General features: G+C 41.6%; 1 long non-coding RNA gene across 2 annotated transcripts; it reads right to left on the minus strand.

The window, feature by feature from the left end:
* Window positions 1-3,965: 3,965 nt before the first annotated feature.
* Window positions 3,966-62,781, minus strand: LOC125729075 (uncharacterized). 2 transcript variants are annotated; one of them, XR_007389575.1, is made up of 2 exons: window positions 62,269-62,781; window positions 3,966-4,103 (listed from the first exon to the last, which is right to left on the minus strand). It is a non-coding gene; the product is annotated as an uncharacterized LOC125729075 (long non-coding RNA). The 2 variants fall into 2 exon arrangements; XR_007389574.1 differs by lacking the exon at window positions 62,269-62,781 and adding an exon at window positions 29,265-29,777.
* Window positions 62,782-107,478: the final 44,697 nt, after the last annotated feature.

Here is a 107,478-nt window from a genome sequence, read left to right on the forward strand (position 1 = left end):
ATCACAGCTAAGAATTCTATCCCCAAACCACTGGTCTTCCTCCCCAACCGAACGATCATTCACTGACCGTGGTAACTTATAAGGGTTGGTATGATGACCAGTGGTGGACCTCACCGAACGTTTAACTGGTCTCTACACCTCGGGGGGGACATAACCTCCTCCATTATACGAGGCCTACTTGTGGATGCTCTATTGCGACCCCTCCCACCAGCCCTGTCCCCGTAAAATCACAGAGTCCTCATCCGATTCCATTTCTGTTGCCCCTGTGGGCAACCCAGACTCAGGAGACATTACCAGAACATCTTCCCCTGACATAACAACCCCCTGTGGTACTGGACGCAACTCTGTTCGGTGAACTTGACGGACAACCCCGTCCCCCTCCATTGGAGTTGCAGAGTAAACTGCACCCTGATCTTGGGGACACCGAACTACCATATACAAACAGGCATCCCAATGATCCTGTATTTTACCTCGAACATGGTTCCGCAAACACACCAGCTGACCTTCATCAAACCCTAATCATTAACCAACTCATTGTGTTTCCGATTTCGTGGTGTGGCTTGTTCCTCCAACTAAGCCTTCACATACTCTTGAAGCACCTGCAAACTTTCCTGATGGTTTTGTACCCATTCCTCCAAAGGTCCACCATACTGACTGATCCCGGCAGGAGCCTGAAGATAGTGTATCGGTAATCGAGGCTCACAGCCAGACCTTAAATAAAAAGGCATCATCCAGTCATTTGGTGGGGTGTAGTATTGTAAGCTTCTCTGCTGGAGGAAGTGTGTGAAGCAAATTGTGCAAAAAAAATATTAAAGCAACACCAGGGAGGTTTACATCTAGATCCTTAAAATGATCGACCTGCAATTCCACCTTGAAAATCCAATTATCATATAAAGGATACAAGATGTAAAGATGACAAATGACATGGCACACATTTGTTGTTTAGACTGTTGTGTCAGGTTAATTGAAAGCTGAAGGATCTTAGTGTTTACTAGTCTAAGTAACAGAATGTCTAAAACACTGTGCTTGCCTTTATGGGTTTTTAAGCAGAACATATAGGTATAGAAACATATTAACATTACGTTTCACGATTCACTGACTGGAGAATAGGAGAATATACACATCAATATTACTACTTAAGTTAACTAACCCTAATCCCAACCCCTATTGGCACGGAGCCCGCCAGGGTTCAGGTGAGATATAAATCTGTAATCTGTATCAATGGTTTTGCTATCCATACCCACCCTATTAATGTTAGCTTCCCAGGGTTTCTTGTTAGACAAGCTCTGTGTCTCTCTATACCCCCATTTACTGCACGACTGATTGTCCATTTATAAAGAATCAAATAGGGTGAAGATGGTTTTAGTTTACAATTACTCTGGAAGGTGACCAGATTAAAAAAAAACTAAATACCATGCCTACGTGTATGTAATCTCCATCACAGTCCCCATTTTCCCCATAATCCTCGTTTTGATAGTGCCAATTTGTGTAATGTGAGTTTTTTTTTTTTTTTAAAAACTGTTATAGAAGAACATACTGGATGCCACATGTGTACAATTACCCCTTTCTAATTAGTGGGGTCCGTTGTGTCAGCTACAGCCTTTACTAACATACACATAAGTATACAGTCTTACAGCACTTTTGTTTTCCTTTTGTATTTAATGGTTTTCCATTTAGGGGGCAGCATGGTGGTGCAGTGGTTAGCACTGTTGCCTCACACCTCTAGGGCCCGGGTTCGAGTCTCCACCTGGGTCACATGTGTGTGGAGTTTGCATGTTCTACCCATGTCATCGTGGGGTTTCCTCCGGGTACTCTGGTTTCCCCCACAGTCCAAAAACATGCTGAGGCTAATTGGAGTTGCTAAATTGCCCATAGGAGTGTATGCGTGAGTGAATAGTGTGTGAGTGTGCCCTGCGATGGGCTGGCCCGCCATCCTGAGTTGTTCCCTGTCTCGTGCCCATTGCTTCCGGGATAGCTCCAGACCCCCCGCGATCCAGTAGGATAAGCGGTTTGGAAAATGGATGGATGGATGGATGGACAGTTTTCCATTTGAGGAATTAGCAAAAAACTGCAGTGCATGATGGGTAGGATCTAAAGGCTGCCTAACGCCCTTAATTTGTTTGCAATTTCGCCAGGTAGGCTACCTTCTTTAAACTGCGTTTTGCTAGACTACACATTTCGAGATGTTTTATTGTAGTCTTGGTAAATATATATATATAGTTTAGCCTAACCCAGCCACTTAAGGGAGCAAGCCAGCTCAGGTAGGTGCCAGTCCCAAGCCCGGATTAATGGAGAGGGTTGGCGTCAAGAAATAAAGAGAAATAAAGACAACTAATACTCCTAGTTTGCGAGATCTGACTGCAATGGCAGCACTGCTACAAGGGTGTGGATAAATCTATACAAATATCACCTGCATGCACATTACTTCTTTTACAATAACCAACTCCTGATCCATACTGTTAGTCGTGAAAAAAAAAACTATCGTGTACATAGAGGCCCTGTGTAAAAAAGATAACTGCCAAGGAAAAGATCAAAACATTTATTTCAAGGATACAAAGTTTTTATGGTCATGTACAGTGTACAGTGCAATTCTTATTTGATTAACTTGAATGTCTCCACAGACTAGACGATTAAACAATAAAGCAGCGCAACATTACAATAACTAATAACAAATAAACAAAGCTCACGAGTACTATTACAGTATTTATATCATTTATTTAAACTTAATTTTACCAGGTAAATTAACTACAAAGCAGTTACCACTGCTTTACCTGCTTCTCGGGAGAAATAGCAGATATACGTCATGTATGTGACTAAATTCTTAAGCCAATAAGGGCAAAGTTGTGTCGTAATGGAGGCGGATCCAGTTTGTGCAGCCGGTTAAAGACACTACGGGCATGTAAATGGAGAACGAAATTATAGTTATACCGAATCTCCTACACACAATACCAAGGTTACCAACTTTGGTCAGCTGACCGGAGTGAGACGTTCAATTCCCGTAAGATTTCTTTGCGCCAGCCTGAGAGTCTGAAAACACGTCACACCAGATGCATGAGAGATGGAAACCTGGGATATTCAGTCGAATCAGATCAAATATGATGCTAAGTTAGTACTAAGTTAAAATATGTTCCGGACTTGTAACATGCACCCATGATTTGGAACAGTCAGCAGGCTGTCTCTGGCCACGCCCCCTACACTCGGTCCGGCCCCTGGCTTTTCCTGAATTCTGATTCCTTTAGATAAACATTGACTTCATTGATATTGTTATTGATTTATCGACAGACCATCATACTTTTTAGACGTTATAATAACAACACTCTATTGATCCCCAAAGAGAGAAATTCTCTCCTTGCCTGCCCCCTCTTACTGTCCATGATACACAAGCACATATGTAGAAAAACGTCAGCTTGGAAGCCAAGGCTGGACTTAACCTACTCTATTCTGGTATTCTGTTCTCCCAAGTAAGGCATCCCAAGTTCGAATCCAACTTCCGACAAAAGTTCTTCAATCGCTACAGCACAATTTGAGCCACTGATCGGCTTTAATTGCTTTGTTTTATTTTTGCGTTTCAGGCAAAACTACATAACACTTAAAGACACTTCGGGCATGCAAATGGAGAACGAAATTATAGTTATACCGAATCTCCTACACACAATACCAAGGTTACCAACTTTGGTCAGCTGGCCGGAGTGAGACGTTTCTCAGGCGCCAGCCTGAGAGTCTGAAAACACGTCACACCAGATGCATGAGAGATGGAAACCTGGGATATTCAGTCGAATCAGATCAAATATGATGCTAAGTTAGTACTAAGTTAAAATATGTTCCGCACTTGTAACATGCACCCATGATTTGGAACAGCAGCATACCTGTCAAGGTTTGGATTTGAAAATAAAGGAAATTTTCCGGCACCCGCCGTGAGCCATCCCACCACCGCAACCAGGCTCCAGTATCAACAACAACAAACAAACAAATTTATTTTTATATAGCGCATTATCACAACATTACATTGTCTCAAAGCGCTTTACAGTATCCTCACCCAAAGCCCCCAGTGAGTAAGCCATAGGCGACAGTGGCAAGGAAAAAACTCCCTAGAAGGAAGAAACCTTGAGAGGGACCAGACTCAAAGGGGAAGCCCATCCTCCAGGGGGCCGGCAGGGATAGTCAAATAGAGAGAGGAGAGCAAGGAAGATAAGCCAATGCCGAAGCCGAGTCTTCTTCAATTGCCAGGCAACCAGAGGTAAGGCAGCGGGTCATACATGGAAGATCAGAACGGCGAGCTGGATGCAGGGACGTCACTGGTGGTGGTCGGGTGTGCTGGATATCTTGATAGATTGAGGTCTCCAGGCATCACCCCCAGGAGGAGTAGGGGAAATAAAATGTACAATTAGGCATAGTAGAGGAGGCTATTGGCAGTGCTAAAAGCTAGGTGAGTACAATATGAAGTGCAATCTGCAAGCTCCGGCAGATATGGCTATGGCAGCATCAGTAGGAGGGAGAGGCAAGTGGGAATGCCGGCATGGGGAGTCCCTGAAATGTCAGCACTCCAGTTCCACAAGAGATTGCAAGCTAGAGTGACAGCACTGACAATCCAGTTCATCCAAAGCCAATGGCACCGATCCCCACCCAGCTCTACACCTCACACTACAGGTCTGCCTGGGAGTGAAGAGTTAGCTAGGGCTAGAACTAGTGTCCCTATACGCTAAACTAAACAGGTGTGTTTTTAGTCTGGACTTGAGTTTTTAGTCTGGACAGAGCACGTTACTGACACACACATCTTCTTCGCAATGTTGCACACCTCTTTAAAATTTGCCTTTGTGATCTCCGATTGCCTCAATCGGACATCATTAGTGCCGACGTGGATAACTATCTGAGAGTATTTACGTTTACTTTTAGCCAGCACTTTTAAATTTGCCGAGATGTCGGTCGCTCTGGCACCCGGGAGACAATTTACAATGGTCGCTGGAGTCGCTACTCTCACGTTTCTTAGAATAGAATCACCAATTATTAGAGCACTTTCAACAGGCGTCTCAGTGGGAGTTTCACTGAGTGGGGAGAACCTGTTGGAAACGCGGATAGGCGAATGGTGCCGGTGTAAGTTTGGTTTGGATTTGCGACTATGCCGCCGGGTCGTCACCCACTCGCCTTGCTGCGAAGGCTCTGCTGCCGGAGCAGGGGGAGACTTACTGGCTATCGCGGACATATCCGGAGCCGCTAATACTGAGTCAATAAAACTCTCATTCTCCTGAATGTTATGTAACGTCCGGATACGTCCCTCTAACACTACAATCTTCTCCGTCAGTCTAGCGACTAACTGACACTTCTCACATGTATAAATACCGCTAATGACTGGAGAAGAATAGCTAAACATATTACACTCAGAACACGGAACAGTAGACATGGCGTTGTACTTACGTAAACTGAGGCTGTAAGGCTGGAAGCACCTTCTTAATTGAACGAAGATCGTGGGTCGGTACTTGCGTAGGTGATTAATCCGTCGGGGTCTGGGAAATTTTATTTATTTATTTTGGAGGATTATTAATCTTGCGAAGCTTTTTCCCAATGACTTAACTCGAATTATTATTTAGGTGATATCTATGGTTTCAAAGTTCGCGCGCTAGCAGTCAGTATCACTCTCGCAGGAAACAGGAAACAACGGAAATGACCACGTGTATCCCTTACATTTTAAGACAGGAAATATAAAATAATATAAATTATATAAAATATAATATAAATATAAATATATAAAATATATAAAATATAAAATAACCATTTGTCATTTATTTTCTATTAATTTTTCATGTTCACTCATGCGGCTCTGTCATTCACTAATGACTTGGATTTTTCATGCCGACTGACATCGTTCCTTCCCCGTGGGAGACAAATCTTACAGAACGCGTGACCCATCCTGCTCCTCTTCAGGAAAGTAAATTCGTCATCTTCGTCATCACCCCTTAAAACAATTACTGAAGCGAGACGGCGCACGCGTTACGGCGACAGATTTAAATTGTGAGTGCACTATATCTCGTCGCAAATGGTGCTTAACCACGGCGGGTCTCAAGCACAGGAGACTCCCAATTTCTAAATGACACACACTTGGCTCACAGCGCAAAGTTGTGTTAAACTTGCTTTGTCTAAAGCAGGCACACACATACGAGTATGATCCTGATAGGTAACTAAGCTATCGGTCTTATGTCCAAGCGCAACATAATTTAGGTTAGAACCTCATAACAAGTATTCCCGTTCGCTAATAGAGAGATCTCTCCCAGGATATATAGAAACGGAGACACTCGTCCGAATTGAACCTGGAAACAAAGCGCTACATCTGAGAATCTCGTCAGACATAGGGTTAAAGTTTACTGCAGTTTAATACGAAAGAACTACAATGAAATCACCGAAAATAAAACAAAATAATATAACTACTAATAATAGAAATAAAAATAACTATAATAAGCCCATATGATCCCGCTTAAATGCCTTCAGATTGCCATGAGTGCGACTTTTGCAACCAGTTGACAGTAGCGCTTCTTCACTGCACGTTCGGTCATAAAAAGTTTAAATTGTGTGCTCAGAATAAGTTTAAACCTTGTGCCTTGTGATTATTAACCAATTTTTATGCTGAATGGTCGGCTCAAACTCAATTGCGAAACACCGTGAGTCTGTTAATGTGTGACTTAAATGGAACTCATTAATAACCAGTATCACGTAATAACCTGGGTTAGAATAGAAGGCTTGTCCAACGAGCTGCGTCACCAGGTAATGTAAACGATCGGTAGCGAAGCTCCCCTCACGGCCAATGAGAGAGAGTCTCGCGATATTTCAGGCGAATTTGAGGTTTCAGAGCGTAGATCGCACAGGCAGGGATTCTTGTGAGCACTCAATGAACGGAGGCTGAAGTTGTGTAAAAGACATGCATTTATTCCTATAACTAACATAAGACAGACATTACACCTAACAAACAATAAACACGAAATAACGGAGTGGACACAAACAATGTAATCATGAAAATGCAATGACCAGATTTAAAATGAGTAACCTTAAAAGGGAAAATACTGTTCTGCAAAGCAAGCAATTTGTGGAAATACTGTCCTAAAGTAATATAGCAGGTGAATAGGAGTTTAGGTTGTTATAAATGAAAGGAAGTTTGTTTACTTGGTTGCAGAGTGGGGGGGGGGGGGGGTCTTGGCAGTTGGTTGCGGAGGCTGATGAGCTGATGGGTGATGGCACTCAGGGAGGCGCGGTGTTTGCAGCGGTTGTTGGAGTGGAGCCCCTCTGATTCCCTCTCCTGGTGAAGCTTGGGCTTGGTTGCAGTTCTCTGTCCAGCTGGGTCTTCACTGATAGGCTTCAGGAGGGCTTCTTGTGGGCTTCTCTTCTCTTGGGCTGATGTTCTCTGCCTCTCTTCGTGCTGATGGTCTTTTGTTTTCTCCTCCCTTCTGTTTCTCCTCTCCTGGCTTTGTTCTGAGGTGCCAGGTTTTTATAGTGTAAAGTTCGTGAATAGGAGTGACCAGGAATTCGACTCCTGGACCAATGGCTGACCATCCATTTGGCGGGCTTTCGGAAGGGGGGTCTGTATCAGTCCTTTTGAGATTTATGACCAGAGTGATTTCCCTTGTATTGATGATTTTCGTTAGGCTGGTGTAACTTTTGATATATTCACTTTCGTGGTAACCACTGACCAGATTTGGAAACTGGAGTGATTTTCCATCGGTTTGATACCAAACATGCCATAGCAGCCTAGCGGTTCACACCTCATACCATCTGTAATGATTAATTAATGATTACTTATATTATGTCGTTATGTTATATTACTCACACCTTATTTTATGCCTCACAATCTATATAATTGTAAATATACTGTGTAGCTGCTGGCGCGTTCCAAACTAAATCTCATTGTACTTACAATGTCAATAAAAACATCCATCCATCCTTCTAGGCAGGCCAGTGTCGCCTCCATCCTTCCTGAAGTCAGTGATTCCTTTGTCTTTGTGCTGTTTAGTGCCAAATTGTTTGCTGAACTCCAACCTATCAGTTTCTGGACCTCATCTCTGTAAGCTGACTCATAAGAACCAAAGAGATTTACAAATGAGAGGAGGCCATTCGGCCCATCAAGCTCCTTTGAGGAGAACTTAGCTAATAGCTCAAAATCTTATCTAGCTCTGATTTAAAAGAACCCAGGGTTTTAGCTTGTGTTACAATAACAGGAAGACTATTCCATACTCTAACTACACGCTGTGTACAGAAATGCTTCATCAAATTCGTTTTTTAAAATGTTCTCCAGCTAATTTCCACTTATGGCCACGAGTTCTGGTATTTAAACTAACATTGAAATAGCCATTTGGCTGAACAGCATCCAGACCTGTTAGAATCTTAAACACCTGGATTATGTCCCCCCTTAGTCTCCTTTGCTCGAGGCTAAACAGATTCAGCTCAGCTAACCTCTCCTCATTAGACATTCCTCTAAGACCAGGAATCATTCTCGTTGCCCTACGTTGCACCTTTTCCAAGGCAGCAATGTCCTTCTTAAGGTATGGTAACCAAACCCGCACACAATATTCTAGGTGGGGTCTTACCAAGGAATTATATTATCGTAGCATCACTTGCCTTGTCTTAAACTCCACACACCTAGAGATGCAATGTGCCTTCTCGCGTGGTGTTCCTGCAGAGGGAGTCTGTGAGTGCTGGAGATTGGGGGAGGGGGCAGTGTGGCTATGTCTGCTCTGTGTTCCTCCAGACGAGCAAAGAAGCTGTTTAGCTCCTTTGCTAAAAGGGCGTTGCTGTTAACAGTGACGGTGTTGTTGCCTTTGAAGTTTGTAATGTGTTGTATTCCCTGCCACACCCACTGTGGGTTGTTGTATGTGAAGTAGACCTCTATTTTCTGTTTCTCTGCCTGCCTGGCAACCTTGATGCCCCTATTCAGGTTAGCTCTGGCTGCACTCTGTGTTCTTGACTGCGCTGTCTTGTCCTGTAGTATTGTATTGTTGCTCTTGTGTTTATCTTGCACTTTCTCCCTCTGTTTGTGCTCCTTTCACTCTGTATAGTTCTATCTTGCCCGCACTTGTGTCATCTTGTGTTGTTTCTGTTTTTCTTCTTTGTGTTGCACCGTGGTCCAGGAGGAACAATGTTTCCTTTCACTGTGTACTGTGTATATTGCTGAAATAACAATAAACCCACTTGACCACCTGCCTCAATTCATCCTGAAGAGTTTTCCAATGTTGTTCAAAGGTCTGTTTGTTTCGAGTGAAGGACACGCCCCTGGACGTGCTGGATAAGGGGACCACAGATCAGTGTCCTCAGTCCTGCTTCTCCCTTCAAAGCTGAGAGGAAGATGACCCGCCTGCTGCTTCTGGTTTTGGCTTATGGAGCTCTGCTTATCTCCACAGAGGCCCAGCAAGATTACCACAGTCTCCCTGCACTCACAAGACGGCCATTAAACTCGCAGTCGAAAATGCTCATCAAGGAACCCGTCAGCACATGAATTTCTATAACATCCAGGGCCGTCCGAAGGTAACTGCTGAGAAAGTGTTTACAAAAGTGTGAAACTTTCATCATCTGCAAGCTGAACTAATGAGTATCACATTGATTTTGATGTTTTAATTTCAATGCATATGATGCTTAATGTCTCTTCACAATGAAAGTGATGGTTGTATATCTCAGCCCTGGTCAATTTTACCTTCTCACAGTTTCTCTCTGAATCTGCTGCAGTCAAGTCTGTGACAGTTTGCCATTTTTTGGGTGATTATTGTTTGTTATATTGCCTTTAAAACAGTTGTAGGCAATTTTGTATATAACGTGTTTATGTGATTTAGATCAGCAGTGAATACATTGACATTGAGATTCTCTTGAGAGCAACAAAATGTCCAAAGTCAACTGCAACAGACCATCGGGCTGACTGTATTTTCATGGACAAGAGGGTAAGTAAAGAGTCACTGTGACTGTGAGCATTGGACATATCAGTTAGCAAATTAATTTAGGTTCATGTTAACTTTTTTGATGCCCTGCGGGGGAAAGTTAGCCAACAATAAAGTAACAAATACATAGGTGGCCTCAAAGAGCCAGTTCCTTCACCTTATTCTCAAATTTTAGTAGGTTTACAGGCTTAAAGGCTGGATTACCAGGCAGAAGCAAATGCTAATCATCTGAGGGGTGACCTGTAGATTATGCTTCGAGCTATGAACCCTAGCTGGCCTTATTTAAAGACCTGTGGGCTGTACTACAAAGCGGGTTTTACATACCCAGAGTTAACTCAATCGAGCCAGGTTAACTAAAACTCATTGTTGAAATCAGCCTTAAATGGCAGTGTGGTGTTTTGTGGTGAAAGGGCAGGACTTAACTCTTGTTTTAATTAGAAAGCCAGTAATTAAACCTGGTCAGAGCAGGGTAGATGTGCAGTGTGAATTACCCTTTAAATTTACCTCTTTAAATAGTGAACTACAGGACCACTTAGCTTGATCGGAGGACAGTATTTTAATACAGAGCAGTGTTCAGTTAAACGGGATTTGTTGTTCATACTTTTAGATGAACTTGCTTTGTATAATATAGCCTTATGGTGACCCTGCTTTGGAAGCTCTTTCCTCTAAAATTGTTCTGTGTCATTAAACCCTGCACTCCAGCAGCTCTGCCTTAAATCATTAGATATATCTTTACTACACCTTCTCTCACTGTATTTATTGCCCACCACTCTTTAAATACTGTTTTTGTGTGTCTGTGTGTTTTTGCAGCCATTCATTAACTGTAGAGTTTGCAGCAGACGGTCTGGTAATGATCTTACACATCCATCAAATGACTGTGTACCAAACAAGAAAGTGGATGAAGTAAGTGTAGAGAGTCTTAGCATTATGGAAATGTAACAGGTGTGTGAATTGTGTCTAAACATGTGGTTAAACTTTGATTGTGTTTGTACATGCAAAAATTTGATCAGAGTACTGTTTATTAATGACAATGTTACTTTTAATCTGAACAACAGTGGCAGCACCAAGGAAAAGCTTGGGGGGGGGGGCTCTAGCTCCTCCTCCAATGACCATAGTACCCCCACAGCACCCCCAAAATATTGGTTTCATTTTTTCTTTAACTATCTGTAAAATCTGTATATTGTGTAAGACATTTTTGCGGTTTTTACAGCATACTTGTAGTGTATTTTTTCTTCAAAGTACACATAGAGGCTCTGTGAGCTAGACGTTAGAATTTCATATTTTATCCTATTTTATCCATGCTGTAGCTTATCGTGCTGTGTGCTTCTATACACCATCTACATAAGCTGAAAAGCTAAAGCACCCGGTCTAAATAATCTCACTCCCCTATAGCACCTGTAGCATTAAGTCACTGGCGCTGCCACTGCTGAATAAACGACTCCAATCTGACTAAACCGCTTAACTTTTCCTCCCCATGTTACATTTCAGGACAAACGACGTAATATGTGTCCTTCTGATAAACCTCTTCTCAGACCTAAAACTGCCTTGGCTTCCAAGGACACTAAAGAAGCTGAAGGAGACCGTCTGGCTGTTTCTGATGGCTGATGGTCCTGCAATGTGGACCAGAGGAGGAAACTGGGAGGGAAAATGCTTTGCTTTATATCATGCCCACCCAAAGCCCCCAGTGAGTAAGCCATAGGCGCCGATAGCATGGAAAAACTCCCAAGAAGGAAGAAACCTTGGGAGGGACCAAACTCAAAGGGGGAGCCCATCCTCCTGGGGCCGGCAAAGTGTAGGTGCAGGATCACAAAAAAACTTGACGAGAGAAACGAGAGAATTCGACTGTCCCTCACAAAAACTGTAAAGTTTTAGTGGCTAAATTGCTTTTTCTATGCCTTTTCAAACAGGAGGAGATTTGTTTGGCTATACGTAGAAATTTTCTATACAATTTAGACAGCACAGAATCATTAACCTACTTTAATGCATTTATTAATACAACCACATATTTCACACATTTTGACATCAGTCATGCAGTGAAGATACAGTCTCTTTATTTCTTGACGCCAACCCTCCCCATTAATCCGGGCTTGGGACCGACACCTAGTTGAGCTGGCTTTCTCCCTTAAGTGGCTGGGTTAGGCTAAACTATGTACATATTTATGAAGACTACTATAAATTTATAAAGACCTCCCTAAATATGTAGTCTAACAAAACGCAGTTTAAAGAAGGTAGCCTACCTGGTAAACAAAGAAATTAAAAGGCCCACAGCATATAATCGGGCTATATCCAAGCAGTTTTTAAGAACGTAACCTACATGGCGAAATTGAATTACTTTCTGGACCAACAAACGCAACCAGACATGAACATTATGCACCTTCCTAGTCTTGATGTATGTCGTCATACAGATGAGGACGTTAAGGCAGCCTTTAGGTCCGACCCATCATGCACTGCAGTTTTTTGCAAATTCCTCAGATGGAAAACCATTAAATACCTCTTCTATTACCTTATATTACCTTATATTCATGTAATAAATATACAAATATCAATTAGTTGGAAATCAGCCAGACAGACGTAATTACTACAAATGGTTTCCACTGTATTTGTGACTCTGAGTGCCGCAGGCTTGGATGCAGTGCCGCACCATTTTGTAAGGCATGCACTGGCCAATCATGTAGCACTTCTCTCATAAATATTAATGAGACATCACCTACCACCCTGCAAAAAAGAAATTTGCCGCTCGTCCCCCTGCACATGAACCAACATGGCTGTGTCAACCAGCGGAGCTCCGGAGCCTCTGGAGAAACACGCGGCAAAAAAGGCTCGCATACGGTCTTCCAGAGTTTGGGAATACTTCAGTCATGACACCTTTTCTGCGCCTCTACTGTAGCTGGCGTTAATGACGCTGTTTCAGCCATTTTATATTTTCTGTTTACTTATTCTGTCATGTAAGACTGAGACAAATTATCGTTTACGACTATTCTTACACACTGTAGCCTGACTTGCTGACTTAAGTAAGCTTAACTATAAGCTACCTTTGCTAGTGTTTGTGAATAACATGTTTCTCTAGTTATGAAATTATTCCATGTTTTAGCATCTGTTTCAACATTAAAGTCAAATTGGTATATTGAAATATGTAAAAACTATTGAACTATTAGCTTAAGTCTAACATAGAAAATCCTACTGAATCTCTTAAGATTTTCCTTTTTTGTTAATGCACTAATGTTTAAGAAGTGTCTTAAATTGAATTTCAGATTTGTGTGTGGGTGGGAGTGGGTGAATTGTATTAAATTCATACATTCATTCTTTTGGCTCAGACATTACTGACCTAAAACAAATTGAGGCATTGGGTAAGTGCTTAAATTAGCTACTAAATGGCAAAAAATATTCTAAATATCACATTTTCCATTCTTCGGTATAATTTTAATGAATCACCTATGCTGCCAAACATTAACGCATAGATTGTCACAACACTCTATGTTTTAGTTCTTCTTTATGTGTATAGGACGGTGTGATGGTTCTGGTGGTGGGTGTGGCCGACGCTGCTCGCGATGTTTGGCTATGCTGCAGTCCCAGGGACCAAGTTGGAACACATTTCCACCTTCAAGCTTAGGTGGAAAAACGGCACCGAGACCCAGCAGCAGGACAACTTCTTGTCCAGACAACCAGCCCTGCTTCATCATTGAAGTAAGCCCTGTGAACAGGAGCGAGATGTACTTCTGCAGTGGATGTTATAGCGGAAAGAACATCCCCATCCTCACGTCTGCCGGAGTGCCCCCTCAAGTGGGTGTGTGACTTAACTCGATGGATGAATTGGACAGAATGTACTGTTACTAGAGGTCGACCGATATGGGTTTTTCAAGTCAAGGGTCAGGCGATGGCCGATATATGCTGCTGATTTTTTTTGGCCGATAATTGGACGTTTTCCCCTCTATTTGCATGGTAAAATATCACACTAATAATAACAAACGATACACAAAATTTCTCAATTTAGCATTTATTGAATACTCGAATACTTGAATACTGGAAACAATAACACATTTATAAACAATAAAAATAGCAGCATCAGAATCTCTGTTAGTGCACAATATAGCAGCAAACTCCTCATGTTTGACGGAAGGAAATTTGTAAACAATACAAAAAGGAATAAGCATGTTATCTTTAGTTGTAATCCCACTTCCAGTCCCTGAGTCTTACTCACCACACTCATACTTCACAGCAAACAGACAGCAGTTAATTAACCAGAAGAGAAAAATGCAAAAACACAACAGAACTTGTAAATAATAACAAACTAATAGACAATAAAAATAGCAGCATCAGAATCTCTATTAGTGCCAAATATAGCAGCAAACTCCTCATGTCTGACGGAAGGAAAATTTGTAAATACACAAAGGAATGAGCACATCTTCAGTTTTAATCCCATTTCCAGTCCCTGAGTCTTCCTCATCCCACAAGCAGGCAAGGCATGTCACCCCGGTTGTGTGACACTTATTTTATATAATAAAATAAGTGCCCCCTGCGGCCCCAGAGCCCGAGCAGCCGTCTCCGCTGCCTGCAGCTACCGCGCCCACGTCCGAGGCGCTTTCCCTGCCTGCAGCTCCCGGGCAGGCGCCCCCTCTGCAGCCTGCAGCTCCAGTCCCTGGCCCCACTCCAGTCCCTTCTCCCCCTGTGACTCTGGTACCCTCACCCCGACGAGCCCGACCCCGGCCGCAGGTCCTTATGTCTGTGTCCCATAAGGGGAGAGGACACAGACGCACGGCTGGGGTCCCACCCGCCCAGCCCCCTGGCTCGCCCTCCCTCGCCGGCGCTAGGGCTTGGTCGGCACCTGCGGGTCCTGGCCCTCCGGGTCGGCTGTCGTCTGCGGGTCCCCCTCCGCGGCCTCGTCGCCCTGCCTCGGTCCCTCCTCCGGCGTCTTATCGGTTGCCTGCGGGCCCCCCGACGGCGGCTCCTCATTCGCCTGCTGGTCCTCCCGCTCTGGCGTGTCGGAGGACGTCGCCGTCTGCTGCGGCTCCCCCTCTCTCCTTGCCCTCGCCAGGGTCCCTTCCAGCTCCTTCGTCCCCTTCCCTGGTCTCCCCTCCGACTCCCTCCTTCGTCCCTGCGTCTGTCCCTCACCCCGTCTCCTCGGCCCCTCCGGCTCCGGCCTCCCGGCCGCCTGCAGCCCTTCCGGCTGCCTCCCGTCGCCCGCTGGGTCTCCCTCGGGCTCCTCTTGGTTCCCCCTCCTTCTCTCCCTGGCCTCCCGTCTTTGTCCCTCCTGCCTCTGCTCCCCCTCGCTTTGTTCCTCCTGTCTCTGTCCCTCCTCTCTTTGTCCCTCGTCCCTCTGGCTTCTGCTCCTCTTTCCCCGATGTTCCCTTCGTTCACTCCCGGTCCTTTTGTCCTGCCTGTTCCCTCCGTGTCCCCCTTTCTGATCTGTTTCTCTGCCTTTCCTGTCTTATGTCAAGTCTTGTCCTGGCTCCTTCCCCTGTGCCAGTTCTGTCTGTCCGTTCTGTTCCCTGTCCCTCATTAATGAGGTTTTATATAGATATACATATATGCCCGGCTTGTCCGCTCCTCGTGTGTGCCACGCCCCCTGATTACCCACGTGTGCTTCCCTGATCGTCTCCTGCTTTGCCCGATTACTTTGATTAGTCATGACCTATTTTAAGTCCTGGTCTTACCTGTTTGCCCTGTCCGTCATTGTAGTTTGTCAATGCCTGCGTTCCGTCCTGCTCTACCCGCTCCGTTTCCCCGATTAAAGACCCGTTTTCACAAACACAAAAAAAACTATATGTATACATATACATACACTGAACAAAAATATAAACGCAACACTTTTGTTTTTGCTCCCATTTTTCATGAGATGGACTTAAAGATCTACAATTCATTCCAGATACACAATATTACCATTTCTCTCAAACATTTCTCACAAATCAGTCTAAATGTGTGATAGTGAGCACTTCTGCTTTGCTGAGATAATCCATCCCACCTCACAGGTGTGCCACATCAAGATGCTGATCTGACATCATGGGTAGTGCACAGGTGTACCTTATACTGCCCACAATAAAAGGCCACCCTGGAATGTGCAGTTTTGTCTCACAGCAAAATGCCACAGATGCCACAAGCATTGAGGGAGCGTGCAATTGGCATGCTGACAGCAGGAATGTCAACCAGATCTGTTGCTCGTGCATTGAATGTTCATTTCTCAACCATAAGCCGTCTCCAAAGGCGTTTCAGAGAATATGGCAGTACATCCAACCGGCCTCACAACCGCAGACCACGTGTAACCACACCAGCCCAGGACCTCCACATCCAGCAGGTTCACCTCCAAGATCGTCTGAGACCAGCCACTCAGACAGATGATGCACGGCCCCATGTTGCAAGGATCTGTACACAGTTCTTGGAAGCTGAAAATGTCCCAGTTCTTGCATGGCCAGCATACTCACCGGACATGTCACCCGTTGAGCATGTTTGGGATGTGCTTGACCGGCGTATACGACAGCGTGTACCAGTTCCCACTAATATCCAACAACTTCGCACAGCCATTGAAGAGGAGTGGACCAACATTCCACAGGCCACAATTGACAATCTGATAAACTCTATGCGAAGAAGATGTGTTGCATTGTATGAGGCAAATGGTGGTCACACCAGATACTGACCGGTTCTGAGTCCCCAGACCCCCAATAAAGCAAAAAACTGCACATTCCAGGGTGGCCTTTTATTGTGGGCAGTATAAGGTACACCTGTGCACTACCCATGATGTCAGATCAGCATCTTGATGTGGCACACCTGTGAGGTGGGATGGATTATCTCAGCAAAGCAGAAGTGCTCACTATCACACATTTAGACTGATTTGTGAGAAATGTTTGAGAGAAATGGTAATATTGTGTATCTGGAATGAATTGTAGGTCTTTAAGTCCATCTCATGAAAAATGGGAGCAGAAACAAGAGTGTTGCGTTTATATTTTTGTTCAGTATATATATTTATGGGTGTATCGAGACTAGATGGTCAGTATGGATAACTAAGGTGCACTAAAACTGGGTGAGCAGGCAAGGCATGTCACCCAGGTTGTGTGACAATTATTTTATATAAATGTATATATGTATATATATATTCCATCCACCATCCCTCCTTTACGGAGAACTGCGTTATTTTTATTGTCCATTACGAAAAAAATAAAAAAAAAAAATATATATATATATATATATATATACATATATATTTATGGGTGTATCGAGACTAGATGGTCATTATGGATAACTAAGGTGCACTAAAACTGGGTGAGCAGGCAAGGCATGTCACCCAGGTTGTGTGACAATTATTTTATATAAATGTATATATATATATATATATATTCCATCCACCATCCCTCCTTTACGGAGAACTGCGTTATTTTTCTTTTCTATTGCTAATAAAAAAACTATATATATGTACATATATATATATATATATATATATATATATATATATATATATATATATATATGGGTGTATCGAGACTAGATGGTCAGTATGGATAACTAAGGTGCACTAAAATTGGGTGAGCAGGCAAGGCATGTCACCCAGGTTGTGTGACAATTATTTTATATATATGCATATACATATTCCATCCACCATCCCTCCTTTATGGAGAACTGCGTTATTTTTATTGTCTATTGCAAAAAAAAAACAGAAAAACTATATATATATATATATATATATATATATATATATATACATATATATTCATGGGTGTATCGAGACTAGATGGTCATTCTGGATAACTAAAGTGCACTAAAATTGGGTGAGCAGGCAAGGCATGTCACCCAGGTTGTGTGACAATTATTTTATATATATGTATATATATATTCCATCCACCATCCCTCCTTTATGGAGAACTGCGCTATTTTTATTGTCTATTGCAAAAAAAAAAAAAAAAAAAAACAATACATATATATACATATATATTTATGGGTGTATCGAGACTAGATGGTCATTATGAATAACTAAGGTGCACTAAAATTGGGTGAGCAGGCAAGGCATGTCACCCCGGTTGTGTGACAATTATTTTATATATATATTCCATCCACCATCCCTCCTTTACGGAGAACTGCGTTATTTTTCTTTTCTATTGCTAATAAAAAAACTATATATATGTACATATATATATATATATATATGGGTGTATCGAGACTAGATGGTCAGTATGGATAACTAAGGTGCACTAAAATTGGGTGAGCAGGCAAGGCATGTCACCCAGGTTGTGTGACAATTATTTTATATATATGTATATATATATTCCATCCACTATCCCTCCTTTATGGAGAACTGCGTTATTTTTATTGTCTATTGCAAAAAAAAAACACAAAAAAACTATATATATATATATATATATACACATATATATTTATGGGTGTATCGAGACTAGTTGGTCATTATGGATAACTAAGGTGCACTAAAATTGGGTGAGCAGGCAAGGCATGTCACCCCAGTTGTGTGACAATTATTTTATATAAATGTATATATATATTCCCTCCACCACCCCTCCTTTACGGAGGACTGCTTTATTTTTAATATCCATTGCGAAAAAAAAACACAAGAAAAAGAAAAAATATCTATATATATACATGGGTGTGTCGAGACTAGATGGTCAGTATGGATAACTGAGGTGCACTAAAATTGGGTGAGCAGGCAAGGCATGTCACCCAGGTTGTGTGACAATTATTTTATATATATGCATATACATATTCCATCCACCATCCCTCCTTTACGGAGAACTGCGTTATTTTTATTGTCTATTGCAAAAAAAAAACAGAAAAACTATATATATATATATATATATATATATATATATATATATATATATATATATACATATATATTCATGGGTGTATCGAGACTAGATGGTCATTATGGATAACTAAAGTGCACTAAAATTGGGTGAGCAGGCAAGGCATGTCACCCAGGTTGTGTGACAATTATTTTATATAAATGTATATATATATATATATATATTCCATCCACCATCCCTCCTTTACGGAGAACTGCGTTATTTTTCTTTTCTATTGCTAATAAAAAAACTATATATATATACATATATATTTATGGGTGTATCGAGACTAGATGGTCATTATGAATAACTAAGGTGCACTAAAATTGGGTGAGCAGGCAAGGCATGTCACCCCGGTTGTGTGACAATTATTTTATATATATATTCCATCCACCATCCCTCCTTTACGGAGGACTGCTTTATTTTTAATATCCATTGCGAAAAAAAAACACAAGAAAAAGAAAAAATATCTATATATATATACATATATATATATATATATATATATATATATATATATATATATATATATATATATGATTGTGTCGAGACTAGATGGTCAGTATGGATAACTAAAGTGCACTAAAATTGGGTGAGCAGGCAAGGCATGTCACCCAGGTTGTGTGACAATTATTTTATATAAATGTATATATATATATATATATATATATATATATATATATATATATATATTTATATATATATATTCCATCCACCATCCCTCCTTTACGGAGAACTGCGTTATTTTTCTTTTCTATTGCTAATAAAAAAACTATATATATGTACATATATATATATATATATATATATGGGTGTATCGAGACTAGTTGGTCATTATGGATAACTAAGTTGCACTAAAATTGGGTGAGCAGGCAAGGCATGTCACCCAGGTTGTGTGACAATTATTTTATATATATATGTATATATATATTCCCTCCACCACCCCTCCTTTACGGAGGACTGCTTTATTTTTAATATCCATTGCGAAAAAAAAACACAAGAAAAAGAAAAAATATCTATATATATATACATATATATATATATATATATATATATATATATATATATATATATATATATGGGTGTGTCGAGACTAGATGGTCAGTATGGATAACTAAAGTGCACTAAAATTGGGTGAGCAGGCAAGGCATGTCACCCAGGTTGTGTGACAATTATTTTATATAAATGTATATATATATATATATATATATATATATATATATATATATTCCATCCACCATCCCTCCTTTACGGAGAACTGCGTTATTTTTCTTTTCTATTGCTAATAAAAAAACTATATATATGTACATATATATATATATATATGGGTGTATCGAGACTAGTTGGTCATTATGGATAACTAAGTTGCACTAAAATTGGGTGAGCAGGCAAGGCATGTCACCCAGGTTGTGTGACAATTATTTTATATATATATGTATATATATATTCCCTCCACCACCCCTCCTTTACGGAGGACTGCTTTATTTTTAATATCCATTGCGAAAAAAAAACACAAGAAAAAGAAAAAATATCTATATATATACATATATATATATATATATATATATATATATATATATATATATATATATATATATGGGTGTGTCGAGACTAGATGGTCAGTATGGATAACTAAGGTGCACTAAAATTGGGTGAGCAGGCAAGGCATGTCACCCAGGTTGTGTGACAATTATTTTATATAAATGTATATATATATATATATATATATATATATATATATATATTCCATCCACCATCCCTCCTTTACGGAGAACTGCGTTATTTTTCTTTTCTATTGCTAATAAAAAAACTATATATATATGTACATATATATATATATATGGGTGTATCGAGACTAGTTGGTCATTATGGATAACTAAGTTGCACTAAAATTGGGTGAGCAGGCAAGGCATGTCACCCAAGTTGTGTGACAATTATTTTATATATATGTATATATATATTCCATCCACCATCCCTCCTTTATGGAGAACTGCGTTATTTTTATTGTCTATTGCAAAAAAAAAAACAAAAAAAACTATATATATATACATATATATTTATGGGTGTATCGAGACTAGATGGTCATTATGAATAACTAAGGTGCACTAAAACTGGGTGAGCAGGCAAGGCATGTCACCCAGGTTGTGTGACAATTATTTTATATATATGTATATATATATTCCATCCACCATCCCTCCTTTATGGAGAACTGCGTTATTTTTATTGTCTATTGCAAAAAAAAAAACAAAAAAAACTATATATATATATACATATATATTTATGGGTGTATCGAGACTAGAAGGTCATTATGCATAACTAAAGTGCACTAAAATTGGGTGAGCAGGAAAGGCATGTCACCCCAGTTGTGTGACAATTATTTTATATATATGTATATATATATATATATTCCCTCCACCACCCCTCCTCTACGGAGGACTGCTTTATTTTTATTTCCATTGCAAAAATAAAAAATTTTAAAACACAAAAAAAAAAAAAACGAAAATAATAATAATAAAAATAATTTTGAATGTGTATTCAAATAAGTTTGAATGTGTGTGAACTATATATAAATATATATATACACATGCATATACAGAAATATATACACACACACACATATATATATATACACACACACACACAGACACACACTCACATAAACACATACACACACTGTGTACAGTCTTATGCAAAGGTTTGGCACCCCTTGACAAATAACATCTTTTCAATTACAAAAGCAACAATATCAGTTAATACAGTCTCTTTAGGAACTGGGGGAAAAATACACAATATTTTCAGCAAACATTGATGAATAGTTACTTTTTATGCCATAAATTGAACAAAATTACAAAATAAAAACATTATTATGGCACTCTGCAAAAGTTTGGGCACCCTACGTAATCAGTACTTAGTAACACCTCCTCTGCCAGATATCACAGCTTACAAGCGCTTCTTATAGCCAGCTGAAAGGCTTTCAGTTCTTGTACTTGGGATTTTCTCACATTCTTCCTTGCAAAAGGCTTCTAGTTCTGTAATATTCTAATATATCAAGGGCTGTATTGTCAAATAGGAGATCGGCAGCATTCTCCCACCTGAGAAAACTGTACTACAATGCCCTTGATAGTGTGTAGAAACACACTCGTCAGCTCTAGTCCTCCTGTAACAACGCAAAAGGACTGGCAACCCTCAGGTATTTATGCGTGCGATTGTATGATAAATTCACCCTGACAGTCTCACACTTCTCTTGGTACCAACAGGTCTCATGGAATATATAAAAGGCAACTGCAACAATTATACTCGGCACTAAACATCGAGGCACGGAAATGCAGCAGAGCTTGTGTATTTCTCAGGATGCATTCTAGTAAAATGCCCGGAAAATGAGCTAAAGACATATTTCAAGGGGCACTATATAAAACCGATGGAAATTTTACTGATTAAATAAAAGGAAAAGCATCGTTTGAAAAATCACAAATGTTTCTAAGATTCAATGCATCGCTTTTTGACCACATCATAGCGATGAACACATCATTGTTCCTGACAATGTCCTAATACAGAAATAAAACTTTATGTTGGTAAACTCAAAAAGCCTTCAGCTGTCACACTGGCTAACGATCTCAAACGATTATAAAGCAGCATTTTGAAAAGCGCTGTTTTAAAATAACAGATACAACACTTACCTTGTCTTCTGGCCAAATGCTTTTCACGGCTTGGCACTCCAACGGTGCTGAAACGAAATTTGTATTTCCTCCTACCTCGTTGGCCCTTCAGTTCTTCTTTTCTCCCTTTGGATGTTTTTTTCCTTCTTCGTTGGATATTGTTTTTTATTTTTGTTTGTTTTTTTTTACTTTGCATGTTTTTCCTTCTTCGGATATTATTTTTTTGGCTTATTTTTTTAGACGATGTTTTTTTCGTCTTCTTTAAAAATTGATTTTTTTCGTCTTCTTTAAATATTGTTTTTTTTTTCATCCTTTTGATGTTGTTTTACGGAACAAGAGCCGTACAGTGCTACTCTATCAGGAGGTAGCGCCAACTGAACGCCTTGAAGCAGTACCCAGCTCTTTTATAGGGAGCGTCAACCCGAAGTCAAGTTCTAGAACGTTGCACTCACTTTTCATTGGTTTCCCAGCTATGCTGTCAGAATAATGTTTGCTGATTGGTCGAAAATTTTAAAACGTACCCGAGTACTGTAAAAAAAACTCAAGATCTTGCTACCCTATCTTGCACCCATAAGGTGATTTTTTTTATACGTTATATGCAGCTATTTGTAGCAGGCCGTAATTAGACTAATCCACCCTTTGTCAATAAAGCCAACAAGAGAACAGGTTGCCCAAAGTTTGCTCAGGTACACGCCACAGCACAACCTTAAAAACACATCCAGCACAAATCACACTAGTGAATGACACAGCAAATCACAGCAATAAAAAAGACCCCTATGGGCAATCCAGCACCCAGACTACAGGTGCCAAAAGGCCCAGCCTGCCTAATAATGAACCCAAAATATACATACAACAAAGAAAAAGACACAAACAAAAAAGAAAATAAAACTAGCCAGCTGCTCCCACTAAACCCCGCTCCCGAGGCCACTAAGCCGGCTGGCTTGATAATACACGATACAACCTCAGATAAAACATATTAAAGCAACACCAGGGAGGTTTACAACCTGATCCTTAAAATTATCGACCCGTAATTCCACCTTGAAAACCCCTAAAGAACAGTAGTTTACCCCATGACTCACTGCCCCATTCAAACAAAAAAAAACAGGTTTTTGGGGTAACCTTTAGGTCAGCTCTTCAAAACCAGGTATGAGGACTCTTCAGCTAATCAGTCCTCTAATTAGAAATCTAATTAGGGAGTTGCAGCGAAAACCTGCATACACACCGGCCCTTTGCGGATAAGATTGTTCACCCCTGAAACAAGCAAACAGAAAGGCTGCTACACTGCAAATTCAATATGCCCGCCGATGCTCCACCAAATCTATCAGGACCCTGCCTGTCTTTCCCGTGCCTGCTCCTTTGCCAATATGCCCTACCATCGGAACATGCACAGCCATCTCGCCCCGGCTATGCCTCCAGTCCGAACTGCAGTTCCTATACCTGCCTATAATTGCCTGGCTACAATCCATCCCCCAAAATGAAATTGATGACCCAACGATCACAGCTAAGAATTCTATCCCCAAACCACTGGTCTTCCTCCCCAACCGAACGATCATTCACTGACCGTGGTAACTTATAAGGGTTGGTATGATGACCAGTGGTGGACCTCACCGAACGTTTAACTGGTCTCTACACCTCGGGGGGGACATAACCTCCTCCATTATACGAGGCCTACTTGTGGATGCTCTATTGCGACCCCTCCCACCAGCCCTGTCCCCGTAAAATCACAGAGTCCTCATCCGATTCCATTTCTGTTGCCCCTGTGGGCAACCCAGACTCAGGAGACATTACCAGAACATCTTCCCCTGACATAACAACCCCCTGTGGTACTGGACGCAACTCTGTTCGGTGAACTTGACGGACAACCCCGTCCCCCTCCATTGGAGTTGCAGAGTAAACTGCACCCTGATCTTGGGGACACCGAACTACCATATACAAACAGGCATCCCAATGATCCTGTATTTTACCTCGAACATGGTTCCGCAAACACACCAGCTGACCTTCATCAAACCCCTAATCATTAACCAACTCATTGTGTTTCCGATTTCGTGGTGTGGCTTGTTCCTCCAACTAAGCCTTCACATACTCTTGAAGCACCTGCAAACTTTCCTGATGGTTTTGTACCCATTCCTCCAAAGGTCCACCATACTGACTGATCCCGGCAGGAGCCTGAAGATAGTGTATCGGTAATCGAGGCTCACAGCCAGACCTTAAATAAAAAGGCATCATCCAGTCATTTGGTGGGGTGTAGTATTGTAAGCTTCTCTGCTGGAGGAAGTGTGTGAAGCAAATTGTGCAAAAAAAATATTAAAGCAACACCAGGGAGGTTTACATCTAGATCCTTAAAATGATCGACCTGCAATTCCACCTTGAAAATCCAATTACCATATAAAGGATACAAGATGTAAAGATGACAAATGACATGGCACACATTTGTTGTTTAGACTGTTGTGTCAGGTTAATTGAAAGCTGAAGGATCTTAGTGTTTACTAGTCTAAGTAACAGAATGTCTAAACACTGTGCTTGCCTTTATGGGTTTTTAAGCAGAACATATAGGTATAGAAACATATTAACATTACGTTTCACGATTCACTGACTGGAGAATAGGAGAATATACACATCAATATTACTACTTAAGTTAACTAACCCTAATCCCAACCCCTATTGGCACGGAGCCCGCCAGGGTTCAGGTGAGATATAAATCTGTAATCTGTATCAATGGTTTTGCTATCCATACCCACCCTATTAATGTTAGCTTCCCAGGGTTTCTTGTTAGACAAGCTCTGTGTCTCTCTATACCCCCATTTACTGCACGACTGATTGTCCATTTATAAAGAATCAAATAGGGTGAAGATGGTTTTAGTTTACAATTACTCTGGAAGGTGACCAGATTAAAAAAAACTAAATACCATGCCTACGTGTATGTAATCTCCATCACAGTCCCCATTTTCCCCATAATCCTCGTTTTGATAGTGCCAATTTGTGTAATGTGAGTTTTTTTTTTTTTTTAAAAACTGTTATAGAAGAACATACTGGATGCCACATGTGTACAATTACCCCTTTCTAATTAGTGGGGTCCGTTGTGTCAGCTACAGCCTTTACTAACATACACATAAGTATACAGTCTTACAGCACTTTTGTTTTCCTTTTGTATTTAATGGTTTTCCATTTAGGGGGCAGCATGGTGGTGCAGTGGTTAGCACTGTTGCCTCACACCTCTAGGGCCCGGGTTCGAGTCTCCACCTGGGTCACATGTGTGTGGAGTTTGCATGTTCTACCCATGTCATCGTGGGGTTTCCTCCGGGTACTCTGGTTTCCCCCACAGTCCAAAAACATGCTGAGGCTAATTGGAGTTGCTAAATTGCCCATAGGAGTGTATGCGTGAGTGAATAGTGTGTGAGTGTGCCCTGCGATGGGCTGGCCCGCCATCCTGAGTTGTTCCCTGTCTCGTGCCCATTGCTTCCGGGATAGGCTCCAGACCCCCCGCGATCCAGTAGGATAAGCGGTTTGGAAAATGGATGGATGGATGGACAGTTTTCCATTTGAGGAATTAGCAAAAAACTGCAGTGCATGATGGGTAGGATCTAAAGGCTGCCTAACGCCCTTAATTTGTTTGCAATTTCGCCAGGTAGGCTACCTTCTTTAAACTGCGTTTTGCTAGACTACACATTTCGAGATGTTTTATTGTAGTCTTGGTAAATATATATATATAGTTTAGCCTAACCCAGCCACTTAAGGGAGCAAGCCAGCTCAGGTAGGTGCCAGTCCCAAGCCCGGATTAATGGAGAGGGTTGGCGTCAAGAAATAAAGAGAAATAAAGACAACTAATACTCCTAGTTTGCGAGATCTGACTGCAATGGCAGCACTGCTACAAGGGTGTGGATAAATCTATACAAATATCACCTGCATGCACATTACTTCTTTTACAATAACCAACTCCTGATCCATACTGTTAGTCGTGAAAAAAAAAACTATCGTGTACATAGAGGCCCTGTGTAAAAAGATAACTGCCAAGGAAAAGATCAAAAACATTTATTTCAAGGATACAAAGTTTTTATGGTCATGTACAGTGTACAGTGCAATTCTTATTTGATTAACTTGAATGTCTCCACAGACTAGACGATTAAACAAATAAAGCAGCGCAACATTACAATAACTAATAACAAATAAACAAAGCTCACGAGTACTATTACAGTATTTATATCATTTATTTAAACTTAATTTTACCAGGTAAATTAACTACAAAGCAGTTACCACTGCTTTACCTGCTTCTCGGGAGAAATAGCAGATATACGTCATGTATGTGACTAAATTCTTAAGCCAATAAGGGCAAAGTTGTGTCGTAATGGAGGCGGATCCAGTTTGTGCAGCCGGTTAAAGACACTACGGGCATGTAAATGGAGAACGAAATTATAGTTATACCGAATCTCCTACACACAATACCAAGGTTACCAACTTTGGTCAGCTGACCGGAGTGAGACGTTCAATTCCCGTAAGATTTCTTTGCGCCAGCCTGAGAGTCTGAAAACACGTCACACCAGATGCATGAGAGATGGAAACCTGGGATATTCAGTCGAATCAGATCAAATATGATGCTAAGTTAGTACTAAGTTAAAATATGTTCCGGACTTGTAACATGCACCCATGATTTGGAACAGTCAGCAGGCTGTCTCTGGCCACGCCCCCTACACTCGGTCCGGCCCCTGGCTTTTCCTGAATTCTGATTCCTTTAGATAAACATTGACTTCATTGATATTGTTATTGATTTATCGACAGACCATCATACTTTTTAGACGTTATAATAACAACACTCTATTGATCCCCAAAGAGAGAAATTCTCTCCTTGCCTGCCCCCTCTTACTGTCCATGATACACAAGCACATATGTAGAAAAACGTCAGCTTGGAAGCCAAGGCTGGACTTAACCTACTCTATTCTGGTATTCTGTTCTCCCAAGTAAGGCGTGGGTTCGAATCCAACTTCCGACAAAAGTTCTTCAATCGCTACAGCACAATTTGAGCCACTGATCGGCTTTAATTGCTTTGTTTTATTTTTGCGTTTCAGGCAAAACTACATAACACTTAAAGACACTACGGGCATGTAAATGGAGAACGAAATTATAGTTATACCGAATCTCCTACACACAATACCAAGGTTACCAACTTTGGTCAGCTGGCCGGAGTGAGACGTTCAATTCCCGTAAGATTTCTTTGCGCCAGCCTGAGAGTCTGAAAACACGTCACACCAGATGCATGAGAGATGGAAACCTGGGATATTCAGTCGAATCAGATCAAATATGATGCTAAGTTAGTACTAAGTTAAAATATGTTCCGCACTTGTAACATGCACCCATGATTTGGAACAGCAGCATACCTGTCAAGGTTTGGATTTGAAAATAAAGGAAATTTTCCGCAACCAGGCTCCAGTATCCCTTACATTTTAAGACAGGAATATAAATTATATAAAATATAATATGAATATAAATTTAAATATATAAAATATATATAAATAAATAAATAATAATAATATATATATATTAATCGATTAGTCGAATCAGTCGAATCAGTAATTAAGTTCTATTAATTTTTCATGTTTTTCATGTTCACTCTGTCATTCACTAATGACGAGAACTATTCTAAATTTTCCGGCACCCGCTGTGAGCCATCCCACCACCGCAACCAGGCTCCAGTATCCCTTACATTTTAAGACAGGAAATATAAAATAATATAAATTATATAAAATATAATATAAATATAAATATAAATATATAAAATATATAAAATATATAAAATATATAAAATATATTTTTGGCCACAACCGGGATTCGAACCCCGGTCTCCCGTGTGAAAGGCGGCGATCTTACCACTACACTATCCAGCAACTATATAATATAAGGGAGATTTACGGGAAAATACTAATACGGGAGGACGGCGGGAAAGAGAAGTAAAATACGGTAGTTTCCCGGCCAAAACGGGAGACTTGACAGCCTGAGATGGCTGTCTCTGGCCACGCCCCCTACAGTCGGTCCGGCCCCTGGCTTTTCCAGCGTGTTCGCGAAAACGACTTCATTATTTATCTGATTGATTTATCGACAGACCATCATACTTTTTAGACGTTATAATAACAACACTCTATTGATCCCCAAAGAGAGAAATTCTCTCCTTGCCTGCCCCCTCTTACTGTCCATGATACACAAGCACATATGTAGAAAAACGTCAGCTTGGAAGCCAAGGCTGGACTTAACCTACTCTATTCTGGTATTCTGTTCTCCCAAGTAAGGCGTGGGTTCGAATCCAACTTCCGACAAAAGTTCTTCAATCGCTACAGCACAATTTGAGCCACTTACGGCTTTAATTGCTTTGTTTTATTTTTGCGTTTCAGGCAAAACTACATAACACTTAAAGACACTACGGGCATGTAAATGGAGAACGAAATTATAGTTATAGCGAATCTCCTACACACAATACCAAGGTTACCGAACTTTGGTCAGCTGGCCGGAGTGAGACGTTCAATTCCCGTAAGATTTCTTTGCGCCAGCCTGAGAGTCTGAAAACACGTCACACCAGATGCATGAGAGATGGAAACCTGGGATATTCAGTCGAATCAGATCAAATATGATGCTAAGTTAGTACTAAGTTAAAATATGTTCCGCACTTGTAACATGCACCCATGATTTGGAACAGCAGCATACCTGTCAAGGTTTGGATTTGAAAATAAAGGAAATTTTCCGGCACCCGCCGTGAGCCATCCCACCACCGCAACCAGGCTCCAGTATCAACAACAACAAACAAACAAATTTATTTTTATATAGCGCATTATCACAACATTACATTGTCTCAAAGCGCTTTACAGTATCCTCACCCAAAGCCCCCAGTGAGTAAGCCATAGGCGACAGTGGCAAGGAAAAACTCCCTAGAAGGAAGAAACCTTGAGAGGGACCAGACTCAAAGGGGAAGCCCATCCTCCAGGGGCCGGCAGGGATAGTCAAATAGAGAGAGGAGAGCAAGGAAGATAAGCCAATGCCGAAGCCGAGTCTTCTTCCAATTGCCAGGCAACCAGAGGTAAGGCAGCGGGTCATACATGGAAGATCAGAACGGCGAGCTGGATGCAGGGACGTCACTGGTGGTGGTCGGGTGTGCTGGATATCTTGATAGATTGAGGTCTCCAGGCATCACCCCCAGGAGGAGTAGGGGAAATAAAATGTACAATTAGGCATAGTAGAGGAGGCTATTGGCAGTGCTAAAAGCTAGGTGAGTACAATATGAAGTGCAATCTGCAAGCTCCGGCAGATATGGCTATGGCAGCATCAGTAGGAGGGAGAGGCAAGTGGGAATGCCGGCATGGGGAGTCCCTGAAATGTCAGCACTCCAGTTCCACAAGAGATTGCAAAGCTAGAGTGACAGCACTGACAATCCAGTTCATCCAAAGCCAATGGCACCGATCCCCACCCAGCTCTACACCTCACACTACAGGTCTGCCTGGGAGTGAAGAGTTAGCTAGGGCTAGAACTAGTGTCCCTATACGCTAAACTAAACAGGTGTGTTTTTAGTCTGGACTTGAGTTTTTAGTCTGGACAGAGCACGTTACTGACACACACATCTTCTTCGCAATGTTGCACACCTCTTTAAAATTTGCCTTTGTGATCTCCGATTGCCTCAATCGGACATCATTAGTGCCGACGTGGATAACTATCTGAGAGTATTTACGTTTACTTTTAGCCAGCACTTTTAAATTTGCCGAGATGTCGGTCGCTCTGGCACCCGGGAGACAATTTACAATGGTCGCCGGAGTCGCTACTCTCACGTTTCTTAGAATAGAATCACCAATTATTAGAGCACTTTCAACAGGCGTCTCAGTGGGAGTTTCACTGAGTGGGGAGAACCTGTTGGAAACGCGGATAGGCGAATGGTGCCGGTGTAAGTTTGGTTTGGATTTGCGACTATGCCGCCGGGTCGTCACCCACTCGCCTTGCTGCGAAGGCTCTGCTGCCGGAGCAGGGGGAGACTTACTGGCTATCGCGGACATATCCGGAGCCGCTAATACTGAGTCAATAAAACTCTCATTCTCCTGAATGTTATGTAACGTCCGGATACGTCCCTCTAACACTACAATCTTCTCCGTCAGTCTAGCGACTAACTGACACTTCTCACATGTATAAATACCGCTAATGACTGGAGAAGAATAGCTAAACATATTACACTCAGAACACGGAACAGTAGACATGGCGTTGTACTTACGTAAACTGAGGCTGTAAGGCTGGAAGCACCTTCTTAATTGAACGAAGATCGTGGGTCGGTACTTGCGTAGGTGATTAATCCGTCGGGGTCTGGGAAATTTTATTTATTTATTTTGGAGGATTATTAATCTTGCGAAGCTTTTTCCCAATGACTTAACTCGAATTATTATTTAGGTGATATCTATGGTTTCAAAGTTCGCGCGCTAGCAGTCAGTATCACTCTCGCAGGAAACAGGAAACAACGGAAATGACCACGTGTATCCCTTACATTTTAAGACAGGAAATATAAAATAATATAAATTATATAAAATATAATATAAATATAAATATATAAAATATATAAAATATAAAATAACCATTTGTCATTTATTTTCTATTAATTTTTCATGTTCACTCATGCGGCTCTGTCATTCACTAATGACTTGGATTTTTCATGCCGACTGACATCGTTCCTTCCCCGTGGGAGACAAATCTTACAGAACGCGTGACCCATCCTGCTCCTCTTCAGGAAAGTAAATTCGTCATCTTCGTCATCACCCCTTAAAACAATTACTGAAGCGAGACGGCGCACGCGTTACGGCGACAGATTTAAATTGTGAGTGCACTATATCTCGTCGCAAATGGTGCTTAACCACGGCGGGTCTCAAGCACAGGAGACTCCCAATTTCTAAATGACACACACTTGGCTCACAGCGCAAAGTTGTGTTAAACTTGCTTTGTCTAAAGCAGGCACACACATACGAGTATGATCCTGATAGGTAACTAAGCTATCGGTCTTATGTCCAAGCGCAACATAATTTAGGTTAGAACCTCATAACAAGTATTCCCGTTCGCTAATAGAGAGATCTCTCCCAGGATATATAGAAACGGAGACACTCGTCCGAATTGAACCTGGAAACAAAGCGCTACATCTGAGAATCTCGTCAGACATAGGGTTAAAGTTTACTGCAGTTTAATACGAAAGAACTACAATGAAATCACCGAAAATAAAACAAAATAATATAACTACTAATAATAGAAATAAAAATAACTATAATAAGCCCATATGATCCCGCTTAAATGCCTTCAGATTGCCATGAGTGCGACTTTTGCAACCAGTTGACAGTAGCGCTTCTTCACTGCACGTTCGGTCATAAAAAGTTTAAATTGTGTGCTCAGAATAAGTTTAAACCTTGTGCCTTGTGATTATTAACCAATTTTTATGCTGAATGGTCGGCTCAAACTCAATTGCGAAACACCGTGAGTCTGTTAATGTGTGACTTAAATGGAACTCATTAATAACCAGTATCACGTAATAACCTGGGTTAGAATAGAAGGCTTGTCCAACGAGCTGCGTCACCAGGTAATGTAAACGATCGGTAGCGAAGCTCCCCTCACGGCCAATGAGAGAGAGTCTCGCGATATTTCAGGCGAATTTGAGGTTTCAGAGCGTAGATCGCACAGGCAGGGATTCTTGTGAGCACTCAATGAACGGAGGCTGAAGTTGTGTAAAAGACATGCATTTATTCCTATAACTAACATAAGACAGACATTACACCTAACAAACAATAAACACGAAATAACGGAGTGGACACAAACAATGTAATCATGAAAATGCAATGACCAGATTTAAAATGAGTAACCTTAAAAGGGAAAATACTGTTCTGCAAAGCAAGCAATTTGTGGAAATACTGTCCTAAAGTAATATAGCAGGTGAATAGGAGTTTAGGTTGTTATAAATGAAAGGAAGTTTGTTTACTTGGTTGCAGAGTGGGGGGGGGGGGGGGTCTTGGCAGTTGGTTGCGGAGGCTGATGAGCTGATGGGTGATGGCACTCAGGGAGGCGCGGTGTTTGCAGCGGTTGTTGGAGTGGAGCCCCTCTGATTCCCTCTCCTGGTGAAGCTTGGGCTTGGTTGCAGTTCTCTGTCCAGCTGGGTCTTCACTGATAGGCTTCAGGAGGGCTTCTTGTGGGCTTCTCTTCTCTTGGGCTGATGTTCTCTGCCTCTCTTCGTGCTGATGGTCTTTTGTTTTCTCCTCCCTTCTGTTTCTCCTCTCCTGGCTTTGTTCTGAGGTGCCAGGTTTTATAGTGTAAAGTTCGTGAATAGGAGTGACCAGGAATTCGACTCCTGGACCAATGGCTGACCATCCATTTGGCGGGCTTTCGGAAGGGGGTCTGTATCAGTCCTTTTGAGATTTATGACCAGAGTGATTTCCCTTGTATTGATGATTTTCGTTAGGCTGGTGTAACTTTTGATATATTCACTTTCGTGGTAACCACTGACCAGATTTGGAAACTGGAGTGATTTTCCATCGGTTTGATACCAAACATGCCATAGCAGCCTAGCGGTTCACACCTCATACCATCTGTAATGATTAATTAATGATTACTTATATTATGTCGTTATGTTATATTACTCACACCTTATTTTATGCCTCACAATCTATATAATTGTAAATATACTGTGTAGCTGCTGGCGCGTTCCAAACTAAATCTCATTGTACTTACAATGTCAATAAAAACATCCATCCATCCATCTAGGCAGGCCAGTGTCGCCTCCATCCTTCCTGAAGTCAGTGATTCCTTTGTCTTTGTGCTGTTTAGTGCCAAATTGTTTGCTGAACTCCAACCTATCAGTTTCTGGACCTCATCTCTGTAAGCTGACTCATAAGAACCAAAGAGATTTACAAATGAGAGGAGGCCATTCGGCCCATCAAGCTCCTTTGAGGAGAACTTAGCTAATAGCTCAAAAATCTTATCTAGCTCTGATTTAAAAGAACCCAGGGTTTTAGCTTGTGTTACAATAACAGGAAGACTATTCCATACTCTAACTACACGCTGTGTACAGAAATGCTTCATCAAATTCGTTTTAAAATGTTCTCCAGCTAATTTCCACTTATGGCCACGAGTTCTGGTATTTAAACTAACATTGAAATAGCCATTTGGCTGAACAGCATCCAGACCTGTTAGAATCTTAAACACCTGGATTATGTCCCCCCTTAGTCTCCTTTGCTCGAGGCTAAACAGATTCAGCTCAGCTAACCTCTCCTCATTAGACATTCCTCTAAGACCAGGAATCATTCTCGTTGCCCTACGTTGCACCTTTTCCAAGGCAGCAATGTCCTTCTTAAGGTATGGTAACCAAACCCGCACACAATATTCTAGGTGGGGTCTTACCAAGGAATTATATTATCGTAGCATCACTTGCCTTGTCTTAAACTCCACACACCTAGAGATGCAATGTGCCTTCTCGCGTGGTGTTCCTGCAGAGGGAGTCTGTGAGTGCTGGAGATTGGGGGAGGGGGCAGTGTGGCTATGTCTGCTCTGTGTTCCTCCAGACGAGCAAAGAAGCTGTTTAGCTCCTTTGCTAAAAGGGCGTTGCTGTTAACAGTGACGGTGTTGTTGCCTTTGAAGTTTGTAATGTGTTGTATTCCCTGCCACACCCACTGTGGGTTGTTGTATGTGAAGTAGACCTCTATTTTCTGTTTCTCTGCCTGCCTGGCAACCTTGATGCCCCTATTCAGGTTAGCTCTGGCTGCACTCTGTGTTCTTGACTGCGCTGTCTTGTCCTGTAGTATTGTATTGTTGCTCTTGTGTTTATCTTGCACTTTCTCCCTCTGTTTGTGCTCCTTTCACTCTGTATAGTTCTATCTTGCCCGCACTTGTGTCATCTTGTGTTGTTTCTGTTTTTCTTCTTTGTGTTGCACCGTGGTCCAGGAGGAACAATGTTTCCTTTCACTGTGTACTGTGTATATTGCTGAAATAACAATAAACCCACTTGACCACCTGCCTCAATTCATCCTGAAGAGTTTTCCAATGTTGTTCAAAGGTCTGTTTGTTTCGAGTGAAGGACACGCCCCTGGACGTGCTGGATAAGGGGACCACAGATCAGTGTCCTCAGTCCTGCTTCTCCCTTCAAAGCTGAGAGGAAGATGACCCGCCTGCTGCTTCTGGTTTTGGCTTATGGAGCTCTGCTTATCTCCACAGAGGCCCAGCAAGATTACCACAGTCTCCCTGCACTCACAAGACGGCCATTAAACTCGCAGTCGAAAATGCTCATCAAGGAACCCGTCAGCACATGAATTTCTATAACATCCAGGGCCGTCCGAAGGTAACTGCTGAGAAAGTGTTTACAAAAGTGTGAAACTTTCATCATCTGCAAGCTGAACTAATGAGTATCACATTGATTTTGATGTTTTAATTTCAATGCATATGATGCTTAATGTCTCTTCACAATGAAAGTGATGGTTGTATATCTCAGCCCTGGTCAATTTTACCTTCTCACAGTTTCTCTCTGAATCTGCTGCAGTCAAGTCTGTGACAGTTTGCCATTTTTTGGGTGATTATTGTTTGTTATATTGCCTTTAAAACAGTTGTAGGCAATTTTGTATATAACGTGTTTATGTGATTTAGATCAGCAGTGAATACATTGACATTGAGATTCTCTTGAGAGCAACAAAATGTCCAAAGTCAACTGCAACAGACCATCGGGCTGACTGTATTTTCATGGACAAGAGGGTAAGTAAAGAGTCACTGTGACTGTGAGCATTGGACATATCAGTTAGCAAATTAATTTAGGTTCATGTTAACTTTTTTGATGCCCTGCGGGGGAAAGTTAGCCAACAATAAAGTAACAAATACATAGGTGGCCTCAAAGAGCCAGTTCCTTCACCTTATTCTCAAATTTTAGTAGGTTTACAGGCTTAAAGGCTGGATTACCAGGCAGAAGCAAATGCTAATCATCTGAGGGGTGACCTGTAGATTATGCTTCGAGCTATGAACCCTAGCTGGCCTTATTTAAAGACCTGTGGGCTGTACTACAAAGCGGGTTTTACATACCCAGAGTTAACTCAATCGAGCCAGGTTAACTAAAACTCATTGTTGAAATCAGCCTTAAATGGCAGTGTGGTGTTTTGTGGTGAAAGGGCAGGACTTAACTCTTGTTTTAATTAGAAAGCCAGTAATTAAACCTGGTCAGAGCAGGGTAGATGTGCAGTGTGAATTACCCTTTAAATTTACCTCTTTAAATAGTGAACTACAGGACCACTTAGCTTGATCGGAGGACAGTATTTTAATACAGAGCAGTGTTCAGTTAAACGGGATTTGTTGTTCATACTTTTAGATGAACTTGCTTTGTATAATATAGCCTTATGGTGACCCTGCTTTGGAAGCTCTTTCCTCTAAAATTGTTCTGTGTCATTAAACCCTGCACTCCAGCAGCTCTGCCTTAAATCATTAGATATATCTTTACTACACCTTCTCTCACTGTATTTATTGCCCACCACTCTTTAAATACTGTTTTTGTGTGTCTGTGTGTTTTTGCAGCCATTCATTAACTGTAGAGTTTGCAGCAGACGGTCTGGTAATGATCTTACACATCCATCAAATGACTGTGTACCAAACAAGAAAGTGGATGAAGTAAGTGTAGAGAGTCTTAGCATTATGGAAATGTAACAGGTGTGTGAATTGTGTCTAAACATGTGGTTAAACTTTGATTGTGTTTGTACATGCAAAAATTTGATCAGAGTACTGTTTATTAATGACAATGTTACTTTTAATCTGAACAACAGTGGCAGCACCAAGGAAAAGCTTGGGGGGGGGGGGCTCTAGCTCCTCCTCCAATGACCATAGTACCCCCACAGCACCCCCAAAATATTGGTTTCATTTTTTCTTTAACTATCTGTAAAATCTGTATATTGTGTAAGACATTTTTGCGGTTTTTACAGCATACTTGTAGTGTATTTTTTCTTCAAAGTACACATAGAGGCTCTGTGAGCTAGACGTTAGAATTTCATATTTTATCCTATTTTATCCATGCTGTAGCTTATCGTGCTGTGTGCTTCTATACACCATCTACATAAGCTGAAAAGCTAAAGCACCCGGTCTAAATAATCTCACTCCCCTATAGCACCTGTAGCATTAAGTCACTGGCGCTGCCACTGCTGAATAAACGACTCCAATCTGACTAAACCGCTTAACTTTTCCTCCCCATGTTACATTTCAGGACAAACGACGTAATATGTGTCCTTCTGATAAACCTCTTCTCAGACCTAAAACTGCCTTGGCTTCCAAGGACACTAAAGAAGCTGAAGGAGACCGTCTGGCTGTTTCTGATGGCTGATGGTCCTGCAATGTGGACCAGAGGAGGAAACTGGGAGGGAAAATGCTTTGCTTTATATCATGCCCACCCAAAGCCCCCAGTGAGTAAGCCATAGGCGCCGATAGCATGGAAAAACTCCCAAGAAGGAAGAAACCTTGGGAGGGACCAAACTCAAAGGGGGAGCCCATCCTCCTGGGGCCGGCAAAGTGTAGGTGCAGGATCACAAAAGAACTTGACGAGAGAAACGAGAGAATTCGACTGTCCCTCACAAAAACTGTAAAGTTTTAGTGGCTAAATTGCTTTTTCTATGCCTTTTCAAACAGGAGGAGATTTGTTTGGCTATACGTAGAAATTTTCTATACAATTTAGACAGCACAGAATCATTAACCTACTTTAATGCATTTATTAATACAACCACATATTTCACACATTTTGACATCAGTCATGCAGTGAAGATACAGTCTCTTTATTTCTTGACGCCAACCCTCCCCATTAATCCGGGCTTGGGACCGACACCTAGTTGAGCTGGCTTTCTCCCTTAAGTGGCTGGGTTAGGCTAAACTATGTACATATTTATGAAGACTACTATAAATTTATAAAGACCTCCCTAAATATGTAGTCTAACAAAACGCAGTTTAAAGAAGGTAGCCTACCTGGTAAACAAAGAAATTAAAAGGCCCACAGCATATAATCGGGCTATATCCAAGCAGTTTTTAAGAACGTAACCTACATGGCGAAATTGAATTACTTTCTGGACCAACAAACGCAACCAGACATGAACATTATGCACCTTCCTAGTCTTGATGTATGTCGTCATACAGATGAGGACGTTAAGGCAGCCTTTAGGTCCGACCCATCATGCACTGCAGTTTTTTGCAAATTCCTCAGATGGAAAACCATTAAATACCTCTTCTATTACCTTATATTACCTTATATTCATGTAATAAATATACAAATATCAATTAGTTGGAAATCAGCCAGACAGACGTAATTACTACAAATGGTTTCCACTGTATTTGTGACTCTGAGTGCCGCAGGCTTGGATGCAGTGCCGCACCATTTTGTAAGTAAATTAATAAATATTAATGAGACATCACCTACCACCCTGCAAAAAAGAAATTTGCCGCTCGTCCCCCTGCACATGAACCAACATGGCTGTGTCAACCAGCGGAGCTCCGGAGCCTCTGGAGAAACACGCGGCAAAAAAGGCTCGCATACGGTCTTCCAGAGTTTGGGAATACTTCAGTCATGACACCTTTTCTGCGCCTCTACTGTAGCTGGCGTTAATGACGCTGTTTCAGCCATTTTATATTTTCTGTTTACTTATTCTGTCATGTAAGACTGAGACAAATTATCGTTTACGACTATTCTTACACACTGTAGCCTGACTTGCTGACTTAAGTAAGCTTAACTATAAGCTACCTTTGCTAGTGTTTGTGAATAACATGTTTCTCTAGTTATGAAATTATTCCATGTTTTAGCATCTGTTTCAACATTAAAGTCAAATTGGTATATTGAAATATGTAAAAACTATTGAACTATTAGCTTAAGTCTAACATAGAAAATCCTACTGAATCTCTTAAGATTTTCCTTTTTTGTTAATGCACTAATGTTTAAGAAGTGTCTTAAATTGAATTTCAGATTTGTGTGTGGGTGGGAGTGGGTGAATTGTATTAAATTCATACATTCATTCTTTTGGCTCAGACATTACTGACCTAAAACAAATTGAGGCATTGGGTAAGTGCTTAAATTAGCTACTAAATGGCAAAAAATATTCTAAATATCACATTTTCCATTCTTCGGTATAATTTTAATGAATCACCTATGCTGCCAAACATTAACGCATAGATTGTCACAACACTCTATGTTTTAGTTCTTCTTTATGTGTATAGGACGGTGTGATGGTTCTGGTGGTGGGTGTGGCCGACGCTGCTCGCGATGTTTGGCTATGCTGCAGTCCCAGGGACCAAGTTGGAACACATTTCCACCTTCAAGCTTAGGTGGAAAAACGGCACCGAGACCCAGCAGCAGGACAACTTCTTGTCCAGACAACCAGCCCTGCTTCATCATTGAAGTAAGCCCTGTGAACAGGAGCGAGATGTACTTCTGCAGTGGATGTTATAGCGGAAAGAACATCCCCATCCTCACGTCTGCCGGAGTGCCCCCTCAAGTGGGTGTGTGACTTAACTCGATGGATGAATTGGACAGAATGTACTGTTACTAGAGGTCGACCGATATGGGTTTTTCAAGTCAAGGGTCAGGCGATGGCCGATATATGCTGCTGATTTTTTTTGGCCGATAATTGGACGTTTTCCCCTCTATTTGCATGGTAAAATATCACACTAATAATAACAAACGATACACAAAATTTCTCAATTTAGCATTTATTGAATACTCAACTTGGAAACAATAACACATTTATAAACAATAAAAATAGCAGCATCAGAATCTCTGTTAGTGCACAATATAGCAGCAAACTCCTCATGTTTGACGGAAGGAAATTTGTAAACAATACAAAAAGGAATAAGCATGTTATCTTTAGTTGTAATCCCACTTCCAGTCCCTGAGTCTTACTCACCACACTCATACTTCACAGCAAACAGACAGCAGTTAATTAACCAGAAGAGAAAAATGCAAAAACACAACAGAACTTGTAAATAATAACAAACTAATAGACAATAAAAATAGCAGCATCAGAATCTCTATTAGTGCCAAATATAGCAGCAAACTCCTCATGTCTGACGGAAGGAAAATTTGTAAATACACAAAGGAATGAGCACATCTTCAGTTTTAATCCCATTTCCAGTCCCTGAGTCTTCCTCATCCCACAAGCAGGCAAGGCATGTCACCCCGGTTGTGTGACACTTATTTTATATAATAAAATAAGTGCCCCCTGCGGCCCCAGAGCCCGAGCAGCCGTCTCCGCTGCCTGCAGCTACCGCGCCCACGTCCGAGGCGCTTTCCCTGCCTGCAGCTCCCGGGCAGGCGCCCCCTCTGCAGCCTGCAGCTCCAGTCCCTGGCCCCACTCCAGTCCCTTCTCCCCCTGTGACTCTGGTACCCTCACCCCGACGAGCCCGACCCCGGCCGCAGGTCCTTATGTCTGTGTCCCATAAGGGGAGAGGACACAGACGCACGGCTGGGGTCCCACCCGCCCAGCCCCCTGGCTCGCCCTCCCTCGCCGGCGCTAGGGCTTGGTCGGCACCTGCGGGTCCTGGCCCTCCGGGTCGGCTGTCGTCTGCGGGTCCCCCTCCGCGGCCTCGTCGCCCTGCCTCGGTCCCTCCTCCGGCGTCTTATCGGTTGCCTGCGGGCCCCCCGACGGCGGCTCCTCATTCGCCTGCTGGTCCTCCCGCTCTGGCGTGTCGGAGGACGTCGCCGTCTGCTGCGGCTCCCCCTCTCTCCTTGCCCTCGCCAGGGTCCCTTCCAGCTCCTTCGTCCCCTTCCCTGGTCTCCCCTCCGACTCCCTCCTTCGTCCCTGCGTCTGTCCCTCACCCCGTCTCCTCGGCCCCTCCGGCTCCGGCCTCCCGGCCGCCTGCAGCCCTTCCGGCTGCCTCCCGTCGCCCGCTGGGTCTCCCTCGGGCTCCTCTTGGTTCCCCCTCCTTCTCTCCCTGGCCTCCCGTCTTTGTCCCTCCTGCCTCTGCTCCCCCTCGCTTTGTTCCTCCTGTCTCTGTCCCTCCTCTCTTTGTCCCTCGTCCCTCTGGCTTCTGCTCCTCTTTCCCCGATGTTCCCTTCGTTCACTCCCGGTCCTTTTGTCCTGCCTGTTCCCTCCGTGTCCCCCTTTCTGATCTGTTTCTCTGCCTTTCCTGTCTTATGTCAAGTCTTGTCCTGGCTCCTTCCCCTGTGCCAGTTCTGTCTGTCCGTTCTGTTCCCTGTCCCTCATTAATGAGGTTTTATATAGATATACATATATGCCCGGCTTGTCCGCTCCTCGTGTGTGCCACGCCCCCTGATTACCCACGTGTGCTTCCCTGATCGTCTCCTGCTTTGCCCGATTACTTTGATTAGTCATGACCTATTTTAAGTCCTGGTCTTACCTGTTTGCCCTGTCCGTCATTGTAGTTTGTCAATGCCTGCGTTCCGTCCTGCTCTACCCGCTCCGTTTCCCCGATTAAAGACCCGTTTTCACAAACACAAAAAAAACTATATGTATACATATACATACACTGAACAAAAATATAAACGCAACACTTTTGTTTTTGCTCCCATTTTTCATGAGATGGACTTAAAGATCTACAATTCATTCCAGATACACAATATTACCATTTCTCTCAAACATTTCTCACAAATCAGTCTAAATGTGTGATAGTGAGCACTTCTGCTTTGCTGAGATAATCCATCCCACCTCACAGGTGTGCCACATCAAGATGCTGATCTGACATCATGGGTAGTGCACAGGTGTACCTTATACTGCCCACAATAAAAGGCCACCCTGGAATGTGCAGTTTTGTCTCACAGCAAAATGCCACAGATGCCACAAGCATTGAGGGAGCGTGCAATTGGCATGCTGACAGCAGGAATGTCAACCAGATCTGTTGCTCGTGCATTGAATGTTCATTTCTCAACCATAAGCCGTCTCCAAAGGCGTTTCAGAGAATATGGCAGTACATCCAACCGGCCTCACAACCGCAGACCACGTGTAAGCACACCAGCCCAGGACCTCCACATCCAGCAGGTTCACCTCCAAGATCGTCTGAGACCAGCCACTCAGACAGATGATGCACGGCCCCATGTTGCAAGGATCTGTACACAGTTCTTGGAAACTGAAAATGTCCCAGTTCTTGCATGGCCAGCATACTCACCGGACATGTCACCCGTTGAGCATGTTTGGGATGTGCTTGACCGGCGTATACGACAGCGTGTACCAGTTCCCACTAATATCCAACAACTTCGCACAGCCATTGAAGAGGAGTGGACCAACATTCCACAGGCCACAATTGACAATCTGATAAACTCTATGCGAAGAAGATGTGTTGCATTGTATGAGGCAAATGGTGGTCACACCAGATACTGACCGGTTCTGAGTCCCCAGACCCCCAATAAAGCAAAAAACTGCACATTCCAGGGTGGCCTTTTATTGTGGGCAGTATAAGGTACACCTGTGCACTACCCATGATGTCAGATCAGCATCTTGATGTGGCACACCTGTGAGGTGGGATGGATTATCTCAGCAAAGCAGAAGTGCTCACTATCACACATTTAGACTGATTTGTGAGAAATGTTTGAGAGAAATGGTAATATTGTGTATCTGGAATGAATTGTAGGTCTTTAAGTCCATCTCATGAAAAATGGGAGCAGAAACAAGAGTGTTGCGTTTATATTTTTGTTCAGTATATATATTTATGGGTGTATCGAGACTAGATGGTCAGTATGGATAACTAAGGTGCACTAAAACTGGGTGAGCAGGCAAGGCATGTCACCCAGGTTGTGTGACAATTATTTTATATAAATGTATATATGTATATATATATTCCATCCACCATCCCTCCTTTACGGAGAACTGCGTTATTTTTATTGTCCATTACGAAAAAAATAAAAAAACTATATATATATATATATATATATACATATATATTTATGGGTGTATCGAGACTAGATGGTCAGTATGGATAACTAAAGTGCACTAAAATTGGGTGAGCAGGCAAGGCATGTCACCCAGGTTGTGTGACAATTATTTTATATAAATGTATATATATATATATATATATATATATATATATATATATATATATATATATATATATATATTCCATCCACCATCCCTCCTTTACGGAGAACTGCGTTATTTTTCTTTTCTATTGCTAATAAAAAAACTATATATATGTACATATATATATATATATATGGGTGTTGGAGAAAGCGTCAGGCTTTCCACTCCAACTCTGCACACAGGACCAAACTACAGTACAGTATATGTTGGAGAAAGCGACAGGCTTTCCACTCCAACTCTGTACACACCATTAATTACGAGACAACACACTTAGAGTTTTACTTGCACAAGGGTAACCACACTCTCTGCATGCTAGGCTACAAAGGAATGTGTTACAAAGGGTGGTTCCCCTTGGCACCTTTATTTATAGTCAATGGGGGGCAGGGGTCTTGGAGTGAGAACAAAGAAAAGACTGTGAGAGTAAGAAGAAGTTCTGGTTTTACTCAGGTGGACAACTATTTAAACACGTGCTCAGGATACGTGTAAACTAATATAATCTAAAGTATGAAGGTAAAGGAAAACAAAATAATGTATATACATATTTACACTCATTGCTGATTATACAGAAATGATAACAAATGATTACTAACAGTTTCTTCAACCTAACAGTCCCTCCTGTTTATCATGACAGTATGATCAGAAGCATCAGTATTGTACAAATTGCAAAAACACTTTCAGCACAACCGTCATTCAGATCACATCATCATCATTATTAAGAGGGCTAGACAAGGTTAGTAAATCCATTCGTTCTTCTGCAGTGTATAGCAGAAAAACAGAACTAAAAGTATGTTGTATCATGGAACGGAGGCAGGGTATAATACAAATGAAACAACAACATACAAATAATAATGTAACAAGAATGGGGAGTGAGAACTTTAGCAGTAACTGCCACCAGGACCCAGTAAGAAACCAGTCCAACCATGAGGGGCCAGCATGAGGGTCTAAGGTCATGATCTTTTGAAGTTCTCGCAGACGGTCCAAGGCTGTAGTCATGTTGGGTGAGTGCACATTATCGGGAATATATGTACAGCAGGTATTATTTAAAAGCACGCACACACCACCTTGTGCAGCAGTAAGTATGTCTAAAACCATTCTATTCTGAATGACCATCTGTTTAATAGCATCTATCTCACCATTCTGTTGCTCATTTATTATGATGGAGTTATTTATGAACAGCCCCAAACGATAATCAATAGTTTCTAATCGTAACGTATTCTTTGCTGTTCCTACCCAGGGAAAAAGAGACATTAATACTTTCTGGTCTGTAGACCAATGTTTGAACTCCTGGGGAACATCTGAACCCCAGACACTGTCATGAGGATGGAGAGAAGCTGTAGTTATGATGGACCGGCGCCTGCGGTTCGCTGGTGTAGATGACAGTGACACCAGGAAAGTATGGTCTGACACAAAGATTGGAGCGCACACACCATACCAGTTATAGGGCAAAACGAAATATGCGCGGGGTCCACATAACCAAGCTACTCCTTGCACCCAGTAGGTGCCATTACTAAATCCACTTATGTTTACCGGGGCACCTTCTCCGTGTACTAGTATTTGGGCACAGTTGGTGGTGTTCCCCATATGATGGGTGCCGTTCATTTGGTCATAACACATTGAGTGATTAAATGTTTTAGGGTCCATGTTCAGGTGGACAGATAAAGGTAAGGATATATTTGACACTTTTATAGCAAAATCGATCCAAAACTGCTGTGCACATACGCCATTATCCAAACCAGCAGTATATGGATCTGTATCATTTATTTTTATATTATCATGCTGATAGCCTACACCTGCAAAAGAGGCAGCACACTTTGCTTGTGACTTATTCATAGGTTTCCCATATATAGTTAATCCATCGGCATGAGATGGCATGTGGGTACAGACATAACAATTAGTTAAATTGTCTTTCTTTGCTGAATCATAAACATAACGGTACCAGTAGTTTTGTAGGAAAGGATGGGTCTCATTTGTGGAGATAGGTCTCAGGTGGGAGCCGTCATGTGTCCATCTAGGTGGGCGAAACACCTGCTCTGGTGAGTGCAGAAGCAGACCAACAATTCCCATAAAGAGAATTACACCGAGAGTTACCTTACCACATCCCCACCCAATCAGAGCCATTCTAAATGGAGTGCAGATCAGCTGTTTTCTTCACCGGGTTGAGACGTCAGTATCCTATTGATTGCTGCGCCTTTGTAGCGGACTTCCACTGCTACTCCGAAGGTACAGAGGTCTCTGATACGGGCTTGATGGGCTTACAGTGACTCTTATGTATCCAGGAAGGTCGCTCTGCTATTTTCACCGCTGTTGGTGTTGTGAGCAGGACTTGATAAGGTCCGTCCCACCGAGGCGTGCTCCAATCCTTTCGCAACAGGACCTTGACCAGGATCCAATCTCCTGGCTGCAGATTATCCTGTTGAACAGAAACAGAATTTACTGGCAGACTACTGGGGTTATATTTTTGTTGTGATGATAATAGCTTACGCATCCAATCGGCTAACGTATTTTCTCTGTCTGCTTTTCCTATATCACTCATTTCGGTTGCTAAGGGAAACGGTCTACCATACACTATTTCAAATGGTGTCAATCCTGCAGGAGTGGGAGTTATTCTCATCCATAATTTTACTAGAGACAAACATTCTGGCCACGGTCTTTTTGTCTCTTCCACTGTCTTTCTGAGCCTTGTTTTAATGGTGCCGTTGGTCCTTTCCACCAAGCCTGCGCTCTGGGGGTGATAAGCACAATGATTTTTGATCGTAAACCCTAATGCTTGTGAGCAAAGGGACATGGTCTGATTTACAAAATGAGTCCCATTGTCCGATCTTATAATATGAGGTATGCCATAGGTAGGGAAATAATGGCCTACCAAACATTTTGCAACGGTCATTGCATCACAGTGTTTTACAGGGTATATTTCTACCCACTTAGAAAAGGTGTCTATAACGACTAGGCAACACTTCTTCCCTTGTGACCAAGATAATTCAATGAAATCCATATGTACAATTTGAAATGGATACTCAGCTGCGGGAAACTGGCCACGTTTTGGCCTTATGTTGCCTTGTGCATTGTGTTTACAGCAAATTAAGCACGCTCGACAAAATTGTTTTGCATAATCAGAAAAATTTATAGTATAAAAGTATTGTTGAATAATATGTACCATCCCTCCTGTTGAGACATGGGTGTTTCCATGGCTCACTAAGGCAGCTGTCTTGTATAAATTTTTTGGTAGGATGGGCTTGTCATTCATATAATAAGTTTTCCCTTGCTGTATTGCTCCTCTCTTAATCCAGCTCTGTATTTCTGTTTTAGGTGCATGAGTCTGTGCATCACATAGTACATCACTATCTATCAACAAGACATCTGTAACATTTAAGGCAGGTTGTTTTTGTGCAGCACTTTTTGCCGTCATGTCCGCAAAACTGTTTCCTTTAGCTATTGCGGAAGCATCAGTTTGGTGTGCCTTACATTTGCATATCGCAAGGCAATTTGGTAATTGCACAACATCTAACAACCTGAGTAATAGGTTCGTATGAGTTAAAGATGTTCCTTGCGATGTCTTGAATCCTCTATTTTTCCACACTCTTGCATGGTGATGAACAGCTCCAAACACATATTGACTATCAGTGTATATTGTAAGTGGCTTGTTTTTGAAGAGCTCACATGCCCTAATTACAGCATAGAGTTCAGCCGCTTGTGCTGAACAAGCAGGGGGAAGTGCATTGGCCTCCAACACTTCAGTAGATGTAACTACAGCATATCCGACCTTGTTCTTCCCCATGTCATTTTTTGATGCTGATCCATCTACAAAAACAACTGTTGAATCTGGTATTGGGGTCTGTAAAATATCTGCTCTTGGTTTGGTTTGTTCTTCCACAACTGCTTTGCACGAATGTGGCTCTCCATCTTCCGCTGTCGGAAGAAGGGTGCTAGGGTTGAGAGGACCACATCGCTGTATTGTGATGTTTGACTGTGAAAGCAGGAGTGAGACTAGGGTCAGATGTCTAACATGTGTGAGGAATGGCAGTGGCGTCTGCAGTAAAACTAAAGAAACTGAATGTGGCACCTTCAAAGTGAGTGGGTGACACAACACTAATTCTGCTGATAATTTCACTGCTTCTGCAGCAGCTGCACATGCCTGCAAACACTGCGGAAAACCAGCTGCCACTGCATCTAATCGTTTAGAATAGAACGCCAATGGCCTCTCTTTTGCGCCGAATGGCTGTGTTAATACTGCCTTCATATACCCTTGATTTGCATCAACACATAGAATAAATGGTTGTTGATAATCTGGCAGAGCAAGTGTCACATTAGTTTGTAACATCATTTTTAAGTTTGTGAATGCCAATTCTCCTTCTTTTGTCCACTGAATTTTATCTTTCAGTGCCATGTCCTTCCCATAAATCAGGGTTTGTAAAGGTTGAACGAGTGCAGCATAATCAGGTAACCATTCCCTGCAATAATTGCAAAGTCCTAAGAAGGACATCATTTGCTGTTTAGTCTTTGGCTTTGGTGCCTCTTGTATTGCCTGTTTTCTAGTTTCTAATAATGATCGACCTTGTTGGGAGAGTTTATGTCCAAGATATATAACTTCCTCTCTGCAATACTGTAATTTTTGTTTTGATGCTTTATGTCCTGTATCATACAAATGCTGTAACACTAACAGTGTGGCTTCTTTGCAATGCTGTTTTGTATCTGAAGCAATTAATATATCATCTACATACAATAGCACTTGACTATGGGATGGTATTTTACAGGAACTCATTGAATAGCGTAGTGCCATTGTATATACATGTGGACTTTCTGAAAACCCTTGAGGGAGTCTAGTGTATGTGTATTTATGTCCTTTATAAGTGAAACCAAATAAGTGTTGTGAATCAGGATGTAGTGGTACTGAGAAAAAGGCATTACTCAGATCCACTACTGAAAAATACTTCTTGTCAGGGGACAAGGAATTTAACAAAAGGTGTGGATTAGGCACATCTGGTGCAGCATGTTGTACTATTTCATTTACTGGTCTTAAATCCTGCACCATGCGCCATTTCCCTGTATGTCCCTTCTGGACGGGGAATATAGGAGTATTGCAAGTGGCCTCAGGAGCCTCTCGCAATATTCCTGATGCCAACATATCCTGCACTACAGGGGCTATACCTTTCTCTGCTTCAGGTTTTAACGGGTATTGTCTAACTACCGGACGGTGTTCTGATTTCACAATTACTTTGTAAGGTGGAAACCCCTTTACCAGTCCTACATCAGTGGGGGAGGACGACCACAACCCTTCCGGGAGGCGATCTAGATCTGGACATGATCCCTCCTCCAGGGTTGGAAAAATTTGTCAGGTTGGGTCCTGCAAGTGTGTGGTGAGAGTGGTTTGAACTCTCCATCCCAAAGGAAACCGCCACACATTGTGTTTTTTGTCATAGCTCCAAAAGGAGCCAGGTACGGGTTGGTAGTTATTGTAACTGTGCATGGAATCTCGTAAGAACATCTCTACGTCCCTCCACTGCATCTGAGGTGGTTTTGATAGAGATACGTGTGGTGTTTCCCCTCTGAACACAGCCTGTTGTTTATTAGATAAGATGACTGAAGCAGCAGAAAAGCCAGTAGTGGAGTTAACATATATATGTTGTAAGGTGATACAAGTGTCTTGAAGGGCATGAAACGTTTTGTCATAGGCATAATCTGGTCCTAGGGTGCCTTTGTACCACATAGTGACGTGTAAGGCATCGTCAGGCATGAACTGGGTTTGTTTAGGGGACTGCTTTTCTCTAGTTTTTCTCAATATTTCACGTGTCTGTGCTGTCCCCCCCAGATCTAGGGACCAATAATACTGTGGAGCTGACATGCCATGTATCACGAAAGTTTGCTTTTCTACTATAGCCTTCATGCCAGTGGGTGTTGCAATCACACTAATACCCATTTGTATCATAAGATCCCTTCCTAACAGATTGACTGGACATGAAGGGCTTATTAGCACTTGGGCGTGACATTCTAACTCTGTTTCCTCATCTTTTATGCTAACTGGATTTGTCAATTGATGACTTTCAGCTTGGCCTCCTGCAGTTCGGATATTTATGGAGGACGAAGAAAAGGTGACCCTTGGAGGGCTAGTGGTTAACACTGTCCTACAGGCTCCTGTATCACATAGGCACTCATATATTTTCCCATTTATAATAAGCCTTCGTTTTGGTAGTTCTTCAAGTTGTTTTAGTGCTAGCAGCTGGTAAACTGCTTGCAAATCTATCTCTTCTGTCTCATCCTGTTTTTGCAGCTTATCTGGCTCTTTTGATAGTTCACAGGCTAATTGTCATTGATTCTCTGTGGAATTTGGGTTGTTTATAAACTTGGTTCTACATTGCCTAGCTAAGTGCCCAAGTTTTCCGCATGTCCAGCAAGTGTTATCTTGCTGTAATAAATTTCGCTGATTGCTCCTAAAAGCACCTCTCCCCCTTCCTCGGCCTCGTGACCTTCCTCTGAACCCTCCCCTCCCCGGAGGATTCATATGTATTATTGCAACAGTATCATTAGCAGCAAACACTGCGTCTGATTTCTGTTTTTGTGCTGTATGGGCGTGTTGGGCATATTCTAGGGCTTGCTGTACTGAACCAGTATTCTGATGTACCCAATGTTTATCTATGTATCTCTTCAGTTCAGGTTTTAGCCCTGTGATGAACGCACGTTTTAACTGTTGCTGATAAACTCCTCCATTTTCCTCATTATAAGGAATTCCTGAATTCCCTCTAAACACCACTCTCATCCTATCCATAAAATCCTCTGGCTCTTCTCCATCTTTTTGCTTGCATTGTGCAATTCTGCCATAATCTGCTCGTCTCATAAACACTGTCTCTATCCTTCCATGTAATTGCTCCATACTCTGTTGCAGAGCTTGTGAATTATGTGCAAGTGGTTGATTGTCTGGTCCATGACCAGTAAAGTCTCCTGCTACTCTTCCCCATTTATGATTGAACAGCTGTCTTAAACACTGGAACATTTCTCTACCATTCAGGTGGAAACTGCTCTGTAGTTCCAATATTGCTGTCCAAAATTCTGGTACCCCTTCATCAACAGGAGGTATTCCTTTTAATGCTGCCGTTCTATCTTCAGCTGTCCATGGTCTATAGACTAACATTGTTTCAGGTCCTCCATCTGGCTCTCTATTAGGGTTTGCCACCTCCACTAGGGGGCATTGTAATTCTATTTCTTCCTCTTCACTATCAATATCAATGCCTTCATTTCGCGGATGCCATCGAATCTTAGCAGTAGCTAGATCGCGCACAGGGTATAACGTAGGATCTCTACTCCTAGTTATAATGGGGGAAGAAGGAAGAGCTGATGGCTTCTTTGGTATTGTGCCCATAGCTGATGGTTGTTTTATTTCCCTTCTATCTACGGGTTGCATAGGGGCAGGCAATAGTGGTGGTGTTGGTGGTCTATTTTCTCTATGTTTTATTTTGGCCACCGTCTCATCATCTAAAGTGATTAGAGCGGCTGCAGTTAATTTATCCTTTCTATCATCCTTTTTCTGCTTTCTACGTACATCTCTTAACTTACTTTGTTCCAACCAATTATCTGAATACTTATATTCTTTTTTCCTTTTCTCCAATTTTCCTTTCTTCAAGGTTTGTAACATTTCTAGTCTTAAATTTCCTTGTAATTTTAAGATATCTGGAGTGTGGAGTTTCCCTTCAAACCCATGTTTTTTTCTCCACCTCTGATTACTTATTTGTCCTGAACCTGGTTTATATCCTTCCATAAACTTCTCATCTCCCTCTAGTTCAATCCTCTTACTCTGATTCTTTCCCATTTTTTTTCTTTCCCGTCTCCGCACTACACAGGTCCTGGGTGGAAATTCACTGGTACAAGATATATGGGAGGACACCAATACGGCCTTCTACTACACGCTGTTCGTGCAGCGGTATCGGTTTTCAGGGATGAAACCCGTCCTTGATCCTTCAATCACCAGTACTTCTTTCCCACCAGGCAAAATAAGAAATGGACTGACAGAAGCAACTCTAAGCCTCTTTAATAGTCTTAGTCCAGTCATTCACACAATACATGCATGTTCATATTTCGCTTAATTACGGCTAAGCCTAACCCCTTTTCTGCTTAATTACGGCTAAGCCTAACCCACGTCAATTGACCCGGTTATTTCGCTGAATAACCTTTGTTGTCTCACCTGTCCTGTGTGCCTGTGTTCCGCCACCGAGGTCCGTCAGACATCACCAGACGTCGAGCGCAGTTCTAACCACCGGCCTGATGACGAATTCACGTCACAGGTCTTTTCTGCACCCGTCTCCGAGTGGCTGCCGGCAGGCTTCAGTGTCGCTCCTCTCGGCGTGCTGGCGATGTCGTCAGGTGTCCTCGAATCCGGCTCGAAGGACCAAATTATATGTTGGAGAAAGCGTCAGGCTTTCCACTCCAACTCTGCACACAGGACCAAACTACAGTACAGTATATGTTGGAGAAAGCGACAGGCTTTCCACTCCAACTCTGTACACACCATTAATTACGAGACAACACACTTAGAGTTTTACTTGCACAAGGGTAACCACACTCTCTGCATGCTAGGCTACAAAGGAATGTGTTACAAAGGGTGGTTCCCCTTGGCACCTTTATTTATAGTCAATGGGGGGCAGGGGTCTTGGAGTGAGAACAAAGAAAAGACTGTGAGAGTAAGAAGAAGTTCTGGTTTTACTCAGGTGGACAACTATTTAAACACGTGCTCAGGATACGTGTAAACTAATATAATCTAAAGTATGAAGGTAAAGGAAAACAAAATAATGTATATACATATTTACACTCATTGCTGATTATACAGAAATGATAACAAATGATTACTAACAGTTTCTTCAACCTAACAATGGGTGTATCGAGACTAGTTGGTCATTATGGATAACTAAGTTGCACTAAAATTGGGTGAGCAGGCAAGGCATGTCACCCAGGTTGTGTGACAATTATTTTATATATATATGTATATATATATTCCCTCCACCACCCCTCCTTTACGGAGGACTGCTTTATTTTTAATATCCATTGCGAAAAAAAACACAAGAAAAAGAAAAAATATCTATATATATATACATATATATATATATATATATATATATATATATATATATATATATATATATGGGTGTGTCGAGACTAGATGGTCAGTATGGATAACTAAAGTGCACTAAAATTGGGTGAGCAGGCAAGGCATGTCACCCAGGTTGTGTGACAATTATTTTATATAAATGTATATATATATATATATATATATATATATATATATATATATATATATATATATATATATATATATATTCCATCCACCATCCCTCCTTTACGGAGAACTGCGTTATTTTTCTTTTCTATTGCTAATAAAAAAACTATATATATGTACATATATATATATATATATGGGTGTATCGAGACTAGTTGGTCATTATGGATAACTAAGTTGCACTAAAATTGGGTGAGCAGGCAAGGCATGTCACCCAGGTTGTGTGACAATTATTTTATATATATATGTATATATATATTCCCTCCACCACCCCTCCTTTACGGAGGACTGCTTTATTTTTAATATCCATTGCGAAAAAAAAACACAAGAAAAAAAAAAAAATTCTATATATATACATATAAATATATATATATATATATATATATATATATATATGGGTGTGTCGAGACTAGATGGTCAGTATGGATAACTAAGGTGCACTAAAATTGGGTGAGCAGGCAAGGCATGTCACCCAGGTTGTGTGACAATTATTTTATGTAAATGTATATATATATATATATATTCCATCCACCATCCCTCCTTTACGGAGAACTGCGTTATTTTTCTTTTCTATTGCTAATAAAAAAACTATATATATATGTACATATATATATATATATGGGTGTATCGAGACTAGTTGGTCATTATGGATAACTAAGTTGCACTAAAATTGGGTGAGCAGGCAAGGCATGTCACCCAAGTTGTGTGACAATTATTTTATATATATGTATATATATATTCCATCCACCATCCCTCCTTTATGGAGAACTGCGTTATTTTTATTGTCTATTGCAAAAAAAAAAACAAAAAAAACTATATATATATACATATATATTTATGGGTGTATCGAGACTAGATGGTCATTATGAATAACTAAGGTGCACTAAAACTGGGTGAGCAGGCAAGGCATGTCACCCAGGTTGTGTGACAATTATTTTATATATATGTATATATATATTCCATCCACCATCCCTCCTTTATGGAGAACTGCGTTATTTTTATTGTCTATTGCAAAAAAAAAAACAAAAAAAACTATATATATATATACATATATATATATGGGTGTATCGAGACTAGAAGGTCATTATGCATAACTAAAGTGCACTAAAATTGGGTGAGCAGGAAAGGCATGTCACCCCAGTTGTGTGACAATTATTTTATATATATGTATATATATATATATATTCCCTCCACCACCCCTCCTCTACGGAGGACTGCTTTATTTTTATTTCCATTGCAAAAATAAAAAATTTTAAAACACAAAAAAAAAAAAAAACGAAAATAATAATAATAAAAATAATTTTGAATGTGTATTCAAATAAGTTTGAATGTGTGTGAACTATATATAAATATATATATACACATGCATATACAGAAATATATACACACACACACATATATATATATACACACACACACACAGACACACACTCACATAAACACATACACACACTGTGTACAGTCTTATGCAAAGGTTTGGCACCCCTTGACAAATAACATCTTTTCAATTACAAAAGCAACAATATCAGTTAATACAGTCTCTTTAGGAACTGGGGGAAAAATACACAATATTTTCAGCAAACATTGATGAATAGTTACTTTTTATGCCATAAATTGAACAAAATTACAAAATAAAAACATTATTATGGCACTCTGCAAAAGTTTGGGCACCCTACGTAATCAGTACTTAGTAACACCTCCTCTGCCAGATATCACAGCTTACAAGCGCTTCTTATAGCCAGCTGAAAGGCTTTCAGTTCTTGTACTTGGGATTTTCTCACATTCTTCCTTGCAAAAGGCTTCTAGTTCTGTAATATTCTAATATATCAAGGGCTGTATTGTCAAATAGGAGATCGGCAGCATTCTCCCACCTGAGAAAACTGTACTACAATGCCCTTGATAGTGTGTAGAAACACACTCGTCAGCTCTAGTCCTCCTGTAACAACGCAAAAGGACTGGCAACCCTCAGGTATTTATGCGTGCGATTGTATGATAAATTCACCCTGACAGTCTCACACTTCTCTTGGTACCAACAGGTCTCATGGAATATATAAAAGGCAACTGCAACAATTATACTCGGCACTAAACATCGAGGCACGGAAATGCAGCAGAGCTTGTGTATTTCTCAGGATGCATTCTAGTAAAATGCCCGGAAAATGAGCTAAAGACATATTTCAAGGGGCACTATATAAAACCGATGGAAATTTTACTGATTAAATAAAAGGAAAAGCATCGTTTGAAAAATCACAAATGTTTCTAAGATTCAATGCATCGCTTTTTGACCACATCATAGCGATGAACACATCATTGTTCCTGACAATGTCCTAATACAGAAATAAAACTTTATGTTGGTAAACTCAAAAAGCCTTCAGCTGTCACACTGGCTAACGATCTCAAACGATTATAAAGCAGCATTTTGAAAAGCGCTGTTTTAAAATAACAGATACAACACTTACCTTGTCTTCTGGCCAAATGCTTTTCACGGCTTGGCACTCCAACGGTGCTGAAACGAAATTTGTATTTCCTCCTACCTCGTTGGCCCTTCAGTTCTTCTTTTCTCCCTTTGGATGTTTTTTTCCTTCTTCTTTGGATATTGTTTTTTATTTTTGTTTGTTTTTTTTTACTTTGCATGTTTTTCCTTCTTCGGATATTATTTTTTTGGCTTATTTTTTTAGACGATGTTTTTTTCGTCTTCTTTAAAAATTGATTTTTTTCGTCTTCTTTAAATATTGTTTTTTTTTTCATCCTTTTGATGTTGTTTTACGGAACAAGAGCCGTACAGTGCTACTCTATCAGGAGGTAGCGCCAACTGAACGCCTTGAAGCAGTACCCAGCTCTTTTATAGGGAGCGTCAACCCGAAGTCAAGTTCTAGAACGTTGCACTCACTTTTCATTGGTTTCCCAGCTATGCTGTCAGAATAATGTTTGCTGATTGGTCGAAAATTTTAAAACGTACCCGAGTACTGTAAAAAAAACTCAAGATCTTGCTACCCTACGGAGCACCCATAAGGTGATTTTTTTTATACGTTATATGCAGCTATTTGTAGCAGGCCGTAATTAGACTAATCCACCCTTTGTCAATAAAGCCAACAAGAGAACAGGTTGCCCAAAGTTTGCTCAGGTACACGCCACAGCACAACCTTAAAAACACATCCAGCACAAATCACACTAGTGAATGACACAGCAAATCACAGCAATAAAAAAGACCCCTATGGGCAATCCAGCACCCAGACTACAGGTGCCAAAAGGCCCAGCCTGCCTAATAATGAACCCAAAATATACATACAACAAAGAAAAAGACACAAACAAAAAAGAAAATAAAACTAGCCAGCTGCTCCCACTAAACCCCGCTCCCGAGGCCACTAAGCCGGCTGGCTTGATAATACACGATACAACCTCAGATAAAACATATTAAAGCAACACCAGGGAGGTTTACAACCTGATCCTTAAAATTATCGACCCGTAATTCCACCTTGAAAACCCCTAAAGAACAGTAGTTTACCCCATGACTCACTGCCCCATTCAAACAAAAAAAAAACAGGTTTTTGGGGTAACCTTTAGGTCAGCTCTTCAAAACCAGGTATGAGGACTCTTCAGCTAATCAGTCCTCTAATTAGAAATCTAATTAGGGAGTTGCAGCGAAAACCTGCATACACACCGGCCCTTTGCGGATAAGATTGTTCACCCCTGAAACAAGCAAACAGAAAGGCTGCTACACTGCAAATTCAATATGCCCGCCGATGCTCCACCAAATCTATCAGGACCCTGCCTGTCTTTCCCGTGCCTGCTCCTTTGCCAATATGCCCTACCATCGGAACATGCACAGCCATCTCGCCCCGGCTATGCCTCCAGTCCGAACTGCAGTTCCTATACCTGCCTATAATTGCCTGGCTACAATCCATCCCCCAAAATGAAATTGATGACCCAACGATCACAGCTAAGAATTCTATCCCCAAACCACTGGTCTTCCTCCCCAACCGAACGATCATTCACTGACCGTGGTAACTTATAAGGGTTGGTATGATGACCAGTGGTGGACCTCACCGAACGTTTAACTGGTCTCTACACCTCGGGGGGGACATAACCTCCTCCATTATACGAGGCCTACTTGTGGATGCTCTATTGCGACCCCTCCCACCAGCCCTGTCCCCGTAAAATCACAGAGTCCTCATCCGATTCCATTTCTGTTGCCCCTGTGGGCAACCCAGACTCAGGAGACATTACCAGAACATCTTCCCCTGACATAACAACCCCCTGTGGTACTGGACGCAACTCTGTTCGGTGAACTTGACGGACAACCCCGTCCCCCTCCATTGGAGTTGCAGAGTAAACTGCACCCTGATCTTGGGGACACCGAACTACCATATACAAACAGGCATCCCAATGATCCTGTATTTTACCTCGAACATGGTTCCGCAAACACACCAGCTGACCTTCATCAAACCCCTAATCATTAACCAACTCATTGTGTTTCCGATTTCGTGGTGTGGCTTGTTCCTCCAACTAAGCCTTCACATACTCTTGAAGCACCTGCAAACTTTCCTGATGGTTTTGTACCCATTCCTCCAAAGGTCCACCATACTGACTGATCCCGGCAGGAGCCTGAAGATAGTGTATCGGTAATCGAGGCTCACAGCCAGACCTTAAATAAAAAGGCATCATCCAGTCATTTGGTGGGGTGTAGTATTGTAAGCTTCTCTGCTGGAGGAAGTGTGTGAAGCAAATTGTGCAAAAAAAATATTAAAGCAACACCAGGGAGGTTTACATCTAGATCCTTAAAATGATCGACCTGCAATTCCACCTTGAAAATCCAATTACCATATAAAGGATACAAGATGTAAAGATGACAAATGACATGGCACACATTTGTTGTTTAGACTGTTGTGTCAGGTTAATTGAAAGCTGAAGGATCTTAGTGTTTACTAGTCTAAGTAACAGAATGTCTAAACACTGTGCTTGCCTTTATGGGTTTTTAAGCAGAACATATAGGTATAGAAACATATTAACATTACGTTTCACGATTCACTGACTGGAGAATAGGAGAATATACACATCAATATTACTACTTAAGTTAACTAACCCTAATCCCAACCCCTATTGGCACGGAGCCCGCCAGGGTTCAGGTGAGATATAAATCTGTAATCTGTATCAATGGTTTTGCTATCCATACCCACCCTATTAATGTTAGCTTCCCAGGGTTTCTTGTTAGACAAGCTCTGTGTCTCTCTATACCCCCATTTACTGCACGACTGATTGTCCATTTATAAAGAATCAAATAGGGTGAAGATGGTTTTAGTTTACAATTACTCTGGAAGGTGACCAGATTAAAAAAAACTAAATACCATGCCTACGTGTATGTAATCTCCATCACAGTCCCCATTTTCCCCATAATCCTCGTTTTGATAGTGCCAATTTGTGTAATGTGAGTTTTTTTTTTTTTTTAAAAACTGTTATAGAAGAACATACTGGATGCCACATGTGTACAATTACCCCTTTCTAATTAGTGGGGTCCGTTGTGTCAGCTACAGCCTTTACTAACATACACATAAGTATACAGTCTTACAGCACTTTTGTTTTCCTTTTGTATTTAATGGTTTTCCATTTAGGGGGCAGCATGGTGGTGCAGTGGTTAGCACTGTTGCCTCACACCTCTAGGGCCCGGGTTCGAGTCTCCACCTGGGTCACATGTGTGTGGAGTTTGCATGTTCTACCCATGTCATCGTGGGGTTTCCTCCGGGTACTCTGGTTTCCCCAACAGTCCAAAAACATGCTGAGGCTAATTGGAGTTGCTAAATTGCCCATAGGAGTGTATGCGTGAGTGAATAGTGTGTGAGTGTGCCCTGCGATGGGCTGGCCCGCCATCCTGAGTTGTTCCCTGTCTCGTGCCCATTGCTTCCGGGATAGGCTCCAGACCCCCCGCGATCCAGTAGGATAAGCGGTTTGGAAAATGGATGGATGGATGGATGGACAGTTTTCCATTTGAGGAATTAGCAAAAAACTGCAGTGCATGATGGGTAGGATCTAAAGGCTGCCTAACGCCCTTAATTTGTTTGCAATTTCGCCAGGTAGGCTACCTTCTTTAAACTGCGTTTTGCTAGACTACACATTTCGAGATGTTTTATTGTAGTCTTGGTAAATATATATATATAGTTTAGCCTAACCCAGCCACTTAAGGGAGCAAGCCAGCTCAGGTAGGTGCCAGTCCCAAGCCCGGATTAATGGAGAGGGTTGGCGTCAAGAAATAAAGAGAAATAAAGACAACTAATACTCCTAGTTTGCGAGATCTGACTGCAATGGCAGCACTGCTACAAGGGTGTGGATAAATCTATACAAATATCACCTGCATGCACATTACTTCTTTTACAATAACCAACTCCTGATCCATACTGTTAGTCGTGAAAAAAAAAACTATCGTGTACATAGAGGCCCTGTGTAAAAAGATAACTGCCAAGGAAAAGATCAAAAACATTTATTTCAAGGATACAAAGTTTTTATGGTCATGTACAGTGTACAGTGCAATTCTTATTTGATTAACTTGAATGTCTCCACAGACTAGACGATTAAACAAATAAAGCAGCGCAACATTACAATAACTAATAACAAATAAACAAAGCTCACGAGTACTATTACAGTATTTATATCATTTATTTAAACTTAATTTTACCAGGTAAATTAACTACAAAGCAGTTACCACTGCTTTACCTGCTTCTCGGGAGAAATAGCAGATATACGTCATGTATGTGACTAAATTCTTAAGCCAATAAGGGCAAAGTTGTGTCGTAATGGAGGTGGATCCAGTTTGTGCAGCCGGTTAAAGACACTACGGGCATGTAAATGGAGAACGAAATTATAGTTATACCGAATCTCCTACACACAATACCAAGGTTACCAACTTTGGTCAGCTGACCGGAGTGAGACGTTCAATTCCCGTAAGATTTCTTTGCGCCAGCCTGAGAGTCTGAAAACACGTCACACCAGATGCATGAGAGATGGAAACCTGGGATATTCAGTCGAATCAGATCAAATATGATGCTAAGTTAGTACTAAGTTAAAATATGTTCCGGACTTGTAACATGCACCCATGATTTGGAACAGTCAGCAGGCTGTCTCTGGCCACGCCCCCTACACTCGGTCCGGCCCCTGGCTTTTCCTGAATTCTGATTCCTTTAGATAAACATTGACTTCATTGATATTGTTATTGATTTATCGACAGACCATCATACTTTTTAGACGTTATAATAACAACACTCTATTGATCCCCAAAGAGAGAAATTCTCTCCTTGCCTGCCCCCTCTTACTGTCCATGATACACAAGCACATATGTAGAAAAACGTCAGCTTGGAAGCCAAGGCTGGACTTAACCTACTCTATTCTGGTATTCTGTTCTCCCAAGTAAGGCATCCCAAGTTCGAATCCAACTTCCGACAAAAGTTCTTCAATCGCTACAGCACAATTTGAGCCACTGATCGGCTTTAATTGCTTTGTTTTATTTTTGCGTTTCAGGCAAAACTACATAACACTTAAAGACACTTCGGGCATGCAAATGGAGAACGAAATTATAGTTATACCGAATCTCCTACACACAATACCAAGGTTACCAACTTTGGTCAGCTGGCCGGAGTGAGACGTTTCTCAGGCGCCAGCCTGAGAGTCTGAAAACACGTCACACCAGATGCATGAGAGATGGAAACCTGGGATATTCAGTCGAATCAGATCAAATATGATGCTAAGTTAGTACTAAGTTAAAATATGTTCCGCACTTGTAACATGCACCCATGATTTGGAACAGCAGCATACCTGTCAAGGTTTGGATTTGAAAATAAAGGAAATTTTCCGGCACCCGCCGTGAGCCATCCCACCACCGCAACCAGGCTCCAGTATCCCTTACATTTTAAGACAGGAAATATAAAATAATATAAATTATATAAAATATAATATAAATATAAATATAAATATATAAAATATATAAAATATATTTTTGGCCACAACCGGGATTCGAACCCCGGTCTCCCGTGTGAAAGGCGGCGATCTTACCACTACACTATCCAGCAACTATATAATATAAGGGAGATTTACGGGAAAATACTAATACGGGAGGACGGCGGGAAAGAGAAGTAAAATACGGTAGTTTCCCGGCCAAAACGGGAGACTTGACAGCCTGAGATGGTCAGCAGGCTGTCTCTGGCCACGCCCCCTACACCCTGGCTTTTCCAGCGTGTTCGCGAAAACGACTTCATTATTTATCGACAGACCATCATACTTTTTAGACGTTATAATAACAACACTCTATTGATCCCCCTCTTACTGTCCATGATACACAATGACGAGACACATGTTCACTAATGACGAGAACTATTCTATTTTTCATGCCGGGGGTCCTTCAAATCTTACATTTACAAATCTTGTTCTTGTTCTCTGCTTTCTCCTTTCTCGTTCCCGTAGATATATATTATTATACGGAGATTTACGGAGTCTTCAAAGACGGTCCGGCTCCAGCTCAAGGATCACTGTTGCTGTGGTGTAGATCAGCTGATCTGTAGTAGTCTTCTACGTACATCTTCTAGTAGACCTTCTGAGGGTACTTCACGCATTCTTGGTCGGAGGGTCCAGGTTTCCAGCTTAGCTTATTTCTTATTTCTCAGGTCAGCTGCTCTTGTATTCAGCCTACTAATATATATGGGGCTTGGTACCCAATCTCGGAATGTGGGGATGATGATATATATATTATATAAAATATAATATAAATATAAATATAAATATATAAAATATATAAAATATATAAAATATATTTTTGGCCACAACCGGGATTCGAACCCCGGTCTCCCGTGTGAAAGGCGGCGATCTTACCACTACACTATCCAGCAACTATATAATATAAGGGAGATTTACGGGAAAATACTAATACGGGAGGACGGCGGGAAAGAGAAGTAAAATACGGTAGTTTCCCGGCCAAAACGGGAGACTTGACAGCCTGAGATGGCTGTCTCTGGCCACGCCCCCTACAGTCGGTCCGGCCCCTGGCTTTTCCAGCGTGTTCGCGAAAACGACTTCATTATTTATCTGATTGATTTATCGACAGACCATCATACTTTTTAGACGTTATAATAACAACACTCTATTGATCCCCCTCTTACTGTCCATGATACACAATGACGAGACACATGTTCACTAATGACGAGAACTATTCTATTTTTCATGCCGGGTCCTTCAAATCTTACATTTACAAATCTTGTTCTTGTTCTCTGCTTTCTCGTTCCCGTAGATATATATTATTATACGGAGATTTACGGAGTCTTCAAAGACGGTCCGGCTCCAGCTCAAGGATCACTGTTGCTGTGGTGTAGATCAGCTGATCTGTTTCCAGCTTAGCTTATTTCTTATTTCTCAGGTCAGCTGCTCTTGTATTCAGCCTACTAATATATATGGGGCTTGGTACCCAATCTCGGAATGTGGGGATGATGATATATATATTATATAAAATATAATATAAATATAAATATAAATATATAAAATATATAAAATATATAAAATATATTTTTGGCCACAACCGGGATTCGAACCCCGGTCTCCCGTGTGAAAGGCGGCGATCTTACCACTACACTATCCAGCAACTATATAATATAAGGGAGATTTACGGGAAAATACTAATACGGGAGGACGGCGGGAAAGAGAAGTAAAATACGGTAGTTTCCCGGCCAAAACGGGAGACTTGACAGCCTGAGATGGCTGTCTCTGGCCACGCCCCCTACAGTCGGTCCGGCCCCTGGCTTTTCCAGCGTGTTCGCGAAAACGACTTCATTTATTTTCTTATTGATTTATCGACAGACCATCATACTTTTTAGACGTTATAATAACAACACTCTATTGATCCCCAAAGAGAGAAATTCTCTCCTTGCCTGCCCCCTCTTACTGTCCATGATACACAAGCACATATGTAGAAAAACGTCAGCTTGGAAGCCAAGGCTGGACTTAACCTACTCTATTCTGGTATTCTGTTCTCCCAAGTAAGGCGTGGGTTCGAATCCAACTTCCGACAAAAGTTCTTCAATCGCTACAGCACAATTTGAGCCACTTACGGCTTTAATTGCTTTGTTTTATTTTTGCGTTTCAGGCAAAACTACATAACACTTAAAGACACTACGGGCATGTAAATGGAGAACGAAATTATAGTTATACCGAATCTCCTACACACAATACCAAGGTTACCAACTTTGGTCAGCTGGCCGGAGTGAGACGTTCAATTCCCGTAAGATTTCTTTGCGCCAGCCTGAGAGTCTGAAAACACGTCACACCAGATGCATGAGAGATGGAAACCTGGGATATTCAGTCGAATCAGATCAAATATGATGCTAAGTTAGTACTAAGTTAAAATATGTTCCGCACTTGTAACATGCACCCATGATTTGGAACAGCAGCATACCTGTCAAGGTTTGGATTTGAAAATAAAGGAAATTTTCCGGCACCCGCCGTGAGCCATCCCACCACCGCAACCAGGCTCCAGTATCAACAACAACAAACAAACAAATTTATTTTTATATAGCGCATTATCACAACATTACATTGTCTCAAAGCGCTTTACAGTATCCTCACCCAAAGCCCCCAGTGAGTAAGCCATAGGCGACAGTGGCAAGGAAAAACTCCCTAGAAGGAAGAAACCTTGAGAGGGACCAGACTCAAAGGGGAAGCCCATCCTCCAGGGGCCGGCAGGGATAGTCAAATAGAGAGAGGAGAGCAAGGAAGATAAGCCAATGCCGAAGCCGAGTCTTCTTCCAATTGCCAGGCAACCAGAGGTAAGGCAGCGGGTCATACATGGAAGATCAGAACGGCGAGCTGGATGCAGGGACGTCACTGGTGGTGGTCGGGTGTGCTGGATATCTTGATAGATTGAGGTCTCCAGGCATCACCCCCAGGAGGAGTAGGGGAAATAAAATGTACAATTAGGCATAGTAGAGGAGGCTATTGGCAGTGCTAAAAGCTAGGTGAGTACAATATGAAGTGCAATCTGCAAGCTCCGGCAGATATGGCTATGGCAGCATCAGTAGGAGGGAGAGGCAAGTGGGAATGCCGGCATGGGGAGTCCCTGAAATGTCAGCACTCCAGTTCCACAAGAGATTGCAAAGCTAGAGTGACAGCACTGACAATCCAGTTCATCCAAAGCCAATGGCACCGATCCCCACCCAGCTCTACACCTCACACTACAGGTCTGCCTGGGAGTGAAGAGTTAGCTAGGGCTAGAACTAGTGTCCCTATACGCTAAACTAAACAGGTGTGTTTTTAGTCTGGACTTGAGTTTTTAGTCTGGACAGAGCACGTTACTGACACACACATCTTCTTCGCAATGTTGCACACCTCTTTAAAATTTGCCTTTGTGATCTCCGATTGCCTCAATCGGACATCATTAGTGCCGACGTGGATAACTATCTGAGAGTATTTACGTTTACTTTTAGCCAGCACTTTTAAATTTGCCGAGATGTCGGTCGCTCTGGCACCCGGGAGACAATTTACAATGGTCGCTGGAGTCGCTACTCTCACGTTTCTTAGAATAGAATCACCAATTATTAGAGCACTTTCAACAGGCGTCTCAGTGGGAGTTTCACTGAGTGGGGAGAACCTGTTGGAAACGCGGATAGGCGAATGGTGCCGGTGTAAGTTTGGTTTGGATTTGCGACTATGCCGCCGGGTCGTCACCCACTCGCCTTGCTGCGAAGGCTCTGCTGCCGGAGCAGGGGGAGACTTACTGGCTATCGCGGACATATCCGGAGCCGCTAATACTGAGTCAATAAAACTCTCATTCTCCTGAATGTTATGTAACGTCCGGATACGTCCCTCTAACACTACAATCTTCTCCGTCAGTCTAGCGACTAACTGACACTTCTCACATGTATAAATACCGCTAATGACTGGAGAAGAATAGCTAAACATATTACACTCAGAACACGGAACAGTAGACATGGCGTTGTACTTACGTAAACTGAGGCTGTAAGGCTGGAAGCACCTTCTTAATTGAACGAAGATCGTGGGTCGGTACTTGCGTAGGTGATTAATCCGTCGGGGTCTGGGAAATTTTATTTATTTATTTTGGAGGATTATTAATCTTGCGAAGCTTTTTCCCAATGACTTAACTCGAATTATTATTTAGGTGATATCTATGGTTTCAAAGTTCGCGCGCTAGCAGTCAGTATCACTCTCGCAGGAAACAGGAAACAACGGAAATGACCATGTGTATCCCTTACATTTTAAGACAGGAAATATAAAATAATATAAATTATATAAAATATAATATAAATATAAATATATAAAATATATAAAATATAAAATAACCATTTGTCATTTATTTTCTATTAATTTTTCATGTTCACTCATGCGGCTCTGTCATTCACTAATGACTTGGATTTTTCATGCCGACTGACATCGTTCCTTCCCCGTGGGAGACAAATCTTACAGAACGCGTGACCCATCCTGCTCCTCTTCAGGAAAGTAAATTCGTCATCTTCGTCATCACCCCTTAAAACAATTACTGAAGCGAGACGGCGCACGCGTTACGGCGACAGATTTAAATTGTGAGTGCACTATATCTCGTCGCAAATGGTGCTTAACCACGGCGGGTCTCAAGCACAGGAGACTCCCAATTTCTAAATGACACACACTTGGCTCACAGCGCAAAGTTGTGTTAAACTTGCTTTGTCTAAAGCAGGCACACACATACGAGTATGATCCTGATAGGTAACTAAGCTATCGGTCTTATGTCCAAGCGCAACATAATTTAGGTTAGAACCTCATAACAAGTATTCCCGTTCGCTAATAGAGAGATCTCTCCCAGGATATATAGAAACGGAGACACTCGTCCGAATTGAACCTGGAAACAAAGCGCTACATCTGAGAATCTCGTCAGACATAGGGTTAAAGTTTACTGCAGTTTAATACGAAAGAACTACAATGAAATCACCGAAAATAAAACAAAATAATATAACTACTAATAATAGAAATAAAAATAACTATAATAAGCCCATATGATCCCGCTTAAATGCCTTCAGATTGCCATGAGTGCGACTTTTGCAACCAGTTGACAGTAGCGCTTCTTCACTGCACGTTCGGTCATAAAAAGTTTAAATTGTGTGCTCAGAATAAGTTTAAACCTTGTGCCTTGTGATTATTAACCAATTTTTATGCTGAATGGTCGGCTCAAACTCAATTGCGAAACACCGTGAGTCTGTTAATGTGTGACTTAAATGGAACTCATTAATAACCAGTATCACGTAATAACCTGGGTTAGAATAGAAGGCTTGTCCAACGAGCTGCGTCACCAGGTAATGTAAACGATCGGTAGCGAAGCTCCCCTCACGGCCAATGAGAGAGAGTCTCGCGATATTTCAGGCGAATTTGAGGTTTCAGAGCGTAGATCGCACAGGCAGGGATTCTTGTGAGCACTCAATGAACGGAGGCTGAAGTTGTGTAAAAGACATGCATTTATTCCTATAACTAACATAAGACAGACATTACACCTAACAAACAATAAACACGAAATAACGGAGTGGACACAAACAATGTAATCATGAAAATGCAATGACCAGATTTAAAATGAGTAACCTTAAAAGGGAAAATACTGTTCTGCAAAGCAAGCAATTTGTGGAAATACTGTCCTAAAGTAATATAGCAGGTGAATAGGAGTTTAGGTTGTTATAAATGAAAGGAAGTTTGTTTACTTGGTTGCAGAGTGGGGGGGGGGGGGTCTTGGCAGTTGGTTGCGGAGGCTGATGAGCTGATGGGTGATGGCACTCAGGGAGGCGCGGTGTTTGCAGCGGTTGTTGGAGTGGAGCCCCTCTGATTCCCTCTCCTGGTGAAGCTTGGGCTTGGTTGCAGTTCTCTGTCCAGCTGGGTCTTCACTGATAGGCTTCAGGAGGGCTTCTTGTGGGCTTCTCTTCTCTTGGGCTGATGTTCTCTGCCTCTCTTCGTGCTGATGGTCTTTTGTTTTCTCCTCCCTTCTGTTTCTCCTCTCCTGGCTTTGTTCTGAGGTGCCAGGTTTTATAGTGTAAAGTTCGTGAATAGGAGTGACCAGGAATTCGACTCCTGGACCAATGGCTGACCATCCATTTGGCGGGCTTTCGGAAGGGGGTCTGTATCAGTCCTTTTGAGATTTATGACCAGAGTGATTTCCCTTGTATTGATGATTTTCGTTAGGCTGGTGTAACTTTTGATATATTCACTTTCGTGGTAACCACTGACCAGATTTGGAAACTGGAGTGATTTTCCATCGGTTTGATACCAAACATGCCATAGCAGCCTAGCGGTTCACACCTCATACCATCTGTAATGATTAATTAATGATTACTTATATTATGTCGTTATGTTATATTACTCACACCTTATTTTATGCCTCACAATCTATATAATTGTAAATATACTGTGTAGCTGCTGGCGCGTTCCAAACTAAATCTCATTGTACTTACAATGTCAATAAAAACATCCATCCATCCATCTAGGCAGGCCAGTGTCGCCTCCATCCTTCCTGAAGTCAGTGATTCCTTTGTCTTTGTGCTGTTTAGTGCCAAATTGTTTGCTGAACTCCAACCTATCAGTTTCTGGACCTCATCTCTGTAAGCTGACTCATAAGAACCAAAGAGATTTACAAATGAGAGGAGGCCATTCGGCCCATCAAGCTCCTTTGAGGAGAACTTAGCTAATAGCTCAAAAATCTTATCTAGCTCTGATTTAAAAGAACCCAGGGTTTTAGCTTGTGTTACAATAACAGGAAGACTATTCCATACTCTAACTACACGCTGTGTACAGAAATGCTTCATCAAATTCGTTTTAAAATGTTCTCCAGCTAATTTCCACTTATGGCCACGAGTTCTGGTATTTAAACTAACATTGAAATAGCCATTTGGCTGAACAGCATCCAGACCTGTTAGAATCTTAAACACCTGGATTATGTCCCCCCTTAGTCTCCTTTGCTCGAGGCTAAACAGATTCAGCTCAGCTAACCTCTCCTCATTAGACATTCCTCTAAGACCAGGAATCATTCTCGTTGCCCTACGTTGCACCTTTTCCAAGGCAGCAATGTCCTTCTTAAGGTATGGTAACCAAACCCGCACACAATATTCTAGGTGGGGTCTTACCAAGGAATTATATTATCGTAGCATCACTTGCCTTGTCTTAAACTCCACACACCTAGAGATGCAATGTGCCTTCTCGCGTGGTGTTCCTGCAGAGGGAGTCTGTGAGTGCTGGAGATTGGGGGAGGGGGCAGTGTGGCTATGTCTGCTCTGTGTTCCTCCAGACGAGCAAAGAAGCTGTTTAGCTCCTTTGCTAAAAGGGCGTTGCTGTTAACAGTGACGGTGTTGTTGCCTTTGAAGTTTGTAATGTGTTGTATTCCCTGCCACACCCACTGTGGGTTGTTGTATGTGAAGTAGACCTCTATTTTCTGTTTCTCTGCCTGCCTGGCAACCTTGATGCCCCTATTCAGGTTAGCTCTGGCTGCACTCTGTGTTCTTGACTGCGCTGTCTTGTCCTGTAGTATTGTATTGTTGCTCTTGTGTTTATCTTGCACTTTCTCCCTCTGTTTGTGCTCCTTTCACTCTGTATAGTTCTATCTTGCCCGCACTTGTGTCATCTTGTGTTGTTTCTGTTTTTCTTCTTTGTGTTGCACCGTGGTCCAGGAGGAACAATGTTTCCTTTCACTGTGTACTGTGTATATTGCTGAAATAACAATAAACCCACTTGACCACCTGCCTCAATTCATCCTGAAGAGTTTTCCAATGTTGTTCAAAGGTCTGTTTGTTTCGAGTGAAGGACACGCCCCTGGACGTGCTGGATAAGGGGACCACAGATCAGTGTCCTCAGTCCTGCTTCTCCCTTCAAAGCTGAGAGGAAGATGACCCGCCTGCTGCTTCTGGTTTTGGCTTATGGAGCTCTGCTTATCTCCACAGAGGCCCAGCAAGATTACCACAGTCTCCCTGCACTCACAAGACGGCCATTAAACTCGCAGTCGAAAATGCTCATCAAGGAACCCGTCAGCACATGAATTTCTATAACATCCAGGGCCGTCCGAAGGTAACTGCTGAGAAAGTGTTTACAAAAGTGTGAAACTTTCATCATCTGCAAGCTGAACTAATGAGTATCACATTGATTTTGATGTTTTAATTTCAATGCATATGATGCTTAATGTCTCTTCACAATGAAAGTGATGGTTGTATATCTCAGCCCTGGTCAATTTTACCTTCTCACAGTTTCTCTCTGAATCTGCTGCAGTCAAGTCTGTGACAGTTTGCCATTTTTTGGGTGATTATTGTTTGTTATATTGCCTTTAAAACAGTTGTAGGCAATTTTGTATATAACGTGTTTATGTGATTTAGATCAGCAGTGAATACATTGACATTGAGATTCTCTTGAGAGCAACAAAATGTCCAAAGTCAACTGCAACAGACCATCGGGCTGACTGTATTTTCATGGACAAGAGGGTAAGTAAAGAGTCACTGTGACTGTGAGCATTGGACATATCAGTTAGCAAATTAATTTAGGTTCATGTTAACTTTTTTGATGCCCTGCGGGGGAAAGTTAGCCAACAATAAAGTAACAAATACATAGGTGGCCTCAAAGAGCCAGTTCCTTCACCTTATTCTCAAATTTTAGTAGGTTTACAGGCTTAAAGGCTGGATTACCAGGCAGAAGCAAATGCTAATCATCTGAGGGGTGACCTGTAGATTATGCTTCGAGCTATGAACCCTAGCTGGCCTTATTTAAAGACCTGTGGGCTGTACTACAAAGCGGGTTTTACATACCCAGAGTTAACTCAATCGAGCCAGGTTAACTAAAACTCATTGTTGAAATCAGCCTTAAATGGCAGTGTGGTGTTTTGTGGTGAAAGGGCAGGACTTAACTCTTGTTTTAATTAGAAAGCCAGTAATTAAACCTGGTCAGAGCAGGGTAGATGTGCAGTGTGAATTACCCTTTAAATTTACCTCTTTAAATAGTGAACTACAGGACCACTTAGCTTGATCGGAGGACAGTATTTTAATACAGAGCAGTGTTCAGTTAAACGGGATTTGTTGTTCATACTTTTAGATGAACTTGCTTTGTATAATATAGCCTTATGGTGACCCTGCTTTGGAAGCTCTTTCCTCTAAAATTGTTCTGTGTCATTAAACCCTGCACTCCAGCAGCTCTGCCTTAAATCATTAGATATATCTTTACTACACCTTCTCTCACTGTATTTATTGCCCACCACTCTTTAAATACTGTTTTTGTGTGTCTGTGTGTTTTTGCAGCCATTCATTAACTGTAGAGTTTGCAGCAGACGGTCTGGTAATGATCTTACACATCCATCAAATGACTGTGTACCAAACAAGAAAGTGGATGAAGTAAGTGTAGAGAGTCTTAGCATTATGGAAATGTAACAGGTGTGTGAATTGTGTCTAAACATGTGGTTAAACTTTGATTGTGTTTGTACATGCAAAAATTTGATCAGAGTACTGTTTATTAATGACAATGTTACTTTTAATCTGAACAACAGTGGCAGCACCAAGGAAAAGCTTGGGGGGGGGGGCTCTAGCTCCTCCTCCAATGACCATAGTACCCCCACAGCACCCCCAAAATATTGGTTTCATTTTTTCTTTAACTATCTGTAAAATCTGTATATTGTGTAAGACATTTTTGCGGTTTTTACAGCATACTTGTAGTGTATTTTTTCTTCAAAGTACACATAGAGGCTCTGTGAGCTAGACGTTAGAATTTCATATTTTATCCTATTTTATCCATGCTGTAGCTTATCGTGCTGTGTGCTTCTATACACCATCTACATAAGCTGAAAAGCTAAAGCACCCGGTCTAAATAATCTCACTCCCCTATAGCACCTGTAGCATTAAGTCACTGGCGCTGCCACTGCTGAATAAACGACTCCAATCTGACTAAACCGCTTAACTTTTCCTCCCCATGTTACATTTCAGGACAAACGACGTAATATGTGTCCTTCTGATAAACCTCTTCTCAGACCTAAAACTGCCTTGGCTTCCAAGGACACTAAAGAAGCTGAAGGAGACCGTCTGGCTGTTTCTGATGGCTGATGGTCCTGCAATGTGGACCAGAGGAGGAAACTGGGAGGGAAAATGCTTTGCTTTATATCATGCCCACCCAAAGCCCCCAGTGAGTAAGCCATAGGCGCCGATAGCATGGAAAAACTCCCAAGAAGGAAGAAACCTTGGGAGGGACCAAACTCAAAGGGGGAGCCCATCCTCCTGGGGCCGGCAAAGTGTAGGTGCAGGATCACAAAAGAACTTGACGAGAGAAACGAGAGAATTCGACTGTCCCTCACAAAAACTGTAAAGTTTTAGTGGCTAAATTGCTTTTTCTATGCCTTTTCAAACAGGAGGAGATTTGTTTGGCTATACGTAGAAATTTTCTATACAATTTAGACAGCACAGAATCATTAACCTACTTTAATGCATTTATTAATACAACCACATATTTCACACATTTTGACATCAGTCATGCAGTGAAGATACAGTCTCTTTATTTCTTGACGCCAACCCTCCCCATTAATCCGGGCTTGGGACCGACACCTAGTTGAGCTGGCTTTCTCCCTTAAGTGGCTGGGTTAGGCTAAACTATGTACATATTTATGAAGACTACTATAAATTTATAAAGACCTCCCTAAATATGTAGTCTAACAAAACGCAGTTTAAAGAAGGTAGCCTACCTGGTAAACAAAGAAATTAAAAGGCCCACAGCATATAATCGGGCTATATCCAAGCAGTTTTTAAGAACGTAACCTACATGGCGAAATTGAATTACTTTCTGGACCAACAAACGCAACCAGACATGAACATTATGCACCTTCCTAGTCTTGATGTATGTCGTCATACAGATGAGGACGTTAAGGCAGCCTTTAGGTCCGACCCATCATGCACTGCAGTTTTTTGCAAATTCCTCAGATGGAAAACCATTAAATACCTCTTCTATTACCTTATATTACCTTATATTCATGTAATAAATATACAAATATCAATTAGTTGGAAATCAGCCAGACAGACGTAATTACTACAAATGGTTTCCACTGTATTTGTGACTCTGAGTGCCGCAGGCTTGGATGCAGTGCCGCACCATTTTGTAAGTAAATTAATAAATATTAATGAGACATCACCTACCACCCTGCAAAAAAGAAATTTGCCGCTCGTCCCCCTGCACATGAACCAACATGGCTGTGTCAACCAGCGGAGCTCCGGAGCCTCTGGAGAAACACGCGGCAAAAAAGGCTCGCATACGGTCTTCCAGAGTTTGGGAATAATTCAGTCATGACACCTTTTCTGCGCCTCTACTGTAGCTGGCGTTAATGACGCTGTTTCAGCCATTTTATATTTTCTGTTTACTTATTCTGTCATGTAAGACTGAGACAAATTATCGTTTACGACTATTCTTACACACTGTAGCCTGACTTGCTGACTTAAGTAAGCTTAACTATAAGCTACCTTTGCTAGTGTTTGTGAATAACATGTTTCTCTAGTTATGAAATTATTCCATGTTTTAGCATCTGTTTCAACATTAAAGTCAAATTGGTATATTGAAATATGTAAAAACTATTGAACTATTAGCTTAAGTCTAACATAGAAAATCCTACTGAATCTCTTAAGATTTTCCTTTTTTGTTAATGCACTAATGTTTAAGAAGTGTCTTAAATTGAATTTCAGATTTGTGTGTGGGTGGGAGTGGGTGAATTGTATTAAATTCATACATTCATTCTTTTGGCTCAGACATTACTGACCTAAAACAAATTGAGGCATTGGGTAAGTGCTTAAATTAGCTACTAAATGGCAAAAAATATTCTAAATATCACATTTTCCATTCTTCGGTATAATTTTAATGAATCACCTATGCTGCCAAACATTAACGCATAGATTGTCACAACACTCTATGTTTTAGTTCTTCTTTATGTGTATAGGACGGTGTGATGGTTCTGGTGGTGGGTGTGGCCGACGCTGCTCGCGATGTTTGGCTATGCTGCAGTCCCAGGGACCAAGTTGGAACACATTTCCACCTTCAAGCTTAGGTGGAAAAACGGCACCGAGACCCAGCAGCAGGACAACTTCTTGTCCAGACAACCAGCCCTGCTTCATCATTGAAGTAAGCCCTGTGAACAGGAGCGAGATGTACTTCTGCAGTGGATGTTATAGCGGAAAGAACATCCCCATCCTCACGTCTGCCGGAGTGCCCCCTCAAGTGGGTGTGTGACTTAACTCGATGGATGAATTGGACAGAATGTACTGTTACTAGAGGTCGACCGATATGGGTTTTTCAAGTCAAGGGTCAGGCGATGGCCGATATATGCTGCTGATTTTTTTTGGCCGATAATTGGACGTTTTCCCCTCTATTTGCATGGTAAAATATCACACTAATAATAACAAACGATACACAAAATTTCTCAATTTAGCATTTATTGAATACTCAACTTGGAAACAATAACACATTTATAAACAATAAAAATAGCAGCATCAGAATCTCTGTTAGTGCACAATATAGCAGCAAACTCCTCATGTTTGACGGAAGGAAATTTGTAAACAATACAAAAAGGAATAAGCATGTTATCTTTAGTTGTAATCCCACTTCCAGTCCCTGAGTCTTACTCACCACACTCATACTTCACAGCAAACAGACAGCAGTTAATTAACCAGAAGAGAAAAATGCAAAAACACAACAGAACTTGTAAATAATAACAAACTAATAGACAATAAAAATAGCAGCATCAGAATCTCTATTAGTGCCAAATATAGCAGCAAACTCCTCATGTCTGACGGAAGGAAAATTTGTAAATACACAAAGGAATGAGCACATCTTCAGTTTTAATCCCATTTCCAGTCCCTGAGTCTTCCTCATCCCACAAGCAGGCAAGGCATGTCACCCCGGTTGTGTGACACTTATTTTATATAATAAAATAAGTGCCCCCTGCGGCCCCAGAGCCCGAGCAGCCGTCTCCGCTGCCTGCAGCTACCGCGCCCACGTCCGAGGCGCTTTCCCTGCCTGCAGCTCCCGGGCAGGCGCCCCCTCTGCAGCCTGCAGCTCCAGTCCCTGGCCCCACTCCAGTCCCTTCTCCCCCTGTGACTCTGGTACCCTCACCCCGACGAGCCCGACCCCGGCCGCAGGTCCTTATGTCTGTGTCCCATAAGGGGAGAGGACACAGACGCACGGCTGGGGTCCCACCCGCCCAGCCCCCTGGCTCGCCCTCCCTCGCCGGCGCTAGGGCTTGGTCGGCACCTGCGGGTCCTGGCCCTCCGGGTCGGCTGTCGTCTGCGGGTCCCCCTCCGCGGCCTCGTCGCCCTGCCTCGGTCCCTCCTCCGGCGTCTTATCGGTTGCCTGCGGGCCCCCCGACGGCGGCTCCTCATTCGCCTGCTGGTCCTCCCGCTCTGGCGTGTCGGAGGACGTCGCCGTCTGCTGCGGCTCCCCCTCTCTCCTTGCCCTCGCCAGGGTCCCTTCCAGCTCCTTCGTCCCCTTCCCTGGTCTCCCCTCCGACTCCCTCCTTCGTCCCTGCGTCTGTCCCTCACCCCGTCTCCTCGGCCCCTCCGGCTCCGGCCTCCCGGCCGCCTGCAGCCCTTCCGGCTGCCTCCCGTCGCCCGCTGGGTCTCCCTCGGGCTCCTCTTGGTTCCCCCTCCTTCTCTCCCTGGCCTCCCGTCTTTGTCCCTCCTGCCTCTGCTCCCCCTCGCTTTGTTCCTCCTGTCTCTGTCCCTCCTCTCTTTGTCCCTCGTCCCTCTGGCTTCTGCTCCTCTTTCCCCGATGTTCCCTTCGTTCACTCCCGGTCCTTTTGTCCTGCCTGTTCCCTCCGTGTCCCCCTTTCTGATCTGTTTCTCTGCCTTTCCTGTCTTATGTCAAGTCTTGTCCTGGCTCCTTCCCCTGTGCCAGTTCTGTCTGTCCGTTCTGTTCCCTGTCCCTCATTAATGAGGTTTTATATAGATATACATATATGCCCGGCTTGTCCGCTCCTCGTGTGTGCCACGCCCCCTGATTACCCACGTGTGCTTCCCTGATCGTCTCCTGCTTTGCCCGATTACTTTGATTAGTCATGACCTATTTTAAGTCCTGGTCTTACCTGTTTGCCCTGTCCGTCATTGTAGTTTGTCAATGCCTGCGTTCCGTCCTGCTCTACCCGCTCCGTTTCCCCGATTAAAGACCCGTTTTCACAAACACAAAAAAAACTATATGTATACATATACATACACTGAACAAAAATATAAACGCAACACTTTTGTTTTTGCTCCCATTTTTCATGAGATGGACTTAAAGATCTACAATTCATTCCAGATACACAATATTACCATTTCTCTCAAACATTTCTCACAAATCAGTCTAAATGTGTGATAGTGAGCACTTCTGCTTTGCTGAGATAATCCATCCCACCTCACAGGTGTGCCACATCAAGATGCTGATCTGACATCATGGGTAGTGCACAGGTGTACCTTATACTGCCCACAATAAAAGGCCACCCTGGAATGTGCAGTTTTGTCTCACAGCAAAATGCCACAGATGCCACAAGCATTGAGGGAGCGTGCAATTGGCATGCTGACAGCAGGAATGTCAACCAGATCTGTTGCTCGTGCATTGAATGTTCATTTCTCAACCATAAGCCGTCTCCAAAGGCGTTTCAGAGAATATGGCAGTACATCCAACCGGCCTCACAACCGCAGACCACGTGTAACCACACCAGCCCAGGACCTCCACATCCAGCAGGTTCACCTCCAAGATCGTCTGAGACCAGCCACTCAGACAGATGATGCACGGCCCCATGTTGCAAGGATCTGTACACAGTTCTTGGAAGCTGAAAATGTCCCAGTTCTTGCATGGCCAGCATACTCACCGGACATGTCACCCGTTGAGCATGTTTGGGATGTGCTTGACCGGCGTATACGACAGCGTGTACCAGTTCCCACTAATATCCAACAACTTCGCACAGCCATTGAAGAGGAGTGGACCAACATTCCACAGGCCACAATTGACAATCTGATAAACTCTATGCGAAGAAGATGTGTTGCATTGTATGAGGCAAATGGTGGTCACACCAGATACTGACCGGTTCTGAGTCCCCAGACCCCCAATAAAGCAAAAAACTGCACATTCCAGGGTGGCCATTTATTGTGGGCAGTATAAGGTACACCTGTGCACTACCCATGATGTCAGATCAGCATCTTGATGTGGCACACCTGTGAGGTGGGATGGATTATCTCAGCAAAGCAGAAGTGCTCACTATCACACATTTAGACTGATTTGTGAGAAATGTTTGAGAGAAATGGTAATATTGTGTATCTGGAATGAATTGTAGGTCTTTAAGTCCATCTCATGAAAAATGGGAGCAGAAACAAGAGTGTTGCGTTTATATTTTTGTTCAGTATATATATTTATGGGTGTATCGAGACTAGATGGTCAGTATGGATAACTAAGGTGCACTAAAACTGGGTGAGCAGGCAAGGCATGTCACCCAGGTTGTGTGACAATTATTTTATATAAATGTATATATGTATATATATATTCCATCCACCATCCCTCCTTTACAGAGAACTGCGTTATTTTTATTGTCCATTACGAAAAAAATAAAAAAACTATATATATATATATATATATATATATACATATATATTTATGGGTGTATCGAGACTAGATGGTCATTATGGATAACTAAGGTGCACTAAAACTGGGTGAGCAGGCAAGGCATGTCACCCAGGTTGTGTGACAATTATTTTATATAAATGTATATATATATATATATATTCCATCCACCATCCCTCCTTTACGGAGAACTGCGTTATTTTTCTTTTCTATTGCTAATAAAAAAACTATATATATGTACATATATATATATATATATATATATATATATATATATATATATATATGGGTGTATCGAGACTAGATGGTCAGTATGGATAACTAAGGTGCACTAAAATTGGGTGAGCAGGCAAGGCATGTCACCCGCATGTCACCCAGGTTGTGTGACAATTATTTTATATATATGCATATACATATTCCATCCACCATCCCTCCTTTATGGAGAACTGCGTTATTTTTATTGTCTATTGCAAAAAAAAAACAGAAAAAACTATATATATATATATATATATATATATATATTATATATATATACATATATATTCATGGGTGTATCGAGACTAGATGGTCATTCTGGATAACTAAAGTGCACTAAAATTGGGTGAGCAGGCAAGGCATGTCACCCAGGTTGTGTGACAATTATTTTATATAAATGTATATATATATATATATATATATATATATATATATATATATATATATATATATTCCATCCACCATCCCTCCTTTACGGAGAACTGCGTTATTTTTCTTTTTTATTGCTAATAAAAAAAACTATATATATATACATATATATTTATGGGTGTATCGAGACTAGATGGTCATTATGAATAACTAAGGTGCACTAAAATTGGTTGAGCAGGCAAGGCATGTCACCCCGGTTGTGTGACAATTATTTTATATATATATTCCATCCACCATCCCTCCTTTACGGAGGACTGCTTTATTTTTAATATCCATTGCGAAAAAAAAACACAAGAAAAAGAAAAAATATCTATATATATACATATATATATATATATATATATATGGGGTGTGTCGAGACTAGATGGTCAGTATGGATAACTAAAGTGCACTAAAATTGGGTGAGCAGCAAGGCATGTCACCCAGGTTGTGTGACAATTATTTTATATAAATGTATATATATATATATATATATATATTATATATATATATATATATATATATATATATATATATATATATATATATTCCATCCACCATCCCTCCTTTACGGAGAACTGTGTTATTTTTCTTTTCTATTGCTAATAAAAAAACTATATATATGTACATATATATATATATATATATGGGTGTATCGAGACTAGTTGGTCATTATGGATAACTAAGTTGCACTAAAATTGGTGAGCAGGCAAGGCATGTCACCCAGGTTGTGTGACAATTATTTTATATATATGTATATATATATTCCATCCACCATCCCTCCTTTATGGAGAACTGCGCTATTTTTATTGTCTATTGCAAAAAAAAAAAAAAAAAAAAAAACAATACATATATATACATATATATTTATGGGTGTATCGAGACTAGCTGGTCATTATGAATAACTAAGGTGCACTAAAATTGGGTGAGCAGGCAAGGCATGTCACCCCGGTTGTGTGACAATTATTTTATATATATATTCCATCCACCATCCCTCCTTTACGGAGAACTGCGTTATTTTTATTGTCCATTGCGAAAAAAAAAAAACTATATATATACATATATATTTATGGGTGTATCGAGACTAGTTGGTCATTATGGATAACTAAGGTGCACTAAAATTGGGTGAGCAGGCAAGGCATGTCTCCCCAGTTGTGTGACAATTATTTTATATAAATGTATATATATATTCCCTCCACCACCCCTCCTTTACGGAGGACTGCTTTATTTTTAATATCCATTGCGAAAAAAAAACACAAGAAAAAGAAAAAATATCTATATATATACATATATATATATATATATATATATATATATATATATATGGGTGTGTCGAGACTAGATGGTCAGTATGGATAACTGAGGTGCACTAAAATTGGGTGAGCAGGCAAGGCATGTCACCCAGGTTGTGTGACAATTATTTTATATATATGCATATACATATTCCATCCACCATCCCTCCTTTACGGAGAACTGCGTTATTTTTATTGTCTATTGCAAAAAAAAAACAGAAAAACTATATATATATATATATATATATATATATATATACATATATATTCATGGGTGTATCGAGACTAGATGGTCATTATGGATAACTAAAGTGCACTAAAATTGGGTGAGCAGGCAAGGCATGTCACCCAGGTTGTGTGACAATTATTTTATATAAATGTATTATATATATATATATTCCATCCACCATCCCTCCTTTACGGAGAACTGCGTTATTTTTCTTTTCTATTGCTAATAAAAAAACTATATATATATACATATATATTTATGGGTGTATCGAGACTAGATGGTCATTATGAATAACTAAGGTGCACTAAAATTGGGTGAGCAGGCAAGGCATGTCACCCCGGTTGTGTGACAATTATTTTATATATATATTCCATCCACCATCCCTCCTTTACGGAGGACTGCTTTATTTTTAATATCCATTGCGAAAAAAAAACACAAGAAAAAGAAAAAATATCTATATATATACATATATATATATATATATATATATATATATATATGGGTGTGTCGAGACTAGATGGTCAGTATGGATAACTAAAGTGCACTAAAATTGGGTGAGCAGGCAAGGCCATGTCACCCAGGTTGTGTGACAATTATTTTATATAAATGTATATATATATATATATATATATATTCCATCCACCATCCCTCCTTTACGGAGAACTGCGTTATTTTTCTTTTCTATTGCTAATAAAAAAACTATATATATGTACATATATATATATATATATGGGTGTATCGAGACTAGTTGGTCATTATGGATAACTAAGTTGCACTAAAATTGGGTGAGCAGGCAAGGCATGTCACCCAGGTTGTGTGACAATTATTTTATATATATATGTATATATATATTCCCTCCACCACCCCTCCTTTACGGAGGACTGCTTTATTTTTAATATCCATTGCGAAAAAAAAACACAAGAAAAAGAAAAAATATCTATATATATATACATATATATATATATATATATATATATATATATATATATATATATATGGGTGTGTCGAGACTAGATGGTCAGTATGGATAACTAAAGTGCACTAAAATTGGGTGAGCAGGCAAGGCATGTCACCCAGGTTGTGTGACAATTATTTTATATAAATGTATATATATATATATATATATATATATATATATATATATATATATATATATATATATATATATTCCATCCACCATCCCTCCTTTACGGAGAACTGCGTTATTTTTCTTTTCTATTGCTAATAAAAAAACTATATATATGTACATATATATATATATATATGGGTGTATCGAGACTAGTGGTCATTATGGATAACTAAGTTGCACTAAAATTGGGTGAGCAGGCAAGGCATGTCACCCAGGTTGTGTGACAATTATTTTATATATATATGTATATATATATTCCCTCCACCACCCCTCCTTTACGGAGGACTGCTTTATTTTTAATATCCATTGCGAAAAAAAAACACAAGAAAAGAAAAAATATCTATATATATACATATATACTATATTATATATATATATATATATATATGGGTGTGTCGAGACTAGATGGTCAGTATGGATAACTAAGGTGCACTAAAATTGGGTGAGCAGGCAAGGCATGTCACCCAGGTTGTGTGACAATTATTTTATATAAATGTATATATATATATATATATTCCATCCACCATCCCTCCTTTACGGAGAACTGCGTTATTTTTCTTTTCTATTGCTAATAAAAAAACTATATATATATGTACATATATATATATATATGGGTGTATCGAGACTAGTGGTCATTATGGATAACTAAGTTGCACTAAAATTGGGTGAGCAGGCAAGGCATGTCACCCAAGTTGTGTGACAATTATTTTATATATATGTATATATATATTCCATCCACCATCCCTCCTTTATGGAGAACTGCGTTATTTTTATTGTCTATTGCAAAAAAAAAAACAAAAAAAACTATATATATATACATATATATTTATGGGTGTATCGAGACTAGATGGTCATTATGAATAACTAAGGTGCACTAAAACTGGGTGAGCAGGCAAGGCATGTCACCCAGGTTGTGTGACAATTATTTTATATATATGTATATAATATTCCATCCACCATCCCTCCTTTACGGAGAACTGCGTTATTTTTATTGTCTATTGCAAAAAAAAAAAAAAAAAAAAACTATATATATATACATATATATATATGGGTGTATCGAGACTAGAAGGTCATTATGCATAACTAAAGTGCACTAAAATTGGGTGAGCAGGAAAGGCATGTCACCCCAGTTGTGTGACAATTATTTTTATATATGTATATATATATATATATTCCCTCCACCACCCCTCCTCTACGGAGACTGCTTTATTTTTATTTCCATTGCAAAAATAAAAAATTTTAAAACACAAAAAAAAAAAAAAACGAAAATAATAATAATAAAAATAATTTTGAATGTGTATTCAAATAAGTTTGAATGTGTGTGAACTATATATAAATATATATATACACATGCATATACAGAAATATATACACACACACACATATATATATATATATACACACACACACACAGACACACACTCACATAAACACATACACACACTGTGTACAGTCTTATGCAAAGGTTTGGCACCCCTTGACAAATAACATCTTTTCAATTACAAAAGCAACAATATCAGTTAATACAGTCTCTTTAGGAACTGGGGGAAAAATACACAATATTTTCAGCAAACATTGATGAATAGTTACTTTTTATGCCATAAATTGAACAAAATTACAAAAATAAAAACATTATTATGGCACTCTGCAAAAGTTTGGGCACCCTACGTAATCAGTACTTAGTAACACCTCCTCTGCCAGATATCACAGCTTACAAGCGCTTCTTATAGCCAGCTGAAAGGCTTTCAGTTCTTGTACTTGGGATTTTCTCACATTCTTCCTTGCAAAAGCTTCTAGTTCTGTAATATTCTAATATATCAAGGGCTGTATTGTCAAATAGGAGATCGGCAGCATTCTCCCACCTGAGAAAACTGTACTACAATGCCCTTGATAGTGTGTAGAAACACACTCGTCAGCTCTAGTCCTCCTGTAACAACGCAAAAGGACTGGCAACCCTCAGGTATTTATGCGTGCGATTGTATGATAAATTCACCCTGACAGTCTCACACTTCTCTTGGTACCAACAGGTCTCATGGAATATATAAAAGGCAACTGCAACAATTATACTCGGCACTAAACATCGAGGCACGGAAATGCAGCAGAGCTTGTGTATTTCTCAGGATGCATTCTAGTAAAATGCCCGGAAAATGAGCTAAAGACATATTTCAAGGGGCACTATATAAAACCGATGGAAATTTTACTGATTAAATAAAAGGAAAAGCATCGTTTGAAAAATCACAAATGTTTCTAAGATTCAATGCATCGCTTTTTGACCACATCATAGCGATGAACACATCATTGTTCCTGACAATGTCCTAATACAGAAATAAAACTTTATGTTGGTAAACTCAAAAAGCCTTCAGCTGTCACACTGGCTAACGATCTCAAACGATTATAAAGCAGCATTTTGAAAAGCGCTGTTTTAAAATAACAGATACAACACTTACCTTGTCTTCTGGCCAAATGCTTTTCACGGCTTGGCACTCCAACGGTGCTGAAACGAAATTTGTATTTCCTCCTACCTCGTTGGCCCTTCAGTTCTTCTTTTCTCCCTTTGGATGTTTTTTTTCCTTCTTCTTTGGATATTGTTTTTTATTTTTGTTTGTTTTTTTTTACTTTGCATGTTTTTCCTTCTTCGGATATTATTTTTTTTGGCTTATTTTTTTAGACGATGTTTTTTTCGTCTTCTTTAAAAATTGATTTTTTTCGTCTTCTTTAAATATTGTTTTTTTTTTCATCCTTTTGATGTTGTTTTACGGAACAAGAGCCGTACAGTGCTACTCTATCAGGACGGTAGCGCCAACTGAACGCCTTGAAGCAGTACCCAGCTCTTTTATAGGGAGCGTCAACCCGAAGTCAAGTTCTAGAACGTTGCACTCACTTTTCATTGGTTTCCCAGCTATGCTGTCAGAATAATGTTTGCTGATTGGTCGAAAATTTTAAAACGTACCCGAGTACTGTAAAAAAAACTCAAGATCTTGCTACCCTACGGAGCACCCATAAGGTGATTTTTTTTATACGTTATATGCAGCTATTTGTAGCAGGCCGTAATTAGACTAATCCACCCTTTGTCAATAAAGCCAACAAGAGAACAGGTTGCCCAAAGTTTGCTCAGGTACACGCCACAGCACAACCTTAAAAACACATCCAGCACAAATCACACTAGTGAATGACACAGCAAATCACAGCAATAAAAAAGACCCCTATGGGCAATCCAGCACCCAGACTACAGGTGCCAAAAGGCCCAGCCTGCCTAATAATGAACCCAAAATATACATACAACAAAGAAAAAGACACAAACAAAAAAGAAAATAAAACTAGCCAGCTGCTCCCACTAAACCCCGCTCCCGAGGCCACTAAGCCGGCTGGCTTGATAATACACGATACAACCTCAGATAAAACATATTTAAAGCAACACCAGGGAGGTTTACAACCTGATCCTTAAAATTATCGACCCGTAATTCCACCTTGAAAACCCCTAAAGAACAGTAGTTTACCCCATGACTCACTGCCCCATTCAAACAAAAAAAAACAGGTTTTTGGGGGTAACCTTTAGGTCAGCTCTTCAAAACCAGGTATGAGGACTCTTCAGCTATCAGTCCTCTAATTAGAAATCTAATTAGGGAGTTGCAGCGGAAAACCTGCATACACACCGGCCCTTTGCGGATAAGATTGTTCACCCCTGAAACAAGCAAACAGAAAGGCTGCTACACTGCAAATTCAATATGCCCGCCGATGCTCCACCAAATCTATCAGGACCCTGCCTGTCTTTCCCGTGCCTGCTCCTTTGCCAATATGCCCTACCATCGGAACATGCACAGCCATCTCGCCCCGGCTATGCCTCCAGTCCGAACTGCAGTTCCTATACCTGCCTATAATTGCCTGGCTACAATCCATCCCCCAAAATGAAATTGATGACCCAACGATCACAGCTAAGAATTCTATCCCCAAACCACTGGTCTTCCTCCCCAACCGAACGATCATTCACTGACCGTGGTAACTTATAAGGGTTGGTATGATGACCAGTGGTGGACCTCACCGAACGTTTAACTGGTCTCTACACCTCGGGGGGGACATAACCTCCTCCATTATACGAGGCCTACTTGTGGATGCTCTATTGCGACCCCTCCCACCAGCCCTGTCCCCGTAAAATCACAGAGTCCTCATCCGATTCCATTTCTGTTGCCCCTGTGGGCAACCCAGACTCAGGAGACATTACCAGAACATCTTCCCCTGACATAACAACCCCCTGTGGTACTGGACGCAACTCTGTTCGGTGAACTTGACGGACAACCCCGTCCCCCTCCATTGGAGTTGCAGAGTAAACTGCACCCTGATCTTGGGGACACCGAACTACCATATACAAACAGGCATCCCAATGATCCTGTATTTTACCTCGAACATGGTTCCGCAAACACACCAGCTGACCTTCATCAAACCCCTAATCATTAACCAACTCATTGTGTTTCCGATTTCGTGGTGTGGCTTGTTCCTCCAACTAAGCCTTCACATACTCTTGAAGCACCTGCAAACTTTCCTGATGGTTTTGTACCCATTCCTCCAAAGGTCCACCATACTGACTGATCCCGGCAGGAGCCTGAAGATAGTGTATCGGTAATCGAGGCTCACAGCCAGACCTTAAATAAAAAGGCATCATCCAGTCATTTGGTGGGGTGTAGTATTGTAAGCTTCTCTGCTGGAGGAAGTGTGTGAAGCAAATTGTGCAAAAAAAATATTAAAGCAACACCAGGGAGGTTTACATCTAGATCCTTAAAATGATCGACCTGCAATTCCACCTTGAAAATCCAATTACCATATAAAGGATACAAGATGTAAAGATGACAAATGACATGGCACACATTTGTTGTTTAGACTGTTGTGTCAGGTTAATTGAAAGCTGAAGGATCTTAGTGTTTACTAGTCTAAGTAACAGAATGTCTAAACACTGTGCTTGCCTTTATGGGTTTTTAAGCAGAACATATAGGTATAGAAACATATTAACATTACGTTTCACGATTCACTGACTGGAGAATAGGAGAATATACACATCAATATTACTACTTAAGTTAACTAACCCTAATCCCAACCCCTATTGGCACGGAGCCCGCCAGGGTTCAGGTGAGATATAAATCTGTAATCTGTATCAATGGTTTTGCTATCCATACCCACCCTATTAATGTTAGCTTCCCAGGGTTTCTTGTTAGACAAGCTCTGTGTCTCTCTATACCCCCATTTACTGCACGACTGATTGTCCATTTATAAAGAATCAAATAGGGTGAAGATGGTTTTAGTTTACAATTACTCTGGAAGGTGACCAGATTAAAAAAAACTAAATACCATGCCTACGTGTATGTAATCTCCATCACAGTCCCCATTTTCCCCATAATCCTCGTTTTGATAGTGCCAATTTGTGTAATGTGAGTTTTTTTTTTTTTTTAAAAACTGTTATAGAAGAACATACTGGATGCCACATGTGTACAATTACCCCTTTCTAATTAGTGGGGTCCGTTGTGTCAGCTACAGCCTTTACTAACATACACATAAGTATACAGTCTTACAGCACTTTTGTTTTCCTTTTGTATTTAATGGTTTTCCATTTAGGGGGCAGCATGGTGGTGCAGTGGTTAGCACTGTTGCCTCACACCTCTAGGGCCCGGGTTCGAGTCTCCACCTGGGTCACATGTGTGTGGAGTTTGCATGTTCTACCCATGTCATCGTGGGGTTTCCTCCGGGTACTCTGGTTTCCCCAACAGTCCAAAAACATGCTGAGGCTAATTGGAGTTGCTAAATTGCCCATAGGAGTGTATGCGTGAGTGAATAGTGTGTGAGTGTGCCCTGCGATGGGCTGGCCCGCCATCCTGAGTTGTTCCCTGTCTCGTGCCCATTGCTTCCGGGATAGGCTCCAGACCCCCCGCGATCCAGTAGGATAAGCGGTTTGGAAAATGGATGGATGGATGGATGGACAGTTTTCCATTTGAGGAATTAGCAAAAAACTGCAGTGCATGATGGGTAGGATCTAAAGGCTGCCTAACGCCCTTAATTTGTTTGCAATTTCGCCAGGTAGGCTACCTTCTTTAAACTGCGTTTTGCTAGACTACACATTTCGAGATGTTTTATTGTAGTCTTGGTAAATATATATATATAGTTTAGCCTAACCCAGCCACTTAAGGGAGCAAGCCAGCTCAGGTAGGTGCCAGTCCCAAGCCCGGATTAATGGAGAGGGTTGGCGTCAAGAAATAAAGAGAAATAAAGACAACTAATACTCCTAGTTTGCGAGATCTGACTGCAATGGCAGCACTGCTACAAGGGTGTGGATAAATCTATACAAATATCACCTGCATGCACATTACTTCTTTTACAATAACCAACTCCTGATCCATACTGTTAGTCGTGAAAAAAAAAAACTATCGTGTACATAGAGGCCCTGTGTAAAAAGATAACTGCCAAGGAAAAGATCAAAAACATTTATTTCAAGGATACAAAGTTTTTATGGTCATGTACAGTGTACAGTGCAATTCTTATTTGATTAACTTGAATGTCTCCACAGACTAGACGATTAAACAAATAAAGCAGCGCAACATTACAATAACTAATAACAAATAAACAAAGCTCACGAGTACTATTACAGTATTTATATCATTTATTTAAACTTAATTTTACCAGGTAAATTAACTACAAAGCAGTTACCACTGCTTTACCTGCTTCTCGGGAGAAATAGCAGATATACGTCATGTATGTGACTAAATTCTTAAGCCAATAAGGGCAAAGTTGTGTCGTAATGGAGGCGGATCCAGTTTGTGCAGCCGGTTAAAGACACTACGGGCATGTAAATGGAGAACGAAATTATAGTTATACCGAATCTCCTACACACAATACCAAGGTTACCAACTTTGGTCAGCTGACCGGAGTGAGACGTTCAATTCCCGTAAGATTTCTTTGCGCCAGCCTGAGAGTCTGAAAACACGTCACACCAGATGCATGAGAGATGGAAACCTGGGATATTCAGTCGAATCAGATCAAATATGATGCTAAGTTAGTACTAAGTTAAAATATGTTCCGGACTTGTAACATGCACCCATGATTTGGAACAGTCAGCAGGCTGTCTCTGGCCACGCCCCCTACACTCGGTCCGGCCCCTGGCTTTTCCTGAATTCTGATTCCTTTAGATAAACATTGACTTCATTGATATTGTTATTGATTTATCGACAGACCATCATACTTTTTAGACGTTATAATAACAACACTCTATTGATCCCCAAAGAGAGAAATTCTCTCCTTGCCTGCCCCCTCTTACTGTCCATGATACACAAGCACATATGTAGAAAAACGTCAGCTTGGAAGCCAAGGCTGGACTTAACCTACTCTATTCTGGTATTCTGTTCTCCCAAGTAAGGCATCCCAAGTTCGAATCCAACTTCCGACAAAAGTTCTTCAATCGCTACAGCACAATTTGAGCCACTGATCGGCTTTAATTGCTTTGTTTTATTTTTGCGTTTCAGGCAAAACTACATAACACTTAAAGACACTTCGGGCATGCAAATGGAGAACGAAATTATAGTTATACCGAATCTCCTACACACAATACCAAGGTTACCAACTTTGGTCAGCTGGCCGGAGTGAGACGTTTCTCAGGCGCCAGCCTGAGAGTCTGAAAACACGTCACACCAGATGCATGAGAGATGGAAACCTGGGATATTCAGTCGAATCAGATCAAATATGATGCTAAGTTAGTACTAAGTTAAAATATGTTCCGCACTTGTAACATGCACCCATGATTTGGAACAGCAGCATACCTGTCAAGGTTTGGATTTGAAAATAAAGGAAATTTTCCGGCACCCGCCGTGAGCCATCCCACCACCGCAACCAGGCTCCAGTATCCCTTACATTTTAAGACAGGAAATATAAAATAATATAAATTATATAAAATATAATATAAATATAAATATATAAAATATATAAAATATATTTTTGGCCACAACCGGGATTCGAACCCCGGTCTCCCGTGTGAAAGGCGGCGATCTTACACTACACTATCCAGCAACTATATAATATAAGGGAGATTTACGGGAAAATACTAATACGGGAGGACGGCGGGAAAGAGAAGTAAAATACGGTAGTTTCCCGGCCAAAACGGGAGACTTGACAGCCTGAGATGGTCAGCAGGCTGTCTCTGGCCACGCCCCCTACACCCTGGCTTTTCCAGCGTGTTCGCGAAAACGACTTCATTATTTATCTGATTGATTTATCGACAGACTTTATTGATTTATCTACTTTTTAGACGTTATAATTGATCCCCCTCTTACTGTCCATGATACACAATGACGAGACACATGTTCACTAATGACGAGAACTATTCTATTTTTCATGCCTTCAAATCTTACATTTACAAATCTTGTTCTTGTTCTCTGCTTTCTCGTTCCCGTAGATATATATTATTATTTTTGGTCGGAGGGTCCAGGTTAGCTTATTTCTTATTTCTCAGGTCAGCTGCTCTTGTATTCAGCCTACTAATATATATGTACTTTAACACTACACTATCCAGCTAGAGATTCTTGGTCGGAGGGTCCAGGTTTCCAGCTTAGCTTATTTCTTATTTCTCAGGTCAGCTGCTCTTGTATTCAGCCTACTAATATATATGGGGCTTGGTACCCAATCTCGGAATGTGGGGATGATGATATCTCCCCCCTGACCTGTCGTCCTGGCTCCCCCTTGTCGTAGCAATCGTGTTGTACCTCATCAATCTCTAGTTGTGATAGCAGTTGTTTCTGGCCACAACCGGGATTCGAACCCCGGTCTCCCGTGTGAAAGGCGGCGATCTTACCACTACACTATCCAGCAACTATATAATATAAGGGAGATTTACGGGAAAATACTAATACGGGAGGACGGCGGGAAAGAGAAGTAAAATACGGTAGTTTCCCGGCCAAAACGGGAGACTTGACAGCCTGAGATGGCTGTCTCTGGCCACGCCCCCTACAGTCGGTCCGGCCCCTGGCTTTTCCAGCGTGTTCGCGAAAACGACTTCATTTATTTTCTTATTGATTTATCGACAGACCATCATACTTTTTAGACGTTATAATAACAACACTCTATTGATCCCCAAAGAGAGAAATTCTCTCCTTGCCTGCCCCCTCTTACTGTCCATGATACACAAGCACATATGTAGAAAAACGTCAGCTTGGAAGCCAAGGCTGGACTTAACCTACTCTATTCTGGTATTCTGTTCTCCCAAGTAAGGCGTGGGTTCGAATCCAACTTCCGACAAAAGTTCTTCAATCGCTACAGCACAATTTGAGCCACTTACGGCTTTAATTGCTTTGTTTTATTTTTGCGTTTCAGGCAAAACTACATAACACTTAAAGACACTACGGGCATGTAAATGGAGAACGAAATTATAGTTATACCGAATCTCCTACACACAATACCAAGGTTACCAACTTTGGTCAGCTGGCCGGAGTGAGACGTTCAATTCCCGTAAGATTTCTTTGCGCCAGCCTGAGAGTCTGAAAACACGTCACACCAGATGCATGAGAGATGGAAACCTGGGATATTCAGTCGAATCAGATCAAATATGATGCTAAGTTAGTACTAAGTTAAAATATGTTCCGCACTTGTAACATGCACCCATGATTTGGAACAGCAGCATACCTGTCAAGGTTTGGATTTGAAAATAAAGGAAATTTTCCGGCACCCGCCGTGAGCCATCCCACCACCGCAACCAGGCTCCAGTATCAACAACAACAAACAAACAAATTTATTTTTATATAGCGCATTATCACAACATTACATTGTCTCAAAGCGCTTTACAGTATCCTCACCCAAAGCCCCCAGTGAGTAAGCCATAGGCGACAGTGGCAAGGAAAAACTCCCTAGAAGGAAGAAACCTTGAGAGGGACCAGACTCAAAGGGGAAGCCCATCCTCCAGGGGCCGGCAGGGATAGTCAAATAGAGAGAGGAGAGCAAGGAAGATAAGCCAATGCCGAAGCCGAGTCTTCTTCCAATTGCCAGGCAACCAGAGGTAAGGCAGCGGGTCATACATGGAAGATCAGAACGGCGAGCTGGATGCAGGGACGTCACTGGTGGTGGTCGGGTGTGCTGGATATCTTGATAGATTGAGGTCTCCAGGCATCACCCCCAGGAGGAGTAGGGGAAATAAAATGTACAATTAGGCATAGTAGAGGAGGCTATTGGCAGTGCTAAAAGCTAGGTGAGTACAATATGAAGTGCAATCTGCAAGCTCCGGCAGATATGGCTATGGCAGCATCAGTAGGAGGGAGAGGCAAGTGGGAATGCCGGCATGGGGAGTCCCTGAAATGTCAGCACTCCAGTTCCACAAGAGATTGCAAAGCTAGAGTGACAGCACTGACAATCCAGTTCATCCAAAGCCAATGGCACCGATCCCCACCCAGCTCTACACCTCACACTACAGGTCTGCCTGGGAGTGAAGAGTTAGCTAGGGCTAGAACTAGTGTCCCTATACGCTAAACTAAACAGGTGTGTTTTTAGTCTGGACTTGAGTTTTTAGTCTGGACAGAGCACGTTACTGACACACACATCTTCTTCGCAATGTTGCACACCTCTTTAAAATTTGCCTTTGTGATCTCCGATTGCCTCAATCGGACATCATTAGTGCCGACGTGGATAACTATCTGAGAGTATTTACATTTACTTTTAGCCAGCACTTTTAAATTTGCCGAGATGTCGGTCGCTCTGGCACCCGGGAGACAATTTACAATGGTCGCTGGAGTCGCTACTCTCACGTTTCTTAGAATAGAATCACCAATTATTAGAGCACTTTCAACAGGCGTCTCAGTGGGAGTTTCACTGAGTGGGGAGAACCTGTTGGAAACGCGGATAGGCGAATGGTGCCGGTGTAAGTTTGGTTTGGATTTGCGACTATGCCGCCGGGTCGTCACCCACTCGCCTTGCTGCGAAGGCTCTGCTGCCGGAGCAGGGGGAGACTTACTGGCTATCGCGGACATATCCGGAGCCGCTAATACTGAGTCAATAAAACTCTCATTCTCCTGAATGTTATGTAACGTCCGGATACGTCCCTCTAACACTACAATCTTCTCCGTCAGTCTAGCGACTAACTGACACTTCTCACATGTATAAATACCGCTAATGACTGGAGAAGAATAGCTAAACATATTACACTCAGAACACGGAACAGTAGACATGGCGTTGTACTTACGTAAACTGAGGCTGTAAGGCTGGAAGCACCTTCTTAATTGAACGAAGATCGTGGGTCGGTACTTGCGTAGGTGATTAATCCGTCGGGGTCTGGGAAATTTTATTTATTTATTTTGGAGGATTATTAATCTTGCGAAGCTTTTTCCCAATGACTTAACTCGAATTATTATTTAGGTGATATCTATGGTTTCAAAGTTCGCGCGCTAGCAGTCAGTATCACTCTCGCAGGAAACAGGAAACAACGGAAATGACCATGTGTATCCCTTACATTTTAAGACAGGAAATATAAAATAATATAAATTATATAAAATATAATATAAATATAAATATATAAAATATATAAAATATAAAATAACCATTTGTCATTTATTTTCTATTAATTTTTCATGTTCACTCATGCGGCTCTGTCATTCACTAATGACTTGGATTTTTCATGCCGACTGACATCGTTCCTTCCCCGTGGGAGACAAATCTTACAGAACGCGTGACCCATCCTGCTCCTCTTCAGGAAAGTAAATTCGTCATCTTCGTCATCACCCCTTAAAACAATTACTGAAGCGAGACGGCGCACGCGTTACGGCGACAGATTTAAATTGTGAGTGCACTATATCTCGTCGCAAATGGTGCTTAACCACGGCGGGTCTCAAGCACAGGAGACTCCCAATTTCTAAATGACACACACTTGGCTCACAGCGCAAAGTTGTGTTAAACTTGCTTTGTCTAAAGCAGGCACACACATACGAGTATGATCCTGATAGGTAACTAAGCTATCGGTCTTATGTCCAAGCGCAACATAATTTAGGTTAGAACCTCATAACAAGTATTCCCGTTCGCTAATAGAGAGATCTCTCCCAGGATATATAGAAACGGAGACACTCGTCCGAATTGAACCTGGAAACAAAGCGCTACATCTGAGAATCTCGTCAGACATAGGGTTAAAGTTTACTGCAGTTTAATACGAAAGAACTACAATGAAATCACCGAAAATAAAACAAAATAATATAACTACTAATAATAGAAATAAAAATAACTATAATAAGCCCATATGATCCCGCTTAAATGCCTTCAGATTGCCATGAGTGCGACTTTTGCAACCAGTTGACAGTAGCGCTTCTTCACTGCACGTTCGGTCATAAAAAGTTTAAATTGTGTGCTCAGAATAAGTTTAAACCTTGTGCCTTGTGATTATTAACCAATTTTTAGGCTGAATGGTCGGCTCAAACTCAATTGCGAAACACCGTGAGTCTGTTAATGTGTGACTTAAATGGAACTCATTAATAACCAGTATCACGTAATAACCTGGGTTAGAATAGAAGGCTTGTCCAACGAGCTGCGTCACCAGGTAATGTAAACGATCGGTAGCGAAGCTCCCCTCACGGCCAATGAGAGAGAGTCTCGCGATATTTCAGGCGAATTTGAGGTTTCAGAGCGTAGATCGCACAGGCAGGGATTCTTGTGAGCACTCAATGAACGGAGGCTGAAGTTGTGTAAAAGACATGCATTTATTCCTATAACTAACATAAGACAGACATTACACCTAACAAACAATAAACACGAAATAACGGAGTGGACACAAACAATGTAATCATGAAAATGCAATGACCAGATTTAAAATGAGTAACCTTAAAAGGGAAAATACTGTTCTGCAAAGCAAGCAATTTGTGGAAATACTGTCCTAAAGTAATATAGCAGGTGAATAGGAGTTTAGGTTGTTATAAATGAAAGGAAGTTTGTTTACTTGGTTGCAGAGTGGGGGGGGGGGGGGGGTCTTGGCAGTTGGTTGCGGAGGCTGATGAGCTGATGGGTGATGGCACTCAGGGAGGCGCGGTGTTTGCAGCGGTTGTTGGAGTGGAGCCCCTCTGATTCCCTCTCCTGGTGAAGCTTGGGCTTGGTTGCAGTTCTCTGTCCAGCTGGGTCTTCACTGATAGGCTTCAGGAGGGCTTCTTGTGGGCTTCTCTTCTCTTGGGCTGATGTTCTCTGCCTCTCTTCGTGCTGATGGTCTTTTGTTTTCTCCTCCCTTCTGTTTCTCCTCTCCTGGCTTTGTTCTGAGGTGCCAGGTTTTATAGTGTAAAGTTCGTGAATAGGAGTGACCAGGAATTCGACTCCTGGACCAATGGCTGACCATCCATTTGGCGGGCTTTCGGAAGGGGGTCTGTATCAGTCCTTTTGAGATTTATGACCAGAGTGATTTCCCTTGTATTGATGATTTTCGTTAGGCTGGTGTAACTTTTGATATATTCACTTTCGTGGTAACCACTGACCAGATTTGGAAACTGGAGTGATTTTCCATCGGTTTGATACCAAACATGCCATAGCAGCCTAGCGGTTCACACCTCATACCATCTGTAATGATTAATTAATGATTACTTATATTATGTCGTTATGTTATATTACTCACACCTTATTTTATGCCTCACAATCTATATAATTGTAAATATACTGTGTAGCTGCTGGCGCGTTCCAAACTAAATCTCATTGTACTTACAATGTCAATAAAAACATCCATCCATCCATCTAGGCAGGCCAGTGTCGCCTCCATCCTTCCTGAAGTCAGTGATTCCTTTGTCTTTGTGCTGTTTAGTGCCAAATTGTTTGCTGAACTCCAACCTATCAGTTTCTGGACCTCATCTCTGTAAGCTGACTCATAAGAACCAAAGAGATTTACAAATGAGAGGAGGCCATTCGGCCCATCAAGCTCCTTTGAGGAGAACTTAGCTAATAGCTCAAAAATCTTATCTAGCTCTGATTTAAAAGAACCCAGGGTTTTAGCTTGTGTTACAATAACAGGAAGACTATTCCATACTCTAACTACACGCTGTGTACAGAAATGCTTCATCAAATTCGTTTTAAAATGTTCTCCAGCTAATTTCCACTTATGGCCACGAGTTCTGGTATTTAAACTAACATTGAAATAGCCATTTGGCTGAACAGCATCCAGACCTGTTAGAATCTTAAACACCTGGATTATGTCCCCCCTTAGTCTCCTTTGCTCGAGGCTAAACAGATTCAGCTCAGCTAACCTCTCCTCATTAGACATTCCTCTAAGACCAGGAATCATTCTCGTTGCCCTACGTTGCACCTTTTCCAAGGCAGCAATGTCCTTCTTAAGGTATGGTAACCAAACCCGCACACAATATTCTAGGTGGGGTCTTACCAAGGAATTATATTATCGTAGCATCACTTGCCTTGTCTTAAACTCCACACACCTAGAGATGCAATGTGCCTTCTCGCGTGGTGTTCCTGCAGAGGGAGTCTGTGAGTGCTGGAGATTGGGGGAGGGGGCAGTGTGGCTATGTCTGCTCTGTGTTCCTCCAGACGAGCAAAGAAGCTGTTTAGCTCCTTTGCTAAAAGGGCGTTGCTGTTAACAGTGACGGTGTTGTTGCCTTTGAAGTTTGTAATGTGTTGTATTCCCTGCCACACCCACTGTGGGTTGTTGTATGTGAAGTAGACCTCTATTTTCTGTTTCTCTGCCTGCCTGGCAACCTTGATGCCCCTATTCAGGTTAGCTCTGGCTGCACTCTGTGTTCTTGACTGCGCTGTCTTGTCCTGTAGTATTGTATTGTTGCTCTTGTGTTTATCTTGCACTTTCTCCCTCTGTTTGTGCTCCTTTCACTCTGTATAGTTCTATCTTGCCCGCACTTGTGTCATCTTGTGTTGTTTCTGTTTTTCTTCTTTGTGTTGCACCGTGGTCCAGGAGGAACAATGTTTCCTTTCACTGTGTACTGTGTATATTGCTGAAATAACAATAAACCCACTTGACCACCTGCCTCAATTCATCCTGAAGAGTTTTCCAATGTTGTTCAAAGGTCTGTTTGTTTCGAGTGAAGGACACGCCCCTGGACGTGCTGGATAAGGGGACCACAGATCAGTGTCCTCAGTCCTGCTTCTCCCTTCAAAGCTGAGAGGAAGATGACCCGCCTGCTGCTTCTGGTTTTGGCTTATGGAGCTCTGCTTATCTCCACAGAGGCCCAGCAAGATTACCACAGTCTCCCTGCACTCACAAGACGGCCATTAAACTCGCAGTCGAAAATGCTCATCAAGGAACCCGTCAGCACATGAATTTCTATAACATCCAGGGCCGTCCGAAGGTAACTGCTGAGAAAGTGTTTACAAAAGTGTGAAACTTTCATCATCTGCAAGCTGAACTAATGAGTATCACATTGATTTTGATGTTTTAATTTCAATGCATATGATGCTTAATGTCTCTTCACAATGAAAGTGATGGTTGTATATCTCAGCCCTGGTCAATTTTACCTTCTCACAGTTTCTCTCTGAATCTGCTGCAGTCAAGTCTGTGACAGTTTGCCATTTTTTGGGTGATTATTGTTTGTTATATTGCCTTTAAAACAGTTGTAGGCAATTTTGTATATAACGTGTTTATGTGATTTAGATCAGCAGTGAATACATTGACATTGAGATTCTCTTGAGAGCAACAAAATGTCCAAAGTCAACTGCAACAGACCATCGGGCTGACTGTATTTTCATGGACAAGAGGGTAAGTAAAGAGTCACTGTGACTGTGAGCATTGGACATATCAGTTAGCAAATTAATTTAGGTTCATGTTAACTTTTTTGATGCCCTGCGGGGGAAAGTTAGCCAACAATAAAGTAACAAATACATAGGTGGCCTCAAAGAGCCAGTTCCTTCACCTTATTCTCAAATTTTAGTAGGTTTACAGGCTTAAAGGCTGGATTACCAGGCAGAAGCAAATGCTAATCATCTGAGGGGTGACCTGTAGATTATGCTTCGAGCTATGAACCCTAGCTGGCCTTATTTAAAGACCTGTGGGCTGTACTACAAAGCGGGTTTTACATACCCAGAGTTAACTCAATCGAGCCAGGTTAACTAAAACTCATTGTTGAAATCAGCCTTAAATGGCAGTGTGGTGTTTTGTGGTGAAAGGGCAGGACTTAACTCTTGTTTTAATTAGAAAGCCAGTAATTAAACCTGGTCAGAGCAGGGTAGATGTGCAGTGTGAATTACCCTTTAAATTTACCTCTTTAAATAGTGAACTACAGGACCACTTAGCTTGATCGGAGGACAGTATTTTAATACAGAGCAGTGTTCAGTTAAACGGGATTTGTTGTTCATACTTTTAGATGAACTTGCTTTGTATAATATAGCCTTATGGTGACCCTGCTTTGGAAGCTCTTTCCTCTAAAATTGTTCTGTGTCATTAACCCTGCACTCCAGCAGCTCTGCCTTAAATCATTAGATATATCTTTACTACACCTTCTCTCACTGTATTTATTGCCCACCACTCTTTAAATACTGTTTTTGTGTGTCTGTGTGTTTTTGCAGCCATTCATTAACTGTAGAGTTTGCAGCAGACGGTCTGGTAATGATCTTACACATCCATCAAATGACTGTGTACCAAACAAGAAAGTGGATGAAGTAAGTGTAGAGAGTCTTAGCATTATGGAAATGTAACAGGTGTGTGAATTGTGTCTAAACATGTGGTTAAACTTTGATTGTGTTTGTACATGCAAAAATTTGATCAGAGTACTGTTTATTAATGACAATGTTACTTTTAATCTGAACAACAGTGGCAGCACCAAGGAAAAGCTTGGGGGGGGGGGCTCTAGCTCCTCCTCCAATGACCATAGTACCCCCACAGCACCCCCAAAATATTGGTTTCATTTTTTCTTTAACTATCTGTAAAATCTGTATATTGTGTAAGACATTTTTGCGGTTTTTACAGCATACTTGTAGTGTATTTTTTCTTCAAAGTACACATAGAGGCTCTGTGAGCTAGACGTTAGAATTTCATATTTTATCCTATTTTATCCATGCTGTAGCTTATCGTGCTGTGTGCTTCTATACACCATCTACATAAGCTGAAAAGCTAAAGCACCCGGTCTAAATAATCTCACTCCCCTATAGCACCTGTAGCATTAAGTCACTGGCGCTGCCACTGCTGAATAAACGACTCCAATCTGACTAAACCGCTTAACTTTTCCTCCCCATGTTACATTTCAGGACAAACGACGTAATATGTGTCCTTCTGATAAACCTCTTCTCAGACCTAAAACTGCCTTGGCTTCCAAGGACACTAAAGAAGCTGAAGGAGACCGTCTGGCTGTTTCTGATGGCTGATGGTCCTGCAATGTGGACCAGAGGAGGAAACTGGGAGGGAAAATGCTTTGCTTTATATCATGCCCACCCAAAGCCCCCAGTGAGTAAGCCATAGGCGCCGATAGCATGGAAAAACTCCCAAGAAGGAAGAAACCTTGGGAGGGACCAAACTCAAAGGGGGAGCCCATCCTCCTGGGGCCGGCAAAGTGTAGGTGCAGGATCACAAAAAAACTTGACGAGAGAAACGAGAGAATTCGACTGTCCCTCACAAAAACTGTAAAGTTTTAGTGGCTAAATTGCTTTTTCTATGCTTTTTCAAACAGGAGGAGATTTGTTTGGCTATACGTAGAAATTTTCTATACAATTTAGACAGCACAGAATCATTAACCTACTTTAATGCATTTATTAATACAACCACATATTTCACACATTTTGACATCAGTCATGCAGTGAAGATACAGTCTCTTTATTTCTTGACGCCAACCCTCCCCATTAATCCGGGCTTGGGACCGACACCTAGTTGAGCTGGCTTTCTCCCTTAAGTGGCTGGGTTAGGCTAAACTATGTACATATTTATGAAGACTACTATAAATTTATAAAGACCTCCCTAAATATGTAGTCTAACAAAACGCAGTTTAAAGAAGGTAGCCTACCTGGTAAACAAAGAAATTAAAAGGCCCACAGCATATAATCGGGCTATATCCAAGCAGTTTTTAAGAACGTAACCTACATGGCGAAATTGAATTACTTTCTGGACCAACAAACGCAACCAGACATGAACATTATGCACCTTCCTAGTCTTGATGTATGTCGTCATACAGATGAGGACGTTAAGGCAGCCTTTAGGTCCGACCCATCATGCACTGCAGTTTTTTGCAAATTCCTCAGATGGAAAACCATTAAATACCTCTTCTATTACCTTATATTACCTTATATTCATGTAATAAATATACAAATATCAATTAGTTGGAAATCAGCCAGACAGACGTAATTACTACAAATGGTTTCCACTGTATTTGTGACTCTGAGTGCCGCAGGCTTGGATGCAGTGCCGCACCATTTTGTAAGTAAATTAATAAATATTAATGAGACATCACCTACCACCCTGCAAAAAAGAAATTTGCCGCTCGTCCCCCTGCACATGAACCAACATGGCTGTGTCAACCAGCGGAGCTCCGGAGCCTCTGGAGAAACACGCGGCAAAAAAGGCTCGCATACGGTCTTCCAGAGTTTGGGAATACTTCAGTCATGACACCTTTTCTGCGCCTCTACTGTAGCTGGCGTTAATGACGCTGTTTCAGCCATTTTATATTTTCTGTTTACTTATTCTGTCATGTAAGACTGAGACAAATTATCGTTTACGACTATTCTTACACACTGTAGCCTGACTTGCTGACTTAAGTAAGCTTAACTATAAGCTACCTTTGCTAGTGTTTGTGAATAACATGTTTCTCTAGTTATGAAATTATTCCATGTTTTAGCATCTGTTTCAACATTAAAGTCAAATTGGTATATTGAAATATGTAAAAACTATTGAACTATTAGCTTAAGTCTAACATAGAAAATCCTACTGAATCTCTTAAGATTTTCCTTTTTTGTTAATGCACTAATGTTTAAGAAGTGTCTTAAATTGAATTTCAGATTTGTGTGTGGGTGGGAGTGGGTGAATTGTATTAAATTCATACATTCATTCTTTTGGCTCAGACATTACTGACCTAAAACAAATTGAGGCATTGGGTAAGTGCTTAAATTAGCTACTAAATGGCAAAAAATATTCTAAATATCACATTTTCCATTCTTCGGTATAATTTTAATGAATCACCTATGCTGCCAAACATTAACGCATAGATTGTCACAACACTCTATGTTTTAGTTCTTCTTTATGTGTATAGGACGGTGTGATGGTTCTGGTGGTGGGTGTGGCCGACGCTGCTCGCGATGTTTGGCTATGCTGCAGTCCCAGGGACCAAGTTGGAACACATTTCCACCTTCAAGCTTAGGTGGAAAAACGGCACCGAGACCCAGCAGCAGGACAACTTCTTGTCCAGACAACCAGCCCTGCTTCATCATTGAAGTAAGCCCTGTGAACAGGAGCGAGATGTACTTCTGCAGTGGATGTTATAGCGGAAAGAACATCCCCATCCTCACGTCTGCCGGAGTGCCCCCTCAAGTGGGTGTGTGACTTAACTCGATGGATGAATTGGACAGAATGTACTGTTACTAGAGGTCGACCGATATGGGTTTTTCAAGTCAAGGGTCAGGCGATGGCCGATATATGCTGCTGATTTTTTTTGGCCGATAATTGGACGTTTTCCCCTCTATTTGCATGGTAAAATATCACACTAATAATAACAAACGATACACAAAATTTCTCAATTTAGCATTTATTGAATACTCAACTTGGAAACAATAACACATTTATAAACAATAAAAATAGCAGCATCAGAATCTCTGTTAGTGCACAATATAGCAGCAAACTCCTCATGTTTGACGGAAGGAAATTTGTAAACAATACAAAAAGGAATAAGCATGTTATCTTTAGTTGTAATCCCACTTCCAGTCCCTGAGTCTTACTCACCACACTCATACTTCACAGCAAACAGACAGCAGTTAATTAACCAGAAGAGAAAAATGCAAAAACACAACAGAACTTGTAAATAATAACAAACTAATAGACAATAAAAATAGCAGCATCAGAATCTCTATTAGTGCCAAATATAGCAGCAAACTCCTCATGTCTGACGGAAGGAAAATTTGTAAATACACAAAGGAATGAGCACATCTTCAGTTTTAATCCCATTTCCAGTCCCTGAGTCTTCCTCATCCCACAAGCAGGCAAGGCATGTCACCCCGGTTGTGTGACACTTATTTTATATAATAAAATAAGTGCCCCCTGCGGCCCCAGAGCCCGAGCAGCCGTCTCCGCTGCCTGCAGCTACCGCGCCCACGTCCGAGGCGCTTTCCCTGCCTGCAGCTCCCGGGCAGGCGCCCCCTCTGCAGCCTGCAGCTCCAGTCCCTGGCCCCACTCCAGTCCCTTCTCCCCCTGTGACTCTGGTACCCTCACCCCGACGAGCCCGACCCCGGCCGCAGGTCCTTATGTCTGTGTCCCATAAGGGGAGAGGACACAGACGCACGGCTGGGGTCCCACCCGCCCAGCCCCCTGGCTCGCCCTCCCTCGCCGGCGCTAGGGCTTGGTCGGCACCTGCGGGTCCTGGCCCTCCGGGTCGGCTGTCGTCTGCGGGTCCCCCTCCGCGGCCTCGTCGCCCTGCCTCGGTCCCTCCTCCGGCGTCTTATCGGTTGCCTGCGGGCCCCCCGACGGCGGCTCCTCATTCGCCTGCTGGTCCTCCCGCTCTGGCGTGTCGGAGGACGTCGCCGTCTGCTGCGGCTCCCCCTCTCTCCTTGCCCTCGCCAGGGTCCCTTCCAGCTCCTTCGTCCCCTTCCCTGGTCTCCCCTCCGACTCCCTCCTTCGTCCCTGCGTCTGTCCCTCACCCCGTCTCCTCGGCCCCTCCGGCTCCGGCCTCCCGGCCGCCTGCAGCCCTTCCGGCTGCCTCCCGTCGCCCGCTGGGTCTCCCTCGGGCTCCTCTTGGTTCCCCCTCCTTCTCTCCCTGGCCTCCCGTCTTTGTCCCTCCTGCCTCTGCTCCCCCTCGCTTTGTTCCTCCTGTCTCTGTCCCTCCTCTCTTTGTCCCTCGTCCCTCTGGCTTCTGCTCCTCTTTCCCCGATGTTCCCTTCGTTCACTCCCGGTCCTTTTGTCCTGCCTGTTCCCTCCGTGTCCCCCTTTCTGATCTGTTTCTCTGCCTTTCCTGTCTTATGTCAAGTCTTGTCCTGGCTCCTTCCCCTGTGCCAGTTCTGTCTGTCCGTTCTGTTCCCTGTCCCTCATTAATGAGGTTTTATATAGATATACATATATGCCCGGCTTGTCCGCTCCTCGTGTGTGCCACGCCCCCTGATTACCCACGTGTGCTTCCCTGATCGTCTCCTGCTTTGCCCGATTACTTTGATTAGTCATGACCTATTTTAAGTCCTGGTCTTACCTGTTTGCCCTGTCCGTCATTGTAGTTTGTCAATGCCTGCGTTCCGTCCTGCTCTACCCGCTCCGTTTCCCCGATTAAAGACCCGTTTTCACAAACACAAAAAAAACTATATGTATACATATACATACACTGAACAAAAATATAAACGCAACACTTTTGTTTTTGCTCCCATTTTTCATGAGATGGACTTAAAGATCTACAATTCATTCCAGATACACAATATTACCATTTCTCTCAAACATTTCTCACAAATCAGTCTAAATGTGTGATAGTGAGCACTTCTGCTTTGCTGAGATAATCCATCCCACCTCACAGGTGTGCCACATCAAGATGCTGATCTGACATCATGGGTAGTGCACAGGTGTACCTTATACTGCCCACAATAAAAGGCCACCCTGGAATGTGCAGTTTTGTCTCACAGCAAAATGCCACAGATGCCACAAGCATTGAGGGAGCGTGCAATTGGCATGCTGACAGCAGGAATGTCAACCAGATCTGTTGCTCGTGCATTGAATGTTCATTTCTCAACCATAAGCCGTCTCCAAAGGCGTTTCAGAGAATATGGCAGTACATCCAACCGGCCTCACAACCGCAGACCACGTGTAACCACACCAGCCCAGGACCTCCACATCCAGCAGGTTCACCTCCAAGATCGTCTGAGACCAGCCACTCAGACAGATGATGCACGGCCCCATGTTGCAAGGATCTGTACACAGTTCTTGGAAGCTGAAAATGTCCCAGTTCTTGCATGGCCAGCATACTCACCGGACATGTCACCCGTTGAGCATGTTTGGGATGTGCTTGACCGGCGTATACGACAGCGTGTACCAGTTCCCACTAATATCCAACAACTTCGCACAGCCATTGAAGAGGAGTGGACCAACATTCCACAGGCCACAATTGACAATCTGATAAACTCTATGCGAAGAAGATGTGTTGCATTGTATGAGGCAAATGGTGGTCACACCAGATACTGACCGGTTCTGAGTCCCCAGACCCCCAATAAAGCAAAAAACTGCACATTCCAGGGTGGCCATTTATTGTGGGCAGTATAAGGTACACCTGTGCACTACCCATGATGTCAGATCAGCATCTTGATGTGGCACACCTGTGAGGTGGGATGGATTATCTCAGCAAAGCAGAAGTGCTCACTATCACACATTTAGACTGATTTGTGAGAAATGTTTGAGAGAAATGGTAATATTGTGTATCTGGAATGAATTGTAGGTCTTTAAGTCCATCTCATGAAAAATGGGAGCAGAAACAAGAGTGTTGCGTTTATATTTTTGTTCAGTATATATATTTATGGGTGTATCGAGACTAGATGGTCAGTATGGATAACTAAGGTGCACTAAAACTGGGTGAGCAGGCAAGGCATGTCACCCAGGTTGTGTGACAATTATTTTATATAAATGTATATATGTATATATATATTCCATCCACCATCCCTCCTTTACAGAGAACTGCGTTATTTTTATTGTCCATTACGAAAAAAATAAAAAAACTATATATATATATATATATATATATACATATATATTTATGGGTGTATCGAGACTAGTTGGTCATTATGGATAACTAAGTTGCACTAAAATTGGGTGAGCAGGCAAGGCATGTCACCCAGGTTGTGTGACAATTATTTTATATATATATGTATATATATATTCCCTCCACCACCCCTCCTTTACGGAGGACTGCTTTATTTTTAATATCCATTGCGAAAAAAAAACACAAGAAAAAGAAAAAATATCTATATATATATACATATATATATATATATATATATATATATATATATATATGGGTGTGTCGAGACTAGATGGTCAGTATGGATAACTAAGGTGCACTAAAATTGGGTGAGCAGGCAAGGCATGTCACCCAGGTTGTGTGACAATTATTTTATATAAATGTATATATATATATATATATATTCCATCCACCATCCCTCCTTTACGGAGAACTGCGTTATTTTTCTTTTCTATTGCTAATAAAAAAACTATATATATATGTACATATATATATATATATGGGTGTATCGAGACTAGTTGGTCATTATGGATAACTAAGTTGCACTAAAATTGGGTGAGCAGGCAAGGCATGTCACCCAAGTTGTGTGACAATTATTTTATATATATGTATATATATATTCCATCCACCATCCCTCCTTTATGGAGAACTGCGTTATTTTTATTGTCTATTGCAAAAAAAAAAACAAAAAAAACTATATATATATACATATATATTTATGGGTGTATCGAGACTAGATGGTCATTATGAATAACTAAGGTGCACTAAAACTGGGTGAGCAGGCAAGGCATGTCACCCAGGTTGTGTGACAATTATTTTATATATATGTATATATATATTCCATCCACCATCCCTCCTTTATGGAGAACTGCGTTATTTTTATTGTCTATTGCAAAAAAAAAAACAAAAAAAACTATATATATATATACATATATATATATGGGTGTATCGAGACTAGAAGGTCATTATGCATAACTAAAGTGCACTAAAATTGGGTGAGCAGGAAAGGCATGTCACCCCAGTTGTGTGACAATTATTTTATATATATGTATATATATATATATATTCCCTCCACCACCCCTCCTCTACGGAGGACTGCTTTATTTTTATTTCCATTGCAAAAATAAAAAATTTTAAAACACAAAAAAAAAAAAAAAACGAAAATAATAATAATAAAAATAATTTTGAATGTGTATTCAAATAAGTTTGAATGTGTGTGAACTATATATAAATATATATATACACATGCATATACAGAAATATATACACACACACACATATATATATATACACACACACACACAGACACACACTCACATAAACACATACACACACTGTGTACAGTCTTATGCAAAGGTTTGGCACCCCTTGACAAATAACATCTTTTCAATTACAAAAGCAACAATATCAGTTAATACAGTCTCTTTAGGAACTGGGGGAAAAATACACAATATTTTCAGCAAACATTGATGAATAGTTACTTTTTATGCCATAAATTGAACAAAATTACAAAATAAAAACATTATTATGGCACTCTGCAAAAGTTTGGGCACCCTACGTAATCAGTACTTAGTAACACCTCCTCTGCCAGATATCACAGCTTACAAGCGCTTCTTATAGCCAGCTGAAAGGCTTTCAGTTCTTGTACTTGGGATTTTCTCACATTCTTCCTTGCAAAAGGCTTCTAGTTCTGTAATATTCTAATATATCAAGGGCTGTATTGTCAAATAGGAGATCGGCAGCATTCTCCCACCTGAGAAAACTGTACTACAATGCCCTTGATAGTGTGTAGAAACACACTCGTCAGCTCTAGTCCTCCTGTAACAACGCAAAAGGACTGGCAACCCTCAGGTATTTATGCGTGCGATTGTATGATAAATTCACCCTGACAGTCTCACACTTCTCTTGGTACCAACAGGTCTCATGGAATATATAAAAGGCAACTGCAACAATTATACTCGGCACTAAACATCGAGGCACGGAAATGCAGCAGAGCTTGTGTATTTCTCAGGATGCATTCTAGTAAAATGCCCGGAAAATGAGCTAAAGACATATTTCAAGGGGCACTATATAAAACCGATGGAAATTTTACTGATTAAATAAAAGGAAAAGCATCGTTTGAAAAATCACAAATGTTTCTAAGATTCAATGCATCGCTTTTTGACCACATCATAGCGATGAACACATCATTGTTCCTGACAATGTCCTAATACAGAAATAAAACTTTATGTTGGTAAACTCAAAAAGCCTTCAGCTGTCACACTGGCTAACGATCTCAAACGATTATAAAGCAGCATTTTGAAAAGCGCTGTTTTAAAATAACAGATACAACACTTACCTTGTCTTCTGGCCAAATGCTTTTCACGGCTTGGCACTCCAACGGTGCTGAAACGAAATTTGTATTTCCTCCTACCTCGTTGGCCCTTCAGTTCTTCTTTTCTCCCTTTGGATGTTTTTTTCCTTCTTCTTTGGATATTGTTTTTTATTTTTGTTTGTTTTTTTTTACTTTGCATGTTTTTCCTTCTTCGGATATTATTTTTTTGGCTTATTTTTTTAGACGATGTTTTTTTCGTCTTCTTTAAAAATTGATTTTTTTCGTCTTCTTTAAATATTGTTTTTTTTTTCATCCTTTTGATGTTGTTTTACGGAACAAGAGCCGTACAGTGCTACTCTATCAGGAGGTAGCGCCAACTGAACGCCTTGAAGCAGTACCCAGCTCTTTTATAGGGAGCGTCAACCCGAAGTCAAGTTCTAGAACGTTGCACTCACTTTTCATTGGTTTCCCAGCTATGCTGTCAGAATAATGTTTGCTGATTGGTCGAAAATTTTAAAACGTACCCGAGTACTGTAAAAAAAACTCAAGATCTTGCTACCCTACGGAGCACCCATAAGGTGATTTTTTTTATACGTTATATGCAGCTATTTGTAGCAGGCCGTAATTAGACTAATCCACCCTTTGTCAATAAAGCCAACAAGAGAACAGGTTGCCCAAAGTTTGCTCAGGTACACGCCACAGCACAACCTTAAAAACACATCCAGCACAAATCACACTAGTGAATGACACAGCAAATCACAGCAATAAAAAAGACCCCTATGGGCAATCCAGCACCCAGACTACAGGTGCCAAAAGGCCCAGCCTGCCTAATAATGAACCCAAAATATACATACAACAAAGAAAAAGACACAAACAAAAAAGAAAATAAAACTAGCCAGCTGCTCCCACTAAACCCCGCTCCCGAGGCCACTAAGCCGGCTGGCTTGATAATACACGATACAACCTCAGATAAAACATATTAAAGCAACACCAGGGAGGTTTACAACCTGATCCTTAAAATTATCGACCCGTAATTCCACCTTGAAAACCCCTAAAGAACAGTAGTTTACCCCATGACTCACTGCCCCATTCAAACAAAAAAAAAACAGGTTTTTGGGGTAACCTTTAGGTCAGCTCTTCAAAACCAGGTATGAGGACTCTTCAGCTAATCAGTCCTCTAATTAGAAATCTAATTAGGGAGTTGCAGCGAAAACCTGCATACACACCGGCCCTTTGCGGATAAGATTGTTCACCCCTGAAACAAGCAAACAGAAAGGCTGCTACACTGCAAATTCAATATGCCCGCCGATGCTCCACCAAATCTATCAGGACCCTGCCTGTCTTTCCCGTGCCTGCTCCTTTGCCAATATGCCCTACCATCGGAACATGCACAGCCATCTCGCCCCGGCTATGCCTCCAGTCCGAACTGCAGTTCCTATACCTGCCTATAATTGCCTGGCTACAATCCATCCCCCAAAATGAAATTGATGACCCAACGATCACAGCTAAGAATTCTATCCCCAAACCACTGGTCTTCCTCCCCAACCGAACGATCATTCACTGACCGTGGTAACTTATAAGGGTTGGTATGATGACCAGTGGTGGACCTCACCGAACGTTTAACTGGTCTCTACACCTCGGGGGGGACATAACCTCCTCCATTATACGAGGCCTACTTGTGGATGCTCTATTGCGACCCCTCCCACCAGCCCTGTCCCCGTAAAATCACAGAGTCCTCATCCGATTCCATTTCTGTTGCCCCTGTGGGCAACCCAGACTCAGGAGACATTACCAGAACATCTTCCCCTGACATAACAACCCCCTGTGGTACTGGACGCAACTCTGTTCGGTGAACTTGACGGACAACCCCGTCCCCCTCCATTGGAGTTGCAGAGTAAACTGCACCCTGATCTTGGGGACACCGAACTACCATATACAAACAGGCATCCCAATGATCCTGTATTTTACCTCGAACATGGTTCCGCAAACACACCAGCTGACCTTCATCAAACCCCTAATCATTAACCAACTCATTGTGTTTCCGATTTCGTGGTGTGGCTTGTTCCTCCAACTAAGCCTTCACATACTCTTGAAGCACCTGCAAACTTTCCTGATGGTTTTGTACCCATTCCTCCAAAGGTCCACCATACTGACTGATCCCGGCAGGAGCCTGAAGATAGTGTATCGGTAATCGAGGCTCACAGCCAGACCTTAAATAAAAAGGCATCATCCAGTCATTTGGTGGGGTGTAGTATTGTAAGCTTCTCTGCTGGAGGAAGTGTGTGAAGCAAATTGTGCAAAAAAAATATTAAAGCAACACCAGGGAGGTTTACATCTAGATCCTAAAATGATCGACCTGCAATTCCACCTTGAAAATCCAATTACCATATAAAGGATACAAGATGTAAAGATGACAAATGACATGGCACACATTTGTTGTTTAGACTGTTGTGTCAGGTTAATTGAAAGCTGAAGGATCTTAGTGTTTACTAGTCTAAGTAACAGAATGTCTAAACACTGTGCTTGCCTTTATGGGTTTTTAAGCAGAACATATAGGTATAGAAACATATTAACATTACGTTTCACGATTCACTGACTGGAGAATAGGAGAATATACACATCAATATTACTACTTAAGTTAACTAACCCTAATCCCAACCCCTATTGGCACGGAGCCCGCCAGGGTTCAGGTGAGATATAAATCTGTAATCTGTATCAATGGTTTTGCTATCCATACCCACCCTATTAATGTTAGCTTCCCAGGGTTTCTTGTTAGACAAGCTCTGTGTCTCTCTATACCCCCCATTTACTGCACGACTGATTGTCCATTTATAAAGAATCAAATAGGGTGAAGATGGTTTTTAGTTTACAATTACTCTGGAAGGTGACCAGATTAAAAAAAACTAAATACCATGCCTACGTGTATGTAATCTCCATCACAGTCCCCATTTTCCCCATAATCCTCGTTTTGATAGTGCCAATTTGTGTAATGTGAGTTTTTTTTTTTTTTTTAAAAACTGTTATAGAAGAACATACTGGATGCCACATGTGTACAATTACCCCTTTCTAATTAGTGGGGTCCGTTGTGTCAGCTACAGCCTTTACTAACATACACATAAGTATACAGTCTTACAGCACTTTTGTTTTCCTTTTGTATTTAATGGTTTTCCATTTAGGGGGCAGCATGGTGGTGCAGTGGTTAGCACTGTTGCCTCACACCTCTAGGGCCCGGGTTCGAGTCTCCACCTGGGTCACATGTGTGTGGAGTTTGCATGTTCTACCCATGTCATCGTGGGGTTTCCTCCGGGTACTCTGGTTTCCCCCACAGTCCAAAACATGCTGAGGCTAATTGGAGTTGCTAAATTGCCCATAGGAGTGTATGCGTGAGTGAATAGTGTGTGAGTGTGCCCTGCGATGGGCTGGCCCGCCATCCTGAGTTGTTCCCTGTCTCGTGCCCATTGCTTCCGGGATAGGCTCCAGACCCCCCGCGATCCAGTAGGATAAGCGGTTTGGAAAATGGATGGATGGATGGATGGACAGTTTTCCATTTGAGGAATTAGCAAAAAACTGCAGTGCATGATGGGTAGGATCTAAAGGCTGCCTAACGCCCTTAATTTGTTTGCAATTTCGCCAGGTAGGCTACCTTCTTTAAACTGCGTTTTGCTAGACTACACATTTCGAGATGTTTTATTGTAGTCTTGGTAAATATATATATATAGTTTAGCCTAACCCAGCCACTTAAGGGAGCAAGCCAGCTCAGGTAGGTGCCAGTCCCAAGCCCGGATTAATGGAGAGGGTTGGCGTCAAGAAATAAAGAGAAATAAAGACAACTT

Source organism: Brienomyrus brachyistius, unplaced genomic scaffold (assembly GCF_023856365.1).
Source record: "Brienomyrus brachyistius isolate T26 unplaced genomic scaffold, BBRACH_0.4 scaffold464, whole genome shotgun sequence".
Lineage (NCBI taxonomy): Eukaryota > Metazoa > Chordata > Actinopteri > Osteoglossiformes > Mormyridae > Brienomyrus > Brienomyrus brachyistius.